This window comes from Squalius cephalus (assembly GCF_949319135.1).
Source record: "Squalius cephalus genome assembly, chromosome: 2".
Classification (NCBI taxonomy): domain Eukaryota; kingdom Metazoa; phylum Chordata; class Actinopteri; order Cypriniformes; family Leuciscidae; genus Squalius; species Squalius cephalus.
In genome coordinates this window covers 19,245,219-19,389,397 of record NC_137123.1, presented here as the reverse complement: position 1 = coordinate 19,389,397, position 144,179 = coordinate 19,245,219, and the positions used below count along the sequence as shown (strand labels likewise).

The 144,179-nt window shown below is 37.3% G+C and overlaps 8 protein-coding genes and 1 long non-coding RNA gene across 19 annotated transcripts in view; 5 read left to right on the top strand and 4 right to left on the bottom strand.

Moving 5' to 3' along the window:
- Positions 1-2,640, top strand: part of otx2a (orthodenticle homeobox 2a) — a 57,419-nt gene extending 54,779 nt beyond the window's left edge. For all 4 annotated transcript variants that reach the window (XM_079895829.1, XM_079895826.1, XM_079895828.1 and 1 more), the window contains exons 3-4: positions 1-13; positions 1,535-2,640. The exon at positions 1-13 is cut by the window's left edge and continues 139 nt beyond it. In XM_079895829.1, the coding sequence (XP_079751955.1) occupies positions 1-13; positions 1,535-2,266 (745 nt within the window). In that variant the 3' untranslated portion in view covers positions 2,267-2,640. The remainder of the gene's footprint in view (positions 14-1,534) is intronic.
- A 23,867-nt stretch (positions 2,641-26,507) lies between these two features.
- Positions 26,508-37,702, top strand: mdh1aa (malate dehydrogenase 1Aa, NAD (soluble)). 2 transcript variants are annotated; one of them, XM_079849318.1, is made up of 9 exons: positions 26,508-26,968; positions 32,495-32,593; positions 33,666-33,762; positions 34,641-34,816; positions 34,983-35,105; positions 35,432-35,608; positions 36,028-36,141; positions 36,243-36,332; positions 37,283-37,702. In XM_079849318.1, the coding sequence occupies exons 1-9, from the start codon at positions 26,915-26,917 to the stop codon at positions 37,403-37,405; spliced, it is 1,053 nt and encodes a 350-aa protein (XP_079705444.1). In that variant the 5' UTR covers positions 26,508-26,914; the 3' UTR covers positions 37,406-37,702. The 2 variants fall into 2 exon arrangements, with proteins under 2 accessions (XP_079705444.1, XP_079705445.1); XM_079849319.1 differs by lacking the exon at positions 26,508-26,968 and adding an exon at positions 31,708-31,888.
- Positions 37,703-38,511: 809 nt separating this feature from the next.
- On the top strand, positions 38,512-56,259 carry ugp2a (UDP-glucose pyrophosphorylase 2a). 2 transcript variants are annotated; one of them, XM_079849258.1, is made up of 10 exons: positions 38,512-38,595; positions 41,704-41,831; positions 46,243-46,350; positions 50,212-50,397; positions 52,031-52,164; positions 52,981-53,278; positions 53,873-54,070; positions 54,144-54,386; positions 55,824-55,928; positions 56,016-56,259. In XM_079849258.1, exons 2-10 carry the CDS (start codon positions 41,733-41,735, stop codon positions 56,121-56,123), a joined length of 1,479 nt encoding a protein of 492 aa, XP_079705384.1. In that variant the 5' UTR covers positions 38,512-38,595; positions 41,704-41,732; the 3' UTR covers positions 56,124-56,259. The 2 variants fall into 2 exon arrangements, with proteins under 2 accessions (XP_079705384.1, XP_079705383.1); XM_079849257.1 differs by lacking the exon at positions 38,512-38,595 and adding an exon at positions 40,847-41,495.
- A 431-nt stretch (positions 56,260-56,690) lies between these two features.
- On the bottom strand, positions 56,691-69,284 carry spast (spastin). Of its 2 annotated transcripts, XM_079849243.1 has the most exons (17): positions 68,780-69,284; positions 66,475-66,558; positions 64,601-64,684; positions 63,684-63,764; positions 63,420-63,580; positions 62,502-62,647; positions 61,965-62,058; positions 61,553-61,627; positions 61,390-61,461; positions 60,372-60,447; positions 60,197-60,288; positions 60,038-60,117; positions 59,914-59,956; positions 59,318-59,397; positions 59,167-59,237; positions 59,009-59,049; positions 56,691-57,821 (listed from the first exon to the last, which is right to left on the bottom strand). In XM_079849243.1, the coding sequence occupies exons 1-17, from the start codon at positions 69,102-69,104 to the stop codon at positions 57,696-57,698; spliced, it is 1,731 nt and encodes a 576-aa protein (XP_079705369.1). In that variant the 5' UTR covers positions 69,105-69,284; the 3' UTR covers positions 56,691-57,695. The 2 variants fall into 2 exon arrangements, with proteins under 2 accessions (XP_079705369.1, XP_079705370.1); XM_079849244.1 differs by lacking the exon at positions 63,684-63,764 and having other exon boundaries at positions 68,780-69,276.
- Positions 69,285-69,815: 531 nt separating this feature from the next.
- dpy30 (dpy-30 histone methyltransferase complex regulatory subunit) lies at positions 69,816-72,896 on the top strand. Of its 4 annotated transcripts, none has more exons than XM_079849339.1 (5): positions 69,816-69,877; positions 70,171-70,211; positions 70,466-70,513; positions 70,659-70,810; positions 72,669-72,896. In XM_079849339.1, exons 1-5 carry the CDS (start codon positions 69,868-69,870, stop codon positions 72,739-72,741), a joined length of 324 nt encoding a protein of 107 aa, XP_079705465.1. In that variant the 5' UTR covers positions 69,816-69,867; the 3' UTR covers positions 72,742-72,896. The 4 variants fall into 4 exon arrangements, with proteins under 4 accessions (XP_079705465.1, XP_079705466.1, XP_079705464.1 ...); XM_079849337.1 differs by lacking the exon at positions 69,816-69,877 and adding an exon at positions 69,951-70,079; XM_079849340.1 differs by lacking the exon at positions 70,466-70,513.
- Positions 72,897-72,952: 56 nt separating this feature from the next.
- On the bottom strand, positions 72,953-82,936 carry psen2 (presenilin 2). Its single transcript, XM_079849285.1, has 11 exons — positions 82,820-82,936; positions 81,576-81,740; positions 80,463-80,677; positions 79,550-79,691; positions 79,348-79,415; positions 77,911-78,131; positions 77,231-77,329; positions 77,045-77,095; positions 76,800-76,919; positions 76,511-76,626; positions 72,953-75,417 (listed from the first exon to the last, which is right to left on the bottom strand). Exons 2-11 carry the CDS (start codon positions 81,705-81,707, stop codon positions 75,262-75,264), a joined length of 1,320 nt encoding a protein of 439 aa, XP_079705411.1. The 5' UTR covers positions 81,708-81,740; positions 82,820-82,936; the 3' UTR covers positions 72,953-75,261.
- A 3,193-nt stretch (positions 82,937-86,129) lies between these two features.
- Positions 86,130-91,112, top strand: srd5a2a (steroid-5-alpha-reductase, alpha polypeptide 2a). Its single transcript, XM_079849321.1, has 5 exons — positions 86,130-86,466; positions 89,025-89,188; positions 89,539-89,640; positions 90,488-90,638; positions 90,979-91,112. Exons 1-5 carry the CDS (start codon positions 86,192-86,194, stop codon positions 91,043-91,045), a joined length of 759 nt encoding a protein of 252 aa, XP_079705447.1. The 5' UTR covers positions 86,130-86,191; the 3' UTR covers positions 91,046-91,112.
- Positions 91,113-91,229: 117 nt separating this feature from the next.
- Positions 91,230-93,105, bottom strand: LOC307145800. Its single transcript, XR_013819005.1, has 3 exons — positions 93,027-93,105; positions 92,525-92,778; positions 91,230-91,814 (listed from the first exon to the last, which is right to left on the bottom strand). It is a non-coding gene; the product is annotated as an uncharacterized lncRNA (long non-coding RNA).
- A 14,981-nt stretch (positions 93,106-108,086) lies between these two features.
- jag1a (jagged canonical Notch ligand 1a) lies at positions 108,087-138,752 on the bottom strand. Of its 2 annotated transcripts, none has more exons than XM_079854414.1 (26): positions 138,438-138,752; positions 137,810-138,118; positions 132,673-132,730; positions 130,256-130,513; positions 128,962-129,022; positions 128,361-128,491; positions 126,515-126,634; positions 123,631-123,744; positions 122,830-122,943; positions 122,419-122,532; positions 121,247-121,293; positions 119,618-119,791; positions 119,370-119,520; positions 117,782-117,946; positions 117,578-117,691; positions 117,344-117,457; positions 115,995-116,108; positions 115,803-115,919; positions 115,251-115,278; positions 114,332-114,417; positions 114,113-114,226; positions 112,821-112,930; positions 112,498-112,722; positions 112,242-112,373; positions 111,401-111,554; positions 108,087-110,741 (listed from the first exon to the last, which is right to left on the bottom strand). In XM_079854414.1, exons 1-26 carry the CDS (start codon positions 138,507-138,509, stop codon positions 110,188-110,190), a joined length of 3,750 nt encoding a protein of 1,249 aa, XP_079710540.1. In that variant the 5' UTR covers positions 138,510-138,752; the 3' UTR covers positions 108,087-110,187. The 2 variants fall into 2 exon arrangements, with proteins under 2 accessions (XP_079710540.1, XP_079710541.1); XM_079854415.1 differs by having other exon boundaries at positions 108,087-110,738.
- Between the last annotated feature and the right edge of the window lie 5,427 nt (positions 138,753-144,179).

The following is a 144,179-nucleotide window of genomic DNA, read 5'->3' as shown; positions in this document are numbered from 1 at the left end:
GTCAAGAGTGCAGGTGGGTGTCGTTGTCCTAATTTCCTAATGCTGATAGATTTCAAGTCAAGTCACATTTATTTATATAGCGCTGCATACAATACAGATTGTTTCAAGGTAGCTAATAAACAGGAAAAGAAGTGTTAGAATTGTAAAATTCATCAATTATGTTGATTCAATTCAATAACTGCGTCAATGTTGCAAAGTTCATCAATTATAAAACAAGTTAAAGCAGCTCTACGGAGGACTCAGCTTATTTTAATGTTGTTTCAGTTCAGTGTCAGTGAAGCAGTGTTCATCGATTGTGAAATTAGTTCAATTCAGTTCAATAATATTGTCAATGTTTCAAAGTGAGTGTCATTAGCTCAATTCAGTTCAATTTTTGTTCTCATCCAATAGTAATTTTTCAGCTCAGTTTAGTTCAATGTTGTTTCAGTTCAGTTCAGTAACAGTGTCAATGCTGCAAAGTTCATCAATTATAAAACAAAGTTCAATCCAGCTGTAGAGCAGCTCTACCAAAGACAATAGTGCTTTTATTCAGCTCAGTTTAATTCAGTGCTGATTCAGTTCTGAAAATGTCAGTTCATCTTATAAAAAAAGTTCAATTCAGTTCATTAACTGTGTTGATGTTGCAAAGTTAGTGTCATTATTCGGGTCGATTCAGTTAAAAAAAAGTTCTCATCTAATAGCGTCATTATTCAGCTCGGTTTAGTTTGATGTTGCTTCAGTTTAGTTCAGTTCATCATGAAAAAAATTATGAAAAATTCAATCCAGCTATAAAACAGCTCTACAGAATTCAATAGTGTCGTTATTCAACTCACTTCAGTTCAATATTGATTCAATTAAGTTAAGTAACAGTGTCAATGTTGCAGTTCATCAATTATAAAACAAGTTTAATTCTGCTATAATATAGTGTTGTTATTCAACTCAATTCAGTTCAATATTGATTCAGTTAAGTTCAATAACAGTGTTGATGTTACAAAGTTAGTGTGATTATACAGCTCAATTCGGTTCAAATTTTGTAATCATCCGAAAGTGTCCATATTCAGCCATGTTTAGTTCAATGTTGTTCCAATTAAGTGCAATTATAGTGTCAATGTTGCAGTTCATCAATTATAAAACGAGTTTAATTCTGCTATAATATAGTGTTGTTATTCAACTCAATTCAGTGCAATATTGTTTCAGTTAAGTTCAATAACAGTGTTGACGTTAAATTTTTGTTCTCATCTGAAAGTGGCATTATTCAGCTCAGTTTAGTTCAATGTTGTTCCAATTAAGTTCAATTATAGCATCAAATTGGCAAAGTTCTTCAATTATGAAACAAGTTCAATTCAGCCATAAAGCAGCTTGCAGAAGACAATAGTGTCGTTATTCAACTCAATTCAGTTCAACTCAGTAAGTGTCGATGTTGCAAAGTTAGTTCAAAGTTCAAATTTTGATCTAATCGGAAAGTATCAGTGCAGTTATTTTCGTATCATTTTAGGTCATTTCCAATCCATCCATAAGCATATCAATCATTATCCCGTGATGTATTTGTTGACAGGTTTGGTTTAAGAACAGAAGGGCGAAGTGTCGGCAGCAGCAGCAGAGCAGCGGCAATTCAAAGATCCGTCCGGCGAAAAAGAAACCCTCTCCGTCCCGTGAGAGCCCGGGGTCAGAGAGCAGCGGCCACTTCACTCCTCCCGCCGTCTCCTCGTCGTCCTCGTCTTCGTCCTCAGGCTCCAACCCCTCCGGCCTTCTGATCAACAGCTCGTCCTCAGGAACAACACCTGTCTCGTCCATCTGGAGTCCCGCTCCGGTCTCGCCTCTCCCTGCTCCCCCCTCGCTACCCGACATCTCCCCCCCGGCCAGTGCGTCCTGCATGCAGAGGGCCATCTCGGGCGCCGGCGGCTCCACGGGAGTGCCGTCGTATCCCATGCCCTACAACCAGGCTCCCAGCTACGCCCAGGGCTACCCGACCTCGAACGCCGCCTCTTATTTCGGAGGCATGGACTGCGGATCCTACTTGGCGCCCATGCCAGGTCACGCCCACCATCACCCGCACGCCCATCACACACAGCTGAGCACCGCCCCGCATCACCACATCGGGCAGAGCCACCCTCACCAGGGGTACGGCGGCACTGGGCTGCCTTTCAGCTCCTCAGACTGTCTGGATTACAAAGATTACAAAGAGCAGGCTGCCGTGGCATCATCGTGGAAACTGAACTTCAGTTCCGCGGCGGCCGACTGCTTAGACTACAAAGACCAGGCCGCCTGGCGTTTTCAGGTTTTGTAAGGGCTTCTGGTGTGGCTTCCTGACGTTTACTCGTTTGTTTTCGTCCCTTCCTCAACATCGGACACCACTGGGAAGAAGTTGAGACTTTTGTGCCAACTTTTTCCAGCCGCAGGAACACGGGTTACCAAAGTTTCTTGTGCATTTTAAAATCGAGACGGGTTCTTCGTCGCCCTCAACGGACAGAGTAAGAAGCGAGGGCACTCCCGGCATGACGCACTGAATGAATGAGACACGTGGTGTTAGAAACAATGAAGGCAATAATAATTTTTATATATGATTTTCTTTCCAGAGGAAAAGGTGACTTGCAGCCTCATGTGAGATGTTAAAAACTAATTTGCATTCATGTTCATTTAATAAATATAAGCTTAAAACTGAGACAAATTGTTTTTCATTTCCTTATTTACTTAAGCTTCATTGGCTTCAGTATCAGGTATTCAACAGAAATGGCGGTCTTATTTTCTTTGTATAATTTCTTTGCTAAACAATTCTCTCAATAATTAATATTTCAAAACAGACAAAAAAGAAAGTTGTTCAGTAAAGAATGTTATGCTTTACAATCTGTCACATACAAGGATGACTAAGGTCCACAATAAAGGTTATAATTATTACATTTTTAAAAGCTACAATCCATGAGAGACTTTACCATTACCATGGTAAATCTAAATGTTCATTCTAACAAAAAGTTCATAAACATAACTCTAGGTGACATTGTAGATATATATATATATATAGATATATAATTCAAATGATGTTCTGTCTATCCGTCATAAATATATGTGCATAGCTTCAGAAGTGGTTCATCCAGTCATTTTTTTTATTCTTTTTGTAATTACGCAATAGGCCACTTGAGGCCATGTGTACAACATATTTTTATCATGTTGAAATCACTGTAACATACGGCTTCAAATAGTTTGTTGCTTTTCAAAATGGTGGTGGCAGCATTATGATAAAACACCAATTCTTCCACCAAAGTAATATGATTCATTATTAGCCTGTTAACTGTAGGTTGTTGTAGGAACTTTTACAGCAATTTCAAAGTGGAAATGTTTCTGTTTTATAAAGCTAAAAGTGTATAAACTGAGAATATCTTCACAGTTTAATAACTGAGTAAACTGCTCGTAATTTGATTTGTTTAGTCCTGGCTGGAATTAAAGGGTGGCTTAGATTCAATCCAAGAGAAAAGCTCACAAGTCATATAAACAATAATTAAGTCATATCAACACATTGATGAACACGTATTGTATTCTGACCGGCAATCAGTGGTTTGCAACGAAGTGCAGATTTATTTATCCAACAGAAAAACAACAAATCACGATTTTAATTATCAGCTAGCTCAAGACTCTCTGCGATGCAGCTGGGTAAATAGGGCTAGATAAACGGGATGGCAATGTTTGCTTGTTTGGTCAGTGGAATCCTGCTGTGCTGAAGCTGCATGGCATCTTACTGAGGCGCAAACATCATGGGATTTGGTAAATCTGCATCAAACAAGCTCAACTAATCTCTGAGCATGTTTGAGGAATGCTGTTGTAGTTAAAACTGGACCGAAGTAATCCAAACACCTGTTCTCAACACGTAACACAATCTCTCGTACATTTATCCTGGTATTTAGACACTTCATAATTATGTGACCTAAAACAGGTTTTACTTTAGGACCCAGATTTTGCGTTGCAAATCAAGTGGTAACCCAACAGTAACGAAATTGTTTATCAAATCTTAAAATGTATACAATGAACTTCCTAGGGAAACAATATGCAATTAAGATGACAGGGTGTCATGTAACATTTTTTGAGGAAGATGACCAAACAGAAATAAAAAACATGGACTTTAACTGTGTGATAGTCAAGTACAAAGAGTGCTGTCGTTGGTTGAGTGCTGTAACACTTATGGAGACATGATATTAATTTAAATGTACTGTATATGTAACTTTTTGTTCAACATTAACAAAATTTAAATAGCGAGTAAATACATCATCACTCCCCTTCTAAAACGTGTTTTTGTTTTACCCCGAATAATTATGGCAAGCCTATTATATGTACAAGAGCACATTCAGGGATTTTCAGAGATGCCACATGTTTGGAGGTTTCACCAGGACAACTCCTCCTTGGTCTCTAAAAATGACTGACATTAATTTATTGATAAAATGTACCACTCTTATGGACATATGATAATATATTGTAAATATAATTTAAATCGAACTACTTTTTAAATTGTATTTCATAAACCAAAATCTCAGGAAAACTTTATGAGGTTTCAAATCTAAACATGACTTTCTGTTACAGAACAGGGCATTAGTGGACACCAGGACTATGTTTATCAGGCATTTTGGGAGACACAAATGAATAGGGAAAGAAATTATACATCATATATATATACATATGAAATATTAGATATTATTATTAAAATGTTGCCACTTCTTCTTTCATTACATGTTGCCCCAACCTAACCAAACCCTAATATGCAAATTAGATACAGTGAATAGATACATTGTATTGAATGGGAATATTAATTTATTGCCATTTTACCCTCATTTTGCATAAAGTAAAATGGTGTATTAATTCATTCCGTTATATATTTCATAACATAGTTGAGAATCATCTTTATAGAAATTTTGGTTTAAAAATCCTGAAACCCAAAAATTAATTGGTGAATGAATAAAAAATCCCATTGTTTTTGCCTATACATATAATTTCATGTCATTTCATTTTTTAAACAACTGAGCCCTAGTGTCCACTGCAGAGGACACGGCATAGCCTAACATATAAATAAAATATCATTTTCCAAAATATCATTTTTTTAAATTTTGCTCTAAACAATGTGATGACATGAAAAAATACTAAATTCAAAAAAGTTTTTTTTTTCTGGGTCTCAGGAGGATAACAAGTGTTTATATTTTTTGACCTGACGGGATGGTTTTCGCGGGAAATTGCGCACATGAGTCACTTTCCAGTGGACGTCTCCATATGCATAATAAGAGACAAGTTGCTCGGCTACTTTGACACGTGTATGGTGTGGGTGAAGTTAGTTTTCATAACGAACGAGCGGGAAAGGTTGACATGGAGCAGGTAGGCTACATGGAGCAGGTATGTTTACACGACAACGATATGCTTAAAATGGAGAAGTTTTAGCTCTGAGTTTTCCCGCGTACAGACGACACCATTGTCCCCAAGCACAAGTATCCGCGAAAACGACTAAAAACGCTGTAGTCTGCTGCCAGGCCATTAGATGGCGATGAAACACTATAGTTTATTATTATCTTTTTTTTTTTATAGCTAAGAACATACATAATCAATGCCAGGGGTAAAATGAAACACTATAGTTTGAAAACATAATACGCATGTGCAAGAGATTTGCCTTTTTGTTGTTTACACAGAGACGCACTTTGAAACCCGTTTTCAAAAGTTTGCGTTTTCAGGCCCCCAAAACGTATAAAAAGTTTTACGTTTTTAGTTGAAAACGGTATCGTTTAAACAGCCCCCTATCTCAAACTTCCGGGGAATCAGCCGTTTTAATGAAAAAACACCGAACAGAGGAGAGTCTGCTGGCAAAAAGAAGAAAACCAGATTCAACATGGGCTTGGCTTTTCGGAGATGCTGAGAACTGAGGGATTTGAAATTATGTAAAAGAGATGGCGTTTTTATTACTCAACTGGTGAATAAGGTATTTTATTGAACATACATTAGCATACAGTATGTAGCTCTCTAACAGAGTTAATTGTTAAAGAATGAACTATTGTGAAGGTATATTCATCTGCACAGTCACGCAGAAGCAGAGAAAAACAGTTATATTGTGAAATATTATTCAAATTAAAAAATAAACGTTTTATATTAATATTATATCAATCTGCCCAAACTTTTCATCCATTTGTGACTGAATGTAAAAAATAAAGATTTTAAATTAAAGGCACACTATGCAGTTTCCGTTTTTCTCAAACAGCGACCCCTAGAGTCGCTGTGGAGTACTTGTATTTAACGTTACTGTCGTAAATACCACTTACGCAGAGCCGTCGTTTTCTTTTCCTTGACTCTTCCGACCGCGCTTTCTTGGTTTTCTTCAACGACTTTGCCATGATTCACGTCTGAAATGTGTGCTAGTATCTTCCATAGAGGCTGCTTCATATGTTGTTGATGTATGTGACGTCGTGCCGTAAAGCAAGTCATGATTCTCGCGAGATTTGTCGGGGCGCCATCTCAAACCTGCATTGCTGGTTTTGCCAGCAAACTTTGCAATCAGGATGATTCGCCCTACTACGAGTTCGTTTACCACCTAAATGATTTCAAAGCTGTTATATTAAGGGACAGATCTTGCATAGTGTGCCTTTAAATGGATGAATAGACCATTGTCTTCAACACAATGTGCTGTTATAGTTAATGTTTTTAATTGACGTGAGGTGACATGAAGGCCAAGTATGGCAACCCATACTTGGAATTTGTCCTCTGCATCCAAGTTAGTGCACACACTTACATTAGGAGTAGTGAGTCAGTAACACACACTGCAAACCGTGAGCCCAGGGAGTGATTGGGGTGAGGTGCCATGCTCAAGGTCACCTCAGTCATTTCCTGCCTGTACTGAGAATCAAACCTGCAACCTTCAAGTTACAAGACTCTCTAAACATTAGGCCACGACTGCTGACTGCTGACTGCTGACAAACCTATGTATTTATATGTCTGCAAATTCAACTTTTAATAACTTCTGCAGTCTCAAAATTATTCAACCCCCCTGAATAGGATCCCTCACAACAGCACGAATCTGCAAAACAGGTGTTGCCTCAAGCACACCTGATGCAACTAATCAAGGGCTTCATTAGTTGCACCAGGTGTGCTTGAGCTAGAACACATGAAATATCTGAACTGGCTAGGTTTGTTGGGTGTCATGTTTGACTGCATGTTAGAAATAGGGCTAAGTCAAAAGAATGGTCCAAAAAGTTTAGAGAAGATATCATCGCCCTTCACAAACACCGTTGGAAGCATAGTTCGCAAGTTCAGAGTTAAAGGAACAGTGGTTACACTACCTGGACGGGGCAAAAAAAAAGCAGCTATCAATGGCTGCAACCAGATTTCTGAGAAGGTAGGTTCAGAAAAACCCTCGAGTGACGGCAAAAACCTGCAGCAAGATTTGGTGGCAACAGGCACTGAGGTTTCAGCTTGCACAGTAAGGCATGTACTAAACCATGCCAGAACTCCTAGACGTACACCACTACTGACCCAAAAGCACAAGAAAAGTCGCCTTTAATTTGCTCAGAGTCATATTAATAAGCCACAGAAGTTTTGGGATTATGTTCTGTGGAGCAATGAAACAAAACTTGAACTTTTCGGCCCTATGGATCAGTGGTATGAAGCATATGCTGAAAAGAACGATTTGCCTACAGTTCAGCATGTTGGTGCTTGTGATGCTCTGGGGCTGCTTTGCATCCTTTGGCACTGGAAACCTGCAGTGTGTGGAAGGCAAGGTGGATTCATTGAAGTATCAGGAAATCCTAGGAGAAAACGTCATGCCGTCAGTGAGGAAACTGACGCTTGGGCGTCATTAGACCTTCCAACAGGACAATGATCCCAAGCCTACCATAAATTCCACCAAGGCTTGGTTGCAGAAGAAGTCCTGGAAGATTCTACAGTGGCCATCACAGTCATTTTATTGAACCCAATAGAAAATCTCTGGAGAGATTTGAAGAAGGCGGTTGCAGGACGCAAACCCAAGAGTATTACTGAAATGGAGGCCATTGCTCATAAGGAATGGGCTAAGATTCCCCAGACACGCTGCCAGAAGCTGGTATCTGGATATACATCTCGTTTGCAGCAGGTCATAACAGCAAAAGGGTGTTCTACTAAGTACTAAAGATGCTTGCCATGAAGGGGTTGAATAATTTTGAGACTGCAGAAGTCATTTAAAGTAGAATTTTCAGTTGAATTTGGGGAAACCACTTGAAACATTTGTTGTGTTGTGCTATTTCAATTACGCTGCTGAAAGTCAGTAAATTTTGCCAATACACCTGATTAGCAATAATAATTAGAAATAATAATTTCAATTTCAACTGTATATAAAGATATATAATTACACATCTTCCATACTATTCAGTTCAGCCCAAACCCATAAGTGTGAAAGTGATTATATATCGCCTAGATAGGGGGAAGCCAAACAATGATTATATAATATCTGAATATATAGAGTAATACAAGATAAAGGACAATTCTGTGAATAAAAGAAGTCAAATCTTTGTTATTACCATGCCTGTTTGTGGCATCAGAACTCCATGATGACCTGGTACAAAAGTTCACTTCTCTTCACATATATTTATACCCATCGAGTATTCTAAGGAATATGTTCAGATTGGCTAGGACATGCTATACAGCCCATCAAGAATTTGCATATCAGCTGCGGTCCACCAATAAATTCCTAATGCTTTTACATTTTCATTCCGACAGCCACTTTCATTTGAAATCAAATTGACTGTCAGGGTTTTTTGTGTGTGTATTTATTTTAAAAATAAAGATCAAGTCTAGATCGGTAACAAATGCTTATTTACGAGATGTGCGAGAATCAATGGTGTGCATCTCCATCATCCTGATTTGAATATTAAATGAGAGCTGGCCAGAGTACCGATACGGTAGTAACTGTTTATTTTATTATTTTACTCTGGCTATTCACGATTGTGTGGTTAGCTACAATCTATTATTACATTGTACATTTAGCATTGGTATTTTCCATGCCAAGCGACTGTCAGTTTTTTCTTGCTTTTTTCTTTTATAGTCCTTTTCTGTCTTTTTTTCTATTGTCTAAGGACTAAAGTCCTTGATCATGGCGTGACCCTGTCTAAAAATAACGTTAAAATGGCATGTGTGGTATCAGCTCTACTATCTCTCTTTCTTTCGTTCTCTCTCTCTCTGTTTGAATAATTCAGATAAAGGAAAGAAAGGACTCAATTAAGTTGGCCTAAAACCTGTGCTCACTGCTCCCACCATGCAAGCATTAATTATTTGCAATTTTGCATATGTAGATGTGTGTTTATCTGTGCTAGCCGGGGAAATAGAAAATAAGACTATTAAAAATCCGAAAGCTACCAATTTAAGCTCTATATCATCAGCGTCCTTAAATGACATACTCTCTTTCCTTTCCTCACTGAGGTCAATCGCTGCATTCTGTGGTCGAATGTTTTTGTATAATAACACTAAACTGTATATTTAACCGTCATCCCAGGTAACAGATTTTCTAGCTGTTTCACAGAAGACTCGGAACAACATGAGGGTGAATAAATTATGACAGGGTCACATCTTAGCCAAAACACCCCAAATGCACTAAAGAGGACTCCTTCGACCTCTCCAATCTGTTTGTGTGTTTTCTGTGCACACATGCACATTCTGTGCACAATGTTCCGACTTTGAAACTATATCCAGCACGCCACAACCCTGCCTAAAGTGTGTTTACAGCTGAGCTTGTTGTGTGTTTGCTTTGTGTTGCGTGTCTGAGCAAGAGCGTAAAGGGATCTCCCAGCAGCCCTTGGGTACTGTCAGACTTTGAGTGACAGCAGAGAGCTGCAGGATTAAGGTTGGCCGAGCATAAACAAACCCCGAGGTTTCATCTGCCAGGACCACTCGCACACGCTTTATGACTATTTATGGTCCTGAATGAGACTCGGACAATACTTGAGCAGAACCTTTGAACTTCTAAGGTTCTGATGGTTCAGGAATCAAAGAGGCTCTGATGCGACGAGCATTACGAATGTTGGTGGTCATGCTACATGAAACACTTTTAGTTAGTTTTTGAGAGTAGTACTATTTTAATTAGTTTTATATATCTGTCTGCTACAGCTCATAGTTTATTGAACCTGATCTGTTGCTGTCCAGATGTTAATCATCACATGTTAGCTGGTAATGCAGGTTGCCCAAGGACATCCCAGCTAACAAAAATGCTAATGTTTTAATTTGTTCTGTGAATTTTTTTCAATCTTTTTCTTGGTTATGCGAACATGAGAGAAAACACTAAGGGAATGTTCCTTTTTATTATTTTGCAAACAATAAGGGAAGTTACTTTAAAAATAAATAAATAAATTATATAGATATATATTTTAGCATAGATCTTAAATTAAATGGTTGTGTAAATCATGAATGCTTAAGAATACAGACCTAATCTTGGCCTTTTTTTAAAAAGTAGACATTCAACTTATAATTGCAAAAGTGAAATGAGCTTCAAAAATGGAAAATGTAAAAACGTTATAAAAGTTTAAATTTACTGTATAGGTAAAGCAAATGTACTGAACAAATTTTATTTTTACAATATATATATACATATATATATATTGCTAACTGAGTTGTGATCCAAATTTGAAGTTGATATCACAAAAAATAGGCTAAGCACGCTAAAAGGGTTTAAAGAACCGTTTCTATTGTAACTCAGTGTCCAATTTCACAGTATGAATTTTGAGAGTTTGAGCGTTCGAATGATACCTAAGTAACTTATGATGATTACTAAAATAAAAGCATGCCAAGTGTCCCTCTATACCTGGACACAAACAGTTAACAGGCTATATTCATTCTTATTAATACTTAATAATGCAGTCATCCTGTAAGTATTATATATAGTGGCTATAAACATGCACATACACTGATCTGGTCAGTTTATCCTCTGTGGCTAAATGAAACGGGTGGAAACCCCTGTGGGTGTAACGGTGAAACGTTAGCGTCCCTCCTCTCCTCTGTGTCTTCACCTCTCCTCTCTCATTCCCTGCTTTTGTCCTCTTTAAAGTGGTCGGTGGGGTGTTAATAATTTGTTTCTCTCCCTTCTTTTTCATCCTTCTTCACTCGCACTCTCTCATCTTCCTTAAGACAGCGGGATGGGGTCCTTTAAGGGTGCCGCCCTCCCTGTTCTTCTCTCTCTTTCATGCTTTCTTTCTCTCCCTACCTCGTTTCTATCCTTTTTCATGCTTGGCGGCCCCGGTCCCACCCTTCCAATTTGGGCGCACCGCAGTGACTCTCTCAGAGCGGCTCAACTGGAACTGTTGCTATCTTTGGAATCTCCCTGTGTGTGTGTAAGAGATTACAGTGAAAGTTCATATGTAAGTACCCAGCTAACAAAAATATGTTCTAAGAATGTTTTGGTAATGTTGCCGTTAAGTTTTCTGAACGTTCAAAAAGTTTAAATATTTAAAAAAAAAAAAATTTCTTGGTTATGTGAACATTAAGGACACATTCCATTTTAGAATTCTGAAAACATTTTGGCAGTGTTACATTTGAATGTTGTCTGAACATTCTAAAACAAGAATTAATTAAAAAAAAATGTTAACAGGTCAACTAAAGCGTTTCAGAAAAAAACGTATAAAAAAGTATATGTAACGTTTTTGTGCTAATGTTTTGAGAACATGATTACAGGCTAGATAACTTTTGAGCGAACGTTCTATTAACGTTACTGGAAGAATGTTTGTTGATAAATTTGAGAGAATATTGCCAGAACGTTTGCTAAAGTTCTGAGAACGTTTCCTGTTAGCTGGATATTAGTTTCAGGTCACTCCCACGGACTAAAACATATAGAGCTGGTAAGTCCCGCCCATTCGTAAAACCCCAAGTGGACCTCTAGGTTGAAAAATCGTCAATGCAAGTGAATGTGAGAAAATAATTATTTTCTGGTCCCGTTTGAATTGTGCCATGAATGTGAACATATGTTGTCTGTGAATTTTTTATATAATTTTTCATGTTACGAGTTTGACAGTATATTGTATAATTCTTTGGCTAGCAGTTGTGGAAAAGACATAACGAGAAAGACTACATGTCGCCTATGTGACGTCACCCCATAAAGTTGACTTACCCGTGGTTTTCACCAACCTCAACGATTTTGTCCTCTCCCTGAAAGAAGGCGGTGAAGTGCACCAAAGACACAGCCATGTTTAGCGGGATCCGTGAGCTAGTGTCCGTGTGCGGGTGGTGGTGACGTTTCAAACGCGTCGAAAGCAGCGAAGAGTTGTAGTCCACAAAGTGCTCTCACACAAAGTCTAACCGTATCAAACTTCTACCCGCTAAATTGTAGCATTCTTTACACGAAAAGTTATATAAAAAATTCACAGACAACATATGTTCACATTCATGGCACAATTCAAACGGGACCAGAAAATAATTATTTTCTCCCATTCACTTGCATTGACGATTTTTCAACCTAGAGGTCCAGTGGGGTTAGCGGGAGGGGCGGGACTTACCAGCTCTATAGCACACTTAATTGGAAAACAATTCAGGATTTTCCAAGCTGTCATCTGATTGGTTAAATTTTTCAGGATGTCCAGGAGATGTGTGTGTGTCGTTCTTTAACGGTCCACCTGGAAACAAAGCCGTTGTGACGCCAAACCCCCTCGTAGAAGAACGCCGTGTGTTTACAACCAGGATCAACTAAATGCTAGATTTTCAAAGGTATGTGAAGTTTGCGTCTCCAGTACACTTGCATAACGTTCTTGAAAGAATAATTTATTAGATGCACGCCAGTCCGTCATTGTAGGGACATCGACTTTACATTTTCACAAAAAATGTTATGGTCGTAAGAATTGTAAGGTAAAAAGGTTCTACAGTGAAACTGGCTAAAAGTTAGCATGAAGAATCAATACTGTGAATCTTGAGTTAATCAGGCTGCATTTAACTTCTCAGCACTTTTCTATGCCCTTCCCTCGCTAACTTCACTCGGATGTGCGTCGTTGCTTACGTTGCACGAGTGCCCACTACTGGCAGAACCCTTGCAATGTTTGAATGGATTGCCCTGAGCCATTGATCACTTGAATCTGTCATGGAGCCATGCTGTTGTCTTCTCCGCATAACTCTTCTAAACTGCTTAATTGACTTACCTTACAGCTTTTTTCCCCTCCATCGTTTGAATCATGTGTGAAAGGTGTGAGAAGTGTGTTGAAAGTGAACGCACTTCAAAATGGCGGCAGGGTTCCCCTGATGAGAAGTGCATAGGGAAGTTCGCGATTGTACTCTCTCGAGTCTGTACTTATTTTGAATAAGTAATTATTACTCCACGACCACTAAAATAGTAAGTCCTATATATTATGAGTGCATGTAGTATGAATGTAATCTGGACGTACTACATTCACCATGTTGTCATTATCATGTGAGCGACCAGTGTCAGTTACGTCGCTTCACTGTCATTCATAAATCCTCTCCTGTGGCCTCATGGGACAGTAAAGTGTGTCCACACGTTAGAATATTGCTGGAAGTAGTAGGTCATCCGGGTACTTTTTGCCTACTCTTTTATGAGTACTGTGAATTCGGACATACTTTTGTCACATACTGTTTTTCACCTACAATATAGTAGGAAAGTGTGTGATTTTGGATGCAGCCTATGTCTAAAAGTTAAAGACACAGTTAAAGACACAGTATGTAATTATTGCCACTTGAGGTCGCATATACAAAACAAAGGCATAGCTTGATGACAGGGAATGATCTTCACCTCCACTGCTGATAAAAATCAATCCGATGGGACTCACAAATCATGTTCATGGAAGAGGTAATGAAATAAAGTGTAAACATTTGCACACAAGTGAACAAAATATATAACACTTTGCTAGTGGTTTTTGGAAGTATGAATGGAGTCTAAGCATTATATTACACGACATTACAACTGCAGAAATTTGTGAAAGGTGATTTGTGGACAGGAATATCAAAACAGTGCTATCTTAATATAATAATGTTGTATTTATCTAGTGCCTTTAAAGTAGCCTAAGCTTCTCAAGAGTCTTTACAGAATACAAGAAAAATACAAATCATTATAAAAAGAATACATCAAAATTAAATTAAAGTAGCTTAAAAAATCTAGCTGAATCTTGTATATATATAAAATTATTTTGATTAAAGTATTGTTAAAACATAATTTGCCTTGACTTACTGATTATTATATCATATCTTTTTTTACAGTGGAGAGTTAATGCAAATATAGGCCAAATTCTAAACTCCAATCATGCTTGTGTTGCTCTGATAGTGTTTCTGATGATAGTGGATATTAGTTTTGGTGAGTGCTGTACAAATGTTTGGCTTCAGGAATCAGAGCAGGTGAAGAGCACAGTGAGAGCAATAACGTTTGTGCAAAAGCTGCCGCTCTAAGTAGAAAACAGGCTTAAACTACAACTAATACAAGCAACAATGAAAACAACCGTCCCAGCTGGAGCTGATTGAAGTCCCTGTCTCTTTTCTTTCTGTCGCTCTCTTTCTCTCCCAGGCCTTCTATCCGCTAAGATGATTTCACGCTAAAGATCAGCCATTTGACAACACACACTTTAATTAGATATGTGTGGAAGAGGAAAGACAGACACACACACACACACACACACACCAGAGGAAGCGAATATGTCACAAAACTGATCAAGTTAAAATACGGCCCATCTGACACTTCACTCTTAAAAATAAAGGTTCTTTATTGGCATCTTGTGGTTGCATGTTGAACCTTTAACGTGCATTGAATCTTTCCATTCCACAAGAGGCCATTTATAGTGGAAAAAGGGTCTTCAGATTATTTACAAACTGTTATTTTTAGACCTGTTCACTGAAAGTACTTTGGGGAACCTAAAATAGTTCTTCAATGGCATCGCTGCAAAAACCTTTATTTTTTAAAAGTGATCTTTTTTTCTTTCTTTTTTTTTTTTTTTGCTTTCTCAATTTACCTGATTAAAATATTACACAATTCTTGAACCTGAACTTAATTGCATTGCATTACATTTGTAAAACAGAAGTTTATTTAATCAATTTGCATTGTCACCAAGGTCCCTGCTGGTAGATACTGCTGTACACCATCTGCTAAAATTGGGTAGGGAATTTCAAATCATCCTTTTTGTGCAAAATTTGAATTTTTGTTTTGTGAAGCAACTGTCAATATAAAGCCTATTTGTAGGACCATTAAATAGTTAAAGGGGGGGGGGGTACAATGGTGTTTCATGTATTCAGAGTTGTTTACAGTGTTAAAGAGATGGATTCTCATGCTTAACATGGCCAAAGTTTTAAAAAAATATTTTGGACGAATAACGGAGAATTTCTGTGCCGAAAATCTTACTTCCGGGTTGGTACAAGTTTCGGCTGGTTTTTTTTCGACCGTGGATCTAATGACGTAGACCAGAGTGGAACTCCTTATATGAGCATTTCTCCCGGAAAAGCTCGCCCGCGCACACGTCGACCAGAGGAGAGCGAGACCGCGCACATCAACGCGCTTCAACAGGAAATCATCGGCAGCGCTGCATAGTGTCTCCAAAGTGTGTTTTTGGATGTGAGGGAAAGCTTACCATGTTCAGCTTCCCAAAGAACCCAGCGTTAGGAACAGTGGATGCAACGATGAATGTTTTATAAACAAAGCCCAGATCGACGGATTCTCTCTATGACTCTGGCTTCGCCCACACGGCCCGCCTCCAGACGCTCGTTTTTTTCCGGAAAGACTCGGTACAGCTTATCTTTCTTTTATAAATATAATAAACCTAAAGACTTTTTTGGAGATATGAAGGATGCAATACTACTCTATAGGTACTCAAGATTAACAGGAGATTGAGTGAAAATGAGCATTTCACCCCCCCTTTAAATTACATTTTCAGATACTTTGCATTCATTCATCTCTGTGCCCAGCTAAAAAACAATATGCTCTAAGAACATTTTGTTAATATTCTTATTCTGGATGTTCTCTGAGCGTTCAAAACGTCCATTTTTTTTTTTTTATATATATATATATATAATTAAATATATATATATATTGGTGGTTATGCATTTGTTAACTCTTTCCCCACCAGAGTTTTTAAAAAACAAGTTGCCAGTCAGCACCAGCTTTTTTGGATCGTTTTCACAAAACTTTTTGTGGCCCCCAGAATATTCTGTTGTGAATATCTGAACAATATATCAAAAGAAAGAACAAAAGAAAGAAAGAGTCTCTGCTTTTAAACGGCAACCAGGATATTTTTATTTTTAAATTTTTCCACCAGGATAAGTTTAATAAAAAAGCAACATTTTGGACAAAAAGAAAATCTATGTCCGGATTGGATTCAGAAATATGATCAAATCATAGATCGAGTCCTCCAGGGTTTTTTCAGCTTCACAGTTCTTTACCTCTTTGTGGGTTCGACATTTCTTTCGGTAACATTAGGTGTTGATTTATATGCTGTATCATGTTTGATGATCATGTTATTTTACATGTGCATAAGCAATGCTTCTGTCGCTTGTTTCTGCTTCTTCTTTGCCTGTGTTTTGATTTGGAGATTCAGTCCTCCTTAGAAGATGCGTAATAGCGCCCCCTACCGCATAACATTTAAAACATTGATTGCCGGAAAATTCCGTCAATGGCGAGAAATAGTTCAGGAAACGTTCTATTTTATAATTTTGCAAACATTATGGGAACGTTACTTTTGAATGTCATCTGAACATTGATACAAGTAGTAACATTTAAAAAATGATGAACATTCAACTTAAGCCACGGTCAAAATTTCTACGGACACTCTACGGTCGTAGCATCTCTGTAGCATCTTTTTTATAAACATAAATTCAACATATAACAAATCTACTCCATTTTACTGCAAAAAATAGGCATCCTTTTAATTCAGACAAGAGGTCACACCGTGACATATTAATCTTCTATCAGTCACACGTCTTCATGTGATATGAAGGCCCTGTCCCAAATGGACCCCTAAAACAGATCTTCCTCTGAGTCTGCGTAGCTCGCAGGTTTGTGATCTCAACAAAAGTGCGTATTGAGGGCGCATATCTACCGCAAATGACAAATGGGACACCCTACGGTCTTAACAGACACACGGCGGCCATTGTAAATCTGCAAAACCCCAAATGCACATGAAGTGTGCCATTTGGGACAGGGCCGAATTCGCAGATCAGAGTTCATGAAACATGGCAAAATGCTAAATTTCTTGGCATGCGCATGTGAATGGAAATCAATGGAACGAAAAGTGTATTGTTACCGCCCTTCAAACATATCAAAATGTATAAACAATGTTTTTGTGAACATTATTAAAGGCCAGATAACTTTGATCAAACATTCTATTAATGCTACTCTAAATACTTTGAGAGATCGTGTCAGAACATTAGCTAAAGGTCTGAGAACATTCACTGTTGGCCAGTGGAATAATCAAGGCTTTTTTAAAGGGATTCGAGTCAAAAACATGGGGGTATAAGTCTTATCACTCTCACACTCCTCATCCAGCCTGAACTATTCTCTATCAGTCTATCTGCCCATTAGAAGGAAAGAGCAGAGCCTCAATACCAGCCAAAGAAATGAGCATCAGAGGGATTAAAATGCTTTAAAATGCGATCGATCCTGCTGGATGCTCAAACAAAACGATTACACAACAATCTCTTGAGTTAACGATCGTTTGAACAGTAATCTGGATTACGGCCCTCATGAGTCTTGTATTGTGGTGTGTGGATACGCTCTAATCTCATTCAGACCGAGAAGGCAGATGAATCTGATCGGTTGCAGTTGTCCGGAGCGACAATGAAAGATTTGATGGCACAAATCTCGCAATTTGATTAACATCGCCTGATAATATCTCTCCTGAAATGGCAGAGCTGTTATCGCACGTTTGACTTGAGACAAACTGGCTGTATATGTGAAATAAATCACTGAGAAGCTGCACGTACCGTGATATTTCAATGGGTCATATCACAAAGAATACATTTTCCTTAATCGTTTGAATAGGGATACACTCATATTAAAATTCTGGCCGTTAATTATATTTATGTTATGGCCGATGCTAAATTTCTTTCTTAAAATAAATTTAAAATAAAACACTAAAGACTAAAATCAATTCAAATTATAATTACATTAAGATTAATATTTAGTCTCTTCTGCTCACCAATAGTGCATTTGTTTGATCGAAAATACAGGAAAAACAGGAATATTGTGAAATATTATTATCATTTAAAATAACACTTTTCTATTTGAATATATTTAAAAATTCCTGCGATCAAAGCTGAATTTTCAGCATCATTACTCCAGTCTTCAGTGTCACATGATCCTTCAGAAATCATTCTAATATGATGATTTGATGCTCAAGAAACATTATTATCAATGTTGAAAACAGTTGTGCTGCTTCATATTTTTGTGGAAACTGTGATACACTAGATTCACAAAAGTTTGGGGTAAGATTATTATTTGAGCACCAATAATAATTGAGCAGCAAATCAGCATATTAGAATGATTTCAGAAGGATCAATTGTGTGTGTGTGTGTGTGTGTGTGTGTGTGTGTGTGTGTGTGTGTGTGTGTGTGTGTGTGTGTGTGTTTGTGTGTGTCAATCATTATGAATTCAGATGTGAATTCTGTACTCTGGTTCACATTCAGAACAAGAAATAGGGAGTCACTTCTAAAGCTTTACAGTGTGTTTGAGGCCTTTTGGACTTTGACTGGGATGTTTTGCTTGTTTGACTGAACATTTCAGTGCATTTGCACTGCTAAAAAAAAAAAAGACATCCAACCCCAATTTGCGTCACACTAATTTCCGTTCTAGAGTTACCGTTCCTCAGAGTCTCTCTCTCTCTCGCTCGCTCTGCAGGCCCTGAGGGAGGGTGAGGAGAAGAAAGGAGACATGAAGAAGATAAAGAAAAAGCTGATGAGGAGGGCAGGAAAACAAGCGCACAACCGCACCCGGTGGCACAGGATTCCCATTCAGCCCCGGATAGGGACAGAGCGGCGCCTGTGTGTGTGTGTGTGTGTGTGTGTGTGTGTATTGTCATGTGTGCGCATAAAAACCCTTCTTTGGTACCTGAGCGCAGATGATGAGATACCACAAATGTCCAGTATTGTCAGAAGCACACAATATATCATCCACGTCTATAAACAAATATTAAAGCACCTGTCATTGAACAGTCAGACACACATAGTGAATAAGCTGAATTCTGCACTGTAAAATTGACTTATGAACTTTATCTATAGAATAAGGTTAGTAAAACATATACTTTAATATATTTTAAAATGTAATTTAGTCCCTGATCATTACTCCAGTCTTCAGTGTCACATGATCCTTCAGAAATCATTCTAATATGATGATTTGATGCTCGAGAAACATTTCTGATTATTATCAATGTTGAAAATAGTTGCGCTGCTTAATATTTTGTGGGTTTTTCAGGAAAGCAATAAATAGTGGAGCGGCTAAGTGATATAATCGTTCAGTTTATGATACAAGCGTGAAAATTGGCATGAGCAGTCTCCATGGGTCACTTGACAAGAAAATTGTCCGAGCCACTTGAAATTTCAAGATTTTTCATTTTTCAAGATGGCCGACACCTTAGTGGAGCAGTTAAGTGATATAGTGGTTTATTTGGTGATACAAGCATGAAAATTGGCATGAGCAGTCTCTGTGGGTCACTTGACAATAAGCCACCTACAGCTACTTGAAATTTCAAGATGGCGGCCATTTTTCAAGATGGCTGACACCTTAGTGGAGCAGTTAAGTGATATAGTGGTTTATTTGGTGATACAAACATGAAAATTGGCATGAGCAGTCTCTGATGGTCACTAGACAATAAGCCACCCACAGCTACTTGAAATTTCAAGATGGCGGCCATTTTTCAAGATGGCCACCACCTTAGTGGAGCAATTAGGTTCATGGCAATTTTCATGCTTGTATCACCAACTAAATGATTTCTTAAGCCTAATTGCTCCACTAAGATGGTGGCCATCTTGAAAAATGGCCGCCATCTTGAAATTTCAAGTAGCTGTAGGTGGCTTATTGTCAAGTGACCCACAGAGACTGCTCATGCCAATTTTCATGTTTGTATCACCAAATAAACCACTATATCACTTAACTGCTCCACTAAGGTGTCAGCCATCTTGAAAAATGGCCGCCATCTTGAAATTTCAAGTGGCTCGGACAATTTTCTTGTCAAGTGACCCATGGAGACTGCTCATGCCAATTTTCACGCTTGTATCATAAACTGAACGATTCTGCCAAACATAAGCACTTAGCCACTAAAAGCCATAAACTTTATAAACATAATTCATGACAAGGGAATAACTTAATTTGTGGGATTTGGATATGGTGAACAAATTATTTAGTGACATTTTACTGTCACATTTGATCAATTTAATGCGTCCTTGCTGAATAAAAGTATTAATTTCTTACTGCAAAAATTTGAAAGGTAGTATACAATATTACATTACATTACATTATATTTTTTATTAGAAATATCATGTAGACTTCAAACATGACTGCAGTTGCATTTAGTGTCACTAGTGGCCCACTGCACCTCCCCAGCTAACAGAAATATGTCAAATAAAGAACGTTTCGGTTATGAAAATGTTATTCCTGAGTTTCCTCTGAACGTTCAAAGTTTTTGGGTTATGGGAACGTTAAGGAAACATTTCATTTGAGAATTCTGCAAACATTATGGGAACGATACTTTTGAATGTTGTCTGAACGTTCTGAAACAATTAGTAACATTTAAGAAATATTAGATGAGCGAGCAACTGTTTCAGAAAAACGGTTTATAAATAATGTTTTTGTGCTGACATTTTGAGAACATTATTAAAGACTAGATAACTTTGAACAAATGTTCTATTAACACTTTTGGAAGATTTTTTGCATTTATCTTTGACAGAACACTGTTCTAAGAATGGTCCCTGTTGGGTTATTAACAGTAGGCTAGTATTATGCTTTTCAGAAAATAATTTTTCACACATTAACCTTTGTAATCTTTGTGCGCTGGAATTTCAACATTGTCATTGAGACGACAAGATGTCTGCAAGAGCTGTTGTGTCTGATGCAGTCTCGAAAACATCCAATCCAAAACAAAAACCAGGAACGATTGCTTCTGTGTTCCATGAGCGTCTCGTATCGGTTTATCAGCTGGTCCACAATAATCCAGATGAAGATAGCAATCCCGCGTCTGTTGGTTAATCCCTGTCGGAATGTGTGTGAGTGTGTTGCCCGTATTAAGATACGGATCGCACATATTACCTTCCAATGAACTTTGAGTAAAAGCGATGTAAAATCAACACGAGTAAACATGGACGTCGGTTTTATAAAAAAAACATTTTTTATACAGTATTAAAAAAAAATGCTTGAGACTGCAATGTATGCCTACTAACTAGAGTATGTACCTGCACTATTAAAGTTACCATGAAATCAAAATAACTTCCCCTCCCTCCTGCAGCTCATCTCTTTTCTGATGACGTGTTTACTGGCGAGAGGGCGGAGCAACCTGTCACTCACATGAGATCCACCAATAGCAAACCACAACCGTCCAATCAATTCCCCGTGGACAAAATCAAGTCCCGCCCTACATTTTTCTTCTTCAAGTAGCCATTTCACTCGAATATAAATCACAATATAAGAAAAGTCTATCGCAACGTTTGTTTCGTGCCAACTTTAAAAATAAATGTTCTTTATTGCCTTCGATGGTTCTATCAGTCCATTCACACCAAGAACGATAACTATAACGATAGTAACTGTTAAGGCCCGTTCACACCAAGGGCGATAACTATAAAGATAACGATAAAGATATAATTCTAAAAATCGTTCTCCATATTAAAGAATAACAGAGTTCACACCACAACTATAACTATAACGATAAAGATATGAGGAACGATATCGTTGGGATCACTTTCAGAACGATTTTTTTCCAGCTGTCGAACGATAAAACACTGACAGCCAATCAGAATCCATTCTAATTTAAAGGTCTCGCGCATTTAAAATGGATCTGGATCATCCGGGCGCGCGCGTGCTTAGAATAAAAAGACGCATTCGTTGGTGTGGACGCATATATAGTTATCTTTATCGTTATCTTTATAGTTATCGTGCTTGGTGTGAACGGGCCTTTAGCGTCCACACTAATGCACAATATCGTTCTGTTTATTTTAAGTGCCCTGCAGTTTTGTTGCATGCAGCTTTAAACGCTCAAGCTCAAGATTCTGATTGGCTGTTAATGTTTTCATCGTTCATCAGCTGGAAAAAAAAACGCTCTTTAAGTGATACCAACTCAGTGCTGTTATCGTTATAGCTGTGGTGTGAAAACTGCGATTCTTTTATATTTAGAAGAATTTTTAGAACTATATCTTTATCGTTATTTTTATTTATCATTCTGAACGGGCCTGATGAAGAACATTTAAAGGGATAGTTCACTTTGAAATTAAATTTTGGTATGTTTTAGCTTACCTCAAGGGCATCCAAGATGTAGGTGTCTTTGTTTCCGCAGTAGTTTCAATTTTGATATTTTTAGGTCAAACCGTTCTTGTCTGTCAGTCATTTAATGCAGGTCTATGGTCACCACCTCAAAGAGCATGCACAGAGTCCAAATTAAAACAATTCCCCATCGTCCAAATTGATGGCCTAAGACACGAAACGAGTGGTTTGTGTGAGAAAACGAACAGTATTTATATCGTTTTTACCTCTTATACACAGCCACGTCCAAGTGATCTGAGGGTGCGCACGCATCCTGGTGTGTGACGTGTACGCAGACTGGTGCATAGATATATACACGAGATGTCGCCTTAAAGACATTCGTTCCAATGAACTGCCGTAGACAAGGCGACATCTAGTGTATATATATATACACACACCAGGATGCGCGCGCGCCCTCAGATCACTTGGACGTGGCTGTGTATAAGAGGTAAAAACGATATAAATACTGTTCGTTTTCTCACACAAACCGCTCGTTTCGTGTCTTAGGCCATCAATGTGTACTTACGATGGGTAATTGTTTTAATTTGGACTTCTCTGTGCATGCTCTTTGAGACAGTGACCACAGACCTGCATTAAATGACTGACAGATAAGAACGGTTTGACCTAAAAATATCAAAATTGAAACTACTGCGGAAAAAAAGACACCTACATCTTGGATGCCCTTGAGGTAAGCTAAAACATACCAAAATTTAATTTCAAAGTGAACTATCCCTTTAACAACCTTTCCACAAAAGCTTCTTTATAGTGACAAAAGGTTCTTTAGATTATTCAAATGTTCTTCACACACACACACACACACAAAAATAATGGTACCAGAAATGTTCTTTGAGGAACCAAAAATGGTTGTTCTACAGAATCAATGGTGTTCTAAATGACTATTTCTGAAGTTCCATTTAGAGTAGAATGCTGCCTTAGAAGGAAGCCGCCTGTGCAGACAGTGAGATGTGTTTTTGCTACGAAGCTTGTTGTCGAGCAGCAGGACACAGCGGGGCTGAAGCATGAGAGCTGAAAAGTTGCGCAGTTCTGTGTAAGTTCAAGACACCGAGTGCCATCGGGTCACAGCACAAACAGCTCACGTCGAGCTCGTGGGGCAGCTTTTCACACTCACGCAGAGCTCGTGATAAACCCACCAATCACAGGGCCGATCACAAGCTCAGGGTTCAAGTGTGTGTCAAGGAGAGAATGCCCACCGTTCTCCACTGTCCACGTTCTGACCATAATAACACACATGGAGGAGCTTCAGAGGACCAGATCAATGGATTCCATTGGAATGAATCCAACATTCCATTTTGTTGCATTTGAATCTCATAAACTGCTTTGCAAATGTGTCTTAATCATGAGAATGATCGGCTTTACAGGATCAGGAATCCAGAAATTGTTTTTACCTTCATGTTTTTTTTTTTTTTTTTCTTTCACATGAAAGAAAATTTATGCAGCTTTTTTCGTTAAAATGAATAACTCAAATTTCAGTCTGCTAAAGCATCATGTGGTGTCTGAAGACTTAAATTACAGTAGTGATGTCCGGAGAGGATATTTGTTTTCCATGACCCTACAAGTTTGATTAAACCATCAAAATATGTGGAAAATATTTTATATTTTTAAAAATGTTCAATATGAGGGAAGAACAAAGTCCTTAACTTGGTTAAGGTATTTAGCTGACCAAATTATTAGACAAAAAAGGCTAACTATTTTACTATGCAAAAAATATCTATTGGAAAAAACAGAAAAAAACATACAATGTCTACTACAACATAATCACTTATTAATATTCCGTTGGTTCTCTCTTGTTTTCATAATTTCTACGTATGACAGCCTGGCCAAAAAATTATGTCTGCTCAATTCTGCATGTTTAATTGCGTTATCGCAAATAAAACAATTGACTCCAGGAACAACTATGCAATATGATCAAAATCTTTAACACATTTTTTATAATATTTGAATAAACGGTGAAGATGTCAATTTAGGCCGGACATCACTTATATTCACTACACATGATTTTGTTTTTGGACAAATGTGGTCAGTAATGTTAACTGTTATTATATGAATGAAAATTATCTCCATGACAGTATTTTCATTAATTTGAATAAATCTTAATAAATTCAATTATAAATATTAGATGAAACACTTTAAATAAAAATGAGAAATTCTGCCTTGGCAACTAACTGAAATAAAACAGCTGAAGTACTAGAATGACTCAAATAAATTGAAGCTAAATAGAAATACTACAAAAAATAATATGACACAAGCATGTAACAAAACTACTAAAACTTAAAGTAAAGTGACAACTGAAAATATATTATGTATAATTATATACTATATATATGATAGTATTAAAATATGATGGAGAATAAATTATATATTTTTTTAATTTTTGAAAGAAGCATTGCTTTAAAGAAGAAAATAATTTTGATGTATATCAGCACAGTATTTATTTATTTTAATGACAGCCGATTCTTCAAATATACAAATAAGACAACATTCCCAGCATGCCTTGCTGCTCTGATCTTCTCCTGACTGCCCCGGTCACGGCTAGTGTAATTACAGAGGACAGGAACAAGTCACTCACACCCATCAACTATTGAAAATGGCACTGACTGACAGAAGAAGAGAAACCAGAGAGAGAGTGGAGATGTCTTAGGCTCTGAACGAGTGATGTCCTTCTCCATGCCTTGAAACTGTCAGTCAATCCAGACAAAAGATCTATATTGTTCTATACTGTCCAGACAAAATTACATATGGCTCCTAGTTCACACTTCTGACAGGTGATAATAATGCGCTGTGTGAATGAGTAAAGTGGCATAGTGTGTTGAGGTCAGGTTATGACTTGTGTAAAATGGCTCCTGGCTGTTTAATCAAGCATAAGTTTGTCAATGATGTGCTGAGTGAGGAATGCTGCCGTCTCTCTTCACAGACAGGCTGACTCAGTGATCATTTGACACTGTGTGCTTAACATGCTCAGATCAGTTTGGCTGTGACATGACACTGTTTCAAATGGCAGGAGTTGAATGCAGGCCTGAGAACTTCTTAGTGTAATTCCTATTGTTAAACAGAAGTCACTCAGACGCTTTATAGCTACGCCGTGCTGCCCTCTTCTGGTGGATGCAAGTAGTGCAGCAGAACTCCGGGCTGTCACGTGACTCTGAGGAAGGTAGACCTACTTTGCCTCCATCATGTGGTTATACTACCACACTGGCACATTTTTGAAAATTAGTATTTCAGTATTCCATATTCACTGAATATTACATACTATGTACAGTATACTATATCCACCTTTTTTGCAACGTGGAAGTAGGCGTTAGATATAGAGAATAATAGATAGTAATTGTATTGTTCATTGCTTCAGTCAAGGGACGGATAGTTGCTAATGTGCGATGGCAAGCACTGACAGACTAAAATTAAGATTAATTCATTTTGATTCATTTTTAAACACTTGCCTTAATAAAGTGAGTAAAAGCAAAGGCATATATGGCTACTTATTCAATTTGTTCATTATACATTTTCTTCTTAATTCCGATGTGTGAAGTTTACTAAACTTGCAAAGAAAAAATGAGTAAATTTTACTTATTGTTTAATGAGGGATATTATAAAAAAACAACATTATGAAAAGTGATATTTAGGACTCTGGGGAAAAAACAACACTTCCAATATTTCCAGAAAAACATGTTTTGTAGCCTATTAAAAAAGATGTTTTGGGGTTTTTCTTTGCTTTACATTTTTTTTTAAATCCACCCATGTTCACTTAATTGTGATCACAGATGACTAAGATTTTAAATCATGATTTTACTTTTAAATTAAGTTTTGAGTTTATTGTCTTCTATACATAATATTAAAGGGATAGTTCACCCAAAAATAACAAGTCTGTCATCATTTTCTCACCCTCATGTCGGACCCTTCTTTTCTGTTTGGAACATAATAGAAGATATTTTGAGAAATGTTTTTGTCCTTACATGGTTTGGTTAGCAACATTCTTCAAAATATCTTATTTTGTGTTCTGAGGAAGAATTTGGGTGAACTATCCCTTTAAGACACAATGGGGCGAACGTGAAAATGTACTGCAATTGCCTTTCAATGGCATTCAATAAATAAATAACCCACAAGGAAATGTCTAGCCATTGTTATAATTAAGGTTACATGGTCAAAGCCCTTGTCCTGGACCGTGTGTCCCTCAGGGGGATGTTTTCCTTCACTCAGCAACTCAGCGCTGCAGCATCAATCCTACCCTGACTGACGTCACCCCCAAATTTCGCAGCTCCGATCACTACCTCGTTAATTTTGCCTTGTGATCAGAAATGGCGGAAAGATTACTCGACGTCGAGCTATTTTTGTCTCCCAAAGCTCATTAGGTGCGGAAGGGTGACTGAAAACACACCACGCGACTCTTGTGTATCTGTCTCGCGCCTGTGAGCTCAGGTTACCGCGAACACCGCTCTGCGTCTCAGCGCGTCCCACAAAAACACACACTTTTGTATTCTGGGGAGGGAAAACAGACTCCATCGGACACTCCGAGGGACAAACTGCTTGAAAATGTTGACCCTGTTGTCGGCTATGTACTTGGTGGTGCGCACGGCTTCGGCGCAGGTAAGACGCCTCTCCTTGACAACGGAGGCGTAATGCACCATAAACGTAACGGTTTTTCTTTGAACACAAGCGGTATGCGTTAAAATATCATTAAGGATTTATCCTTACCGTGCATGCTAAAGCAGAATTCGCCATATATCTGATAGTTATATTTAAAGCAATTGATTTCATGATAGAAATTTCATACTGAAATGGTTGCAGTGTTTTGGAATGTGGTGGCTGATTTATAGGTGGTCCAAATAGTCTTTACCTGGCCCAAGATGGTCATTAGCTTGTCTAAGATGGCAGTTTGCTGGATATAGCAATTTAAGGTGATCATCAGGCTGGTAAACCAGTCAATTGCCATGTTAGATCAAGTAAAAACCATGCTAATGACCAGCTTGAACCTGCTAGAAATAAGCTATTTAAAAAAAAAAAACACACACATTTAAGCTGGATTTTCCAGTAGGGATTGGTTAATACTGGCATTAGTCTCATTCATCATGCACGCCTTGAAATCGTATAGTACGGCAGTAGGGCATGATGATTAATTTAGGATGCTTTTGGCAAGCAGAGTCCAGCACCATGGATAGCACTCGCTCCGTCTGGATCTCCACCTTTCCAACGGGGTGTTATGTAATGTTAACTTGGCTGAAGTGCCCTTGTCCCAAACAGGAGCAAATATCTGCATCAGTGTGTGGCTGATCTGTAGCGGTGTGTTAAACACACACCCATGCTGGTCACACCAGTGAAATGCAGAGGCAGACTATGGAAGTAAAATGCATCATTTAGCCTGAAGGAGAAGCCAAGCCCATCAGAGGCTTTTAAAACTTACATTGGTTAACCCAGGGTCATTATTTAATCCTGAGGTATGGTGTAATCATGTTATCTTGTTAACACACCTTGGCTTTTTGTGACAACATAGCCTACTGTAAAGGTGGGGATGACACATTTAATAATTTATGACATTTAAGATCACATTGGGAACCAACCATTATATAGTTAATTATAGTTTTTTAAGCTAAATTAAATTAATTAAAAGTTAAAAAGCAAAAAATCTAAAAATAAAATAATAATAATATATCAATTGTTTAGATTATCTCTTGTGCCATCAAGCCCTGACCTCCACTTTTACGTTTACCACCACAATCTGGGGTTAATGTGTTGTACCTTTCAAAGGGTTTAACCCTATAAAGCCTGAAATATTAAATAAAAGTCCGAAAAATCTTCTTTTTTTTTATTGAACGGTTCTTGAACCTTTAGGCTATTCATTTAGAGTATTTCATACATCAGGCTTTTATTATATATATATATATATATATATATATATATATATACAGTGCTATGCATAAGTGAATACACCCATGCTAAAGTTGACTAAAAAGAGGAATAAAAAATCATATTTTGGAAATTGAACGTAATGCCTTAATTTAAAAAATTAGGAAAAATCCAACCTTTAAGGACACCAATTTTCTTTGTGAATGAATAATGTATCGTAAATAAATAAATGTTCTTCCTTAAAATACAGGGTGCATAAGTTTGGACACCCCTATGTTAAATTCCCATAGAGGCAGGCAGATTTTTATTTTTAAGTATTTTTTTAAAAAATAAAAAAAGTTCCCTTGGCCTTTGGAATTAAAATAGCCCCACATCATCACATAGCCTTCACCATACCTAGAGATTGGCATGGAGTACTTTCCATAAGATCATCTCTCAATGCAAATCAAACTAGCTTTTAGGCTAACTGAAATAAAACCATGCCAATCTCTAGGTATGGTGCAGGCTATGTGATGATGTGGGGCTATTTTAATTCCAAAGGCCAAGGGAACTTTATCAGGATGCATAGTATCCTAAAATAAAATTAAAAAAAATTTAAATAAAAATCTGCCTGCCTCTATGGGAATTTAACATAGGGGTGTACTCACTTATTCATTCACAAAGAAAATTGGTGTCCTTAAAGGTTGGATTTTTCCTAATTTTTTAAATTAAGGCATTAAGTTCAATTTCCAAAATATGATTTTTTATTCCTCTTTTTAGTCAACTTTAGCATGGGTGTATTCACTTATGCATAGCACTGTATATATATATATATATATATATATATATATATAATTTTATGCCCTTAGCACCTCAAAATGTGCAATTTGGCGCAGTTGTTATTTCTTTGGCCAAAAAGTAAGATTAAATTCTAATAGCTTGAATCAATGAGATTTTTATAACAGCAATACAGACATACATAAAATGCATAAATATCAGTTGTCACTCTATAAATAATATAGTAAATTAAAGTATGCTTAGTTTTATGAACAAAGCTCTAGTTTTAATTGTGGGGCGAAACATATAATGCAATGCAATACAATTTATGATTGAGAGATGGACAAATAAACATTCCTCAAAAGCCTGATGTATCATATTTGATACTTATATTTTGATATATTTAATACTTATGATTTTTCTTTAAAAATTTATGTATGAATAATAAAGTAAACAAGTAAACCTGTTCAGTAAGTGTTTAAATATTAATAACACTATAACAATTATTCTTACGTTTACTTTAAAAAGTATAAAATATCAATCAGGCGACAGAAGGCATATTGTAGATTGTGCACAACAGTTTTTTTCCAGCAAAATTTGATCATGTTGATAAATTAGAGACACTAAAAGCACACCACAGAAGTGAAAGCACATAAGCTTGACCTTACTGGTCTCTTTGGGAAATGCACATGGTCTTACATGAAGGACATTCAATTAAGGACAGTGGAGCTCATGAATTTATATTTGAAAGTGAAATCATGTCTTTAGAACATGATAACAGTTTGGCATCACATGAGGTCATGTGAGATTCTGATGTGCAAATGTTGCCGTCAAAAATGTGGCTGTTGTGACAGAAGGGGAACTTGTTTTAGATTATTTACATAATCTCCCAGAGACCACAAGCATGATTTCATTCGGACTGAAACTGACAATAAGCTCAGTTATTAGTTATATATTTCAATGGGGTCCAAAGTAAGAGTCCATAGTGAAAGTGCTTCTATTTTGAAATTTATTATAATAATTCTCAAATTATATTATAAGCATAACAATATAAGAGAAAATTGCATAGAAAATTATTGCTAAATTGGATTTGACCTCTTGAAAAAAAAATATGGTGATCATGTTATCTTGTTTGTGAATGTTCCCAAAAGCTTTTTGTGCTTCAATGGAAGTTGAGCTCTAATGGCGCTTTTCCATTACCAGTACCAGCTCAACTCGACTCGGCTCGGCTCGGCTCGCTTTTCGCTCCGTTTTCCATTGCAGATAGTACCTCCACAATAGTACCTGGTCGTCATAGCGACGCCGCAGGAAATGATGCCGCAGTGAATAGTGACGATTCTCTCTGACCAATCAGCAGTCTGCCGTGTTTCCATGTCACATTTTAGTATCGCCTCAGCTCGCTCAGAACCTCGCCGGAGGTGATACGAAAAAAAGTACCTGGAAGCAGGTACAGGTACAACTTTTACACAGTGGAAAACCAAACAAAGGCGAGTCGAGTCGAAGCGAGCTGGTACTGTGTAGTGGAAAAGCGCTATAAGAGGCCACAGGAATCTAGTCTACATATGCTGTTCTGTTAAAGGTAGGGTAGGCAATTTTCGGAGAGGCTAGCAATATAGCGAGTTAGCTTTGAAAGCATGAGATCCCGCCCTCCCTTCAGAGCGTCTCCAAAGCCACGCCTCCTTCAAAACACATGAACACGTCACGAGAGACGGCGTTAAACTACCTCATGTCTCAAAGCAAATAACATAATAATAATTAACATAAACACTTAAAGAGCTCTGACCTTTACCACTTGACTGCTGCAGATTCATTTCAGCATTGATAGTGTTGCCATTGAAATGCATAAATTCGAGTCACGACCCGCTCCGAGTGTAACATCACGGGTTTCTATCTCTTCCAAATTACAGTAGTTACCGTAAAAGGCGGCTGTTGTTTCGGTTGCAGCTCTCGGTGACTGACGTCTGTCTAATTCTGCATAGCAATAAACGTGCTGATGACGTGTGATGTCTGCGCGAGGTGTGGAAATACATACGCTAATAGGCAGGTAGGACATCGTATCATTGCATTCAGACCAAATTCAATGATTGGACGAACATTTGGTCCTACAGATATATATATATATATATATATATATATATATATATATATATATATATATATATATATATATATATACACATATAAATACATTTAGACCACTTAACATAGTTACAATCAGAATGTGAAGAGACTTTAAAACCAGTATAACAAAAAATGTTTCTGGAACAAATCGCCTACCCTGCCTTTAAGTGTCATCTGAAGGTGACAACATGAAGCTATTGTGTCAACATTTGAGCAGGATATGTTGTTATTAAAGAGTTAGAAACACACACACACACACGCACACACACACAAACTGTCTTTAATGACCTCTTAATGTCTATTGTAAAGGACATAAGGATACACATGTCTTTAATGTCCTCTTTATCACTCTGTAAAATATGCTTATTTTGTTTGACTGTTCATTCAAATGACACAACTTTAACTAATCTGTTTTCAGTTAGCTATCATAGGCAATTTGTAGTTCAAGGACCCGAACCTAACACCAATAACTCAAAGGGACTTTCAAAACTCGACCTTTATACGGTTTCCAAGGCTTATGCACCTTATATGCTAGTGCAGGGGGCGTGTAGGATGGGAGGGCTTCAGCGCGGGTTATTATGGGTAAAGGAGTTCCTTTTGTAAGCTAGTTGATGGGGGAGAGTAGCTAAATCAACTACATATCCCAGTGTACAGCGTTTCTGTGCCTGTGAAAGCACATGACACATTTCCATACAAGAATAGAGGTGACCCTCCGTTCAGTCTGAGGAAGAGCAGCAGCACAGCTTTGTCGCACATCTCAACCTGCACAATCAGACCAGAAACATGGTGAGATTCTCATCCCTCCATTTTAGTCCTGCACGATATTTTAGCATAATCAAGTTCACAATGTTTTTGTTTTTTTTGTTGGTATAGCATGGTGGGCTTGTTTGATCTTCCAAGGGTGATATTTAGTTTTTGATATCTGGATTAATTTGAACTCTGTGATCAGGAAACGATTTATTTTGAATCATTTTGAAGCAGTTTAATAAACGTTTAACTGCCATTTCCGCGTTTGCGGAGTGTGTGTAATTGAGGTGCCATCTTTTGTACCCATTGGCGCTATTATGGCGCAATTTTTGTCAGATTGTATTTGTGAATACTTTGAAGTGGACATTTTCGTCGAAGTTACAGTCTCGCGCACATAGTGACGTTACCATGGTCGCGCGGAGCATCCGTTGCATCACCGTTTCATTCAAATTCATTCATTCATTGAGGAAGATATAAATAGAAATGAATGAATTCCCAGTCGCTGAAACAATTATGTGCAACTAAATACTCAAATCTGCCACTTCTGATATAATTTTTTTTTTTTTTTACTGATTCCAGAGAGTTAGGCCTTTGTTCCAGTAAATAGGTCATGCTATTGACGCCCGTGACTGTGTTTTGTTGCAGGCCGAGCCGATCCGAGTCCTGGTGACTGGCGCAGCGGGACAGATCGCTTATTCTCTGCTGTACAGCATTGCTAAAGGAGATGTGTTCGGCAAGGACCAGGTGAGACTGGGTTATTGCGTAACACCACACTGGGGGGAAACTGCAAGTGGAGCAATCTGGATTTTAAACCGTGCTCTTGTGTTATATAACGTGTGATTAAAATATGCGACTCTTTTGATCCCTCAGAATAAGTCACTGGTTATTTATGCAGTATGGAATACATGTATTGTGTGCATGGAACACTTGAAAGCCCATATTTCTTAGTTTTGAGATTGTTTTGAACTGATAATTAGAAATCGACCAATACAGATACATGTTTATGATTCTGATAAAACCATACAATTGATGCAGTGATTAATAGCCTAATATATGGCCTATAACAATAAAATAATCTAGTATTTGAATGATAACAGCAAAATACAACAATAATGTTACTAGATATTTTGAGCTTGTTTCTGCCCTGGAAAAAATAGGAGGAGTCAGAATTGCAAGAGATTTAAACCTGCAATTGCAAGAAAATTTACTTTATAACTCGCAATTGCGAGTTTATATCACACAACTCTGAGAAAAAGTCTGAATTGCAAGATATAAATTTTCAATTGTGACAAATCAGAATTGTGAGATGAAAAAGTCGCAATTACCTTTTTTATTTTTTATTTGGGGGCGAAAACAAGCTTCCATATATAAATGCAAATGTATTTTTAAATAAAATTATTTATGGCATTGTTACGTGCTGTTTTTTTAGAGAGCCACCAAATGGCATTTGAGTCTTGATTAAATATTGTGTAAATGTTTGGTGATGTTCATTAAAAATGTGTAATTACAACTTACATGTGTACGTACATCTCAATAGCTTAGCCTATATCACATGTGGTGTTTTATATTGGCATTTTATCAACCTCAGTCATATCGTTCCATCATTACTTCCTGCTTCGCTTGCCAAAATGTGCACTAATTTTAAACCTGAAATTCAAGAAAAGACATGAACGAAGTGTACTACTGAACGTGTATAATTGTATGTCCTCTGTCTAAAGTGTATATTATGCTGCACATATTCTATTCTGAACATGTTTTCTGTCCGTGGCTGATGCAGTGTAACATGCATGTTGTTTCTCTTTGCCTCCTCTGTCAGCCAATCATCTTGGTGCTTCTGGATATCACTCCCATGCTGCCCGTGCTGGATGGGGTCGTCATGGAGCTGCAGGATTGTGCTCTTCCTCTTCTGAGGGGTGAGGGGTTGCTTCTCTTGTTTTAATCAAACCTCATCACAGTGGCACAGTTTTCATCGGACTCCTAAGGGACACTTAGAGACTCTGTACGGCAACTTGGTTTATTTATAGCCAACATCTGGACTGTATTAAAATGCAGAAGAGCAAGCGTGACTCTGCAGAATGGGTCTGCAGCAGTAGCACACAAAAAAAACAGCATGTGGTACGCAGTGTTTGAAGAGCAGGGAGGTGTAACCAGCACCGACTGACCTTATTGGCTCGCACTGTGGGATAGTCTCTGACCAATGGGAAACGGGATGGGGCCGCAACAATGGTAGGCGGAGAGGAGGAGGCCAAAGAACAACTTGTATCACAGAAGTGGTGCTTCGGTTGAAGTCCATTCTGATAAATAGATCTTTACTAACTGTCCTTCTGAAGATTAGCAATGAAATGAGCCAATTCAGGGAATATCAAAAGCCTCATAAACGATTTATGGTGATATGTCAGCACATGCTCCTGTGAAATAATGGTCTTGGTACAAATTTGAGGCTGCATTTCCCAATACTGATGCTGAAATGTTTGCATGTGCAGTTTACGTTCAATCACATGCATTTCTCTCATGCTTGATCAACTAAAATAGTCTACAACTTATTACAATAAACAATAATAATATTTTTTTCCTAGTCCAGTCAGGCAGTTAGTTCAACAAGAAATTATTTAACTTAATAATTTAGTTATTTTTACATAAAGCTTTTTTTAGCTACGAAAAAATAATGTATGCGTGTAATTTTAATTTGCAATAATAGCTGGAAAGATTTCTTGCCATGGATATTTGTTGTCCTAAATGTTACTCTGATACTATTTCTGTGTCCTGTTCCTCTGTCTTCCCCCCTTCACAGATGTGATTCCTACTGATAAGGTTGAGGTGGCCTTCAAGGACCTTGACGCTGCCATCTTGGTGGGGTCTATGCCAAGAAAAGAGGGCATGGAGAGGAAGGACCTACTGAAGGCCAACGTGGCCATTTTTAAAACCCAAGGTGAAGCACTGGAGAAGTACGCCAAGAAGACCGTCAAGGTAAAAGTCTGCAACAAATAATGCAGCCTGAGTGAGTTTTTGTGCTCGCTTGATTTGCCGTTTAATTTTAGACAACAATGTGATAATTCGATACAGGCCTAATCAATCACTTGTCAGTATTTGGTGTATGCTGTTATGCCGTTCAATTTTTCTTTTCTTTCCACAGGTGCTTGTTGTCGGGAACCCAGCCAACACCAACTGTTTGATCGCCTCCAAATCTGCTCCCTCCATTCCTAAGGAGAACTTCTCCTGCCTGACCCGTCTGGACCACAACAGGGCCCGCTCTCAGGTCCGAACCCCGCTGCCTCATTCACCTTCAGTTGTTATTCTGCTTTATTGAAGTTCTCTAAGTCTGTGTGCTTTCCAGAGCTGCAGGTAACTGAGCTTTTTTATTGTCAAACTCAATGGCAGTGTCCCAGATATAGCTTAGTTCTAGAGTAGCCATTTATTGGTATGTCCTCTAAAATAGTTCATAGACCATCAGAGTGACTTCGGTGTTGATGTTGTGTGATCATCATATGCCTTTCTAGAGGAACTTTTAGCCCTCCCTGCAGATTAACACACATCATACATACAGGCCTCTTGCTCATCTGCAGTTTTCCTCCATGCCTGTAGGTGGCGATGCGTGTTGGTGTGTCCTCTGACAATGTGAAGAATGTGATCATCTGGGGAAATCACTCCTCAACTCAGTACCCAGATGTGCACCATGCTATTGTCAACCACCATGGGAAGGAGATGGCAGCCTTTGACGCTGTGAATGACGAAAGCTGGCTGAAGGGCGACTTCATCTCCGTAAGTCTCGACATCTGAACCACTTTTGTAAGACTATCAGGCCTTTTATTATCTAGGAGGAAAATCTGAAAAGCCATAACCTGCTCACAAAAAAATTACGTCACATTTGTAAATGGTAAATTTTTTTTTTTTTGTGCCTTTGTCGGGACTTATGTCTATTATAAAATGGATAGTTCCAACTAGAGCTATTAATAATGATAATTATCATAACTATTATTTTATAGCGATATTGACATAACAAAATATAGACCAAATTGTGCAGCCCTACTAACAAGCACAGCAAACCTGGATTTTTTTTTCTATGTGAGCTCTCCTTCATACATTGACAATAGACATCTGACCGCACCTTTATACATGACTTCTTGTATCGTATTGCTTTAATTTACCCATCTGTAAGTCTTTTAACTTCTGTATGGCAGACGGTGCAGCAGAGAGGTGCAGCTGTCATCAAGGCCAGGAAGCTCTCCAGCGCAATGTCTGCTGCCAAAGCCATCTGTGACCACATGAGGGACATCTGGTTCGGCACTCCTGATGTGAGTTTGCGCCTCTGTGAACCCTTTACAGAAGAAGACATTTCCGGTTTTTCCTAAATATTTCCAGTTTATTAATGCTAAATCATTCTGTCTCTGAGCAGGGCGAATGGGTGTCTATGGGCGTCTACTCCTCTGGGAATTCCTATGGAGTTGATGATGACCTCATGTACTCCTTCCCTGTTAAGATCAAGGTTTGTCTTCATCACTGAAAGTTTTAAATTCCTAAACCACTGAAATAAAAATAAAAAAATGCCCCTATTATGCTATTTTCACTTCCCGCCTTGCAGTTAATTTCATTGGTTAAGGTTACAGTGACGGGTAGGTTTAGGGATCAGTGTTTGGTGCAGGTCAGGCAATCAGTACAGCGATTGACACGACCAATGAAATCTTCAGAATCGGATAATCGGTCGAGATTTCCGCTGAACTGAAAAAAAAAAATCAGACTGAACCATCTGACCAATCAGAGCAGAGCAGAGCAGAGTAGACCGATAACAATAGACTGAACATCTGACCAATCAGAGTAGACCAATCACAACAGCCTGAACCATCTGACCAATCAGAGCAGAGTAGACTGATAACAATAGACTGAACCATCTGATCAGTCAGAGCAGATTAGACCAATCACAACAGACCTTAACATCTGACCAATCAGAGCAGAGTAGACTGATAACAATAGACTGAACCATCTGATCAGTCAGAGCAGAGTAGACCAATCACAACAGACCTTAACATCTGACCAATCAGAGCAGAGTAGACCAATCACAACAGACTGAACCATCTGACCAATCAGAGCAGAGTAGACCAATCACAACAGACTGAACCATCTGACCAATCAGAGCAGAGTATGTTCTCAGAAAGGAGGGGTTTAGAGACTGAATCCTTTATCAAACCGTTTCGGATTCTGTGAGAAAAGAGATGATGCTGCAATGTATATTATGAGAGAATTAAAGTGTTTTTTGCCCTTGGATGCATGTGAACCTATTGTAGGAGACCAAAACAAAATTAGGAACTTAAGAAATAGCATAATAGGGGCACTTTAAATAATGAATAAATGAAATCAAAGCATTGAGTAGTTTAAAATGATAAGGTTGTATGTAAGTATTGCTCATTTTCGTGCGTTTCTGTATGTCGACCACAACAGAACAAGACCTGGAAGGTGGTTGACGGACTCGCCATCAACGATTTCTCCCGCGGTAAGATGGACGCCACCACCACTGAGCTGGTCGATGAGAGAGACACGGCGCTCACCTTCCTTGGAGCGTGACTCACGACAACACAGCAGCCGTTAGACCTTTCCAAGTCCCCAAATCCCCGACTGTAACGTCCTGTAGATGTCACAGCTGACCGTGTGTGTGTGTGGATATTCATGTATCTTAACATGTGCGTGCGTGCGTGTGTGTTGCTTCACCAGAAACGTTTGCAATGTAACTTGCCCTGCTTGAAGTGTCCAGGGCAAAGCCTGAAGGAAAACATTTCCAGTTAAACTGTTACGCACATGGTTGTCCTGACCAAAATAATGATCATCTGTCATGCAACAATAAAATGCCATGTGGAAAATAAATGTCAGATTTGTTTGGATTGTTGTTCTCATACAAGATCATGTCCATCTCATCTCTAGCTATGAACACACAAAAGTTCAAAATATATATGTAAAAAAGCTACTTGAATATTTAGCTCAAAATTATTGTGTAAAAATGTTTCCATAATTGGCTCCAGGAGAAGCTTGGAGCTTTGGTCTTATTCTCCTGTTTCCTTGTAGAAAGGAGGACTGGGAAATCATTTAAATTCATTGGTCAGAACTATTTCCACCACATAAGAAAAACAATAATGATTTGGTAAATCCCAATTGACACAAAAGTTCAAGATTATGACGTCATATTTGAGAGATGAAAATTGAAAATTAGGACATACAAAGTCATAAATATGAGATAAGAAATCAGCTATGACAGTTTAAATTATGATTAAGTAAAAGGAGATAATTTCGATTTTTTTTGTCAATTACTTTTTGTCATATAAAAGGTGCAATAATGGCATCAATTAAAAAAAATATATTTAAGAAATTTCGAGTTTTCAGTGTTTCGACTATGTCATCATAATTATAACTTTCAATTTCGACTTTCATAAATATGACTTACTTGGTCATAATTTCTAATTTTATGTCATAGTTGTGGTAAATTATGATTTAGCAAAGCCTGAATTTTTCCTTATAAAACTTTTATATAAAATAAAAGCACGGATAAAATAAAAGTGTATTGTGTGTTTGTTTACAACCATAACCAAGAGATGGCGCTGTTTCACATGCTTACTCTGTCGAACGCCATCAACAAATAGCTGTTATTTGATTGGTCGAGCCAGGTCGCCCCCTGCTCTGATTGGTCCGTGAACACACATCATTCCCACACAACGATTTCTTTTGACACTTCCGCCCTTGAAGCAGCGTGTTGTGCACTGGACGTAAGTATCCTCGCATGGCTTGTCAAAAAATGAGCAAAGCAAGCCTGTCTGCTGTCTAGATGTGCTTGAGTATTATAGTTCCCCAACCCCTCCAAACCACTATCTGTGTGGGCAGTGCTTGTGTTTGCTTGCAAGGGGCCATTGAGTTTGGAGTTCTTGTAGGGCAAAGTTCCTGACAGATTTAATCCTATCAACTGGAGAAGGAGGCTATTTGTGACTTTTGTTGTGTTTGGACAGACTGTATTAGCACTGTATTAGCAGAAAAAGATTACTCCCCCCTCATGCTATTGCTGTGTGCTGTATCAGTAAAACTCACAGTCAACTGTAATCGTTCAGTTGACATTTAAAGGGGGCTTTCAAACAGTTATTGCGTTCAAAAACAGCTAGAAGAATCACGAAGCGCTAAAACAACCTTAACGTGGTAAAATTACTAAAGTGGCATGCTTTTGGAAGTTTCCTATGGAATGCCAAAACCTCCAAAGTGAGAAATAAATATACAAATAAATGTAAGAAGAGCATAAATAAATAAATATACAAATAAATGTGTATTTATACTATTTCCGTATTTATGTATCATATTTTTTCCACATTTATTTTTTCATTTATACATTTATTCCCACATTTATTTATATATCTGTTTATGTCTACATTTATTTATTTACATTTATTTATTTATACATTTCTTTGTCCATATGGTAATGAGGGGGCGTGTTTTGCCTCAGACATAGCAATCGAGCTCAGAGTGGCAACGGTGAAGCTTTGAGGCCACTGTGACACTTTGTGGTGTGACCAAACAAATTGCAAAAGGTTTGCGGACATGCCTTTGCAAGTCACACAGGGAATGTATGACTTAAAGATGGGCAATATAGCCATAAGATAGTATAAAAGACAATATTCAGTAAACTTATTTAAAAAGCATACTATAATCAAGCAGAAGAGACCAGAATATGAACGCAACTAGCTCAATAGCATGTTAAACGTTTTCCTCACATATAAAACCATAGAAAATGCTTAACGTGGCTTAATGGACTAAGATGGTGATATTGAAGCACCAATTTAGTATACAGATTGTTAATAAAATGTAGGCTTACTGTGTACAGGAAAGCAGATGCATTAAGCCACATTAAGCGTTTTCTTTATAACGGTTTTCTATGGGAGGAAAATGCTTAACGTGTTTAAGCTCATTGCTTGCATATTCTAAGTTTTTCTGCTCATCTGTATGCTTTATTAATAAGGTGTGTGCTTAATTTAGTCATCCAATATCACTGTCTTAGTACATTAAGCCATTAATTGTTTTAGTAATCAAGGCCGAATCAATGTGAGTATCATATCGTGTTGTCTTAGATCAAATAAAGCCAACTGCAGTTTTATTGGTTGTGAATAAAGTAATATCTGATTTGTCATTGACAAGCAGCAGCGTTTTATCTTGTGCTGTAAGGGAATTTCTTGAAAATGAATTGTGAGTTTGCTATTGCACTTAACACTCTGAGCTTGATTGCTATGTCTGAGATAAACCACGCCCCCCTCATTACCATATGGACAAAGAAATGTATAAATAAATGTGGAAATAAATAAAGGTATACATAAATACATACAGTATAGAAAATAAATAAATGTATAAATAAATAAAAGAAAAATATAAGGAAATAAAAGCTATAAAAACATTCATTTTTTATAAAATATATTTGTATATTTATTTATGTATTTATTTATTTCGGGTTTTTTTGTACATTTCTTTGTTGCTATATACTGTACTGTGCAAAAGTCTCAGTACTGTGCAAAAATAATATATATATTTTTTTTAATATATAGGCTATTATTATTATTATCTGGGCAGCTTTGGCATTACTTAGTTTCCACTAAAAAGTAATAAAAAATAGAAAAGGTAATTCCAACTCTTTTTTGAAAACGGAAATTATAAAAAATCTACAATAGGCTAGTATCTCGATACTAAAACAACAGTTCCACTAAACAGTTTTGAGTGTGAACGCTATTCACTGAACAAGAATTCTCATTCACAACCAGGACAGAATGGAGGCGGAAGAATCACTGACAGGCACAAACACGATTAAAATGTCACAAATTCAATAAAGAAGAATGACTTTGTTTGGGTAAACTCCGTGTTTTTTTAACGAATCGGATTCACTTAATAACAATAATTTTACCAACAGAAAAGGGGAGTGAACGAACGTTTTACTGAACGAATTCAGAAGATTCCAGTCACTGGGATCGGATGAATCAAAATCCCTGCACAGTCAGATTTGAGAACGCGTTCTATTCGAACGTCCAGCGCTCAGTCAGAACGCATCAGTGTCTCAGGTGTCAACAGCGTCCAGTTCTTGCTGCACGTGACAAAGCGACGGTGAAGCGATTAATAATTCAACTGACACATTAAAAACTACCTGTAAGAGTTGTTCACTTATTTATTTTTCCCCGAGTCCGTGACGTGACGTGACGGGTGGGCACTGGGCAGTGCTGGAGTTTATTAAAAGAATCGTGCGCTATTCTCTCTCTCTCTCTCTTTGCGCATCTCCTTCAGCGGTTCGGTCATTGCAGCAGTGCGTTACAAAGCCCTGATCGGGTGTCCTGAGCATGACAGTCTGTGAATGTGTCTGAAATCTCATCTGATCAGGCTGTACAGAGGCTTCGCTTCGAGTTCGGATGCTGTACTTTGTTTATTTTGAACACTTTGTAGCTTTTCTTTTTTAGTGTCTGAGGTTCTCAAAGCATCTTGTTAATGCTACATTGAGGCTGTTGTAGTTTTATGCAGTGTAATAGAAGGAACCGTACAACAGTTGATGATTTGGACCTTTCTAGACTGGTGAAATCCATTCAGGATTGATACTGTGTTTTTTTTTTAATCTGGGAGTTCAAGTTCTTGAACATGTCTTTTGTTGCTGGTAAGTTTTTTCTTCATAGCCTGCTGTGGTGGTACAATGATGTTAGATGATAATAATGCTTCTCTGATATATGCATTATTTACATGATACTCATGGTACTTCAGAGAACCGAAAACCATGGTAGGACAAAATATTCCTAGGAATGATAATAATCATCAGTTTTTGATTTTGGAAGTAATGTTTTCTGTTCCTTGTGTTTGCATGTCAGATCTGTATAGAAGCAGCTCTAATGCAGGTATGGCGGAGTTTCAGGAGAAGCTGAGATTGCAGCATGAGAACTCCATGCACACAGAGCTGGAGAAGCTCCTGACCACCGCCAAGACACCGGAGGCGGAGGTGAGATCCTTGTCCCGCAAACTCGTTTGAGGTGACAAACACGTCCTAGTGGTTCTTCTGTCCTTATATGCATTTCTAATGCCCAACTCACACATGTACCCAGCTATATCATCACACATACGTTTACCTAGCAGAGAGGAAACATGCTATAGACTTATTGTTTTAAGGGTCAGTAACCAAACTTGTTTTCGCCACTGAAAAAACAACAACAAAAAAAACGGTGATTGCGACTTTTTATTTTCTTGCAATTGCGAGAATTATCTCAGAATTGCGTGATATAAACTTGCAATTGCGAGATATAAATTAATTCAGAATTGCGAGTTATAAAAATGCAATTGCGAGTTATAAATTCAGAATTGTGAGATATAAACTTGCAATTACGAGTTAAAAATTCACAAATGCATGATATAAACTTGCAATTGTGAGTTATAAATTCAGAATTGTGAGATATAAAAATGCAATTGTGAGTTATAAATTCAGAATTGTGAGATATAAAAATGCAATTGCGAGTTATAAATTCCGAATTGCGTGATATAAAAATGCAATTGCGAGTTAGATAGTCAGAATTGCGTAATATAAACTTGCAATTGCGAGTTATAAAGTCAGAACTGCAAGATATAAACTCACAATAACGGGTTATAAATTCGGGAATTGCGTGATATAAAATCGCAATTGCGAGTTTTAAATTTCAAATTGCATTATATAAACTCGGAATTGCGAGTTATACATTCAGAATTGCAAGATATAAAAATGCAACTGCGAGTTATAAATTCAGAATTGCGAGACATAAACTTGCAATTGCGACTCATATAGTCACAATTCTGAGAAAAAGTCACTCTTTTTTTCCACTCAGAATTGGACTTTATACTGTTGTAAACCCGGTTCTCTGAAACATCGAGTGGAGGGATCCACCTATGGGAAGGGCATCGGTACCTGACCTCTTGCACCAGCCAATGCCCAGCGCGCAGCCAATGCCCAATGCCAAGCCAAGGCCCCACCCCCTTACCGGAGAGCATATAATGCCTGCATGCGCTGCTGTTCTCCAGTAAGTATATTCCCTTCTCGTGCGCCAAGCGGGGCAAAGCTGGTGGATCTCTGTGCCCAATGTTTTAGAGAACCAGGGTTACGACAGTAACCTATTGTTCTCTTTCATCATCTCATGTTCGAGATCCACCTATGGGAGAGACATGGACAGCTCCCTGTTTACCCAATACACTCATAGTGAGGTTCTGTAAGCCAGTGAAGGACGGTCGCCCCAAGGAGGCGGTGTCTGACACGTCCCATAATCATGCACCTTGCATCCCTGACGCACACACATAACTGCTGTGCAGGACATGCTGTGCAGGACATGAAATATGTAAGAGGCACACACATGAAAATAAACCCTGCAACACATATATACACACACCCAGGCAGGAATGTAAATGCTTGCTTGGTGATATGAATGTGCGTAGCTTGACGGCCCATTCACCCTTTGTTCCTTTACTCCAATGTGTAATTGGAAAGAAAAAAAGGGTCACTCCCTTAGATTCATACGCCAAACCTATAGCTTCCATAAGCCAATGTGAGAGGTAATGCTTAGATATTGGACTCTCCCTGTGAGGGGGTGCCCATGAAATAAAGAGCTGGTCGCTCTTCCGGAAAGCACTGGTCCTTTAGCATTTAGCCTCTTATCCTCCGGGGAGGAAAAAGGCGGAGCGTAAAAACAAATCGTTCCAACACCTACGATGTGAACGCAGGGAAGCATTTAGGCATAAAAGGCCGGATTGGGCTTAATGAAAACCTAAGAGAGAATTTAGTGCACGAGGAATGCACCGAGAGTGCATGTAGCTCACTGACACGTTTAGCTGATGCCAAGAGCAAAGCCGCCTTGAAGGACAGCAGCTTTCAGAAAAAAACTGATAAAAGCACACATTGGGCAACACGGGGAACAGTCAAGCCTGTGCACACTTGAGCTGACCTCACTGACAGATAGCCTGAACGAGGGAATACGAAGCTAAGCCGGTGGCTTGCTGCGGGATTTAATAGCCCTGCCTGCATTATAGAAATGGCGTTCGGTAGCGGGGGGTTAGGTGGAAGCACCGAGGGCGTCTGGCACGGCGCAGGCTTTCTAAGAAGGCAAAGTTTGGCCTTGTCCTCCTTATTCTTGACATTGCAACGCTGTTGACATTGCAACGCCGACGGCATTAAAGCGACAGCAGGACCAAAGAAAGCGTGGCCAGACTCAACCGGCACTCCAGCGATGCGCCACTTTTCACTATCAGGGAGATTAAGCCACAGTTACGTTCTCTTGACGGGCATTAACTAGAACGAGGCCATTAATAGTGACGATCTCCTTCCAGAGAGTGCACGTCCCTTTCTCCCGTTGTTCTCCCATGTCGACCAGGAGCTCGGTCTGGTAAGTGGAAAGCAGGGAGGAGAAGTTGCGTGCTCTTACAGCCAAGGCCGAGGCTTTATAAGAGGCCTGGTCACCCATGCAGAGAGTTGTCATATCCTTAACGTCCAGACCCGGGTCACCTCGAAAGGGTCTCCCCAGCAATGTTTAATGTGTTTAGCACACAGGGAGGACAGGGGAAAACTACTTTGTAGGGCCGGGAGAGGGTCCCAGGAGTTTCCCATTATAGACGTCCCGCTCTTGGTCAGAGGTACTTTGAGGGGCCGGCCATTTGATTTTGAGGCGAGCGGCCGCTCGCTCACAAACCTCAAAGAGGACCGATCGGGGTAAAGCCGCGGGAGTTTCTTGGCTACAGTACTCGGGGAAGTCAGTTACCTCTTCAGTGTGTTTAAGGCCCATACACACCACACAGTAAGGATGGGAATCCCTAGCGGCGATGAGGGCGCCGCACGCGGCTGGTTGTCCCCGGGGGTAGCCGCTGTGGTTTTAGAGAGAGCCATTGAAGAAATAAACGACTAATCCGACAGATAGGCAGCCTAGAACAGGGGGAAATAGCGAAGGGAGCAAGAAGGGTAGCGAGCGTCAGCGGCTTGCAGTAATTACTTCAGCTAACCAGGCTGATGGGACAAACACGTCCTGCGGAGGCTGATCCAAAGATGTGTTCTGCAGACAATAGTGAAGTCCGTAAAACCACGAGCTGAGTGTAAAAATATTCCAGAGATCGCGAGAAGCGAATGACACCTGGAGAACAGCAGCGCATGCAGGCCTTATATGCCCTCAGGTAAAGGGGTGGGGGTTTACCGGGCATTGGCTGAGCGCTTCTGTCCGTCTAGACAGACTTGGTGCAATCGGATGCTTCTGCTGAGGTCAGGTACGGATGGCCTTCCCATAGGTGGATCCCGAACACCAGATGATGAAAGACAACCTATTTTTTACCTTGAAATGGTTTGAAAATAATGATTATGATGTGTAATCACACATTTATTAAGGTGTAAGGTAAATATTTTATTACTGTTTGCTTGATGGTTACACCAATTTACTTTCTTTTAGAGCCATTAAATTAAACACATTTTGAAAATAGTATGTATGTTTTTCAAAAATGCATGTAACTAACATAAATTTAAAAAAAGTTTATCTTTCTAAGAATTTGGTACATGCATTTTAAACATTTTTTTCAAATTATATACATTTTTTATCAGAAGACATTCATTGACATTAATATGACAAAAAAAAAAAACTAAACTCATTTGGAAGTGATTCATTCGAAGTCTTGTGCTGCACATATTGGAAATCTATTTTATGCAGCCTAGTTTTGAAATGTTTATTCACAATGAAACTGCTGTTAATAATGTGATCAGTTATGGCACACACAGCATGCAGACTTATTCATGAGTTTTTTATGAAACTGTGACCTAATGAAGGCAGTGAACCTTAATTACTGTCTGTCATCCCATGATGAAGGTTTAGTCTAAAGGTTAAAGTATTAATTATGCTTTTATGCTGCACAGTGTTGTACAGAGTAATTAAGAATATGATTAATCACACATCCGTAACTCTATAAGGTATTGATTCAGTGTTATAAAGCATTCAGGTTCAATATTCTAAAGCATTTCATTAATTTAATAAACCATTAAATGTATATTCCAGGTTTAATGCAAGTTCATCTCTATGGAGTAGTGTTCAGTTTGTAAAAACAAAGGAAAGATTTGTATACTCTGTACAGTAATGCACTTGCAATGGCAGTCTATGGGACAAGAGTAGTTTCTAGATGTAGTTTCTATTCATTGGTCTGGTCGACATAGTTTAGGCTGACAGCTTCCCAATACCCTCACAATTGTTAGCCTGTCTAGTGCGACTCCAGTGACTCTTTTTCACCATTGGCCCTGAAACAATACAAATGATTGCATATTGAACCTCAGGATATAGAGCTTAACATTCTACCAAACTTAAAATGTACTGAAATTGTAAAAAAAAATAAAAAAAGGAACTGTAATCTGCTTATTTGTGCTCTTGCAGATCTCCAGGAAGGACTTTGAGGGCTTCAAGAAGCTCTTTCACCGTTTCCTTCAGGAGAAGGGGCCGTCTGTTGACTGGGCCAAGATCCAGAGACCACCCGAAGACTCGGTGAGACAGATGAGTGCTTGGATGAGGAATTCAAAATGAGATATTAAGATATACAGTAGTGGCCAAAAGGGATGTCTGGAGGGGTATTTGTTTTTAATGACTCTAAAATCAAAATATGAGGAAAGAATGTCATATTTAAAAAAAAAAAATTTAAGTATAAAGGAAGAACAAAACCCAAAGCTTGGTTAAGGTATTTATATGACAAAATTATTTGGCAAAAAAACAGCTACAGCTACAGGTTTTATTTTACTATGCAAAAAGAAAAAAACTCACAAAAAAAATTAAAAGCATACATTTACTACAACATTATCAGTTATTAGTAATGTATTGGTTCTCTTTTGATTTTGCATGTGTTCATAATTTCTTTGTATGACAGCCTGGCCAAAATATTATGTCTGCACAATTCTGCATGTTTCATTGCGTTATCGCAAATAAAACAATTGACTCCAAGCACAACTACACAATATGATTACAAAATCTTTAACACATTTTTAATAATATTTGAATAAAGAGTTAAGATGTCAAATTTCCTAGGCCACTACTGTATATATATATAAAATAATTTATATTAAAATATATATTCTTTCAGCAATGCTACATATATTATAAGTTTTTTTAGTTTTATATTTTTAGTTTTCATGTTAATTTTCGTTTAATTTTTAGCAATTTCATTGTGCTTTTGTCATTTTATTCGTTTTTTCATATTGCTATTTATTTTTATTTCAGTTTTATCTTTAGTTAGTATTAGATTTTATTTATTTTGTTTCCAGTTCATTTTAGTTCTTCAACTTAAACTTATTTTAGTTTATTGCCAATTCGACATTTCTGATTTTTGTTTAAAGTTTTCAAACTAATATTTATTTTTTATTTTATTTCAGCTTTATTTCAATTAACAGAAATGTTAGTTTTAACTAACGATAATAACTCTTTAAAAAAAAAAAAAAATCTTTTTTCATTTTTTACTTCAAAACCAGCATAAAATTATTCCCAATATTTGTTTCATTTATTCTTTTCTTTTTTTTAAATTAGTGTTATTTAGTATTAAAGATATGTCCACTGTACATTTTAGATGGAGATTACATATAACGTAATCCAACTTGAACAGTTGTTCTAAATAGATGTCCTTTTTATAATACAAAATTATAAAATATTACATATTTTTTACATATACATGTGCTTGTATGTGTTACATGGACCCCTGAACAGCGAGAAAGGGAGAGTAGCAGCAGCATAACTTGCTTGTGTATGGGTGCTTTATCAAGCCCATGACATTTCCCTGTTGGTTCCCTCCCCAAATAACCCACGGCCCCTCTACAAACACTGAAGGTTAAACTATGAATAGCACAGCACTTCCAGCATCCCACAACTCTGGCTGACATTTCTTTTACACAGCCGTTGTGAAACTCATGTTACAGCACGTAGTAAAGTTCAGGCTGATCTGAAATCAGCTCCATTAGATCGACACTCATCAGACCCATTACGAAATAAACTTCACGGCTGCTACTAGATCAGCATTGAGGCTGTGGTGGATTTTTTATTTAATCATAATTAACATTTATTTTTCTTGCAGGAACAACATTCATATGCTTGTGAATCTTAAATGTTTCCAAAACCTTAGGTTGAAAACTCGTGACTTTGAGTGTGTGAGTGTAAAAATAATAAATAGGGGATATGAAACTAGACCGATGTCTAGGTTTGAAAACTTAACAATGAAGTACATGAACAATGAAGTTGCTTCTACCTAGTAACAGAAGGGTTTGCCTATGAAGAACCAATTAAATTGTAGGGAAATTATGTAATATTTCATGTCATTTTCGCCATGCTCCTATTCTATAAAAATTCTCTTTGAAATTTGTCTGAGATTAAAGCATATTCGAAGGCATCGTCTGAAGTCTGTCGGTTATTATTGCTGCGCAGTTAGTTAGGGGAACAAGTTAGGGTTAGGAAACTCAAAGCCAGTTGTCGACTGTAGACGCAGAGCTAGAGTATAAAGATTATTAAGTGTCGACTGGAGACGCCCAGGTAATTAGGTTCAAGGTACGTAAGAAAAATCTACCACAAGGCGTAAAGCATAATTCTCAATGGTTGTAGTTCAGTCCTCACGCGCTCATTGGCCGGATGCTTGATCGGTCAGCTGTGTATATGTGCGTGTCATTTTCTCAACCAACGTCTCAAATGTTTTAGTTTTGTTGGCAGACGTTCAGTCAGGAGAAGAGGCGGTTTGAAACCTTATATTTGGCCTGTGCTTTTAACAGTAACCTTGAGTATACTTCTTATAAACGGGTTATATATAGAGAAATTGATCTGATAAATGCAGAGTACTGTATAGAACAGGAACTCTTTTATAAGCTTCTCTCCAGTCCAAAAAGAGCATCTATTGACATTTCAAGGAATATTCCTGGTTCAGTACAAGTTAAGCTTGATCACCAGAATGTGTGGCATAAATGTTGACTACCACAAAAAAGAAAACAAGTGACAGTGAAAGTGAATTGTGCCGATTTGTGGAGAATTTGAATGCAGAAATGTGAAGCTTATAAGTACTTAAATTATTTCTTCCTAAGCTGTAAAGTGTTTACATCATCATTATAGGGTCTATACTATGTTTAGTACACTAAAATCATATTAACAAGCAGTATACAGTTAGTATTTTAAAGTCATTATGAAATCATAATGGACTGTTCTTGTTTTTTTATGGAATATTGCAGTTTATTTTAAATGATTTATCCGTACACATCATTTTTTTTATAAATTCATGTGCCTCGTAATCTTTAATCAAAAAAACTTCCTCTCCCTCTTGCAGCTCATTTCATCTCTTCTCTGATGATGCGTTTACTGGCGTGAGGGCGGAGCAACCTGTCACTCACATGAGATCCACCAATAGCAAACCACAAACTTCCAATACATTTCTTCTTGTTCTTAAAGCCGTTTCGCTTGGATAAATGTCACAATAGAGAAGAAAAGACTATCGTAGCTTCTGCGTCATGCCGACTTAATGTTTACGAATTGGCATCACTCTCTTCCATTATAAGTGTAAACAAGATTTTTGCTTTGGAAAAAAAGAAAAGTTAATTTTGTGGTAATCAACATTATGCCACAAATGCTGTCAGTTAATCTTAACTTGTTTATATTGTAATATTTCTTTAACGTAGAGATCTAAATCAATTTGTTTTTGATGCAAACCGGTAGAGTAGAGACTAGACTTGTGGACCACAAGCAATAAAACGGCAACTTGCAGTTTCTGAGTCATTGGACTTTGACATTTTTGCCTTGACAGCAGTGAACTTAATTCAACAGTTGTCACTGTGTTGAAACTGCTGTTGGAAGACTTGCTTTACGCAATTCTAATTCATGCTTTGTTCATCTGAGGTGGATGTGTGTGCAGATCTAGATCTGTTGCAGGCTGGAAGCTCGTATCAAAAGCTTTACACCCAAATTCTGAGAGATCTGATCAAATCAGCTCATATTTCATATAGAATAATACTGTATGTAAGTCTCTCACGGTGCGCTGCTCTTCATGTCATGATCTCGGGGTTAATGACTTCTGATTTTTGGAGTTTAGCTTAAAGGGCCAGCTCTGTTTGACTGGAGTAAATAAACCCTGGACTGAAAAGTGAAATAAACATCTATCAAAGGTCTTTCTCGCATAATTTTACACATCTTTGAAGTGAGAAGTGCAAAGAGGCAGAATTCAGATAATTAACTGTCTTCAGTCCACTCCATACAAGCTTTCTGTATCCTGAAAAAAATATTAATAAAACTGTGTTTCCTAGATACTGATAAATATAAAGCTCAATGGACAAATGATATGGTTTACGCATATGGTTGTCTTTCTCTCCCTCATTGTTTCTCTCGCTTCAACAGATCCAGCCCTATGAGAAGATCAAGTTGAAGGGTCTTCCTGCCGATGTGGCCTCCAGCCTTAATAAGCTGGCTGTGGTGAAGCTCAATGGAGGTTTGGGGACCAGCATGGGCTGCAAAGGACCCAAAAGTCTCATCAGCGTCCGGAATGAGAACACTTTCCTGGATCTGACTGTACAGCAGATTGAGGTATTACATCACACATGCTTCCTGCCGTTATTAATAACAAGAGCATTACTGATTTACAGCAAAATCTGGTGATGAGATTGTCACGTTAAACACTTAACTCAAAAGTTTGGGGTTGGTAGGATTTTTTTTTATTTTTTTTTGAAAGAAAATATATTAAAACAGTAATATTTGGAAATGTTATTATAATTTAAAATAGCTCATTTCTATTTGAATATATTGCAAAATGTAATTGCTGTGATCAGAGGTGAATTTTTAGCATCATTACTCCAGTCTTCAGTGTCACATGATCCTTCAGAAATCATGCTAATATTGTGATTTGATGCTCAAGAAACATTTCTTATCATTATCAGTGTTGAAAACATTTTTTTGTGGATTCTTTGATGAATAGAATATTCAAAAGAACATCATTTATTTTAAATTGAAACCTTTTGTAACAGTCTTCACTGTCACTTTTGATCAATTTAATGCATCCTTGCGGAATAAAAGTATTAATTTATTTAAAGAGCTATTATGCGTTTTTACATTTTAAGCTTTCTTTAGTGTGTAATGTTGCTGTTTGAGCATGAAAAAGGTCTGAAAAGTTACAAAGCACAAAGTCACTAGAGCTGGAGTTATTCTCTATATCGGTGTCACTGTTTCTGAACTCCCTGAAACGCCTCCATTGAAGTCTTGAGTTTTCTTGCGGGAACAAACACGACAGATAATTTCCAATTCCCGCCTGGGGCATATCTAAAAATAACACGCACACACACACACACACACACACACACACACACACACACACACACACACACACACACACACACACACACACAAAAACGTCGAGACCTGATTAAGTTGCGATAGTAGTGTGTTGAAACTCACAGTTATGGTAAGGGGTGTGACATTTCACAAACATGCTCGAAGTGGTTGACCAATCACAACACACTCGTCCAGCCGACCAATCAGAGCACATTGTTCTTTTCCGAAGGAGGGGCTTCATAGAGACAGGAACTAAACAGAGCGTTACTGACAGACTGAGAAGAGAGGTGCTGCAACAATGTCAAAATATGTGAAAAATATGTTTGTTTTTTTACTAGTGGACTAAAGGGCATAATAGGTCCTCTTTCAAAATAAATCTTACTGACCCCAAACTTTTTTGCACTTCAAACTTCAGAACAGTGGATGATGTGTCATCTAGTGGGTTTAGACATTTCTTTGGATTATTTGCAATCTATTTAAGATGATGTAAGACCCTGTTTGCAGTTTCAGACCATGGTAAAAGGTTTCCCTCTGTGGCAATGACCAATTTCCCCAGAGTTGCATAATAACAGTTTTTTTTCCACATGAAAAAAATAAAAGAAATTCACAGTAATGTCTTGAGAAATACTATTTTGTTATGTAATAAAAAAATACCTAGGATATACTTGCATTGAAATGGCAACCAGTGCTTGGCTTTTTCTTTTTTTAAGATTTTTGCTCCCGGTTTTGAGAAGAACGTATTTTAACATCTAGAATAATTTAATTGAGTGACTTAATTATGCTCTAATGTAATGGTCATACAGTAATATACATAAATGAACAGCGAAAATAAAGCGAATGGAGAATTTTGGTGCATGGAATTAAATATCTTAGCTGAATCTCTCTCTTTCAGCATCTAAATAAGTCGTATAATGCAGACGTGCCCCTGGTGCTGATGAATTCCTTCAACACAGATGAGGACACTAAGAAGATCTTGCAGAAGTACACACATCACCGCGTCAAGATACACACCTTCAACCAGAGCAGGTACACACGTCCTTATCCAGGCCAGTGAGAAATATCAACTTACTGTATTTTCTGGAATCAAAGGCGCAGTTTTTTATCATCAGAAATATGCAGACACTTATATTCCAGAGTGATTTAAATAATACAATTAACGTCAAGCACACGAAACATTTGTTTTTGAGCTGAATGAGTGAACAAGTGTATTTGTATAACGCATTTAACAAACACGGGTAGTTTCAGTTTTGCTTTAAATAATTGAGTTTAGGCTTCTGTTCTGAATTTGAGGGAAACTAAAACATGTTTATGGTGTTTGTTTGTGAACGCTTCGTTTTATTTACCAGTATTTTACATTAATGTAATAATAAAATGTCCCTTATACACGGTACGACTTATTCATGTTTATTTTTTTCTCCGGCGAGACTCCTTTTCCAGAAAATACGGTACTCATATTTTGTCAAATTCAGTATTCTAGAACAGTGTTAATGAAACGAATGTCTTAAAAAATCATTTGTTCCAGTGTTTTTGTAAATATAACGTTTGATATTTGAAATACAAAGCACTCAATGGCCACATTAAAGAACACTGTGGTATTTTCTATGTTAATTTTGCCCAAAAATATTGAATATATTGTAAATATGCATATATCAGCCAGCTTTAGTAAACGTTGGTTCTCACAATAAAACATCAATAACTGAGGTAATATTATTTCAAGATTGATTCACCCATCAGTTCTCACAATAAAACATTAGTAATTGAGGTATTTCAAAATTGCTTGACCCAATTGCTTGGTCACAGCTTTGTGGGTTGTCAACTTGTCTGTTTTGCGCTCCTGCACAGGTATCCCAGGATCAATAAGGAGTCTTTGTTACCAGTGGCCACTAACATAGGCCTGACGGGTGAGAATGAAGAAGCCTGGTACCCGCCCGGGCACGGGGACATCTACGCCAGCTTTTACAACTCCGGCCTGCTGGACAAGCTCATCGCTGAAGGGAAAGAGTACATTTTTGTGTCCAACATTGATAACCTGGGCGCCACGGTGGACCTGCACATCTTGAACCACCTGGTGAGCCAGGCTAGCGGCAAACGCTGCGAATTCGTCATGGAGGTCACCGATAAGACACGAGCTGATGTGAAGGTGAGGGCTGTCACCGACGTATTCCTCATTTCGTTCGTGGAACACAGAAACAGAGCATCATTAATTGCAGCAGCATTCGTCATATTTTCGGGTTTCGAATGACAGGGTGAATAAATGACAGAATTTTCATTTTCAGACAATTTTCATGTCTACAACACATTGTAGAGCTGCATTTTTAGTAGAAGTTGTAATTCTAATCAAAAGTGACACTGACTTTTTGGCTTTTTTCATGTTTAGTACTGTAAAGCTGCTTGCTTTTAAACAATCTATTGAATAGTGCTATATAAATAAACGTGACGTGACGTGCGGAGCTTGTGCAAATCCACATCGCTATGACCAGATGCTTTCTTAACTGCTGTTTTTTGGGTGTGTAATCTTGCTATTGTGAGGAAAGCACACAGCACATATTTACATATCCACCTAAACGGCTCTTTCAGCAGCGTGGACGGCTTTGGGTTGTTCGCTAACAGCATATAATCCTGCAAAAGTATTTCAAACTAACCCCTAACCGAAGAATGAAAAAGACCTGAGTGAGTATATCGGGGCCTTGAAGCTCATTGGCCAATGCAGATCAGTCGGTGTTGTTTGTTTCAGGGTGGGACGCTGACGCAGTATGATGGTAAACTCAGACTGCTGGAGATCGCTCAGGTGCCCAAAGCTCACGTAGACGAGTTTAAATCCGTCACCAAGTTCAAGATCTTCAACACCAACAACTTGTGGATCAGCCTGCCGGCCATTAAAAGGCTTCACGAAAAGAACGCAATGGACATGGAGATCATTGTTAACCCTAAGGTGAACACCATACCCTCCACATTAACGCATATCAACATTTGTGTATGAAATAGCATTCCTCTTCTGTCTCCAGACTTTAGATGGCGGTCTGAACGTCATTCAGTTGGAGACGGCTGTGGGCTCTGCCATGAAGAGCTTCGACAACGCGCTTGGCATCAACGTGCCCCGCAGCCGCTTTCTGCCCGTCAAGACCACCTCTGACCTCCTGCTGGTCATGTCCAACCTGTACAGCATGGACGCGGGGTCTCTGACCATGAGCCCCAAGAGAGAGTTCCCCTCAACACCTCACGTCAAACTGGGCAGCTCCTTCACCAAGGTGAGCTCTGAGCCAGACTTACACACTGCAAAGCCACTTAGACAGGAAGAGAGCGCTTCACTTTAAGGGAAAGCAGCCAGTCACTCCATATCATAATAATAGACTGTAATAGGCAATTTATATTATTGTAATTTAAATTATATATTTAAAACATTAAAGAAATTTGTGTAAAAATTAGGGCTGTCGATTTAACGTGTTCCTTAATTAGTTATGGGTCATTAAAATTATTAACGCACCCGCCCCGTATCAAACCTACATAAAGTTAGTTCATCTATACTTTTCATAAAATTGATTGTTGACGAACATGAAGCAGGGCATCACTGTGTGATAACTGATAAGACCCTATTGAATGCAGCCCCTAAAATTCAAGATATCAGCTCAAAAATGTAAATGTAAAAATGCCCCTGTATGAGTTTTTGTCTCATATTTATATCATGATATAGTTAAGCAATATCGCGCGAGTAATTTCACACGAGTGATGTTTTTGTCCCGAATAGTGCAAATGTGAAATTGATTTTATACAACAGGTAAATAAATAAGAAGTTAATATTGTGTTATGTTTTAGACACAATCTTGTCTGTTTTTGCTCAATTATGCCAACGAAAATATTACCTATAAAGCCGGAGCAGAACTGTTGTGAGTCTCCGAGCAACACACAGCGGTGCTTCCTTTCTGAATGAATCCGCGTTTTGAGCGAATCAATCGGGTGAACCAGTGATTCAATGAGTCATTTACTTCATTCCTGAATGAATCAGCCGTTTGAACGAATCGAATGAATGAATGATTCAATGATTTAGTCATTTAGACATTTACCGCCACCAACTGGTAGTTTTAGTTTCTTATTTAGAGTATCACTTCATTAAAAAATATTAAATTTTTCCATTATTAATAAAAAAAAAACATTAAAGGTATGGTTCACGCAAAAATGACAATTCTGTCACTTACTCACCCTCATGGCCCTTGTAGCCTAAAAGTTTATGTGTAATAAATTCTATGTTGAATCAAATGAAATAATTTTGTTTCTAAAGCTACTTTTTATGTTTGATGCTTTTCTCATTTAACACAATGAACTTAAATGAACTTTTGGGGATAATTTCTCAGCCAAATATGGTGCGATTAATTAGATTTAACTAATCGCCACATCATGTAATTAGTTAGATTTTAAAAAATGTAATCGCTTGACAGCCCTAGTAAAAATAAAAAATGTTGATAAAGTTATTAAAATGAGCTGTTCAGTATTTAAATACTTTTAAAATATTTTAGATTTAAAATGTTTATATAGTATAAGCTATTCTCACAGACATAATTCAGTTATTCAAGGCCTGAACCATTGAATTACTTGTTCAGTAATAAGTACCTTTTAAATATTTTTATTTTAAGCCTACTTTGTAAGAGCATAGATTTGCACATCAGCACAAAATAAATTGAACTTTCTAGGTTCGAGACTTCCTGAAAAGGTTTGAGAGCATCCCAGACATGCTGGAACTGGATCACCTCACTGTATCAGGGGACGTTACCTTCGGAAAACAAGTCACGGTCAAGGTACGGACTGATACGCATGTGGGCATTTGAGAGTGTTCACAAACATTGTGTGTACATATGTATCGTAACTTGCTGTTTGTGTAACAGGGAACTGTTATCATTATTGCCAATCACGGAGACAGGATTGACATCCCGGCTGGAGCGATGCTAGAGAACAAGATCGTTTCAGGAAACCTGCGCATCCTGGACCACTGAGGCCTTTACAACCAAACTACAACCACATTTCACCTGGACATTTCTATGTGTGTGTGTGTGGAAATGTGTGTCAGATTTGAGTGTGACTATCGAAAGCCGTCTATCTGATTACTATTAAAATCCCTTAAGAAAACAATCATGCTTTTCACAGTGAATTTCAAAAAGGGCTGTATATTCACAGGTTTTATTCATCTAAATTTAAGACTTTTTAAGACCAAGTAAAGAAAATTGAAGGAATTACTTCTTGTAGAAAATGTAAATGTCTGGGGAGAAACACGAGTTGCATTAGCAACACTTCAGAGTTTGAAAACACACAGATATCCATAACCTTTTACTTGATCTTCTGATCAGACTGCAAAAAAGTGGTGTTCTTTCTCAGTATTTTTGTCTTGTTTTCCAGTGCAAGTTTCTAAAGTTTTTTTTTTAAATCAAGATGAATTTACTGGAGATATAGAATTAGAGATTATGAAGTCTTGTTTTCTGTGAAATTGATCAGAACAAAGTGAGTTTTGCTTAAAACAAGAAAAATCAACTTAATTCAAACTCACAGACATATGTTCTTGTTTTAAGCATAAACTCACTTCATTTTATTACATTTTTCTAGACTTCATTTTACATTTGGATCTCAGGCAAACATATCAAAAATATTTCAAATCAATATTTGTAATAAATATCATTTGTTTGCAATGCATGCAACATTTAATGCCATAACTTTATGAATTCAAGACTTTCTTGTCTGATTTAAGATCTTTTTAAGGCCTTAATTTGTGTAAGCGTGAATTAAGACTTCAGAAACCCTGTATTCAGTTTTTAAAAAGACTCACTCAGAAAAAGATGAATATCAGAAGTTGCAGAGGATGGAAGCAGGAGACGTCCCTTTGATAAAAGGATCTGTTCACTTAACGGCAGAGATTAACATTTTTGGAGTGTAGAAAATTACTCAAATGACTATAACTGCATAATTAATAATAGAATTATAAACTAAAAAGTAAATTATAATCTAAAGTACATTTCATTTTTATAAATATAAAGCATCATTAAACACAAACTCAGTAAGTACAATCTTTATATAAATCTGTAATGCAATTTACAAATGAATCAAATCGTTGCTCAATGGCTCACTGCAAACATTTCAAAATGTGACATTAAAGACGCGGCAGAAAACATTTGTACACGGAGCAGTATCATGGTTTCAGTTCTTTGGGAAGACATTGACATACAGTCTCAATTGATGCCCCCTAGTGTCTGTACATTTAAATCTGAAGATTAATAACAAGATCATCACCTCTATCCTTCAGCACGTTTGATTGACTTCATCACATCACACCGTCATTCAAGGAAAACACATCAATCAACACATTTATCACGGTACAGATTCAAACTTGTTCGGAAAACAAGTTTCTTGATTTTGTAGAAACATCTTTTGTCATGCTTTGCTGTCCACATCATCTGAGATCTCAGGCAGGAATTGAGCTCCAGGTTAGAGGCAAAAGCAAAAGTCATAGAAAAGACAATTTTATTCCAAGTAAAAAAACGTTTGCCTTCCTCCCAGTTCTGAAGTGCGTGCTGGTGTCATACAGCTGTCGTGTCGCCGTACTCTCGGTTCCAGCGCACGTACTGATCCAGCGTTTGAGGGCCGACGCTCCGCTTTATCCTCTTCAGGGAATCCGCGAAGTCCGAAAACCGGATGTCCCTCATCTGGACGAGAAAAACACGAGGGAGAAACTGTTCAAAGATACTGTTCAAAAAATAGCATGGGGATTTAGGTTGTCAAAAGTAGCACATGAAATAACAGTATGTATCAAGTGTAGAATGTTGCATTGTCACATGTTTAATTCAGCAAGTGGCGTTCAGTTTTCATCTTGGATCTATTTTTAATTATTCTAAAGGCCCGTTCACACCAAGAACGATAACTATAGGCTATATTAGCGTTCACACGACTTTTATCATTATCTTTATAGTTATCGTCTTTGGTGTGAACGGGCCTTAATACTTTCAATTTTTGTATACAAATGTCTTGTTATCAGCATGAACACTCAGCTAGCTGACTTTTGTGTAAAATTGGTTTGTTTTAGTTTTTTCATTTTAGAAAAACATCATATGCAGTTTACATGGTGACAGAATATTTTTTTTTTTTGGTGAACTATCCCTTTAATAAGAGAATTAATATCAGGGTTATTATAGTTAGCTAAATCTACAACCATTAAAATGAATTAAATAAATAAATAAGTAAGGGATAATGTATAGAGAGGCGGTCGTTATAGCGAATAACAACCCCGACAGGCTGAACAGGACCCCGACGCGAAGCGGAGGGGTCTTGAATCAGACTGAAGGGGTTGTTATTCGCTATAACGACCGCCTCTCTATACATTATCCCGCTTATTACATGGCTACCTACAAAATAAATAAATAAATTGACACGAATTATTGATTTAAAAAGGAGTTTATTGATTTAAAAACGATTGTATTGCTTCCGCCAAAGAAAATAGTCCGCGTTCCGCGTCCATAGCAACGCGCTGTTTTTCATGGCAACGGTCTGTTATACTTCGCAGCGGTCTGTTATCAAGAAATAACAGACCGCATTCTACATTGGAATTCAGCCCAGCCATGTAATAAATGTTAATAATTGAATTAAAATACCCAAAAATGTTTTTATAACAGCTAGTTGACAAAGCAACATTTCTCGTTTTCATTTAGTTTAACTTGATTAAAATAACCAATAGTGATAGAAACTAATAACTAGCTAAAATAAACTAAAACTGAAATGAAAATGAATAAAACCTTCATAGACATAAAAAAAACAAATATAATATAATATATATATATATATATATATATATTACACACACACACACTTTAATCTTCAGAAGTGGAAAACTCTTTACCTCATTGGGTGATATGTTCCTCACTTGTTCAGGCCTCAGTTCTGTGTTAAAAATGAACAGGACATAATTATCTGACAAAAAGTCCAATTCTAAACCAAACTGTCTAGTAGGCAAAATGCCTTGATGCATAATAAAATATCTTCATCTCACAATCGTACCTCGTATCGGACCGAGAGCAGCGTCTTTAGCCAATGAGGTCAGATCACTGCCGGAGTATCCCTCAGTCATCCTGGAAACACATTACAACATAATGCCCTTTTAAACACACGCTGTTAATAATCATTACATAAACATGAACCTGTATTTTACCTGGCTAACTGACTCAGCTCTTTCTGAGACAAAGGGTTTCTGTGTTTACTGAGGAGGTTCTTGAGCAGCTCCAAACGAGTCTGAAACACACACACACACACACACACAGCTGATTACCACCTGTATTTATCATTAATCGAATGTACTGAAACTGTACAGTTAATTCAGTGTGAACTACTCATAAATATGTCGTCATACACAAACTATTTTAAGATTAATATATCAAATATTTATTAGCAACGTCAGAAACTCCACCTATATTTTTATTCCCCATTGAATTATAATTGAATTATTATTGTTCAAAAGTTCGGGATCAGTAAGATTGCTTTTTAAAGTGACAGTAAAAATATTACTTCAAATCAAATCAGATATCAGAATGATTTCTGAAGGATCGTGTGACACTGAAGACGAGTAATCATTACTTAAAACTGTAACACTATTTCAGTGTTTTTCACTATTTCAATATTTTTTAAAATATTGATGTCCATGACAAATGCTTTGACAGTATCACACTCAGAGAAACTGAATTCAAATTCACACTCGTGAAGTGAAAGAGAAGCAATGTCTTTAGCCCATTCCTGGTGTGAACACAGTACCTCCTCTGTAGGTAAAGCCACATAAATGCGTTTAGCGAACCGCCTGTGGGAGAAACGAGTCCATTAGAGGAAGCAGAATGATGAAGTCTTTGAAAGAAAGTGTCAGATGACAGGTCAAAGGTACCTAAGAACAGCCTCGTCAAGCTCCTGAGGTCTGTTAGTGGCTCCCATTACTAACACACGCTCATCTCCTCCTGACTGCACCTACAACACACACACACACACCTTGAGCGTCATCACCCGCGATCGGGAAAACACTTTCATATGAAGTACGCGCACTTACTCCATCAAACTCGATGAGAAACTCTGTTTTGAGTCTTCTGCTGGCGTCATGCTCGCCCTCTCTCCTCTCGCACAGAAGACTGTCAATCTCATCTGCACCCAAATCACCATTAATGAAACGTTTACACAAATACACAAGTCCTGAGGCACCAATGAGTCTGACTGACGGCTCTTACCGATGAAGATGATTGACGGCTGCAGTTCCCTAGCAACCGCAAACAAAGCTCGAACCAGCTTCTCGCCCTCTCCCACCTGAACACACACACAACAACATGAATGAACAAGTGTTTCTTAAGACAGAATAACACACGACTTCACACAGAACGAGTTTTTGCTGTCGGTGGAATGAAAAAAAGCGCAAAAAAGTCTAGAGATGTGTTGAACCTCTTTTAACTTGAGCGCCGCGGTTTAAAGACGTCCGTCTAGCAGGTGTTTACATTGAAAAAAAGTAGCGCAGATCGCATTAGTTACATGCTAATTATTTCACATGCTAAGCTAACTTAGTTGTCAACGTAACCTTAGTTTGCCTGATGACCCTTAAGCCATACTCGGAAGAATAGCTTATGATTAGCGTGCTAAGCAGAAATAGCACAGGACAACAAACTTGAAAAATGATAGCAAAAATCACAATTTTCTGGTCATTTCTGAGCGGCTTGATCCAAAGATCATCTGAGCCAAAATCTGAACGAAAAGATTTGGAGGAGGAATAGTAAAAACGGTAAAACTTTCCAATTCTCACTATTAACTAGTTGCTTATTAGCAGGCATATTACTAGGATATTGGCTGTTTATTAGTACTTATAAAGCACATATTAATGCCTTATTCAGCATGACCATATTCTACATCCCTTAATCCTACCCAATACCTAAACATTAACAACTATCTTACTATTAATAAGCAGTAATTATGAGTTTATTGAGGCAAAAGTCAGTTAATAGTGAGAATTGGACCCTAATCTAAAGTGTGACCAAAAAAACCTGTTTTTCATACATTTCAAAATGCTGGACAAGCAAAGTTACGAAAAATGACAAATGGGATATCATCAGATTCGGCATAAACCACAAAGACAGACCCAAATTTTGGACAATATTTTCAGAAGAAGAAGATTCCTTTGGTGTTTGGCCCCAAATAAACAATGACAGGTCATTAATCTAACTGTGGACAGTCTCTATGAAACATCTCATGATCACTCACATATTTTGAGGTGAGACTGGCAGCGCTGATGTTGAAAAACGTAGCATTAGACTCCATCGCAACAGCTTTCGCCTGTGAGGAAATAGAAAGATCAATATAGTTCTATTCTCATGGTATATAAATATACATTCATCTAAAAAGAAGTCTTTTTTGTGTGTTTTACCAGCATGGTCTTCCCATTGCCAGGGGGGCCGAAGAGCAGGAGTCCTCTGGCAGGAGCCCTGAGACCAGTAAACAGCTGTGAACATCAGCAGAAATGTCATTAGAAACACGTAACAAATATAACAATAGTTTATTATAACCAGTTTTGTCATGTAAGGTGATTTACTAAGGTTTGCGCTAGTCAGTTTACTGGTATTTGCAGCATTATTAACGTCATTATGGAAATGATCCGATTCCGTCTATGTTCTTTTATTTGCATGTCGTCAGTAGATCTCGCGAAGAACTTTTTTGGAAATGCACTCTCACGCTAATTTGCCCTGTTTAGTAAATCTGGCCCATTGTGAGAAGTGAAAACTTGGTGTGTGTGTGGGGGGGGGGGGAGGGTACAGATGTGTACAGGTGTGCAGACAGACCTCTGGACGAAGAGCGGGAAGGATAACGATTTCCTGCAGCGCCTGCTTCGCCAAATCCTGCCCTGCTATGTCATTAAACTGCACCGTTGCCCCGCTGAAACAAACACAAGCACACACACCATCAGCCTCAATGGAAACATCACCCCTTTTTTAGATATTTGTCACATAATCCTTCAGAAATGCTGATTTGGTGCTCAAGAAACATTTAATATTATCAATGTTAAAAAGGTTTAGCTGCTTAGTATTTTTGTGGAAACTATATCTAATAAAATATCTTAGATTTATATATTATATTTAATATTTATTCATGTGCTCTGAAATTGTTAAAATGGATCACTTTTAGATGCAATATACTTAAAGTATCCTTTCCATTACAAAAAACACAAAGAATCTAATCATTTATATGCATCAATATAATAACATTGTCATGAACAGCAATATTTGCCTATGTAATTTTTCCTAAACAATTCATATGCAAACAATATCTGATTGCAGATCCATATTCTACATGCTTGATCTGAATGGTTCTAATGCTACCTGTCTACTATGTCGTTGAGGATGAGGTTGGCCAGTTTGCTGTCCACATTTTTAAAGTTCTTCATGTCTCTTTTCCTCTGAGGTGACGCAGTGGCAGCGCTGCTGGCTTTCACGTTATGTCTGACACCTCCTTTTGCCGAGGGCCCCTACAAACACCACAACAAAGTTCAGCCACATGTGCTCTGTTCCAAAACTAGACAGAATCTTAAAGGGTTAGTTCACCCAAAAATGAAAATTTGCTGTTAATTTACTGTTAATATAAGGCAAGCACATGAGCTGATGCTGTGTTTGTTTACGAGAGGGAGGACGCACATGTTGTATTGTTCATAAAAATCATACTTGTGCTTATCCTGGATGCAGCAACCTATATATGCATTTCACAGATTCTCAATGTTTAAGCTCCTGCGCATACATCATTATGCGACAGGACAGGAAGCTCGTGCTGTAGACTTTTGTGAACGTGCTCAGGACCCTTTGCCCAGGCTGTGGATTACAGGTAATTTTGTAAATAATGTTCAGTTTCTTGCACAGACCAATCATTTCACTTCATAATACCTCAGTGTATCGTCAGGAGCCACGGGTATTGATTTTGTATGTTTTTTGACTCTCAAAGTGACGACAGCCATTGACTTGCATTAAACAAAGTACCACATTTTCAGCTAAAAACTTCTTTACTGTTCAACTGGAGAAAAAAAGTCACCTACATCTCGGATGGCCTGAGGGTGAGTTAATTAATTACCAGCACATTTTTATATTAATTTATATATATATATATATATTTTATCATTTATTATTTTTATATTTTTTATATTTTTAAATTAATAACATTTTTGGGCAAACTATCCCTTTAAGGTGGCACATGGCCTGAAGAAGTGACAATGTGCAGACAGTCTGAAGTCTGACCCCTGTGAGACGAACCTTCTGGTTGTTCTGAGGGACGGTCCTGCCGCTGGTCGAAGGCGTGCGGTGCAGGGCAGATGCATTCTGGGCAGATTTGGGAGGGTTTTTGGGTCGCAGATGGGATTGACTTGTGATTGTGAGAGTGTCCTTCTTTTTGGAAACTGCTCCACCGCCTGCAACTACAAACACATGCCCGTGCATAAACAGAAATGTCCCTCTAGAGTCTCTCTAATCGCCTTCTTATGCAGCACACAGATCTCCCAGAATCCCCTAAACACACACCTGGACGCAGGTTCCCATTGGAGAAAGAAAGGCCGGTGTGATCAGAGAAGCCCTCTGCTGGAGACTTTGAAACCAGTTTGCCTTTGTGATTGCAGAGCAGGAAACAGACAGAGAGGAAGACATTTAAAGGGAAACAAAAATAATAAAGCAGAACAGAAGTTATAAGAGGGTGAAAAACATGTCCAAGTCACATTTCACCTCAAAATACAAAAAAGGAAGAGAAATTTTATTTTTGCAAAGTTGAAGCCTATCCTTTTATTATTACATGCCAATTATTCACGTTATTACTGCAATAGTACAATAAAAAAATAAAAATACTGTTTAGTTAACATCAATATTATAAATAAAAAGTTATATATAACATAAATTAAATGACCTTATACATATTTGCCTTGCAGTAAATTACAATTTTGGTGGAAAATGTGCTTGTAATTTACATTTTATCATAAAAATGTCACAAACAATAAAATAAAATGAAATAAGTCTTCATACTCTTTGAGCAAAATTTAATTAGATTTTTTTCCTTCTGTTTTTGAGGTGATCTGGGCATGTTCTGGATACATTTCTTGAACCGATTCACACAAGAACCCTCTCACAGAAACACAGAAAGTGTTAAATGCTGATTATGGAGGAATAAGAACAGTGTGTGCATGCAATAAAAGTGAAGCGTGTCATTTTAAAATGCTTTCTCACTTATCCCACTTTAATGTGCAGAGTGCCAAAACTTTACCTTTATATGATCAAACATAAAACAGACGTGAATCATTGCACAATCACACAGGCTTTCACAGAAGAGTGTGAGGTGAACACACCCGTGTGTAGGATATAGAGCACAAGCACAACACATGACATCATCTCTTATTAGAGTTGATGAATCAACACACACACATCCTCGTCTCGTCACTGTATCCGCTTACCCAGAAGCTCCAGCCGGTCTGTGGCCATGTTGAGGTTGCTGATCATTTTGTCCTGAAGCTTTCTGGCTCTGTTTGCCTTCTCTCCTGAAATAGCCAGATGAAGACCTTCTATCAAGCCCTACAACAACTTCTTCATCTACGCTTAAAGCGATAGTTCACACAAACATGACAAATCTGTCATCATTTCCTCACCCTCATGTTGTTCCAAAGCGGTTTGACTTTTTTTGTTCTTCCTTATTCAAGAAGAATATTCTTATCTATTTTCAATATAATGAAAGTAGAAGATAAGAAACATAAAAGCACCATAAAAGTGGCCCTAGTTTAGAGCTTTGTGTGACGAACGGATCGAAATGTAAGCGAAATAAAGACATTTAAGCGGTTAAATCACTGAAACTCTTAAATAAAATGTCACCATTAGAAACACTGCACAAGTCATATGTATGGAACCTTGTTTCCGCCACAGAATAAAACATTTTAAAAGATAATTCCGACTTTTTATCTCACAATTGCGAGTTTACATCTCGCAATTCTGACTTTATTTCTCAGAATTGCGTGTTATAAAGTCAGAATTGCGAGATATAAAGTCAGAATTGCGTGAAAAAGTCGCAATTGCGTGTTATAAAATAAGAATTGTGAGATATAAAGTCAGAATTGCGTGAAATAAAGTCGCAATTGCGTGTTATAAACTCAGAATTGTGAGATATAAAGTAAATATAAATATATATAAATTTCACGCAATTGCGACTTTATTTCACACAATTCTGATTTTATATCTCATAATTCTTATTTTATAACACGCAATTGCGACTTTTTCACGCAATTCTGACTTTATATCTCACAATTCTGACTTTATAACACACAATTGCAACTTTATTTCACGCAATTCTGACTTTATAACACGCAATTCTGAGAAATAAAGTCAGAATTGCGAGATGTAAACTCGCAATTGTGAGATAAAAAGTCGCAATTATCTTTTAAAATGTTTTATTCTGTGGCGGAAACAAGCTTCCATACATATTGGCCAATTCTATGATACTCTGACAAAAACTCATTTTAGACTTTGATAGCAATTTATTCATAAAAAAAAGACCTGAATATTTTTCCAAAAAAAAAAAAAAAATCACATTTGTGTACAAAGGAAGAAAAGAAAGTGACATGAGTCTGGAAAAGCATGATGGTAAATAAATGATGACAATTTCATTTTTTTTTTTTTTTTTTTATGTATACCGGTACTTAAATGTATACTTTTATTCAGCAAGGATGCATTAAATTGATCAAAACCGACAGTAAAAACATTTATAATGTAAAAAGATTTTCAGTTAAATGCTGTTATTTCTATCAATCAACGAATCCTGAAAAAAATGCATCATGGTTTCCACAAAAAAATATGAAGCAGCAAAAACTGCTTTTGTTTTCAATGTTTTCAACACTGATAATAATCAGAAATGTTTCTTGAGCATCAAATCATCATATCAGAGTGATTTCTGAAGGATCATGTGACTCTGAAGACTGGAGTAATGATGCTGAAAATTCAGCTTTGCATCACAGGAATAAATTACATTTTAAAATATAAACAATTACAGCATCAAATCCAAAACCATTATTTTAAATTGTAATAATATTTCACAATATTACTGTTTTTACTGTATTTTTGATCAAATAAATCCAGCTTTGGTGAGAAGAGACTTCTTACTGACCCCAAACTTTTGAACGACAGTGTACATTAAAGAATATAGGGTTAAACAGTGCCAACACACACACACACACACAAAATCACACAAACACAATCTGTCGTGAAAGCTAATGTAATTAAACACATCATCACATAGTTTGTTTACACACTAACGGAAATCAATATGACTGAATAATCTCACCAGTTCCAGTGACCTGGATACAGATGCCCTTCTCCAGTTCAGTGATGCCTTTCCTGTACCACTGCACCGCCTTGTCTTTATCACCTACAACAGGTCAGACAGATCACAGATCATTCTCTATCCTGTAGGGATGATACACACACACACTACTAATGCTGCAACTCTTAACCAACACGCCTGGGTTTCAAAGCACCACCGTCAAACTTTCAGATACAATTTACATCACAGATATTTTGTTGTCAATGCTTTAGTTGGAAATATGCTCTCATAATAAAACAGTACGTGCTAACAGTCATGCGTGACGGCCCAACTATTATGCCCCTGGGCATGATGGGATTGAGAAACAGCTGATGAATCTATTGAACAGAGTTCTTTGTTTTCACTGATGCCGCTGGCGCACAATGAGGCCACAGAGCGACAGACGACATAATGTCCTGAGATATGACGAATGGAACAAATCCAGGTCACAATAAATCACATGAAAATATATGTATACATTATATATATTATTCTATGAATTAAAAAAATATATATTTTAAGTACTGTTCAAAAGTTTGGGGTTGGTAGATATCTCTTATTTGATCAAAAATACAATACAAACAGTAATATTGTGAAATATTAATACAATTTAAAATAAGTGTTTTCTATTTGAATATATTTTAAAATGTAATTTATTCCTGTGATCAAAGCTGAATTTTCAGCATCATTACTCCAGTCTTCAGTGTCACATGATCCTTCAGAAATCAATCTAATATGAAGATTTGATGCTGCTTAATGTGGAAACTTTTTTGATTATAAGTATTTTAACTGTCTTCTTTGATCAATTTAATGCATCCTTGTTGAATAAAAGTATAATTTCTTAAAAAAAAATCTTAGTGACCCCAAACTTTTTGAATGGTAGTGTATCGATTTCTGACCATAAATAATTATTTTCGTATAAAGAACTTTAAGATCAATGTTTTGCAATATTTTACTTAGGCAGTTTATGATTGGTTGACTGTTTCTGAACAACATTGCATGGTTCAAATCCACTTTAAAAACGACGAGTGTAAAAAACCCTGGTTAAAAGTAGGTTTAAACTATCGTTTAAGAACATTTTAACTCTGGGTTAAATCCCGTCTGGCTAGCGCGTTTCCCATAATGTTCACACATCAGGTCAGTGGGCGGCGTCCACTTGTGATCCTATCGACCAAAACGCATCTTAATACCAGGTGTAAACAGGGCCAAAGAAAAGACATGATAAGCAGATGCAATGATATCAAAATATAAGGACAGCCTTGCAAAGCTGAGCCAGTGATCGGGTTCCTCACAGTACATGGGGCCTCGTTTTCCACTCGACTGCCGATGAGGACAATCCATGTCAACCTGAATCAGGCCTCTCAACTCTACTGACCTCAGGGATCAAGCAGATCTGGGCTTGACAACACTGTTCTGAACCGCTCTACTGACCGCAAACACAGCTTTGGGACCGCGGTTATCATGGCTGGCGTCCAACATCTGATCTATGTCAATCTAGGTCATCTCAGTCAAGAGTCGAAACACTTCAACACTTCAAACCAAGTGCAGGATCCTTCTGAACAGACGAAGTGAAAGTAAAACCAACACCAGAACTACTTTACAGTGCTGGAATGTAGTACAAAACATAAGGCAGCCTTACAAAAAGTCCCGTGGCGAGACCATGGTAAAGTGATGGTATCAGAGATGGTAATACCATGGTATCACAGTGATTACTGTGCTTGGTATATAATGTCCATGGTATAGTATACACATTTTCTACTTAATTGATTTTCAGTTTCATAATATCGGGTCTACAGATAAATAGTGACTTTTGTTGGGTCTCTAAAGAACATCGCCCCCAAAAAACCCCATACAATGCAGCATTGCACAGTGCTATAAAAAAATCAATGTTTATAGGTTACATAACTTACTACAATAGCAAATGAGAACCAGGAACACCAAAACAAAGTTGAAAACACTGTGCATAAAGATAAAATGAATACAACTAAAAGATACAAACCTTATATAATAATGATAATAATAGCCTTATCATCATCATCATTACTCATAATAATAATAATAACTGTAAAGCATTCATAATTCTATATCACAGGGTACACACTTATTTCACTATATAATAATAATAATCAACATCATTACTCATAATAATTAATAATAACTGTAAAGTATTCGTGATTCTATATCCCAGGGTACATGTACAAACTACTTAGGTAGGCTAATTTGTAAGGGGACAGTATATTTTTTATATGCACACCATATTTACAGAACAGTAATAAAAAACAGATACCTTTGTCATCCTCGTCGATCTGCAGAGCCAAAGAAATGAACTCAAACGCTTGTTTGTGGTAGTTTCGTATCCGTTCTCCGGTCTCGTCGCATGCGTCGGAGCCGCGATCTTTGGCCGCCATGGTTCGCCGGGTCTGCCGGAACAGGCACAGGAGAAGCAGGAGCAGAGCCCGGAGCAGGGACAGCGGGAGCCGGGCGAGGGTTCGGATGAAGGAGCGCAGCCGGTCCAGTAACGAACTCCGGCCGGTTCCGTCAGACACCTGTGCGCGGGTGCGTCCTCCCGCACGCGCTGATCCTCGTTGTCTCGCTCTGTCCCCAGAATTCATTCACCCTATTCGGGCTCTCCATACCATAATGGGCCGGGTGTTTGACAACGAAGAGTTTTATTTCCCTGCGATGTCGGTTCTCCGGTTTGTTTTGGCCAGCATCGATCGCGGAAGTCAATGTTGTGTTGTGTGTGTTTGGCGAATATGGTCTCGCGCTAATGACGTGAACCACATCGCGTCGCTGACGTTGGGCGATGAATGTTATAGAAATATTATAAAATGAAACGGTCTGGCTCCAGACTTTTTTTTTTTTTAAATATACATAACCATAAGCAGTTACTAAAAAAATAATGATTTTATGAAGCTATGAATGAAGTGAGGCAGCGTTTCCTCTCTGTTTTATTTTGTTTTATTATACTCTGACATCTTTTTATTTTTTATGTAAGTTTTGTATAATTTTGGAGACATTTGTACAACGGAAAGTATCCATATCTAGAAGTATCCATATTTATTATCCTAATAACAAACGTCTGACTGGAACAGTAACAGATGTCACGTGACCACACCGTTAAGGTTTGACTTCAGCAGCTTCTAGGAAATGTTTTACACGTCAATAATATGAGTGAATATCAATAACTGAGAAACACTGTATACAATTAAATACACAGAAAATAGTTAAAATAATTTAAACCAATCGTAACTGACCAATCAGAGGCAACGTCTGGCCGACAAGCCGCGCCCGTTTTAGAACCTACTCTAGCGTCATTCAAGCGTGTGTTTTGCGCATGCGCAACGCCAACAGCGTAGAAACCAACAACAAACTATGGCGGACGGTAAGTGCTGTCCAGAGCTTTGTGGTTTATTTTACACTCAGGAATTCTGCAGTGATTATATTTCTAGACATCGTCAATGTTAGCATACTGTAGGGAGAGTTGTAGTTCTTGGCAAACGGCTGATTGTTTATGATTGGTAGCGTTGTGCTGCAGCGGCTCATTGAATCCCGCCATTCACTACAGTATTTGACTTTACATCAACGTATGCACTACTCGTATATAATGTAGTACTGTGCGTGAGTTCTTAAACTTGTTATTAACAAACTATTGTCATTTAATTTTGATTCTAACAGAACACACTGATGCTGAGCAGAGCATGGAGGGACACACTGCTGTGAGTATCACTGCACAATTTCATTCACAATTTCATTTCATCCGAGTGAAGCACTTTGTCACTTTTTCTTGATCAGTTGATCAATCAATCAATCAATCAATCAATGTTTATTCATAGAGCACATTTAAACACAACCGAGGTTGACAAAAGTGCTGAACAATGATTAAAAGAATCACAATAAATTAAAAGGGAATAAGATAGAGGAATAAAAATAGACAATAAGCAAAACACAAGATGTTTCTTGTTTATGTTAGGTCCCAGAAAATCCTCATGCAGAATATGGGCTCACTGAAAACATCCAGGTACAACATCTGTACTTAAATATGAGGAAGTTGAATTTACATTGAGAATCTTATTTGATAAACAGTTCCGAATTGGTTGCAATGTGAATAAAGCATTAGTTCTATGATTGTAGTATAACGGCTCGGCGTCTGTGTGTTCCTCTAGAGAATAGTGGAGAATGAGAAAACAACCTCTGAGAAAGTCACCAAACAGAAGGTGGACCCTCAGACCCTGCAGACGCTTCCTACACGAGCGTACCTGGATCAGACGGTGGTTCCTATTCTCCTGCAGGGCTTGTCGGTTCTGGCCAAGGAAAGGTCTGTATCAATGCACCATTTTTCCAAATGTAAAAAAATTTACATCATTGTATGGATCATGATCGCCCTAAACCAGTGTATCTTAACCATTTTGACTTCAAACCACCACCCCCCCCTAACTAAAAGAGGTATATCTGCTATAAAAATCACCAAATACTAAGAAATATCTTGAGTTTTAGTTATTTTAGCTTATTTTAATGCTTGTTTTGTCATATTTTTTTAATCATTTTAAGTAGATATGCACCGATACTAAATTTCTACGCTGATACCGCCGATAGCGGATTATTCAGAATGATATCTGCCGATGCCGATAGTTTGATTTTCTTAAGGGGAAAAAAAGTCTCTCCCAAATAATGCGGCAAACTACTATACAGCGAACCCTCTCATTTGGTACATTACTGTAATTAAAAACTGGTATTTATTTTCAGATATAATAATTACACTGAATTGTTTGTATACAACTCGGTTGCACATAAGGTCGTTTTCAGAAACGCTTGTCTTCATGACAAATTTATTACATCAGACATATATAATTAACAGTAAATAAGATCCTCTCAAGTGGTTTTTTATTTTATTTAGCTAACTAATGAACTGTGAACATTGGAAAACTTTCCTGAGGTAAATACAATTGTTCTCAAGCAGTTTTATTGACGTCTCTCCGTGGTTTAAACACTTATTGAGTGATTACATGAGACATGATGCAGTTTGATAAGTTGTGCTGTATCTTTCAACATATCTTCTGATGTTCATGCATGTTTTGTCTTCTTGCTATAATTTGTGTTAAAGTGGAAGAAAAGACTCTGCCTCTTCATCTGAGGCTCTACAGATCTGTCACGTCACATTTAAGAGCGTCAAAATGCCATTTATTGTTTGAATTTCGTGATAAAATGGACAGAATTTGAAAGCTGAGACTTTGTTTCTTATCTGAAGTAACAGAGCACAAAGCTCCTTGAGATTATTGAATGGGAGGCGCTACAAATAATGATTGGTGTGGGAAAAAACTACGGGTGATTCACAGGGTCAAATAGAGCCTGCGTTAACGTCACTATTTTCAACTGTCAATGTGTTACTGTAACTTTGAAAGCCCTAAATTCAAGTATGACTTGCAGTTTGACAAGTTTTGTTGACTTTTGATTGACAAGGTACAATCAGCCGATAGTGAAAATAATTGTTTTTATCCGCCGATACCGATTATTGGCCAATATATATCAGTACATTCCTAATTTTAAGTCATCTTGAGGTCCCCCGTTATTTGAAAGGCCCTACAAAAAAAAAACTATATATATATATTAGGGCTGTCAAACGATTAATCGCGATTAATCGCATCCAAAATAAAAGTTTGTGTTTACATAATATATGTGTGTGTATGGAGTATAATTATTTTCTATATATAAATACACACACATGCATGTATATATTTAAGAAATATTTGCATGTATATACTGGGTATATATATTTATATTATATTTAATTTATATTATATATAAATATTTTATATATAAATAACACATTTTTCTTAAATATATATATATGCATGTGTGTGTATTTATACATAGAAAATAATTATACTCCGTACACAGACATATATTATGTAAACACAAACTTTTATTTTGGATGCGATTAATCGCGATTAATCGTTTGACAGCCCTTATATATGGAAAATAACAAAGGAGTGTCTGCCATCAGTGTTTGATATTTTTAAATTTAGCCCTCGTACCCTGTGACTGAATATATAATGAAATATGAATGCTACATGAATATTCAAGAATCGCAATATAATATATATAATCGCTATTAAATTTCCTTACTTGCATAAATTAAGAACATGTATCTAATCTCACTGTCCATCTTCCTTCAGGCCTCCAAATCCCATCGAGTTTTTAGCGGCATTCTTACTGAAGAACAAGTCCCAGTTTGAGGAACGGAATTAAAGGCACAGCGTGCTGCGGAAGACTTAGGATTTCATTTTTTGTTCAATTATTTTTTTTTTTTGTGTTGTGGATTTAAATGTAATGGTGTCACGCTCTTCAGATTGTTTCCCGATGTTACTGTAGTTTTTTAAGCTAATAAAATGCTCAAGCAGTGATGTACGTTTCAATGGTGTGGTTTTTCTCTGTTTGAGAATAGACAAGTTGCTTAAAAAACACTAAATTTTACATTTGCATACAAACTGTGTTAGACATGTGGCTTGTCATATACAAAAATGCAGCTCGGCTTCACTCCCCTTTGATTTGCTTGATATTTTATTACACGACACCAAGCACTGTGCATGACAGTAACAGACAGAAACTAGTGAGGGAAACAATTTCATTTAACTGTGAACATACAAAAACAATTCAAATTTGAATCAGTAGTAAATATAATTTCCTTCTCCTATATAAAGATTAGACACTCTCAGCATATGCAAAAAAAAAAAACAAATCCTAAAGCACTCACAGCAGATCTGTTTCTCAGCAGCTGAAATCACCATGGCCATTAAAGCTCTTTCATCAAGCAGTATATGAAACATAGTTTGTTTCATTCAGTTAACAGATAAAAAATGAATTCAGATGTATTAAACTGAGAGGGGATCATTTTACAGCAAATGACTCTCAGCACAATATACAACCAACATGTTTTCAATTAGTTTCAGACTAATATTAAGTGATAATAGATTACATTGAGTATGATGTTAAACTGAAAATGCTGGGAAAAATTGACCTGAAACTCGATAAACTAGAGTAAAATAATTCAGTTTCTGCTTTCTGTGCCTCAGCTTCAGTGCACTAGTTCGCATGCACAACTTCGACGGCACAGAAAAACGACAAATCAAGGCACCAACAACTTCTATGAGCTGGTATACCTGATATGAGTCTAGAAGAAAACCTCGATATAAACGGAGCGACGAGGCTCACGTTTTTTCAGTGTACTTCTTTCAATGCCTGTGACATTGTCTGCAAGAGTTTCTAGATTAATGTAAACCAAAGACTTGATCAGATTCGTAAACTGATGCCAACAAATGTGCGTTTCATCTATATAACAAAAAGTTTCATTATGATCATGATTCTGCTATGTTGTTTCAGGACTAGGGCTGGGTGATGCAACTTATGAAATAATATCACATAAATCATACATTTTATAATATGAGATTATTGACATTATTCCGTTTATATATTGACATTTATTTATTTCGGTAACACTTTACAATAAAGTTCCATTTGTTAACATTATTTAGCATGAACTAGCTAATAAAAATACTTTACTAATACATTATTAATATTAAAAGTTGTATCTGTTGATATTATTTAAATGACCTGAACTAACAATGAGCAGTTTTTATTCAACGTTAACAAAGATTAATAAATACTGTAACAAATTTATGGCTCATTGTTAATGTTATTTAATGTATTAATGTCAACTAATGGGACCTTATTGTAAAGTGTTGCCATTTATGATATATATATATATATATATATATATATATATATATATATATATATACACAAACGGTGCAATTTGGTCTGGTTTTGTTTTTATAGTAAAAAGTTCTATTGATGTTTTTTGGCTCCTTAAAGAGAACCTTCTTAAACGTTTTATTTTGGTTGTATAAAACATTTGTCTTTGTGAATTCAAATGTAACTTCTCAAAACTGCAGTTTGGTACCGATCATTTTTAGCGACCCAAAAATGTTATCTATTCTGTTTAATTTTAGGTGTTTTCCAGAACACTGTACTGCAACCAAAATGCAACAGTCAAATGTAATTGACAAATAAGGAGCACATTATAAAACATCACAATGTTGTTTAAGTTTATATCACCACCAAAATTATTGTAAATATTATATATACTGTATATATCACCTAGCCCTATCTACGACCAACAAACATGCTGATCCAGGATCACATCCTACTTGTCGAGATCATGATAAATCTAAGTTTTGCAACTTTTTACCTGCCATAACGTTAGTGGTTCTAAAAATGAAAGTATTGCAGGAAAAATTCTCTATTAGTTTATTATGCTGTAACCACTGCTGACAGAACATCAGCTGCACGTGGGCCACATATACAGGCTTCTGTCTTAGGGCTGAATCTAGCTGCAATTGGTTCTTCTCTTTATAATATACGATGAAAAAGACACCTGCCTGGATGCTGGTCACACCCCTAAGTCATTTATCTTGTCAGTAAGTACAAAAAAATTAGTAAAACTACTGTAAATTCCAAAGAGCTAATGTGTAGCTGCTCAATAAAAAAACTAAATGCCAATGCAAAGATGCATGACAACTCAAAACTGATATCGGTTGGCTTGTTTTGATGCATTTCACACGTTCACTCACTCACCGAGAGCGTCTCCGAAATATCAGAAACCAGCTCAGAATTATAAGAACTAAAAACAGTTGAATCCCGTCGAAACATAATGACTGAAGGGCGCTTATCACGTTCTCATAAAGTCCTTCACGTGTCAGCGGGTTTCTGTCAGATGTAGTACTGGTGGGCTGCCAGGCTGTCCATGAAGGGGCGAACCAGATTGTCCGTGGAGAAGTAGAAGACCAGGCCGAAGGTGATGGAGATGGGAAGAGCCGGCAGAGCCTTCTTGAAGATGGCCAGCAGGAGGAGCGTCAGGCACAGTCCCTACAAAACAACCACAGCAACTTTCTCAAGTTATCTGACTGCTCCAGATTCACCCAAATTAAACTGTTAAACCTAGTGGTCCGTCTAAATCACTAGATCTAGTGCCCTACTAAGGCATCATTCACTGGTATGGAACATTCAACACAGGCAGACACTCCAAATGTTTGATGGGAACACGTTGTACAGCTAACAACATGCACTCAATACACAGCACACACAAATAATGTGTATGACAGTCAATATTTAATTAGATTACTCTTTTTTATCAATACTTTAAGTACTCATTAAATTATAAATATTAGAAAAAATCATAATATAATCAGTGCTGTGATTAATCGTGATTAATCGCATCTAACATAAAAGTTTGTAAATATATAATGCGTGTGTGTGTGTGTGTGTGTGTGTGTGTGTGTGTGTGTGTGTGTGTGTGTGTGTGTGTGTGTGTGTATATATATATATATATATATATATATATATATATATATATATATATATATATATATATTAGGGCTGTCAAACGATTAATCGCGATTAATCACATCCAAAATAAAAGTTTGTTTTTACATAATACATGTGTGTGTACGGTGTATAATTATTTTCTATATATAAATACACACACATGCATGTATATATTTAAGAAATATTTGCATGTATATACTGTGTATATATATTTATATTATATATAATTTATATTATATATAAATATTTTATATATAAATAACACATTTTTCTTAAATATATACATGCATGTGTGTGTATTTATATATAGAAAATAATTATACTCCATCCACACACATATATTATGTAACACAAACTTTTATTTTGGATGCGATTAATCACGATTAATCGTTTGACAGCCCTAATTATATATATAAATTATATTATATTTTGAAATATTTTTATCAAACCAAGGCAGTTGAGACTTAAGGCAGGCAAGACTTGAGACTTAAAAAAACTTAAAAGACTTAAAAACATTTTAAGTCTTGAGACTTAAAAAACATTTAAAAAACATTTAAGAAATCGTATCGATCCCAAACTTTAGAACAGTAGTGAACGTTAGTTGTGAAGCTCACAGTCTAGTTGAAATACTCACGATGAGAATGGCCACGAAACAGGCCAGTGTGGTGTTCCAGTCTCCTCCGGTGGCCGCCGCCTTTCCCACCAGGACACTGTAGAAGATGAAGTCTCCGAGACCCAGCTTTATCCCTCCTGTGTCAAAGTCAACCAACAGGCATTAGAAAGAATAATCGTTAAACCTGTTTGTAAAGTTTCCCTAGGGCCTTTTCTAACTAGGTCACCTCACTGTCATTAGAAAATCAGTACATATGAGCCCTATTTACATGTTTTGTAACCAAGAATATGATCTGTATGACACCACTTACGGTCTTCCTCAAGGTCCTCTTCTGCCGAATACCTCCGGCTCCCTCCCTGAACCACATCATCCTCTGACTCCACCCCTTCCTGTGCCCTGGCTCCGCCCTCGCCACGCTGCCTTTCATTAGCTGGGAAGACAACAACCGCTTATTAGCCATTATCTAGGTTCCAAGGTATTATACTCTACTTTCGACACAAAGCCTTTTAAAACGTACTAAAATACTAGTAAAGTGCTTGTAAAGAACTAAATCACCTGAATCTGGATTACTAACATCAGCCATTCCAACCATCCAAACCATGGCAGCTGAGAAAGAGAAGCTTTTATTAGTGCATGACTCATCTTGGCAGGACTTAAATTGAGCACACACGTGGAAATAGAAACTGGCTTAAATTTCAGTCAATCCCATCTCAAAGCTGGGATCATTTCTATAGGACATACATGAATAGATGAGCGCAGGGAAAATTGGCTCGTTTCTTTCTTGAGCGGTCTCAACCAGCATCCTCAACGGGCCTTTCGGACACAGCACCGCTATCAGGTCTGGAAAAACAAACACACGCCATTACTGATACTATCATGTGCGCCAATCACACAGATATGAGCATTTTCAGTGATTAAAAGTCAAGTTTGCGATTTTTGAGTCACTGTTGCAAAAAAAAAGACCTGGCTTTGGAAAACGGCGTTTTGTTTATTACAGAAATTCTGCTCTGTACCTTTAAGAACTGAAATTTTAACTTAAAGGAATAGTCCACCCAAAAATGGAAATTCTGTCATCATTTATGCACCCTCATGTCATTCCAAACCTGTATGCATTTCTTTCTCATGCAGACCATAAAAATATGTATTTTGTTTGAAGAATGTTGATAGACACACGGTTTCAGTTCCCATTGACTTCCATTGGATGGACAAGATACAATGGAAGTCAATGGGAACCAAAATTATCCACATTCTTCAAAATATTCTTTCTCCACAGAAGAACGTACGTAATACTGGTTAGGAACGAAATGGCATGGGTGAACTATCCCTTTAAAGAAATAATACTATATCACAGTGTAGAAAGAGACGGAGAAGAGAACAAACGATGGTTCGAGGACTGTCAATCAATCTTCAGGCAAACGCACCATATACGGAGATGGCTCCCAGAATGACCCATGCCGACCATTCGGGCAGGTATTTGATGAAGATGAGAGCCATGAGGGCGCTGATGACGATGAGGTACGCCTGCTGGAGCCGTAACGGCCCTTTCCAGTGGATGCAGATCATTCCCACAACGCCAAAATTCCAGATGATCATCACTAACGTTGGGTAGTCCATGGCGACGTTATATGTTTTGAACACCTCTCTGAAAAGCAAATGGTTTGGCGAAAGTATTACACATTTAAATCAACTCAAACCAAACTATTGATTTTCTTCTTCTTCCTTATTTTTCAGCCCTAAAAGTGATTGGGCGTCTCAGAGACCGTAAAACGTAAAGACCCCAAAATTGCCAGGATGGTCCCAATCGTGCACCGCTACTCAGTAGCACAGACACATGCCCATCTAACACTAGGTGGCGCTATAATACGGCAATTTGCATTTTGGATCACAACTTTGGAACCCAAAGGGCTAGAAACAAAATTCCCCCAGGATCGAGTCAAGCCCTACAAAATATCCGCCATTTTGAATTTTCCTAAAAACCTACTTTTTTTTAACTTCTCCTAAGCTGTTGGTCCGATCTGCTCCAAAATAGGCTAGGGACAGTGCTAGCAAAAGGTTTATTAAAGTTAAGCAAAGTTATCAATAGAAGTTTGATTCGACCAAGCATTGTAAAGTTACAAGGTAATTAATTGGTCAGGCAACCTCCATTTTTACAAGTTGACCTATATCTGCTTAATGCAATGTCCAAACTTAACGAAACTTTACACACAAATATAACAGGACTTTCTGAGGATGCACACCAAGTTTCGTTAAAATCCACCAATAGGGGGCGCTACAACTAAAAATCCATTATAAAGCCGCAACCGTTTGATCAGTGTCGTTGAAAATTGGTATGCATCTTCTTTGGTGGGCGTCCTAACATATCTTCTAATACCAGTGCATTCACAGCATGTCGTAATTACCGTAACGATTCTGAACTGTAAAAAGCCTTCATGTGCTTGTAATTACAATGTGTAAACTCATAACTATCTGAGACATACGACTTGTACCACCTGACCACTACAGATTTAAGGTCTGTTCGACTTGAACACAGACCGATCAGCGTATGACATCAAAGTACAGCAAGAGCAATTCGAAAGCATACAGAGCTTTATTCACTGTAATTAAAATATGGCGTGAATGACTCGGATACTTCAAAAATCATGGCCAGCAGCCAATCAAATTTCAGCGGCTAATGCTTTATTTATCGAAAGAAGCAAAAAACGTGACCGTGATTAATCATGCAGCCTTATCGAAAGGCTAAAAATATAGAGATATAATTTTGTTCAGCTATATTGCCAAACATTGACACATCCTGCTGTATGAGATGGGTTACATACAGTAGCAATATGATAAGAAAGCAAATCTCAGCAGAATCTCACCCCAGATACATGAAGCTGAACCAGAAGAGCAACATCAGTGAAGACAGAATCAGCCAGCCTTGAATAAACTGCACACACAGAGAAAATAAACACCTCTCCGAAGATACAGCAATGATTGTTAGTGCTACAGTCTCATGAAGTCACAATCAAAAGCATGGAACTTCATCGTGTTATAGTGCTTTAGTAATAAAGAGGATCTCACTTTATAGCAGCGATACTTGTAAAGCACCACCAGTATTATCGTCATGAAGACAATGACACTGATCATGACGATCATGTTGAGGAACGAGTTCAGGAGCCTCTGACCAACAGAGTTCGGATCCTCTTCGAACGGAGTGTAGATGCTGCAAAACACGACTTTCCTTCATAAAATTCTGCGTCATTTTAAAGGATTAATTCAAAAATGAAAAATCTGTCCTTCATTCATCCTTAAATCTGTTACTTTTTTTGTGACGCATCCTGCTGTAAGACATCAGTTACAATGTGATAAGAACATGAATATTATATATTATAATATATATTTAATACAAAAAGAAAGCATTAATAAAAGACAATAAAATAATTTAAACTTTTCATTTTATAATGAACAAAATATCAGTAAAATATCGGTATAAGCCAATAATAGCATTTCTTTCAAATTACTTTTATACGTATTAATGGATGTGTTAATATTGGATGCAGATATTTTTTCAGTGGCTAAGATCACTAAGGTCACTAAATCGTTAAGTTTTGCATGCTTTTTAATGCTCGCCAATTTAATGCTCGCATATAACCACTAAATGGCTGATATTATAATATAATTTAAATATTTCAAAAAAAATATTTTTTTTATATATTTGTAAAATATTAAAAAAGAGCAAATATTCATGTTGAAATCTATTTTTGAATAAAAATAATTTTTTTAAATAAAAAAAAACACTTATTTTCCTTCGTGTTTAATTTTTTCTCTATTTTAAATATAAAAAAAAAAAAAAAACTTTAAAAAATTAAGATTTTTTTTAAAAAGAGAAGACATCCAGTTCCATGGACAAATAACAGCATACAGGTCTAGAACATGAGGGTGAATAGACAGTATTTTCATTTTTTGCTGAACTTTAAAGTAACAAAACTCATACAGCCGCTGTCCGCTCTTCTCCGTGTAGAAACTGACGGACTTGATTGTTGCCACGACGACCACCATGCAGAGCGTGACGGGGATGAAGAGCATGATGACATGCTTAGCGCCGTATTTAAGGGTCAGCTCCTCTTCCTCTCCATCAGGTGTGGCCACTCTCTCTCTCTCCACTGCCACTGGCACTGGCTCGTCCAAGCCTGAGCTGACCGGACGCCGCTGCGGAAAATTAAAGGTGCGGATGAGAAAAAATGGGATTTTTTTGATGCAGATATACACATTTTGTAGACAATAACTATGAGCATAATCATGCAAATATCTAGTTCAGTCATGAAACTCAAGAGGGCGCAGGTTGATCGGTCCTTTTACATGCAACCTGCAAGTAGGGGTGGGCGATATGGCAAAAATATCATATCACGATTTTTTTGCATGTTGGTTTTACTATTTTGCAAGTGACTGAGAATTACAGCCAAACTAATTTTAAAAACAAAGCCTTATAAGGTAACAAAATATTAAATAAAAAGAATGGCAGACATTTAAGCCAATGTGTCATTATTTTCCTTGTTATTAAAAGATAAGAACAAAGATACACATTACATATACACAAATATACAAATTAAATATTTTTTCAGCTACAGTAGGTGTATTTACCAGAAGCATTCAAGAAAGAAAGAAAATGAACAAATATATGAAAATAAAACACTACATAGACTTCAGTGTATAAATTATACATTGATACTTATTAAAGTTCTCAGAGCAGTGAGTGATTTTCTCTTGGTTTTTGTTGTTTTATTAACATTAAAGTGATAGTTCCCCCAAAAATGAAAATTGTCATCATTTACAAAGACCAACACGGACACCGACACGGAAAAATGTGACGATATTATTACAAATGAAAATAACTGGCACAGGACACCGGCAGTAGCAGAAGCAGCAGAAGGTCTGGTCCACCAAGACCAAATACATTAACATTGGCATATTCAATAACACGTTAAAACTATTCAGAGAGTCATCATGACTGAAATTTGATGCAAATTAAAATCTTTGTCAATTTTGGCACACTTCAAGTTTAGTTCTTTGAGCTAGCATGTCCACTGTAATAAAAGCCTACACTTACTCGTTTAGTGTCTGTTTCCTCTGGCAGAGACATATCATGATCTTGGTTGTACGAGGGGAGGGTTGGGCTTTCGGACTGGACCAGAGCGGACCTCTCGTTGTAAGAGTCCTCTTCACTGTCCGAGGAATTCATGAAGAGAATGTGACCGAAGCCAAATGCCCAGAGCTGAAAGATGCATCACACCAGATTAATACATTTGACAGCCCTCATTAACCATAAAACCAAAGTAATGCCATAGTTTTTTGTTTTCTTGAGGAACTCAGCATCATGGTAATACCATCTGAATATATATGAATAAGATATTATAAAAGATTCAAGATTTTTTATTTGTCACATAGCCTACACAGTTATAAACAGTAAAATTATTGTACTTTTCATTATATAACGCACAATATTTCAGTAACAATATCAGTACAGGCCAATAATAGCATTTCTTAAAACTGTATTATTATATGTATCTGCCTAAATTGGTTATAATAGGAAGCGGATACTATCAGGGCTTATTTAAAATATTTTTATATTTTAAATATATATATATATTACAATATTTTCTGTGGCTAAAATAGACACTAAACTGTTTTGAGATGTGCTTTTTAGTGATGCACAAATAATTATTTTAAAGTAATGGCGATGACTAATAAACCGGGCTGATATAATAAATTTATATTTAAAAAAAGACAAAATTTTCCTTTAGAAATCTTATATAGAAACAAGTCAATTGTAAGTCAGTAACAGATATGGTGCTGATATATCATGTTTCCCTAGTGGCGTTACTTATGGATGAAATATTAAAGATTGGAGCTTCAGTGTGAACAATTTTATACAACAGGCAGAGAAATATAGATTTACAATATCCATCTGTATCGGCTACATTTCTATATCGTTGCATCTCTAATTATTATTCTATATTGTGATATGAAATTCCCATCATGAAAGTATCACAATACTTCTGTAAGTGGATTGTGCCTTTAAAACACCGAAAACATGGATCTTTAAAAAGAGGAAGTTTATCTCTGGGACAAATGTATGCGTTTCCCCCAGTTTTAATTACTTCTACAGCCCTAACTCTTACTCTTATTCATTAATATACTGCCATGTATTAATATTGTTCCGCAGATTAAAGCTGTCATCATGATCCATGATTTCCCAACGTCTCCTATTAATGTGTCTGGAAACCCAGTTCCTCCACGAATCTAAAGAAAAATAACATCTGCCGAATCGTACAGGTTAGAAGAATGAAATACCTTTAATGTGACGGTATTTATTTACATGAAGGATGATCCAGCAGTGTGATTTGCAGAAGGACTCCGTCAAAACATCGCGAATTCCAATGAGGAAGTGATGCCAATCAGCTGATCCTCACTGACCCACGTGACGTTACGTCACGTCACCTGACCACGTTCGTGTCAACCAGATAGTTCACTCTAAATGGCATTTTATTTTATTTTATGTGTGGTCGGAATTTTAGTTGTCTCAATATTTGGCCCAACTAATTATTCATAATAAGTCCATTAAATATATTATATGTGTCAATACTAATAAGATACTAAATACTAAAACTTTTCCTGTTTAAATAAAGGTTATATATATATATAAGAACAAGACAAGAACAACCTACAAGGTCGGTTACGTCGTAAACTTAATCTAATATTCTGCATGGAAATTCTGCATAATTGCCAACATAAATGTCATCTGTTTCTGAATAAATTACAATTACAATTATTCATTATATATTCAATGAAGTTTGCTGAAACCCTTTCATTTTTGTTATTTTATAGTGTACAGTGCTTATTATTATTAGCAGTAATAGTATTTTGCCATTTATTATTCTGTGGTCTGTGACATAAAATATGTATTTAGTTGTAATATGTTTTACTCAATTTTAAATGGTCATTGGAGAAGAGTCTGGTTACATTCTGGCAAAAAAATAAAAAATTGCATTTCTAACAGGATTAAAGAGGTATTATATAAATGCTACCTCTGATATATCACTGATAGAGACACACACGGTTTATGTGGTAAACATAGGCCTATATAGGAAGAAATTAAGGAACAATCTGCATAATTTGTCATCCATCTAGAAGACCTTTAGCAACAACATTCTTGCAAGAAAATTCAGATCTCTCTTTAGACCCTTTAAACTGCATATGACTGCAAATGAAGGTCTAAAAATAAAAAATAAAAAGAGTACAAAAACTGTTACTGCGGTGGTAGCCTACCTATGGCAAGCCATTTTAACTTTTATTCATTTCCAGGATACTAATTCTTGATGTCAACAATTCAATTTTTACTAGTTAAAATTATAGTTATTGATATCAGGAACTAGATTTCTACTATAACAATGGCAATTTTTGATATCAGAAATTACATTTCCACTAGTAACAATGCTAATTCTTTATATCCACAATTAAATTTTCACTAGTTAAAATGCTAATTCTTGATATCAACAATTACATTTCAACTAGTAAAAACTATAATTCTTAATATCTGTAGGCTAATTGTATTTTCACTAGTGAAATGTCACCATAGGCTGCCATTCAAGATCCATTGTTGATATCAAGAATTGATTTCTTACTTGTTGAAATTCCAATTTCACATATCAGAAATACAATTCTTACTAGTAAAAACCTTTATTTTTGATATCAAGAATTAATTTGTCACTAGTTGAAATGTCTACTCTTGATATCGACAATTGAATTGCTAAAATTTTTGTTATCAATAATTCAACGTTCACTAGTGACAATGTTAATTTCCGATATCATGAATGTGATTGTTACTAGTAAGAAAGGCATTTTAGATATCTGAAATAATATTGATATCAGAAATACATTTTCAGATATATGGCAAGCCGTTTTAGCTTAAATTGTACCCAGTGTATGGCAAGCCATTTTAACATTTAAAAGCTAAGTTTGACTATCCGGAATTAACATTGTAGATATCAACAATGTCTTTCTGACTAGTCGTAATTACATTTTGGATAGTTGGAATTGTCATTCAAGATATCTGTAACGTAATTGTGACTAGGCAAAACTGAATTACAGATATTTATACCATGGGCTGTTTAAATACTCGATTCTGATTGGCTGGAAGGTGTGCAGTAAAACCGTTTAATGCACAGGTAGTTCCAGTCAGTTTGATTACAGTTCGAAATTAATCCGCTACATTGGTAACCATAGTAACACAGATACACTTGCAAGCAGAGTGAGAGACGCATATGAAAACGTTTAGGTAGGCTTAAGCAACGAGGGGACTGTAGCTGCTAGACTTTAAAGAAGAGATCGACGCACACAGGTAACGTTAACTCGCGCACGCATCTCTCTCTCTCTCTCTCTGTTCCTTCTCCTTCAGTTCTCTGTCTCTCTCTTTTAATAATGAATTTAAATAAATGTGAATTCATTCAAATAAAAGCAATCCGATGGCTCTACTTTATTTAAAGCGGACGGAGTGCAAGAACTGACGAGCCTAAACTTAAGAAATAACCGTCATTTTTACACGTCTGTTAAAAAATTACACTGTAAACATCAGTTACAGCTTTAACTTATTTTTAACTTGGCAAATAACCAAGGTATAAGCGGGATAATCCACGGCTAGCCATGCATTAAAGAATTTTAATGCACTTCGTAGAGGCAACCACCCTCCGCTTTGCGTCGGGTGGTTCTTCGCCTCTACGTCGTGCATTAAAATCCTTTAATGCATGGCTAGCCGTGGATTATCCCTTACCTGCAACACATATCCAGTCTAGCTGTTAAATGTTAAAATGGCTTGCCATACCCAGCGTTACTCGTCGTAATTGCTACTAGTAAGAATTGAATTGTAGAGCTCTCTAACTGATAACTGCAATTACGACGAGTAACGCTGGGTACAATTTAAGCTAAAACGGCTTGCCATACTGATATCAAAAATGAAAAATTTTACTAGTAGCAATTCAATTGTTGATATCAAGAATAGACATTTCAACTAGTGACAATTGAATTATTGATATCAGTAATTTGCATTTTTACTAGTAACAATGTAATTATTGATAGAAAAAATTATATTTCTGCTAGTAAGAAATCAATTCTTGATATCAACAATTGATTTTGAATGGCTGCCTATGGTGACATTTCACTTGTGAAAATATAATTACAGATATCAAGAATTAAATTGTTGATATCAAGAATTAAAATGTAATTCTTGATATCAAAAATGTAATTCTTGATATCAACTATTCATATCCCGGAAATTAATAAACGTTAAAACGGCTTGCCAAAACATTACTGGTGTGCAAAAACAATGCACAAAAGACAAAACAATGGCAGGGACATATTTCAAGATATTCATTGTAAGTTGCTTTCAGTTAAAACAGCTCAAACATGTATTTTAGTCTGAGACTAGCTTAAGCCTCGTCTGTGAAACTGGGGGTAAGAGTGCTAAATTGTACATATTTTGAAAGTGCAAGGGTACTTCCCCAGTGAGTCACTCATTGATTCCAGATGTGTATCTGCTCTTGTACATTCCAGGCATATGGTATAGAGCCAATGAAATGTGGTGGGTGGAACTCAAGGGTTTTACACAAGGGTGGTTTCAAAACCATCAGAAGAGCACACTGTGCACTGAGAAACATAACAGAAGAAGCAATGATTTGCCAGGAAAACACTATTCACTATTGCAGCTGGGTTTTTGTAGTCGGTGGATTGCTTTACCTCCTGCGGCAAATGACCACGCACACGCCGTACGGACGTTATGTGGACACAAAATCCCCCGGGATGATGGTCCCAGCCAGGGTGGGCTGGTTTATTCAGGAACTTCCATCATTCCTTGTTCCTGTGCTCTTGTTTTTGACAACAGAAAGTTTGCCAGGGATAGGAAGACATTTACTGCTCTGGACCTTTTGCTTGCACTACTTTCAAAGGTAATAACTCACACATTTCACATATTAGCAATACCTTAACAAGCATTGCATATTAATACTGACAAGGAACTTGAGTGTTCTAGAGAAGCACAGTTGAGTTTTGCCAGTATGTTACTGAAACATAATCTAGACACAGTTTCAGTTAAACAGGACTGTATGCGTGCTTGTTGCCGGTGTTGTGCTGAATTTCGACCCCCGCCAAATTATTACCCCCCCTAGTATTGGTAGGTTTAGGATTAGTCGTGGGGGAGGGGTTAGGATTAGGGGTGGGTTTAGGATTAGGCAATCAGGTACTGACTTCAACGAGGGGGGTAATAATTTGGCAGGGGGTCGAAATTCGACACAACACCTGTTTCAGATAATCTATTACGTAACTAGTTTTGGTTTTTGGAATAGGAAAGTGCATTCACACTTGAGTTAAGATTGTCCATCTTGAGCAGTGATTATGATTCATATATCTTGCTCTAGTCAGTATAATTTGATCATAATTTGATTTAAACCGGCATGCCAGCTCAATAAAATGGGGCAAACGAAAATCATGATAGCCTGCACAAATGTACTTTGTACTTCAAACTAAGTTCAAACTCTCAAACACACTACTTTAGCATAGTAAAGTTACTCAAGTTTATTCAACTCGGTGTACTTTTGGTGTACAGGCAGAAGTTGTTTCTTTTTCAGTTGAGGTTCAGCTCAGTTCAGTGAAATGAACAGGAAGAAATGTTTTGTAACAGCACCCGTCAACAGTCAACTGGCTTCTTCTCATAACCGAGCAACAGCGCACATCAACGAAGGCAAATATCACGTTCACATCTTTTTGTTACTCGTGAAGCAATTGAACCACTGCTACTTTTACATGAAGATGGACGTGATTAATAAATCATTTATTTTTTAAAAATTCAAATGCATATCCTCATTGACTTAACCAGCAGGAAATGTTAAAATTGTTCATCCTGATTTGAGCTGAAGAAGCAACATTTAAGATACCATTGTTGTCTATCAAGCGAAAACCGGTTAGGCAGGTTATCTGGCTGCTCAACAATTCTGCCCAATCAAGAGAAGCAGGCCCAATCAGCATAACACTATCATTCAAAATGCATAGACGCTAATCCCATCAGTCTGAGTGAAACTGGGACTCCAAGAGCCATTAAAGACAATAAAGAGAAAACAGGATTTGCAACTTTGCTGAGCAGAATCATTCGTGTGATATCATCATTTTAACCTTAAATGCTAAATACAATATTCTTCACCGTGATGTTATGTAAGGAAGCATATCTGAAATAGATTCTTAAATTTGTTATTCCACACTGCCCACATATAGCCTGGCAAGCCAGACCTACATCAAGATGTTAGGTCTGGCAACTCACCATAGACACGGCTCAATCCGAGGGGCGGGATAAACGGCTGTCTTTCAGATTCCCTCTGCACGCAATAGGACAGCGCTTCAACCAACCAGAGCGTTTTCCCAACAGCGGAGCTAACGTTAGTTGATAGATTCAACTTTTGAATCTGGCCGGCAAAACTACGAACACATCTTCCTTTTTTAAGAATGACTTAAGTGCCGTTCTTTGCTCTTTTCTCAAAGAAAAACTTAACTCCAAGTCTTTCAGAGTTGCGGCCAAAGCCGATTCGAAAGACTGTTTGCCAGAAGCAGCAACTCTTCTTTTTCTTCAAGTAGCAGGGAACTGTCGCAACTCTGTCGTCATTATGTTAAGCCCGCCCCGCCTACTCTATACACGATGTGATTGGCCTGACCCAATTTAGGTTTTTACAGCTCCGAAAGTCAGCGGAGAGTTGCTAGACTTAGCCTGACTACGTCAGACTTCTTACTTCCGCTCAATTTCATTTCGCTTCTGTACTCAGTCTGAGACAGCGTAATAGCTTTCCGTTTTCCTCCGGCCTGAAAACAGCCGGCCAATCAACGGAACAGAGGGCGGGCTGAGAGCCGTGACATAGACACTGATTGTACCGTGGATGCGTAGATTTACTTCACATAATCAAGTCGTTCACAGCCATGTTCACTCCGGTATTTCGCTCGATGGTTTTGTTTTCGCATCATACATGTGTTTACAGTGGAAGTTAGATGCGGCTGAGCATGCGCATAACACACGCCATAACCAAACGTTATGTGATTGGCTTACGGGTAACCAATGATTTTAAACTTCAGACAAGCGCCCCCGCGAGAAAGAAAACACTTTTCAATTATGCCATTCCAGACTCTGTCTACGAAGCAAAGCGAAGTAGCAGAGTTTGGTATTACCAGGCTATGCTAGACTACCCTGGCTGCAAAATACATTTTGCTGCCTCTAGGGTGCGTCTAGATTTCTAGGCTAGCCCACATATCTATTTTTAGCCACATTTCTGCTGAGGTCTTATTTACAGGAAATGCCACCATGCTTAACAAATCAAATCTCTAAACATAAGATTTTTCTGTATCCTGTAAGTCTGTGCTCATACAGTATGATACGGTCACATATCCCAGCTGAAATAAACATCCTTCCAGGATGAAAGAAGTTCACTTTTGCGTCGACTGTTTGATCACACTCTTTGCTGTTCTGCAGGACCTTTGTGTTTTCCTTACTGACCAAAGGCAGGCCGTCCCCTCTGCACATTGTGTTGAGTGCGGTCATCTTCTGCTCTGTGAATGGCTTTCTGCAGGGTCACCACATGCTCCACTGCACTCAGTACCACACCGAATGGCACAGAGACACACGCTTCATTACTGGTACATGGTGCTAATTATCTTTTGGTCCCACTTTATATTAAGGGTCTTTGACTACTATGTAATAATGTTTCAATTAGTCTTTGAATACAAAGCATTTATTGTGTACATGCATATTTTTTTAAATACGTGTGCAATTATGTCTTTTAATTACACTGTTGACCCTTCCTTTAACCCACACTTAAACCTCCCAACCTGTCACCCACCTCAATAGCAGCACTTAATATAAAGTGTGAGCGATTTTTTTAATCAACTACGTGATTAATTTGAATGGAATCAATTATTGCTGCTGTTTTATTGGTTATATATAATTAATCATAAAAACACTCAATTGAAATGAATGTTCCTTCCAGGTGTGTTGATGTTTTTCTCTGGAATGGCCATCAACATCCACAGCGACTATATTTTACGAAACCTGAGGAAACCGGGAGAGCTCAGCTATAAAATCCCTAGGGGTCAGTATTTGATTATGATTTATGAATAAATATGTGGGGAAAAGTACAAAAAAGGAAAAGAAAAAATATAATAAATATAATTAAAACTTAATTGCATGAGTTATATATAATATTATAAAATAAATATACAATTATTATATATGTATATGTATATATATATATATATATATATATATACATTATTTTATATATACATGTACCGTATATAAAATAATAGATAATAGAATATAATTATAAAATAATATATTATATAAAATATATATAAATTGTTATAAATTAATAAATTATATTATAAAATAAATATACTGTCATGTATTATATATATATATATATATATATAATAACAGAATAGAAATATAGTTATAAAATAATATCTACTATATCTATTATATAGTATAAAATTATATAAATACATATATAATGTAAATGTGTGCATATTATATTGTATATGTGTGTAGTGGTAGGTATAAATACATTACTATACATATACTATACACTATTTTAATGTGCCTTTTTACACATTACATGTATTTACTATAGTAAATAACCATAAATTACATGCAACTAACCCTAAACCAAACCCTAATCCTACCATAACCCTATAGTGAGTACATGTACTTGTACATTAATATTACTCAGTACTTAAATGTATAATTCCACTCTAACATGGACACCTTAAAATAAAGTGCATAAATATAATTTATAGCATAAAGACAATTCTTTTCTTTTTTTTTAAATCACAAAAATATATAAATGTATATATATGTGAGATTTATCTGAGTGGAACTAAACCTCCTCATTTCTTTATTCAATTGTACACTAAATATTTGCGTTGTGTTATCTCTAGGAGGAATGTTTGAGCTGGTCTCCGGCGCAAACTTCTTTGGGGAGATCGTTGAATGGTGTGGATACGCTGTGGCCAGCTGGTCCTTTCCTGCGTTCTCCTTCGCTCTGTTCACCGTCTGCTCAATTGGGCCACGAGCCTACCATCATCACAGGTGCTCCTCCAACCCCAAAACTCTCCTCCAAAATGCTGCCTTTTAAAGACATCTACTTTTGATTCTAGCATTTTATTATTATTCATTTGAACTACTGATTATACTATTTATTTATAAACATAATTCATTCAAAACCAAAAAGTACTGATGAAAAGTTTCATTTAAGTATTTATACTTCATGGGATACATGACATTATCTTAACATTTAAATGGTGACTGACTTTTTAAGTCAATCCAGAATCCAGCACACAAAATTACATTAATGGATTATAGTAAAGGGTTTATGTCTTTATCTTATGCTAACAACCTGGAAGTAAATGTCTGCTTGTCTTCTTCACAGGTATTACTTGGAGAAATTTAAAGATTACCCCAAATCAAGAAAGGCTGTGATCCCTTTTCTGCTGTAACAGTCGGCGGCCATAAACATTTTATAAAGGGAAAAAAATACAAAGTTTAAGCCATGAGCTAAATAAGAACTGCAAGTGCTGATGTTGTTACCGCATGTCCTGCTCACACACACAAACATCACCCAAGGGGACATTTCTGAAGGTTTGTATTTATTATTTTTAAATACACCATTAAAAACCTGTTTACATCTGTACATAGTGGAGAATGGTCATTTCTATACATATTCCCATTTGAACATGGACCTGTCATAAAACTATTCATCAGTCATAAATGATTATGACATCGGTCATGTGTCACTGGTGCTCAAACATGAAACGCAAACCGAGCAAATCAGCCGTTCAAAGTCCACTGAAGTGAAGCGTATCACCGAACGCGGGCTATACGCACCACTATTGTTTTCCCCTTAGTAAATGCTTCATGGCGCTAGATTAGAATTAAAACTGAATTACTTTCAAATGATTTCCATATATGTGTGCATCAGAAACAGAGTGTGTAATTTGAATTTGTCACCAGACAGACAACAACGCACTGTGATAAACCACACCTATGACCACTCAAATGCATACAGAATTTGCTGTCACTCCTCTGAAGGCGATTTGCTTTTGATCTGCCGTTCTGTGCGCACCGAACTCTTCATTGCCTTCTGCAGGAGCCATGTGCTAAAATGGATGCCAGCAAATGCACCGCCGGCAACCCAAAACCAGTTCTTCCTCAGCCAGCTCTGGTTTCTCATCTTCTCGGTCCTCAAGGGGAGGTGCAGCTCAGGACCTGCAAATGCAAGTGAGAAAGTTAGGAAAGAAAAAGCTGATATCTGAGATGTGGTGGATCAAGAGATTCGCATAATGGATGTGCAGACGACAAATCAGCAGCAACTGCGTGATGATATCATGATAATATGGAGCAAAACCTCTGAGGAATGTTTCTAGCGCCTTGTTGAATCTGTGCCATGAAGAGTTAAGGCAGTTCTGAAGGAAAAAGTGGGTCCAACCCGGTACTAGCAAGGTGTACCTAATAAAGTGGCCAGTGAGTGATGTTTAGACATGCTATGGGATTTTTTTGCCCAGTAGTAAAAGAGAAGTGCCATCATAAAAATTGCACACTCTACACACTTTGACCAAAACTGTCATTATCAAGAAAATCCTGTTATCTTCACAGATAAGATTAAACACGCACACATTTCATCAGAGGAAAGATCAGTGTGTGATCTCGATCTATTGTAAACGACTAGAAATAGTGACATGAACCCAAGTGACTGATAACAGATTGCACACACTTATCTATGAGCCAGTTAAAATGAATTCTGTCATCGTTTACTCGCTCATTTCTTTCCAAACCTCTATGAATTTATTACTTGAATGGAAAACCAAATCTTTGACAGTTCCAGCTCAAGGTTGAAGTGACAGAAAAGCAGGGTGAGTAAATAATGACAGAACTTTCATTTTGAGGTGAAGTGTCAGTTAAAGTAAAAGCTTTCCCACCTTGAGCAGCAGCTGCAGTTACTCCTTGGCTTTGCTCTCTCTCTTTCTACTCTTCTCGGGCAGAGGAGGCAGGGGAGGCGGGGACGGGTCGATGTAGGACACGATGCCCGGCTCGGGAATATAGTCCTCCCTGCTCTTCTTCAGCAGAGGATTGGATTTGATCGAGTACCAGCCCCAGTGAACCAAGCCAAGGCCAGAGCCCATAACAATCAGGACTTTATAGTTATCCCAAAAGCTCCGGAGCTTACTCATGTCTATAGACACCGAAACACATGAATAAACTAACGTTAATGCCAGACCCGTGGGAAGAGATGGTTATAGGCAGTTGACATCACATTCACTGCAGTTCAAAAGAGACGGGTCTCTCCTCCTCTCTGTGAATGAATCCTCTCATACACTTCAGACGTTTTAGAAGTAAATACGCTGGTTGATAAATGACATATCTGTAGACGATGAAGTGTTAAATGTGTAAGTTACATGATTATATAAATTACTCACTCACCTTCAACGTTTTGCTTTCACGTCGCCACCATTTTGGGTCCTGACGATGGAGGCTTAGGTAGCCGATGACTGTCCTGACTAAAAATAATAGTAGGAAAATTCCCCGTTGAAGGTAAATATGTTAATGCAACGCAATCATTGAAATGTTGTTTTAATTATTACACTAATGTAAAATCTATCGATTAAAGTATTTTTCCTAGGAAGCATTTCCTTACTAAAGTTGCTTTTCCATCGCTCATTTGGGGGTTTGTATTATTATTTGTAAAAAAGCTACTTCAGGAAAATTATAAAATAATCACTTTTCTTAACAGGTGACTCTATTATTATAATACTGGGTTTGATTTATTTACAAACAAAATGTAGGCTGTGTTCGAAATCGCCCCCTATAGCCTACCCTAATTCACTATTCCCTACATTAGCATGCAGGATTGAATTAGTGCACTCGAATAATGTTCACTAATGGCTGTTCCCTCAAATAGGGCCCTAGCCTATATGGGGGCAATTTCAGACACAGCCGTAGATTTGTTAAAGTCCCCATGTGGTGAAAATCAAGCTTTTAATGTTTATGTGGTGTTTATAGTATCCTTTAAGACAAACCAATCGCAAATTCATAAGTCAAATCACCATTGCTGAGTATTTTCTCATTAAAAGTGCAGTGAACCAAAGACAGTCTCAAAAACGCGGTTTGAAATCGCTGGTGTTTCTGACGTCACAAACTACCTTGTAACCAATCAGGGGTGCGTTTCCCGAAAGCATCGTTAGCCAACTATGGTCGCAAGTTTATCGCAATGTCCATTGAACTCTATTGGTAACGACGGAACTTGCGACCATAGTTGGCCAACGATGCTTTCGGGAAACGCACCCCAGGTCAACGTGTGATCGTCAACGAGTGGATCTCTGAGCTGGTGTGAGAGTGTCATTTTGGTGATCAAAGACGTGTTTTAAGGGATACAGTTATTGACTAAAGGGGGGTTTAAAAGCTGATTTGAGGAATGCTTTAAACTCTTGAATGACAGGTCACTTTTAATTGGTTAACTTTTCATGCGGGATGATATTATTGGTTCAAAAGAAAATCAATCAAACAGGTAGGTTATAGGTTTTCATTTGAGAAAAAAATGTAACGTCTATAAAGCACCAGCAGAGGGAGCTACTCACATATAGTATAGCCTCATATAAGCATGTAGCCTAAGTGATCACAGGATTGAAAAAGCAATGAGCAATAGTTCGCACGGGAATACTAGTGAACTGCATACAGCATATTATGCAGTGAATAATGTGTTTCGTGTTATTGTGTGTATAATTATTTTAATTTTAAGTTAGTCAAAGCCAAAACTGTTGCTTTGACATTACTGTGTTGCTTAACTGCATAGATGTTCCAAAAACATCTATCAAATGTAATGTTGTTCTGACATTCATGTATTATAGTCTGTGAAGTTTCTTTTATAATGCCAGGAATGTGCAGCATCTGGGTCTTATCTGTTTAAAGACACTAATGATAGGGTGTGGAGCTTTCGGAGGATTTGATACTCCAACATTAAATGCAAGATCTTTCCACAGAGTTCCGTTCCACTGACATGACTGTAGGAATTACAGGAAAACTCAGTTGCAACTGATGCTCTTATAACATGTAGGAACATCTTCAAGCAGCTCTTTCATGTACAACAACGGCTGATAATAACAATTTTGGTAAACATTTTCCGAATGTTCCCGGAATATTTGGAAAAGATCTACGTGAAGATTCACCATACAAATCAAAACGTGTGTGTTTGGGAATGACGTGAGAAAACACGTCAGAATTTTCATTTTTGGGTGAACTCTTCCATTAATGCTTCCATAAATCCAATTCTCTGGAAATATCCTTCACAATACAGCATTCCCACTCATTTCGACACCAGGCTTACTCTGTAATTAGCCTGTGTGGTAAACAAGCTATTGTTAAAACAGGCCAACATCTCTGCAGTTCCCATGAGAATTTGCCCTCACATACACTGTAACTCCACAAGTAATCCCCCAAAGAGCATGCCAGGTTCCCCCACAGTGAGCGTGTGTGTGTGTGTGTGTGTGTCAAGACAACCTCTATAGGCCTACTAGATCACTATAAGACGCTAAATAAAGATTAATGAGAGGGAGTGTCTGTCTCAGTTTTGGTTTGTAGTCTTTATTCACGTCTCAGATTCACAGAAACAGACAGTAGTAATAGATCACGACAAAGTCACATCACAGAAAACATGTGTCATACTCATTCCCTGTATTAGGGTGATTGTTTATTTCCATCTCTCCTCAAACAGTTGCCAGTCTTCCCATGCAGTGAGGAGACTAGGAAAGAGAAATGGCAGGTTTTGAAGGAATGACAAAACAGTTTAAACTGGCTAAAAAGCTCAGGGCTATATGGCAGTCATCACATATGCGCACACACACATAGATAGTGTGGGAAACTTTTACAGTGTGTTTACTGGGTGTTACAGTAGCATGCCCAAACTACCCCCCCCCCCCCCCCCATACACACACACAAGCACAAGCACATGGTAATCCTCCAATCAGCACCCATTCTCTGGGCTTGTGCAGACACAGAGGTCTTGTTTACTCCTGCTATTGACAACAATTACATTTTTCAAGTTCATTTTTTTTCACTTTGGAAGCCTCATTTCTGCTACACAAGAAAAAAAAAAGTCTGATTTTGAGGGTTTTGGGTCTTTCAACATCAGACACCTTCTCCCAGGAGACCCGGCCGGGGTTGATCAGGCCCCAGTAACAACAGCCCATGGCTCAGCTCTCTTAAGCCACCTAATGGCTGTTTCTGCAGCTTTATATGGATTTGATGGCTTATATTCTCTTTGCCGCCCCGGTGACCCACAGATAGCTACAGTCTCCACCAGATCCTGTACTTTGCATGTTTCCGCTCGAACGAATGCCTCTTCCATCCGCTCTTCCCAGGACACTGTAAGTTCCAGCATGATTGGCTGTTTTGTGGCCTCAGAGCTAATGATCATGTCTGGCCGGAGTCATGTTATTGCAGCGTGCGGTGTGAACTTCAACCGTTTTCCCAGGTCAACTTTCAACAGAGGCAAGTTAGAGGAGGCCCAACCTTGTTTTAGCATGTACCTGGTGTTTCTCTCCAGCGTTCACAAAATGGATGGACTTTATGGGGGCACAGTGGTTTTTGCTGGTATTTATGGCCTTAGCTATGCTATCAGTAACTGCCCCGAGCACCTGGTAACGGCCTTCCCGCAAGGCAGCCGCTGAGAAGATGTTTCAATGAGCCTTACCCTGGACACAGGGAGCAGGAGGGTGTTTTGCTCTTGCCCCAGACATGGAGGTTTACTTGGTCATACACAGCCTGGACAAGGAACTTGAGATGATGTTTTGTCCAGGTGATCTTGCACTGAGATATGCCTTCCCATTTCATCCATAACCTACTCCTCTTCCAAACCAGATTGGACATTCTGTTGGATCAGGTGAGACAATCTTTGCCCCAAGCCTTTCCAACTTGGACCTTTGGGAAATATCCCAAACCCTCTCAGCCAGTTGCCACATTTCCTACCAATCCCTTCTGCTTTAGCTGGGACTCCTCCACTTCCAAGGCGTTCTCCGCCCTCCATTTCTGCCTGTCCTCACTTCTATACTGGCTGATGACAGCTTTGGGTCTCTCGAATCTTTGTACTGTTGGGCTTCTCTCGTTCATGCCACCATACACTCTTCAGTGAGAGCAGTGAATGGGAGCTGTAGAGCATTACTGGTTCCAGAAAGCTCCAGGGAAAACCCAACACCTATAGGGAGAAATCTGCTGATATTCCTCTCTAGAGATTCAACTGTTGACAATGGGACAGCATAGACCAGCAAAGGCCACAAGACTCATGGCAGAATGCAATCAATCTGGTAGATCCAAGATTAAGCCAATCTTCAAGCTCTTTGTTGGACTTTTGAATAGAAGTATAGTCTTTCAGTGCGAAATCAAAGAGCTTACTCTAAAAATAACCTCTAAATGGGCTAGTGGGATAGAGGCACACGTCATTCCAGATAGCAAGAAGAGGAAATTTATCCGCCACCTTTCCCTTCTTCAGCACCAGTGATCTTGACTTAATGGCTCTGAAACTCATTCTTTCTTAAGTTTCTCAGGGCCTTGTAGAAACCACCTGCTCCCCGGGACAGATGTTGTTGTAATTGTTGCTCTTATTGTAGGCTGTCGTACACCAGATTTTGTCAAGGCACCCCAGCACTACCTCGGCTGACTTGACCACCATGTAGCAAGAGTGGAAAACCCCCACTGATATGGGTATTATTTAAAATGATCTTCCATTCATAATCTTTTTCTAAATATAATATAATAAAAAAAAAAAGCTATTATAATGGTATTATGGATAAACATGCAATAAAACACTGTATACACAGTCAAGTCTTGTGTGTTTGCAAATACATATACATGTGTTGTGGTTAGTCAGCAAGTTTAATTACTTTACCTCCTTTTCATAATGACTACCACTTTTGAGGGACAACAGCCTCCAGGCTACATCTCTATGAAAAAAATGAAGTGTGTGTTTGTGTCTGCCTGGGTGTGTTGTGTGAGTGTAACACCTGGTACTACAGCTTCTCCATTATTACTTCAGGGCAATTTCCTAGATGACAGTCACCACTTATACCCATTAGTGTGAGACCTTTCCCCTCTCTCACCCACTCTTTTCCCTTTTTTCCCTCTCTGTCTCACTCCCAGGAAATTTTAAGAGGAAACGTGCATAATTTTCCTTCACCTACAGTACATGCAAAATAGGAAACACACACACACACAAACACAGACACATACACACACACGTTGGGTTTCCATGCTTTATGGGGATTTTTCATAAACATACTGATTTTTATACAGCACAAACTGTATATTCTATCCTCAAACTATAACCCTACTATCTAAACACAACTCTCACAGAAAACATTCTGCATTTAAAAATAATAAAAAATAATAATAAAAAATAAATGTTTGGGACAAAATTTGAGTGATATTTGAATTAAAAATTTGATCTATATTTTTTGTCTGTTTACAGAATAGCCCAACAACAACCTTGCAAAGAACACCCCAGCAGCAGCCTAGCAACACCCTAGTAACCCCCTAGTACACCACAGCAACAGCACTGCACTAGCAACAGCCCACAGAATACCCCAGCAATAGCCTAGTAACACCTTAGTAACTGCATAGAACACCCCAGCAGCAGCCTAGCAACACCCAAACAACTCCCTAGAACTCTGCAGCAGCAGCCTAGTGATACCATAGCAACAGCCTATCACATCCCAGCAGCAGTCTAGCAATAGCCTAGAATAGTCCAGCAACAACCTAATAACACCCTAAAAACTACCAAAAACAGCACAGCAACACACTAGCAACAGCCTAGAATCACTGTAACACCTCTCGAGAACAGCGCAGCAACAGCCTAGCAATGCACTAGCAACAGCAGCTAACAAAACCCCAGAAACACCCCAGACTACCCCAGCAACAGTCGAGAGATGTCCTAGCAACAGCTTGGAACATATCAGCAACAGCCTAGAATACCCAGGCAACAGCTAGAAACACCATAGCAACTACAACAATGGTTTAATGGTTTAAATTGGTTCGTTTTTAAGCTTTCAGCCTAGGCTCTGTTACCTTTGTTTTGAAGGTTTGTTCCAGAACACTTGAAATGGAACTCAGCACTGACACACCCAATAGTTTTACCTGCTGATGTACAGTATCTAAACCGAGATAACAGTGTGTGTGTGTGTGTGTGTGTGTGTGTGTGTGTGTGTGTGTGTTTGGTGGACACACCTTATTCCAGTAGCTTCTCATATGTGATGTAACAAAGGATGTCCTGATGATGTCATCAAAGGTGGAGGTAATAGGTAGTAATTGTTTGACGGGAATGAATGAATCGTCGTCAATCAAAGATGACTCTCGGGTGTTCTGGGAACTGAACATCACTGCTTGACTAAAACATGATTTATCATCATGTCATTTTTGCATTCTCATTAAAAAACTTGGGCAAAAACTTTTTGCCCTCACAAATACCACAGAAATGAATATATGTGGGGGCTGGTTAAGCATGTATGATAACTGCTGGGGCGAATGAGTGTGTGTGTGTGTGTGTGTGTGTGTGTGTGTGTGTGTGTGTGTGTGTGTGTGTGTGTGTGTGTGTGTGTGTGTGTGTGTGTGTGTGTGTGTGTGTGTGTGTGTGTGTGTGTGTGTGTGTGTGTGTGTGTGTGTGTGTGTGTGTGTGTGTGTGTGTGTGTGTTCTGAAGTGTTTGGCGGTACATCTGTGAATCTGGACTTTCGTCCACTTTGTTTTTGAACTTCAGAGGGCCTGAACAGGTCAGACTTTTAGTTTTACTTGTGCCTGACCTACATTCCTCGTGCACTGCAATAGCATGCGGTTTGTCAACAGTTTGCACTGTAGGGTGATAAAATACACACAAACAGCCCAGTGGTGAGTCCACAGAGAGAGCTGGACTCTCAGCACCACATACTCCATCTAAAACACTGCAACAGGATCAGCTCTTACACACTTAAAGTTTTGTGAAAATTATCAAAAATGCTGGCGGTGACTGGCAACTTTTTTAAAACACACTGGCGGGGAAAGAGTTAATAATGTTCTCAAAATATTATTTATACTTCGTTCACGAGTGTTTTTCTGAATTTAGTTGGACGTTCATCTAATGTATTCTATTTGAATGTTACTAACTTCTTGTTTCAGAGTGTTCAGATAACATTAAAAAAATATTCCCATAATTTATGCAAAATTATAAAATGGAACGTTCTCTTGATGTTTTAGCAATAGCCTTCTTTTTAAATCAAATCTTTTAAAGAAGCAAGTTTAAAGAAATCAAAGAAGCTTTCATAACTTTGTAGGAAGGTTAGATAAACTTATTTTTGTTAGCTGAGTCTATTACTTTAAAACAATAACAGAGGTTATATTTTCTGACAACAAGCCAGAACATCTCATGCAATTTTGCTTCTCAAGTAAATTTATCTTCTCTCATGGATGTTTAAATATTTACACTGGTAAAATAAGACGAAAATATTGATTAAATAATATTCTTGAACAAACCTCACAAACTTGCATTTAGATATATGCCTGCATACAACCAAGAACCAATGCATAGAATCTACATTTGTAGATTGTACAATAATCTGTCGATAATCTTTTTTCGAATTATCTGTTACACTCAGATGTAAGGACGGAACGATCTTTTGCTATTTCCTTTTCTCTGCGATTCTTTAAGGAAAGAAACCAAGCACCGTGTACATGCTATTACTTAGCAATGACATGGAAACCACCTAGCAACCACCCAGAACATCCTAAAAACAACCCAGAACAGCATAGAAATAACCTAATAACCACCGAGAAGACACTAGCAACAATTTACCAACCACCCGAAGAAGACCCAGTTGCATAGAAATCATCTAGAACAGTGTAAAACCTAGAAATGCCTTGGTTATGTCAAATATTAAATGTCATTAGACTATACAACAAGTAGAAACATACATATATGTTCCTATATCTAACTTGTGGTGAAGTAATGTATTTTGTTCATTATGTGTGAATTTAACCTACTCAAAAACATGGTAACCTCTGTGTCAACGAGCCACTTGTGAAGTGTTTAAGTAGCCCTGTGTAGCTCTACGTCGAGGATATGATACTGTGGGAAATATCTACAACATCAGAGAAGCAAATCAGACTGTTATCACGCTGAAGAATAACACAGCAGTTACGCCTTGCAGATAAGCTAATCGCTAACGGCGAGGCCCTGAAATCTAGACTGTCTTACACCGGCCGTCTGTTTGATCACACTCTTCCTGACTCCGAAACCAAAGATCCAGCTTTTGTTTTCGGCTCAGATAAAAGAGACCTTAAAAACCATGACACAGACACGTTCTAGATAAAGGCCAGACTCTCTCTCGGCTGCAAGGCTGTATGTTGTTTTTATGACCTCTCTTAAACACTCTCATGTTTCAGAGTGATTAAAGGAACTAAAGAGGAAACGGGAGTGTGTCAGTGTGTTGTGTGTGTGTGTGTGTGTGTGTGTGTGTGATCAGTTCATGGAAGAATGTGTGGTTTTGTGACTCTGTATCATTATTAGCATATGCTATTAGCATTAAAAGCCTGATGTTTATGTTAGCATGTTGCTAAGCTAACAATACATGCATATAAAACTTGGAATTTTAATAGACTCTTTAGGTATTAAAGTAACTGTATTTATAATTGGCATTTCTCCCTATTTCTTCACCATTTTAAATGGGGGTTTTCACTGATCTCATGCTATTAGCATGAAAGCATGTGATTTCTATTTTGACTTCACAAGATGTTAAGTTATGTGTACACAGGTCTAATGTAGTCTGGTCCTCATTGCAGGTTTTTCTGACCGAAATGTAAAGTGACAAATAATAATAATAATTTGACCATTTAGCTTGAAACTGAATATTCAGCACTGACAAAATGTAAGATGAACCAGGTGGTTGGAGGGGTGGGGCTGAAAAAGAGTGATTTGTGGCATGTAAATCTTTTTATTTATTTATTTATTGGTTGAGTTTATAGGCTATATAGTGGAGCGGCTAAGTGCTTATGGTTGGCAGAATCGTTCAGTTTATGATACAAACGTGAAAATTGGCATGAGCAGTCTCCATGGGTCACTTGACAAGAAAATTGTCCGAGCCACTTGAAATTTCAAGATGGCGGCCATTTTTCAAGATGGCCGACACCTTAGTGGAGCAGTTAAGTGATATAGTGGTTTATTTGGTGATACAAGCATGAAAATTGCCATGAGCCTAATTGCTCCACTAAGGTGGTGGCCATCTTGAAATTTCAAGTAGCTGTGGGTGGCTTATTGTCTAGTGACCATCAGAGACTGCTCATGCCAATTTTCATGCTTGTATCACCAAATAAACCACTATATCACTTAACTGCTCCACTAAGGTGTCGGCCATCTTGAAAAATGAAAAATCTTGAAATTTCAAGTGGCTCGGACAATTTTCTTGTCAAGTGACCCATGGAGACGGCACATGCCAATTTTCACGCTTGTATCATAAACTGAACGATTATATCACTTAGCCGCTCCACTAATATAGATTATATAGATAAGTGAAATTAGTTTTGAAATTAGTTTTGAAATTAGCCATTGAAATTAGTCTTAAATGTAAATAAAACAAAGTATATTATTTTTACACGCAGCCGTTCTATGTCCACTGTCCCGCCTATTCTGACTATTGAAGACTTACATATAGAAAGAGTACCAACTTATAAATATTTAGGAATATGGCTTGATGAGAAGTTAGCCTTTGATGTTCATATTAATTACTTGGTGAAAAGGCTTAAACCAAGATTGGGTTTTCTTTTTCGGGAAAAAAAATGTTTTTCCTTTACAGCTAGAAAGAGAATTATACAGAGTACTTTGTTACCTATTTTAGATTATGGTGATATTGTTTATATGCACGCTTCTACATATTTATTGAAAAGACTGGATGGTGTTTATCATGCTGCATTGCGTTTTATAACCAATTCTTGTTCACGTACTCATCATTGTTTGTTGTACAACTATTTGGGTTGGTCCTCTTTATTTCAAAGGAGGAAATCACATATGTTAGTATTTATTGTAAAGACATTGATGGGTATGCTTCCAAATTACATCACTAGTCTTCTATGTTTATGTAGAAAGAACTATAGCACCAGATCATCTAATGGGATTAAATTAGTAGTACCTAGGGTACATTCAGAGCATGGAAAATCATCTTTCGCTTACTATGCCCCATGGCTGTGGAATGAATTTCAAGCTATTGTTCCACTAGAAACAATTCCTCCTTTGAATATATTTAAAAATTTACTGCAGTCTAAAATGAATGAATCATGTTGCTGTTTTACTTAATTTATTGATTTATGATGAATGTTGTACTTTGACTGTCTAGAATGTTTTATATGTGTCATATGTTTGTAAATGTGTGACTTGTAGTATGGCCATCTTGGCCAGGACTCCCTGGAGGAAGAGATTTCTTTAATCTCAATGGGACCTTCCTGGAAAAATAAAGGATAATAAATAAATAAATAAATAAATAAATAAATAAGTGTTTTCTATATTTATGTATGTTTTGTTTTTTGATGAAAGATTATTAAGATATTTTTTCTTCTTTGGAACCACATGCATTGCTGAATCATGCACAATAAAACCATGGACCAGTGTTGCCAAGTCTGTGGTTTTCCCGCAGAATTTGCCTTCTTTTATACTGTTTTTTTTCTTTCATTTTTTTATTTTTATTAAACAATATCAATTTACAAACTCAAGTAGGGAACAACAATGGGCATATGAAATTAGACACCAATAACATGTATTTACTTTGAAACTGTTGCTGCGGGTTGCTTTTTTAGTGCACGGGTTCAGCGAACGTGGGGCGTGATTGGGCTTGTTTTGGCTGCGATTGGGCGGTTTTGGCTGGTTTTGTTATGCAAACCTGGTAACCCTGCCAGGGACATGCATTAAGAAAGTAAATGGAGTCAATTATGATTTCCTATTTCACTCTGTTAATAGCCTGTGAAACAACATCATGTGCTTGCAAATCACTATACAGTCAGTGGCAAACTGCCTCTGTTAGTCTGTAAATAAACTATTTGTCAATGCAACTGCAGTTTAAATTGCTGACTAAAGCATGAGGGGCGACTGCTGTCCTTTCTCCTTCCCTTATTTTATTTTGCACATTCTTCGGCCAACTTTCAAAGAAAGTTGACATCATCATCTGAGGACACATAAGTTCCCACGCAGTCTCTGTTTCGCTGTCTCACACACACACACACACATTTGTAGGCTGAGTCATGATACGGACCTAATTATTGACTCTGCTCCGGGTGTGGCTGCGCTGGGAAAGTGTTTCTGCAGGAATAGGTCTCCGTCTTCTCAGGGTGCGTGAATCTGTGCACTGTGTGAACTGAGTTGTCTGTCGAGAGACCTGTGTTGGTTAGCGTTTAGGACAATGCGTGAGTGTATATGGCGTATGAAATTCATACAATGGTTCTGCTCCAAAAGCACGTACTGCCTAGCAAGAACTCATACCAGTAGAGCACTTCACAGGAAACTGTCTTAACTCACAGTTGATTTCAAAATAGTTTGTTTGCTAGCATGTTGCTAAGCTAACAACGCCACAAAAAATAGACAATTGGTCTATTTCTTTTGATACTTTAGGTATTAGGTATTTATAATTTGACAGTTCTTCCGCTTTTTCCACCATCTTGAATTAATGGATGTTTTCACCTACCACATTGCAATGCATTATGGGTTTGCTTTCTCTATGAAGGCCTCACAATTTGGCCAAAACGAGGCATTATTATTCGGCATACCCAGCTAACATCGGTAGCCTATAGTTCTCAAAACTTTGGCTAATGTTCTAGAAAGGTTCTTTCAAAGTTATGAACAAACATTCTTACAGGAACGTTAATAGAATGTTCGCTCAGAGTTTTAGTCTTTGACGATTATCTCACAGCATTAGCACCAAACATTATTTATACATCGTTTATGGAACTTTTTTTTCTGAAATGTTTTAGTTCGAAATGTTCAGGCAACACTCCATTTTATCATTTTGCATTCATCATGGGAATGTTTGAATGTTCCCTGAATGTTCTAAAACAAGCAATAACATTTAAAGTCCCCCTGTGGTGAAAATCAAGATTTTAATGTTGTTTATATGTCTATATGGTGTTTTTAATATGCTTTAAAACCATGTGTAAATTCATAAGTCGACACCATTGCTGAGTATTTCCTCCTTAAAACTGCAGTGAACCAAAGACAGTCTCAAAAACACGGTTTGAAATCTCGCTGGTGTTTCTGACGTCACACACTAACCTATCAGGTCAACGTGTGATCGTCAACGAGTGCATTCGGAGATCGACTACTTTTGACTGACAAAATTTCAGCCACTGGAAACACTAACTGATAAAGTGAGTCGTACAAAACCTTTCTTTTTAATAAACTCTGTGTACACAAACAATGTTCTCAATGCTCGAGTTCATGTGTAGAGCCCCTGGTGATACTTTGAGCAAAGTTTCATGTTGTGGCGAGCCTCCTTAGTGTTTTAAAAATAGCGATTTTGATGCTATCATAGTAGTGCCCCAAGAACTCCCATTCAAAAGGCAATTTGACCTAAAATGAAAATACGGTCAAAATTAAAAGTGGCGTTTCCATTCTAATTATGCTTTTAAACGAAAGTTTGACTCAGGTAGATTAACAAAAAGAGCCTATAGGTTCAATTTTGGCGAGAGTTACCCTTTAAAACACTACTTGTGTAGGCATCTCACTAGGTTTTGGAACAGAGCTAATGGTTTTCTGGCTAAAATTGAGTGCAAGTGTCTCTTAGCAATAAATGCTTTGTACTTTCCAACCTTCTGCTCTGGAATAACTCTCCTAACAGTACAAACACACACACACAGATCAGTTTCTAATACGCTTTTATAGAACAAATGACGATAAAACTCCTTCTGGAAGCTCATGTTTCATCACCTCAGCCCTGGCAGTGTTGCTCTAAAGCGGACACTGAGTCCATTTACCGTGACAAATTTGTTAACATGATGGAGCCATTAGTGTTGGAGATTGAGGCCAAGTCAAGTTTCAGAGAGACTTTCCTTCAGCCTGACCCAGTTCTTAGGCTTTGAAGTCGGCGAAATGGTCATATTTTCTGTTCTGATGACCAGGAAACGAAGGGTCAGTTAGATTAATAGTCAGAATCTGTTTATGGATTTGTCTACGTCTTCAGACAACTGTGGGACTTTCACAGAAGGCATTTGTTCTGACTGCTTCTGCTTGCTATACATCTGTTAAAATGAAAAAATGAGTGGCCACTGAAAGCATTTGGATTGTCAATTGCATTCAAAACGTCAAACCAAGTGTCATGTGTGCTCAAATGCTGAACCGCTTTTCAAAAAAAATATTTAAGCAACTTATGTATGCTAAATGACCATGTGAAATCGCTTGACGGGCGCAGTTGTTTCCCGCGTTGACATTTCCTTTAGGAACAATAGGACATTTCTAAGAGCTCATCCCATTTTAATAGTCACCATCCTTTATTTTACTTCATAACTGCACATGATTTGCTACTTGTTATTGCTAGTCAGACATATTAGTGGGAGGGGCATGTTTATTCCAGAGAGTATTTGATTGGACAAAAATTTGTACTTCAAGATGAGTCATCAATATATTGGGTCTGCATTATAAATTAGTATCTGTTTTTTCACATTAGATTTTAAATATGCATATGGGCTAAAAGTGAATTTTGTTAATTTGTCAACATGGGGTCTTTAAAACCTTTATGTTTTAAAAGTGTGATTGTGCTTTTTTTTATATAAATACATTGTGGTTTGATATTTTTGTTATCTAATGCAATGCCATGTATATATTTTTAAATTGTCTTAGATGTCCAAATACTTTCTCAATGTGTCATTTCAGTGACATGATTAATGATCAGTGCATGTCAGTCACTTTAGCTCCAGAAAAACAGTTTTGCACATGTTCATTGCTTCAGTGAATCAGGCCTGTTGAGAAAGGGTCATCGCGCGGTTTCCAAAGAAAAGCTGATTGAAGCTGAAAAGCTAGAAGAAGACGTTCTTTGTGCGATGCCTTTGCAAACACGTTAGGCAAACGCATCTCATGCCGTCTATTTTAGTGTGCATCTTCAGCTTTCCCACGACAGCAGAGAGAGATAGTGTGAAGGCCTTTCATAACCTGTCTCACATGGTCGGCCGCCCGCCGCGCTCAGCTGAACGTCTAGCCACACACAATGTGGACCCTGTTGGGACGGTTACGGCTGTGTCCACCGTGTCAGACCTGCAATTCAGAACCTGGGTTACATTAAATCAAGCATAAATAAGGAAACATTTATAATATTCTTAGAACTAGACAGGAGATCATACGCCGTTTGATACATAAGCTCCATTTGATAGTATGCACTCAAAACATTCAATTCCATACAGATTTGTGTTGTCAAATCGGTTAAACGTGATTAATCATATCTAACATACAAGTCTGTAAATATGTGTCTATATAGCATATAATGCTGTCAAATTGATTAATCAATTCTGATATAAAAGTTTGTAAATCACTTAATCATGTTTAATTGCATCTAACATAAAAGTTTGTAAATATATGTATGTATATGTATATACACACAAACACACACACATATATATATATATATATATATATATATTAGGGCTGTCAAAAGATTAATCGCATCCAAAATAAAAGTTTGTTTTTAATAATATATGTGTGTGTACTGTGTATAATTAAATTTGTATATATAAATACACACACATGCATGTATATATTTAAGAAAAATGTGTTATTTATATATATAAAAAAAATATTTATATATAATATAAACTATATAAATATATATACAGTATATGTATGCAAATATTTCTTAAATATATACATGCATGTGTGTGTATTTATATATACAAAATAATTATACACAGTGCACACACATATATTATGTAAACACAAACTTTTATTTTGGATGCGATTAATCTTTTGACAGCCCTAATATATATATATATATATATATATATATATATATATATATATGCAAACTTATATGTTAGGTGCGATTAATCGATTAACATACTTTTATGTAAGATGCGATTAATCGATTTGACAGTACTAATATAGATTTATGGTGTATATCAGCATTTGAAGAGTCCTACACATTTTTATGAATGAATTTGCATGATCTTACATGTTAGTGAATACTGGATAAGGATTTTTCATCATTCAATGAATCATTCAGACCATTTTGTGAACTCATTCAACTGATTCATTTAAATGAACTGACTCAAAGAATGATTCACTCACGAATCAGACCTCACTATGCAAGTTTCACGCAACACAAGACACATATTTATCCAATGCAATATTTTACAGTATAAAATGTATTTTTATGGCATAATGGACAGTTTAGGATTAGTATTTACACCATAGAGTTTCCTTTAAATTATTATACAGATTATTTGATGCTTTTTGACACACAAACCAAAACTCGTTGTTGGATTGTTTTCAAAAAAGGAAGATCAAATTCTTAAATTCAAAACATTCAAGTGAAATTTTATTTGATTTAAGGATCCAAATGTCAACAACTGAATGAAAATCGAAATAAATGCTTTGACAAACCCCAGGATGATTTGTTTTCATGGCTCTGCTTTTTCATAGAAGAATTTCATAGACAAACACAAGAAATAAACAATCAAAGGAACAAACTCAACAAATGAACTAGACAACATGGCAGTAGTAACACAGATTGCAAGTGGGACCGAAGCAGAAAAGCCCCACAGTCAATGAATAAAAATGGTCTACTAAAATGATTTTGATTTCATGTTTGTCTCGCTTATCACATTCAGTTCTGTTTTCTTCATATTTCACATTACATTGCACTTCTAATACTGTTCGTTCCCTTTAGACGTTTTGGTTCAAGTTCATTTGAATACTGTGGTTAACCAGAAAACACTAGACAAGCATTGTTTGATATCCTGGGCTGCCAAATTCATTTAACACAGTTATGAGCAGAAAATATGCTAAAAATGTTCAGGAATGGTTTTAAAGTCATAACATCTAGAAAAGTGTATCTGCATCAACACTAGATGGAAAACCCATCTAGCCCTACGTCTCAGGACAGTACAAACACAAGCCATGCACGTTTTCTTAACATTGCACATTGTATTCTGGATTTAGACACAAATAAACAAGCTATTCTTCAAAAAATAAACTATTATTTTGGCATTTCAGAAACAAGAGACAATATTTTCCATCCAAAAATACAAAGATCGGACACATTATCAAACCTAAACCATGTATATAAATAAAAACAAACGATAGGCTCTCGATTATTAAGTTAATAAATCAAATATACACAATGATTAATTAGAAAATATGTACAAAGTCATCTATACAACATCTAAATTGACAGTGGATTTTATATAGACAGCAACTTCTAAGCATGACTGTACACATGTAAAAAAAAAAAAAAAAAAACAAGAGCAGAATAAATAAAAATGAACTGCTGGAAAGAGCGGGGAAATAAAATCCAGTCAAGAACCCAATAAATGGGAGTTAAATACAATCTTCAAGCACATGATGCACCAGTAATCATTGATTCACAAGCTATTTCCGGTGCATTAAGTTCTAAAACCGAATACATGTGCCGTTCAGTTCAACAGCTGGGTGATGCTCACGAAACCCTCATGGAACATTTCCATGGCTAATTTCATCCCAAAGTCATTAGAAAGTAAAAAGACACTATATTTTATATGCTTAGCGCTATAAAGTTTAAGCACATTACCCTGTAATTCTCATTTCCGCAATGCAAAAAACAGCATTACCGTAATGTAATGTTTGAAAAAACAAAATAACGGTATATTTATTTTTATTGTAGAATTTATTGTACGACACCGAAACGTTTTAGACGTTCATTTACACGACAGCGCCGTTTTGGGGGCCTGAAAACTTTTGAAAACGGGTTTCAAGGTGCATGTTTTTGAAAACGATAACCGTTATCGTCTCAGTGTAAACTACAAAAACACGAATTTGTGAAATTTGCGTAGAACGCGTTCAGTCTATAGGCGCGTAGTGTTTCTTTACAAAGTGGCATCGCCATCTACTGGCCTGACATGAATAATACAGCGTATTTAATTGTTTTTGTGGTACGTGAAACTTTTCCATTTTTAGTACATCGTTGTGAATGAATGCTGATTTGCATAAAAAATCCTAGTATTACAGTATTTTGTTACTGTATAAAACGAAATTACGAAAAAATAAGATTACAATAATGAGAATTTAGGAGACAAATGTGCTTAATTGTCATTAAAATAATCTAATAATGTCTATGAGTTCTAGGGTGAAATGTGACCTGGACATGTTTTTTTTGTGAGATCCGTAGCAGATTTTGGCCAATTACATTCACGTTCAGGTTTTGTCTTCGAGGCTATAAGTTCTGCACAGGCTAATGTCTTCAGGCCCTACAGACACTGACTGACGCACATTAACAGAAAACGGACCAGCCTGTGGTCCCACTGCAGCGCAACGTCTGAACAAATACTGTCCGGACTTGTCGTCACAGTCAACAATAAGCTTTTTGATTCATTGGCTATTCTTTGACCTTTTCGAGACGTCGTCAGTGATTGTTATACGATAAACTCCATTTTGTGCAAGCTGTGTGTCGTGTCCGGATCTCTCTGCTGTGAATCCGGAGCTCTGTGCTGCGACTCCAGGTCTCTGTTGTCGCGTTTGTTAGTCCAGTGCGGGGTTTTAGCGTCCGTGTCGTTGGAGCTGAGCCTGTCGTCTCGGTCCACCAGCATGTAGGCCGGCTGACGTGGAAAGCGTGTCTTCTGCAACCGCGTGTTGGAGTCGTCCTGCGTCAGTCTGGTGGACTCGGAGAAATGCGTCCTGATTTTGGCGTTGACGGTGTTCTTGTCGTCACAGTGGAGCTCTTTTCCTGGCAGGCTGCCGTTAGACGCGTTCTTCTCGATGTGGTTCTTGATCTGGTTGAGCTGCTCACGAGCGTTGTTCACCGTGTTTTCTTCCGCGGTTCCTGTGGAGAACGGGGTGGCGGGGTTGATCGCGGTGGGGCTGGAGCTTTGTTTGCGTCGATGGCGCACACACCACAGGAACACCGACGCCAGGGCCAAAACCCAGATCGCCGTCACAATGGAAACCAGCAGTGGCACCAAGTAGTCTACTGAACGAGAACCAATGGATTAATTAAAACAAGCTGGCAAAATATGACATCCATTCATTGTGTGCAAAGCATCACAAAGCATTTTACTCCATTTATTCGTTATTAAATTAAAATCTTAATATTTCATGTAATTCAACACTGTATATACACTCACTATCATCTAAAGATTTGGAGTTGGCAAGATTTTTTGCTCACCAAAGCTGCATTCATTGGACCAAAAAAATACAGTAATATTGTAAAATAATATTACAATTTAAAATAACTATTTTCTATTTTAATACATTTTAATATGTAATTTATTCCTGTGATGCAAAGCTGAATTTTCAGCATCATTACTCCAGTCTTCAGTGTCACATGATCCTTCAGAAATCATTCTAATATGATGATTTGATGCTCAAGAAACATTCATTTAATGTGGAAAACTACTATTTAAATGTTTTGTAACATTACAAATGTCCCTTTTGATCAATTTAATGCATCCTTGCTGAATAAAGGTATTACTTCTTTAAACTCCCTCACCCAAAGTTTTGAACGATACTTTGTATCTCAATATTTATGTATTTGCTCTGAAATAATAATTTCATTTCTTATCAGAGGATCCGTGGTTTTGACCAACGGCTACTTTCAGTGAGGTTTAAGAAGTTCCTGCCGTGTCTCACCGTTGGGGTTTTGCGGTTGCCTGCGCTGCACGCGGACCTCAGCGATGGAGCCGATGATGGTGCTGTTCGCGCTGTGTTTGCTCACCAGATCGATGATGCTGTCTGTGATCTCTTTAACAGGAACTCTGCCGTGAATGCCATCCTCAGTCACATGCTGGAAAACACAATATTTCCTTTAAAAAACAATTCTGACCTAGCTAGATTTAGTTAACTGTACGCCCGTTGTACATGGCAACTGTATGTATACACAAGGCTTGACATTAACACCTGCCAAATGCACGTGGATTTCAGCAGTGGCGTGTAATGTAGTACAGGGCTTGAATTTCGGTGTGGGATTGCGCGTATTTGCGCATAATTTTACTCATTACCCAAAGTGAGGCACATAAAGTCGCCTCTCAGGACTAAATTGAGTTATTTTCCATTGCTTATTGTGTTTAAACAGTCAAATACACACAAAAAGTCAAAATGCAGATCTTAGCGAGTATTGTTTTAAGTGAATGTAAACAGTTGAGAAAGAAAACGCATGTGTAACAGTATAATGGATGCGTGCGTCAGGTCTTAAAGTGACAGCAGCCTAATATTCCTGCTGCCAAATTATGAGATCATGTTAAAAATATCTATATGGCAGCTTTTCCACATGTTATCGATCCAGTGAAAATGTTGAGTGGCTAGAAACTTTGTAAAAACACTAGCCATAGTGGCCGGTGAGCAAACAAGTTACTATCAAGCCCTGTAATTCAATGATTTTTCAAGTCGTTCTTTATAACTATAAGGATATTACAGCATTTTATAGAAACTGCAGCAATTTCTAGCCAATTAAATACTGCGTTTGATCACTTACGATGGCCACATGGATCTCATTATTGGCGGCAGAAGAGAGTTCACAGGTCATAGAGATGGAAAACTCAGTCGAAACATTCTTGGTCACATAGAGATGTCTCAGCTCACGACACACCTGCTCCACCGTCACTCCCTGAGAGCCGAAAGACATACACTCATTAAAGACATCATATAATAAGAACACGTTTTAATATGCATGTATATTAGTAAGTAAATGCAACCCTATCACCAAACTTGGACAGTCTCAGTGGCCTCACCTGTGGCATGGTGTCCTTGTTGAAGGTGAAGGTGACGTTGGCGCAGTCGCTCTCGGGGTGACAGCGCGCGCGTACGGCCGGCCGGTGAGCAGACATGCACTCGCCCTGAGACGAGCAGGGCTTCACGAAACACTGCTCGTCTCGCAGCGACACACACAGCTGACCCAGCGGACAGTCGCCTCGCCCGGAGCCGAGCATACGGCAGGGTTTAGGGCCACACCACAGCTGACCACAAGAGGAAGGAAGCGCAAGTATTGTAAGAGAGCACATTCAGAAACGATAACGCATCGATATTAACGTCTGTCAACCGCTACAACACTTACCTTAGTACAGGTCACGATCCCCTTGTGACAGTAACAGGTGTTGCAGTCTTCGGCCCACTTCGCTCCGTCTACAGCAATCCGACCTCCAGACACACACGGACGTCCCGTGACTAAGAGAAAAGACAAGCCACTTTAAAAATCATGTGATATTTACACTTTTTATTCTTTAAATGGGGACACTTTTGGCTATTTGAAATCTTGAAAAATGAATCTTTTTCAAATTATGATTAATTTACGTTGAAACATTTTTCACACATCCCATAATCCACCTTCAATTTGTGATGGTAATGATGTTTATGTTATCTGAGAAATAAATAAGCCTTGATCTTGCTAATACAAGAAGTAAGCTAGTACTCAGAAAAATTACAAAGAAATGGATTGATTCTAAATTAAAATTACTATTAAAATACTAAAATTATTGAATTATTTAAATATAATTAAAATTAAAATACTAAGGGTTTCGGTAATGACACCTAACAAACCTATTCTGAGATCATGATTAAAAATAACACTACAATATATTAACACAATAGTCACAGTACAATGTTTAAAAGGTAATATTTTATAGTACAATTATTATTATTTTTAAATAAAATACTAAGGGTTTCGGTAATGACACCTAACAAACCTATTCTGAAATCATGATTAAAATGAAAAAAATTAACCATCATCCCCCCACAATAATATTAACACAATAGTCAGTATTATAATATATCCTTTAAATCTAGAACAAAATTAATTAAGTAATATTAAAACACTAAGGGTTTCGTTAACAACATCTAACAAACCTACTCTTAGATCATGACTAAAAATAATAATATTAAAACAATAGTCACAGTAAAAAGTGTAAAAGTCATTATAATATATCTTTTGAATCTCTAATGAAAAACGTATTCAAATTAAAATATTAATGGTTTCATTAATGACACCTAAGTATTCTGAGATCATGATTAAACTAACACAATAATATTAACATGATATTCAGTCAAAATTTTAAAAGTATAATAATATCAGATCTATGCTGAGATCATGATTTAAAAAAGAAAAAGTTTAAAAGATATTATAATATATCCTTTAAATCAAGACCAAAAAAAAAAAAAAAAAAAGGTTACATTTAACTGATTCCCTAGGGGACAGAAAAGTTCCTCTAATAAATGCATGAGGTGTCAATTCTAATGTCTGTAGCACAAAGGTTTAAGTGATTTGAAGAACCTCAAACTCTGTATAAGCAATAGCAACCATGACTAATAATACTGATGTTAATTAAACAGCATGAATGATGGGAGTTGTACCTTCCTGACACCTGGACCCGGTCCTGCCGGGGGGACACAGGCAGCGGTAGCCGTTAATCTCGTCCACACACGTGGAGCCGAACGCACAGGGAGACGACTGGCACTCATTGATGTCTGTGGGGCGAGACGCACGTTTAGATTACTGTAAAATCACCATCTTATGTGTCCATATGACTATATATATTGTATTCATTAGAGAAAGCATCATTAATCACTCACTGATGCGACAGTCCGGCCCTGCGAATCCACTGGCACACTCACAGCGGTACCAGTTATCACCGTCCACACACGTACCGCTGTTATAACTGCACAAAGATCAGACACGTGATCAGATATGGGGTCAAAGTTCAACAGGACACATGCTACAAGTTTGGACGTCAAATACGTGGTGATGTGCATTTTTGTCAGAATACATTTTTTAAGTTGTAATGATTACATTTATATTTATATTTAGTTCAGTTATTATTATTAATTTATAATAAATATTTATTCTATTAATTTCTATTAATGTAAACATTTATTTTATTAATTGGATGCTTTGTGTATAAAATTTGTAGCATTTTCTGGTAAAATCCCAATTTTTCATTAACAATACACAAAATGTGTATATACTAAATTGTACAGTTAATGCTCACAATAAAAAACTTAGTTTCCACCATTTTTCTTTAATTCAAACTTAATTAAATTCAGAAAGTAAAAATATATGTGGGTAAATATTACTGTTGATCAAAATGTATTGTGTATATTATTAGTGCTGTCAAATCAATTAATCATATATATACATACATACATACATACATACATACATATGTACACACACACACATATATTATATAAACAAACTTTTATGTTAGATGCGATTAATCGCGATTAATCGATTTGACAGCACTAATTTATATTTTATTGTTATACATAGTTATAATTTTTTTTTTTATATAATTTTTAAAGATTAAATTAAGTTAAACTAAATTCAATTAGATTAAGTTGAATTAAGTTAAATTAAATTAAATTAAATTAAATTAAATTAAATTAAATTAAATTAAATTAAATTAAATTAAATTAAATTAAATTAACAAAATTGCAACAAAATTGCAACAAAACAGCAACAAAATTGCAATGTTGACAGAATTAAGCTTACCATGGTTGTGGGTTGCAATCGTTGGAATCTGTAAAACGAAACATCAAACATTTTTATTATTATACATTGAATGCAGATATAAAAAATATTTAAAAAAAAAGCAATATTGTTACCGTAGTTACATGCTAGCTCATAATCCCACCTGAACAATCATTCATCAAAGTTACGTCTGCTAATGATATTTGAGCTGAAACTACTAAACGGGCACAGACAGAATCTATGGACTACTTAGGGCATTTTCTGTGTTTGTTATGGAAAACCCGGAGTTCTGCAGTGCGGATTCGTGAAATGATGACGCGTGTCATTTTTCTACATTTACATAATTGCTTCTATCCCAGTGTAATATACAGACACAAGTCATTCGTAGATAAGGTCAGTGGTTATTCTGGGACGAGGCGCAGAAATGACACACTTCAGCTTTAAGGAACTATCCGATTAGTATATAGTTTGGAAGAGAACCTTAAGCAGCAGTAGGTGAGAGTTGGAAACAGGAGGTAGACAGGAGTCAAGACAGGAAGTAGTAAGGAAGTGGAACAGGAAGTTTTGCCGTACTCTGGCTGCAGGTGAGCCCTTCCCAGCCTTCTTTGCAGACACAGGTGAAGCTGTCACCTGTCACGACACACGTGGCTCCGTTCTCACAGGGGTTCGGCAGGCAGCTGCTGTTCTTTGCTGTAGACGATGACAAACGTTCGTTATAACGGATGGATTCACAGAAATGCTCCTTCAGGACATTAGCAGCCTTACCTATATTACAGGTAGCGCCTTCCCATCCAGGAGCACACATGCACTTGAACGAGTCGCCTTCGTCTGAACACGTGCCACCGTTGTTACAAGTAGCCTCGTCACACTGGCTCTCGCCTACAGACGAGAAGAAAGCAGCTGTCAGACAAACGGACGGCGTTCAGAGAAACCTACGATATATATGTGATGATTTTGCTTCGCATTTCAAATTAAGCAATATCATGAATATCACGATTTATTACAGACTAGTTCTGCGATACTTTCATGTCTCGCAACTATGAGAATGTAAGATAAAAGTGTCTCTGATTTAAACTTCATTAGCAAAAATAACAGAGGCAGAAAGCGTGATTCATTTCTATGAATGAGATCAAACTGTTCATTTAAATGAATTGATTTAAACTCGAATTCAATTATTTGTTTGCATCATCACTCAAATAAATGTCTCTTTGCATGCTGTTTCATACGTGTAAATGGTTTGGCAAAACTATATGTACATTATGTAGATTTCGTTATTATTATTTTGCAAAAGTATAGTTATTATATATATATATATATATATATATATATATATATATATATATATATATAATATTTTGTATGTATTACTTGTAAATTAAACTGTTATATAAAATAATCTAAATATTGTTATTTAAATTAAAAAGAATAAATATCATTATTAAAGGTTAAATTCAATAAAAAAATTATTAAAATAAAAAATCTATTCTTAAAGATTGAATAAAATGAAAAGTTTAAATATCACTATTTTTTGTGGAAAAAAAACAGGGTTATTTTAGCTAACTAAAACTAAAATCATTAAAAAACAATAAAAAATTTAAAAAAATAACTTTTCGTAACTTAAAAAATATATATTGTTAGCTGAAATAGAATAAATTATAAAAAACAAACTGATTTTATTTCAGCTATTAGCCAAGGCAACAGTTTTCATTTCATTTAGTTTAACTTGATGTGCTAAAATAAATAAAAATGAATAAAAACTATATATAGACTTTTTTTTTTTAAAGTAAAATGACAAAAACACAACGAAATTACTAATACTTAAACTAAAATTAAAATAACAGAAAATACAAAAATAAAAACTAAAAAAAAAAAAAAAGCATCTCAATGATACTAAAATCACACTGAAAAAAACATGATAGGTTTTTTAGCTATTTATTTTATTTTATTTTATTTATTTATTTATTTATTTTTTAGGTATTTTAGTTCTTAAAATAAACATTTTTAATTTACCTGACAACAAAATCTCTCTTTTTATTTTATTGTTGTATATAATTTTGCTAGTTAAATGATCTAGCCCAAAGTCAACGGTATGCAAATGAGGAGGTGTGGCTTACGTGAATGACAGGTCTTTCCCTTCCAGCCGTTTTCGCACTCGCAGTAAAAGTCATTGACCAGATCCCGGCACACTCCTCGGTCCCGACAGGGGTTCAAGCTGCAGTCGTCAATGTCTGGTTTGGAAACAAACACTGTTTTAGTGCCAAATATGCTTAAATGTTTTACGATTGCATTACAAATTCCAAATAACTGAACTCCATTTCAAGAGACACTAAAGAGAGAGATGCACTCACTGGTCTCACAGTTGGGTCCCTCCCATCCATCAGCACAGATACACTGGTAAGTGTTGATTTTATCAATGCAAGTGCCACCATTGCGGCAGGGACTACTTTCACAGTCATTGATGTCTGAGAGTAAAGAGTGAGACACGTGATGTTAAAAAGATTGTATGTTCTATGACTTTAAAGAACACAAATGGCGCTGAACACGGCACTTACTCTCGTGGCAGTACGTTCCTGTGAATCCCTCCTGACACTCGCAGCTGAAATGCCCACCGGCGTGGCTTCGACAGCGCCCGTGAGGACCACACACACTGGAGGAGAGGAGGCGCGTGCCGCCCGGAGTGCTGTTAGACGCCACGGCAACCGTGCAGCTGTCAATCACTGGGGGGAAATATGGACAGAGTTATCAAGAGTCCTTTTGGGACAAACTAGACTAGATGTATGAATGGACGACTACAAATGTCTAGTCTAGTTGGTTGGTGCAGGTTCTAGGCGACATCAAAATGGTCAACCAGAACAAAATCCGGTCCAATGACTAGCGGACCAGATGATCGACAATTTAGACCAGCTAAAATCCAAATGAAACCATCAGAAACTGTTTTTGGTATATTAATCAGCAAGTAATCTCAGCAGAGTAAACAGTATACTAATTTAAAAAAAAAATTTTTACATTATTATTATTTGCAGTAGTAGTATCATTATTATTTCATACTGATTAAGATGATAATAAATAATAATTGGAGACATTAAAAACAATTATTATTTTTGTTATTATACTTATTATCTTCAGTAAGAATAGTAATATTGTTGACAGTAATTATTTGAATGGTCTTGGAATTTTTACTTGTTTTACAGTAAAATACTAATTATTATTATTATAAATTCTTAATTGTTGATATTATTAATTAATAATATAATTTAATAATTATTAATAAGTATTTTGCTATTTAGTCTCGTTTTAGATTAAAAAAAAAAAAATCTAAACAAGATCAATTCATTTCAAAAGCAATTTGTGCAATTTGAAATATTTTATAACTACAAAAATTACAAAACTAGAAACTTAGAAAGCTAGAAATGTGACTTTTCCAGGCCTGGAAAATCACATTTAATTTTTATTTGGACCGTGGGAACCCTGTCTACTTCAAAATATCTCTTTCACACTGACAAATATGATGAAAGCATTTAGCGGCATGCTAAGAATTAGCAAAGTCGTCATGTAGTCTGACTAGCGGGGGGTTTTCCGCTCTCTGTAAGCTCACTTCGGGTTAGCATACGCATCGTGTAACGCTATTTTAGCTGCTACCATGGTGAAACGGGCCGGGGGACCAATAGACGAGAGTTAGCAACCGCCAACGCTACAGCGTACACAATGGCACGGCATCAAACGCAGCGAGGCCTTGAGATGGGGATAGTCTTACGGCCGCGTGGACTAAAAAAGACTCCACTTCTATTTCCAGCGCCCATTAAAACCCCAGTATGCGCCCAACCAGATAATCTTACAACCCCACACATGAGAGCCGAGATCTGGAGTCTGAGAGCGCCGATTAGCACTCAATAAAGCTGGAGACACCAGGACTCCTAGAGTACACTATCATTGACAATAAACCAACTATCTCAGGTTTACGAGTCTAGACTCTACGGTTTTCCAACTCTCACTTGATAGTTCCTTAAAGCGGAAGTGTGTAATTTCTGCACCTCATCCCAAAATAAACAGGTTTCCTTATCTACAAATGACCATTAAATGATATGGCCGTCTCAGCATCAGTGATATGTCGATATACATGGACATCTTCTGGTAACCTACCTTGACATGGTGTGATGAGGCAGTGGTCTTTGAGTTGGGAGCAGTTTTTGCCTTCGTAATCTTCTGGACATTTACAGTAGTAATCCGAGGCCAAACTAAAACACTGCGCTCCGTTCTGACACGGGCCGCTCTCACAGTAGTCTATGTCCAGCTGGAGACAAAATCACAGACAACACAGACTCTTAAGTCAATGACCAGATGTGGTTAAGACATAAGAAGGTGTTCTGGCATGAGTGTGTTTTGCTCACCTGACACGTGACACCTGAGAAACCAGGTGGACACAAGCACTGGAATCCGTTAGCAGCGTCCTGGCAGCGCCCGCCGTTGAGACAGGGTCGACTAGCGCACTCGTCCACGTCCCGCTCACAGTGTTCCCCTGCAAAGCCTGGAGCGCACAGACACCGATATCCACTGACCAGATCCTGAGGGACAGAGACACGGACACATTAGGACTGCTTAATAACAATAATAATGCATTTTAAAATTGAATAATGATTTTTAATATTATTAATCATAATATTGATGATGTTGACAATTTGATGATTTAAATACTTTCTTAATTATTACTTGTTATACAGTAAAATAATAATAATTAGTAAAATTGAACAATAACAAACTTATTTTTTATATACAGATTAAAATAATTATTGTCAACATTAATAACAATATTATAATGATGTTGACAATTATTATTAATAATATTACTTATTTATATACAGTATTTTCTTAATATAATTACCTGTTACGGTAAAATAATAATAATTTGTAAAATAATAATCATAATTATTACTATTCATCATCATCATATTAATAATAACATTGACAATATATTATTAATATTATTTAATAATTATTTATGTATTTTCTTCATATTGTTATACAGTAAAAGAATAGTAATAATCATTGATAATATTATTATTATCTAACAATTATTTATATATTTTCTAAATTCTTACCCGTTACAGTAAAATAATAATAATTTGTAAAAATTATTATTATTATTTAATACATATTAAGACGATAAATAATAATTATTGTCAACATTAATAACAATGATGATGTTGGCAATAATGTATATAATATTTTAATAATTATTATTATATATTAATAACAAAAGTATTAGTATTTCATACAGATTAAGATGACGAATAATAATTAGTAATATTATTTAATAATTTATACATTTTCTGAATTATTACTTTATAAACATTCTTACTTGGTAAGTTGGTATACAGTAAAATAATTATTAATTGTATCCATATTAATAATTGTATTAATTATTAATAAGCATGTTCTTATTTAGTCTTGTTTTAGATAAGACATATTTTCATAGAATATATCTTACATTTTTCTAACAAATAGTGTTTTTCTTTTAAGCATAAATCTAACAAATATTTTGTGAGGCTTATGCCAAAACAATATCACCCAGCCCTAGTAAGGATACTCTACTTTCTCTCAGTCTAAGGGACTAATATCCTAAAGTCCATTACAACATGTTGAATCTGATCAAATCAAACGCGGGATTGTCAGTACTGATTAGGACTTTACTCCCCGTGTTTTTATAGCTAACTGGTTCAGACAATGTCCTAATGCACTCCAGCTGTACAAGTATCAGCGCTGAGAGCGAGTGAAGAAAGCACACAAAAAACAATGAATAGGAGACAAGGGCAGGAGACAAGAATGTTTATGGTAATCTGATCGTTTTACAAACTCACTCTGTCTTTTTGACCACTTTGTCTCTTTATGTACATTCTCCAAAGCATGACTCAGCTTCAACTATTTTAAAACAAGAATGGACGGAGGTGATAGAAACGGAGAAAGAGAGTCTGGGGGGCTTTTACATCTGCCAAAACCACTGGAAACATTCGAGGACTTACCTTACACAGCCCTCCGTTAAGACACTGTCCATGGCAGTCGTTGATATCTGCGGGGGGGTAATCCATCAAAATATCAGTTCACATTTCAGAAATCGTGCCAAGAAAGCAACATTAGGCTCCATGTCAGGCCCAGATCAATGCACACTTTTTTGCATTTCCCGCACACTGATTTTAGGGCGTATAAAACAATCAAGATAAAACATGATTAAACAGAAGGATGAGAGAGTACCAGACTCTTTTAGCAGCTGAAATCTAAAAATCTCATCTTCTAAACCACCTGCATGATTTGAGGTATTATCATTCATGTCTGTACTAGAGGAGTTTGCTCAAATGCCATGCTGGGATTTGTAGGAAAACTAGAATGATGACTCTAATGATTTGGTCAATCAGTTTTTTTGGAACTGATTCATTTTAATAAACTTGCGATTTGTCACACTGACTAAACCACTACTTGTTGGAAAAACAGGACAAAAATCATGGATGAACTTCTGTCAAGTTTCTAATTCACAAAAATATTTCATTAATAATAAGTGTTATTTTGCATAATTTATTTAATTTGATATATTTTCATTTTTCATTTTAATTTTAGTTTAGTCTGAATAATTTTGTGCTTTTGTCAATTAAAAAACATATATATTTAGCTTGAATTAGTTTTTCATTTAAATTTTAGTTTTAGTCATTTTAGTACTTCAACTTATATTTCAAAAAATTGTTTTAAGTTCATCTAATATTTTTATTTTATTTCAGTATTTTTTCAATTAAAATATTTTTTAGATTTTTTAGTTGTAAAACTACACTGAGTAAAATCACAACTTTTAGTTAATTACTTCCCAACACTCCTATGCGATATGAACTTCTTGCTATAACTGCAGTTCTATTTGCAAATGCACTTATTGCACTTATTGTTTTTCCATTGTTTTTCAATGTAAACACACTAGACGGACGTCTTTAACCGTTGCGCTCGCGTCTCGCGCATGACGCGGCGTTCTAAAAGCGCGGTGCACAAGTTAAAATAAGTTTGACTTTTAAAAGTCTCTATACAGGTACCTTGAGGGTTTTTTTGTTCCACTGACCCATTTCTCGCATTTTTAACAGCAAAAACGCAGTCTTCGTGAACTGACCTTAAGAAGTCAGTCTCTGACTGCTTTAATTCGAAACCATGAAATACTCACTGATGTCGCAATTCTGTCCAGTCCAACCAGGGAGGCACTCGCAAAAGTATGCGCCAATCAGATTCCGGCAGGAGTGGGCATTGATGCATGGGCTTTCCTCACACTCATTAGCATCTGTGCCAAAAATGACAAAAGAAATCAGCATGAGCGTAGTCTTAATTACAATCAGACAGATACACATACAGCCAAACGTCCCTGAAGAATTGAGTGTGTGTGTGTGTGAGTGTGTTAATGGACTGTGAATGCACTCTAGTATGAAACAGCGGTGGGGTCTCATGGTGGTCCGTAACTTAAATTCTTCCAAAGCGGACTCGGTTTCCACGGAAATTGGATTTTTGAACAAACACACCCTGACTCAAAGAAAGAGAGGGGAAGCGGAGGCACAGAGAGGGGTAACGAACAGACACTCACCAATGAGACACGTCTTCCCGCTCCACTGCACGGGGCAGATGCATTTAAAAGCGTCCACCAGGTCCACACACACACCGCTGTGATTGCACGGGTTTGGACTGCAGTCATCCTCATCTGAGGAAGAGGAAAAACCCAGAGGAGATTTGCATCATATTTCAAGAGACTTCTGAAGTTCTGAGTTATGTTTAAGTATCATATCTTTCTCTTTAGGGAAAAAAAGGAAATTGCCATAAAATCATATTTGTACATTTTCTGACATAAATAAGTGTGGTGCTTGTCACTAGCTATGTTTTTTTATGCGCATTTTGGGATATTGATAAAAAACTACTGGATGGAAACAACAAGATGCGCATAAATTCTAAAAAATTTGCATAAAAAAAGTATGCACTCGTAAACATGCGCATAAACTACGATGGAAACACATTTATTTGATTTGAATCATGTGACTTTGCACGTGACTTTGGCTTCTCCTACTTTTCTTAGTGATATTTAGCACCAGTATTATCAAGAAGTGACGATTTGATTTTGTTCTCTTCAGCTTTGGATGGAAACGCTGCTTTATTCGCAAATGTTTTCTACGATATTCCCATTTTCAGTTAAATTCTCAACTTTGGATGGAAACATAGCTAATGTCATGTTACTAGAGTGTTGCGAGTGGTTCGAATGTTACTGGCCCGAGTTAAAGGAACCCACCTCCAAGTCTCTATGACATTCTGGTTTCTATATATGTCAATACGATTTTTTTAACGTATGAAAACCGCTGACCTATGACTGAAGTGATGACGTGTAGAGAAGGCTTACTGATATTGCAGGACGGTCCTGTCCAGCCCGGCGCACACTGGCACTCAAACCCCTGACTGGACTCCACACAACTACCTCCGTTCAAGCAGGGCTCAGACAGACAGGCATTATCCGCTACAGAGAGCCAGAGGGAGAGATGTTATAATGTTGTGCTCACACACACGCACACACACAATCAAAGCACAACTGAGACAGAACAGTGTTTTCTAAAGGAATGCACGAAATATAGACATTCAACCCCAAAAATAAAACACATGGACCACACATTTGCCAAACAATGACAAACTCTCCTTCTGTTCAAGCCTCTGCCTGTTTCATGTCATCTTATGGCTGCACGGCCTCTTTCTACTCACGTAACAGAATCATTTAAACTCAAATCCATATTTCATTGTTCTATTTATTTAATTAGTTAGTAGTTTCAGTTGTTGTTCCAGCAGCACTAAGCTAAAACGAAAAATGTTTTTGTTAATGTACAAAAAATAAATAAAGCTGAAATAAAATAGGATATAAATATTAGATGAAAAATTAAACTACATTTAGTAATGTTGCCTTGGCAACTATGTGAAATAAAATACGTTTAATGTGTTTTAGGTATATAAAATGAAAGCTTAATAGAAATGGAAATATTAAGTTAAGTTATAAACAAAACAACTTTATTTTTATAGTAATAATAAATACTATAATAGTACATTAGTAATGTTAAAATGACACAAATGTCAAGATCCTGATTGCAGTGTTGTTTATTTATATGATCAGCTGACTGTACATTATGACTAAATTTAAACATATAGCATTGCTATATTTTTAATTAAATTTTGTTAGTTTTTTTACTCCATTTACACTATTGCCATTTCACTTTTTACTTATTTAACAATGCGTTGGTAATACAAATGTAGAGTTATATCAATAAAATATCTAGTTTAGTCATGAAACTTTAGAGGGCGCTGATCAGTCCTTTACATGCAACCTGCAATCAATCACATGATTACCACATGACGCAATCTGATTGGCCTCTGCTGACCCTGCAGCCAATGAGAATGCTTGCTCAACATTTAAATAGTCTGGTTCAGTGTTCGCCGTAAGCTAGTCCTGTAGTGCGTCCTCAGAGTTCCTCTTAACCCCTCCACCTCCCCAGCTCCACCTGCCTAGATCTGCTACGGGATTTATTCATATCTGTCTATTTATGCAGCAGCAGGATATCTTACAGGCTCATAGCACCATATCTGTGTATCTATTAGCAGTAGCAAGTCCATACTTGCTCTACAGCAGGAATAATCAACAATATCAGCAGTGTAGCAGATCTAGTCCGCCAAGACCAAATACATTAACACTGGCATATTCAATAGCATGCTAAAACTATTCAGAGAGTTGTCATGATTGAACTAACATTTTATAAATATCTGCCACAAAAAAAAAAACAAAAAAAAAAATCATTTGCAGTTTACTAATGTATTTATATAGAAGTCCTCTGTGTTTGGAAAGCTTTACTGAAAACCGTACAGTTCACCAATTCAGAAATCTTTTTTTTTTTTTTTTGTTAAGCTTCTCAACAATAACAGAGGGGGGTCAAGTTTAGCAAAGGGTCAACTGAATGTTAAACAGAGAGAGAAGAATCAGTATCAGTTTTGTTGCATCAAAATCATATTCCCTCAAGTGTTCACAGGCAGTCAGGCAGGGTCATGTCTTGGTTTTCCCCCTTTCAATCTCCCAGTCACTCCCTCTCTTCGGTCTATCGCTCTTTATCAGATCAGTCAGTGGACGGGAAAGCCCCTTTGGCCTTTCTCACACCGAACAGAGACCACCAACAAAAACAGAGGAGTGTAGCAAGAGGCTGTGAGCATGTATTTCCAATAAGACATGACAAGAAAAAAGGATAAACAGAAAACCGATGCACACTAGAACAAAACGAAAACAGCAGAACAAGAAAATATCTCTATTACTGCGTCCTGGACGACCTGGCGAAGTGTGTTTGACAGCAGACACATCATGCCAAACCAACCAGAGCTATTTTTCCAACACACATCTGTGATAGAGCGTGCACACGATGTGATGGATTTTTCTGCTCAAATCAAATTAATGCACACTGCATTCTTTGGCTTGGCCAGGACGTCGACTGCTTGATTGGTATTTCAAGTGTATGTGTGCATGTTTTTGACTAAAGAAATCTTAGACAAAGAAAGAGAGAAATATGGGCAAGCACTGACAAGCAGGATCCAAAATGAACCCTCACCAAGTGCCAAATGTGAGTAAAAACTGGCTTTGGCAAGTAAATAAAATTGAGTTTCTCGCCAGTTGGACGGTATGAACGGCAACACGATACATGCTTAATCTGACGACTTGCTGATAAGCAACACGAGCGATTCAGATCAAAAACATACAAATCGTGCACTCAAGAAAACATCTGTCAAACCATTGATGAACAACTTTCTTCTCTTTGGAAAATTCGAATCAATCAGTATTTTATCCAGGACAGTTTTTCTCTAGATCTTTCATGAATGTGGAATAGTCCTCAAATCAAATACATACACTACTAGAGTTCAAAAGTTTTGAGTTAGTTTTTCAAAACTTTTTTTTACTGTATTTTTGATCAAATGATTGCAGCCTTGGTGAGCAGAAGAGACTTCTTTCAAAGACACTTTAAAAATCTTACCTAACCTTTTAAACTGTAGTGTAAATATTGAGAAATCATGGTGTATCACAACTTTGTGTTTCACAATACTCTAAATGAAGGAATCTGATTTCATGATACAAGTTCAATCAGGAGTGGATGCCCCTCCCAGTCCTCCTCCCTCCGCCCACGCCATCCTTTTCTCTTTTTATACCGGATGTTTGCAGTGGACATCACTCATGCGAGGAGGTGTGTCTGTTTGTGTGTGTGACCCACCTCTCTCGCAGTTCTGTCCAGAGTATCCATCAGGACAGGCACAGTGGTATTTGTCTGGTCCGGTGTTACTGCAGGTGCCGCCATTGAGACAGGGCTGCCGGGTGGCACAGGTGTTCAAATCTAAATCAGATAAAACAATTCAACAAATGAGCCAAGCTGAACAGAACAGAACCGAATAGAACAGGACAGAACAAAGCAGAATAGAATAGAATAGGACAGAGCAGAGCAGAACAGAATAGAATAGAATAGAATAGAATAGAATAGAATAGAATAGAATAGAATAGAATAGAATAGAACAGAACATGACAAAACAAAACAGAATAGAATAGGACGGATCAGAACAGAACAGAATAGAATGGGAAAGAACAGAACAGAACAGAACAGAACAGAATAGAATAGAATAGGACAAGACAGAACAGAATAGAACAGAACAGGACAGAACCCAACATAATAGAACAGAACAAAATAGAATAGAGTAGAATAGAATAGAATAGAATAGAATAGAATAGAATAGAACAAAACAAAACAAAACAAAACAAAACAAAACAGAATAGAATAGGATGGATCAGATCAGAACAGAACAGAACAGAACAGAACAGAACAGAACAGAACATAATAGATTGGGAAAGAACAGAACAGAACAGATCAGAATAGAATAGAATAGAATAGAATAGAATAGAATAGAATAGAATAGAATAGAATAGAATAGAATAGAATAGAATAGATTGGGAAAGAACAGAAAAGAACAGAACAGAATAGAATAGAATAGAACAGAACAGGACAGAAGACAACATAATAGAACAGAACAAAATAGAATAGAATAGAATAGAATAGAATAGAATAGAATAGAATAGAATAGAATAGAATAGAACAGAACAGAATAGAATAGGATGGATCAGATCAGAACAGAACAAACTGTAATAGATTGGGAAAGAACAGAACAGAACAGAACAGAACAGAACAGAATAGGACAGAACGAAACAGAACAGAACAGAACAGAACAGAATAGAATAGGAAAGAACAGAACAGAGCAGAATAGAATAGGAAAGAACAGAACAGAACAGAGCTGAATAGAACAGAACAAAGCAGAATAGAATAGAATAAGAACAGAACAGAACAGAATAGAATAGAATAGAATAGAATAGAATAGAATAGAATAGAATAGAATAGGACAGGACAGGACAGGAGAGGACAGAACAAAGCAGAATAGAATAGAACAGAATAAGAACAGAACAGAACAGAACAGAACAGAATAGAACAGAATAGAATAGAACAGAACAGAATAGGAAAGAACAGAACAGAACAGAACAGAGCAGAACAGAATAGAATAGAACATGACAAAACAAAACAAAACAGAATAGAATAGGTCGGATCAGAACAGAACAGAATAGAATGGGAAAGAACAGAACAGAATAGAATAGAATAGAATAGAATAGAATAGAATAGAATAGAATAGAATAGGACAAGACAGAACAGAATAGAATAGAACAGAACAGGACAGAACACAACATAATAGAACAGAACAAAATAGAGTAGAGTAGAGTAGAGTAGAGTAGAATAGAACAGAATAGAATAGAATAGAATAGAATAGAATAGAACAAAACAAAACAGAATAGAATAGGATGATCAGATCAGATCAGAACAGAACAGAACATACTGTAATAGATTGGGAAAGAACAGAACAGAACAAAACAGAATAGATTGGGAAAGAACAGAACAGAACAGAACAGAACAGAACAGAACAGAACAGAACAGAACAGAACAGAATAGGAAAGAACAGGACAGGACAGAACAAAGCAGAATAGAATAGAATAAGAACAAAACAGAACAGAACAGAATAGAATACCTTTGTCACAGAGCTGCCCTCCCCAGTTTGTGTCACACAGGCATTGCCAGGGTTCGCCGCATGTGCCGTGCACACAACCGGGATGTGGAATACACTGGTCACAATACTCGCCCTGCCAGCCGTACTGACACCTGTGAAGGGCACAACGTCACCTCTGAATATAAGACACACACTTTTTGTAACATGAAGTCACTGACGTAATGCGGCTCTGTTGCAATTCCTAGTGAGCTGCCAACCTAGACAGGATTTCAGAAATTATATTTCAATGCTTTTGCATTCGCTCACAAACGTTCACGTTCCCCCGAGAAACTTTTGTGAGTGAATGCAAAAGCATTGCCATATATATTTTTTCCATCACCATGTCCATTTAGGGGTTCTAAAGAATGTGTTATTCATTATCCGTACCTTTCCCGAATAAGGTATTTGGCTTCGGGAACATCCCTACTAATGAGTAGCCCAGTGCAGAAAATGCAAAAAAAAAACCTTTGTTTAGCATGCTGCCTTTGCTGTCTATTTGGACAGTAGACAGTGAGTCAGCTCACCTGGTTTTGGAACAGAGTCATTTAAACCATTTTCTGTGTAAATAAATGCTTTAAGTTACCTGCAGTATCCAGGCACTTTACAGGAGCCATGCTCTGTGCTGCAGCCCTGCTTACAGATCGCTAAGAAAACAAGAGAGAAAGAGGAATAGTGTTACTGCTATCAGCTCCATCTGTGTGATCTCAGCAATTCTCTCTCATCACGCCATTTCAGCCGCTCTGAACATCATCGCACACACTCTGCCAACATGATGTCATTTCTCCTCCCTTCCACTCATGTTTCTTCATGCGGGAACGAATGAGGGAATAAAAACTATTACAGAAACAAAATCCTCCCTAATACTGTCGCAAACCCACACCGTATCAAACACTAACACAACACTGGCTATCAGACAGGATGATAATGTGTGTGTGTGTGTGTGTGTGTGTGTGTGTGTGTGTGTGTGTGTGTGTGTGTGTGTGTGTGTGTGTGTGTGTGTGTGTGTGTGTGTGTGTGTGTGTGTGTGTGAGAGAGAGAGAGAGAGAGAGAGAGAGAGAGAGAGAGAGAGAGAGAGAGAGAGAGAGAGAGAGAGAGAGAGAGAGAGAGAGAGAGAGACAAAGCTTAGTTGTGATAGTGACAATCTCAAATAACAACATCCCCATGAGGTCAATGATACAGAGCCATTATAAGTCCGGTCTGACCAAGCCTGAATCCACTTTCCACACTTTTTCAACAATGAATTTCCACGACTTTTACAGTATTTTGTGATTTCTCTTAAAAATAAGAAAAATTTGCAACCGATTTATATTCAGTGCATAAATGTACATTACTTTTAAAATTGTATTAATTTCCATGAGTATTTCAGGTTTGGAGATATATGATGTCACAAAAGCTTTCTATTTCAAATAAATGCTGTTCTTTTAAACTTTCTATCATCAAAAAATGAAAAATCAAGGTTTCCACAAAAATATGAAGCAGCACAACTGTTTTCAACACTGAAAATAATCAGAAATGTTTCTTGGGCATCAAATCATCATATTATACTGATTTCTGAAGGATCATGTGACACTGAAGACTGGAGTAATGATGCTGAAAATTGCATCACAGGAATAAATTACATTTTACTATATATTCAAATAGAAACCAGTTATTTAAAAATGTAATAATATTTGACAGTATTACTGTTTTTAGTGTATTTTTAATCAAATTAACACAGGCTTGGTGAGCAGAAGAGACTTCTTTCAAAAACATTTAAAAATTCTTTCTGAACATCCCAAATGTTTTAACGGTAGCGTGCCTCTAGCGTAATCCATAAATCCATGCACAACAGCAGTATAAATATGTCAGAAGGCCACCATCAAGGTCCCGCCCCTTACCAGTGTTGCATTCTGGGCCAGCCCATCCCTCCAGGCAGGTCTTGTTGCCATTGTGATCGCAGGTATAGTGGCCGAAGAAGTCATCTCTGGGCCGACAGAACTTATTGCAGCCGAAGCCAAAGTAATGCTCGTCGCAGGTCACCCGAATCTGGTACTGGAACTGAGCCACGGGGCCGTTGTGCTTCAGAATCTGCCACTGACGGTTCGGGTTGATCATGCCCGACTGGACCGCTTTCTCTATTACTTGTCCATTAATGCCTGCAGGAGAGAGAGAGAAACAGGGAGAATTGGAGCAGCTGTGGTTTAATTACGCTTGTGTTCGGCGTGACTGTGAAACTATGCCGCTAGCTTGCACAACTCTGACACGCACACACAGTCTGTTTGCAACAAGCGGATTTGTGTACTGGCTTTAAGGTGAAAGGTTTTCTGATAGGGTATGAACCCTTTAAACACAAAAGGAGATTTTAGGCTGAATGTCTATTATATACAACAAAAGTAGATGATTTATAGCCCCCAAAATGACAGAAAACATAATTAAAGTATCATAAATGCTCCCTTATATGATTTGTACTGTGTGTTCCAAGTCTTTTAGAAAGCTTAGCATGACAAATTTATCAAAATTTAATCCTTTTATCCTTTTTGGAGCTTGATAGTATAATTTTGTTGTGTGGAAATAGCAGTTCGGACATTCTGCTTAAAGAGGACCTATTATGCCCTTTTACAAAGTCTTGATTTTGTTTTTAGGCTCTACTAGAATAGGTTTTCAAGCTTGAATGTTCAAAAAACACATTATTTTTAATAAATTTGACATTGTTGCAGCACCTCTCTTCCCAGTCTGTCAGTAACGCTCTGATTAGTTCCCGTCTCTATGAAGCCCCTCCTTCTGAAAAGCGAAATGTGCTCTGATTGGTCGGCTGGACCAGTGTGTTGTGATTGGTCAACCGCTTCCAGCGTGTTCGGAAAAATGTCCTTACCATAACTGCGAGTTTCAACATACTACTAACTAACTCAACCAGGACTCTTCGTTTTCTGCGTATACCTTGGGCAGGAATTATTTAAATGAGGAACATTGTGATTCGTTCCTGGAAGAAAACTCAAGACTACAATCGAGGCGTTTCAGAAACTGATATAGAGAATAACTCCCTTTGGAGTGACTTTGTGCTTTGCAGAACTAAAGAAAAGTAAAAAATAGGTTCTTCTTAAATATCTTATGTGTGTGTGTTGTGTTTTAAAGTTGCACTTAGAAAGACATAAGGATGAGTAAATGATGACAAATACTTCATTTTTGGGGTGAACTGTCCCTTTAAGAGCAGTGACCAATATACTTTGTTTACTATTGTTCTTATGTGCAGAGAAATACCGTAGTAATTTTTCCAGGGCAGGCCAGTATCCAGCACAGCGGTGAGGTATTTGGCCGAAGGGCTATAAATTGTGAGAGGTGCGTGTGAAGTGTGTGCGGCTCGTGGTTTAGGAGAACTAAGCGTCCTGACCCAAACCTGTCCTTCAGAAATACAGGAGGAAGGGCATCAGTCAGTGTCAGGCTGCCAAACCTGAGAACTCACTGTTACCTCTCCTCGCTGTTTACCTGAGAGCGAGACAGACCCTCACACTCCCGCATGATGCTGGAGACATCACACCATTGTGCAAGAGGGAAAAACTCTCATGGTAAATATTTACATAAATAAAATGATTTAAAAAATCATTACATTACAGAAAATATTATATCCAGTTTTTATTAATTATGCACAGTACACTACATACTGCAGAATTAGTGCAAGTATTATTATTAGTATGAGAAATAGTATGAGTACTACACTTTGAAAACATATTTAAAAAGCAGATAAAATCTGGTTATGCTTACTGCTGTTTCATTTACTAATGTGTGTGTGTGTGTGTGTGTGTGTGTGTGTGTGTGTGTGTGTGTGTGTGTGTGTGTGTGTGACACAGACACACACACACTTCACTTAGATCAGAATAATTTTAATCATCTTCATTTCTATACAAAACTATAGCAAGTAATGACCCAAATTTCCTACTTTTTCACTGCTGTGTGTGTGTGTGTGTGTGTTGTCTCATGCTTATAAAAATGTGTTTAAAAGACTGATGAATGCAAGCAGGTGCAGGCAGCGGTTTAGTAACAGGATGTGTTTGCCAGCCATTCACACACACACACACACACACACACAGAGAGAGAGAGAGAAATGCATGCAAATACACACAAACAGCATTCTGCATTTACACACTCTTGATCACATTGTCACTCTTTGACTGTACTCTCTTCAAACATACAGAACAAAGTGTGTGTGTGTGTGTGTGTGTGTGTGTGTGTGTGTGTGTGTGTGTGTGTGTGTGTGTGTGTGTGTGTGTGTGTGTGTGCGTGTGGAGAGAGAGAGAGAGAGAGAGAGAGAGATACTTACTGCCAGTGCTTGAGTCATTATTGAAGTCCAAAGCCTCCACAATCAACGTATATGATCTCTGAAAGAAAGAAAATATACATATGAAAACATCAATACACACCACACACTCAATAATCACCTTAAATTGGCAACTGTTAATCTTATTCTTTCACAATGTGCCAGTGAAATATAATAAGGACGACCCGCTGGCCGGCAAGTGTCAGTAAATCTTTCTTTCCCACCAAAAGGCTTACACTAATTTCAGAGCTAAACAGTTTTAACCAAAACTTCAGTCTTTTTGCAGTCTAGACAGCCAAACCAATCACAATTCAATATGCAAATAATACGATGACACCATTGCTGTCTATTACATTTCAGAATAATCTATCAATTTAAGTCTATGGGAGATTTTAAACTTAAACCTGGGATTTTTCAACTTAAACCTGGGATTTAAAAGATCAATATTTTTTTAAAGTAATTTAAAAAAAACAAAAAACAGTTACACTACCTTTCAAAAGTTTGAGGTTTATATATGTTATTATAAGATATGTTATTGTGTCTCATCTGCTCAGCAAGGCTGCATTTATTTAATCAAAAATACAGTAAACTGTGAAATATTATGACCATTTAAAATGACTCCAGTCTTCAAGTGTCACATGATCCTTCAGAAATCATTTTAATATGCTGATTTGATGCTCAAGAAACATTTCTGATTATTATCAATGTGGAAACAGTTTTTCATCTTTTTTGTGGAAATTGTGATACCTTTTTGAATAAATAGCCTAATAATTTCATTAAAAAATAAACTTACTGACCCCAAACTTTTGAACAATAGTTAATATTAATATGACTGAAACTATCTCTAAATTTGAATATACTCTAAATACGTTCAAGCGGTTCAGTCTGAATTACAGGGTTAATAACCAACATTTCCAGAATGTTTGAGGATCATTAATACACACAGTAATGATTGATCACTCTTTGCTTTATCAGCAGACATCACTGAACTACTTTCACGATCTCCATTAAAGATAAGTAACAGGACAGACAGGAGAGTGAAAGAATGCATGAGAAAATCCGCAACAAGATGTAAGATGATGTTTGAAGAAAAAAAACATGAAACTAACAGAAAAGATTCTCAGAATACGAGTCTGATTCTGAGAACAAAAACATTCACTCTCAGTGAGATGATGACCTCACGTCACACACACACTCAAACAATGCCGACTCTTCCTGCCTCTGCAGTCTGAGGGATCTATGGGCCTTTATGTGCTTTAATCCATACACACGACACGCACACACACACACACACACACAAAGGTACACACAGGAGTGTGTGTAGCTTGGGCTGAAGCACATGGTTCGAAAGAAGGGCTGCAAGTGACACCTCAGTGAGACGGTGTGAGAAAGACATGGAGAACCTTTCGGACAGCACTCACTTCACACACACTGACAGTGTTTGTCTGACCATATTCAATATTTATATCTCAATATTTATGTATTTGCTCTGTAATGGATTCAGTTAGAAAAAACTATTTCAACCAAATCATTGAAACCAATGAGATTAAAAATGTTTAAAAATCTAGTTAAAGAAAATAGCAGAATTAAGAATATTTAATTCAGAGTTTCATTTATATGCACCATAATGCGTTTTTCCAACACCAGATATTGATGATGTTGCTGCTTTATTTTATATTTTCAAAAATCAAAATCATAGCAAAAACATTCTGAATGTTCATTATATTGCACAGCCCAAATCAAAACCTTTAAAGTCCCCCTGTGGTGAAAATCAAGCTTTTAATGTCGTCTATATTTATGTGGTGTTTTTAATCTGCTTTAAGACAAACCATGTGTAAATTCATAAGTCGACACCATTGCTGAGTATTTTCTCCTTAAAACTGCAGTGAACCAAAGACAGTCTCAAAAACACGGTTTGAAATCGCTGGTGTTTCTGACGTCACACACTACCTTGTAACCAATCAGATCAACGTGTGATCGTCTGTGAACGAGTAGATCTCTGAGCTGGTGTGAGTGAGTGGAGGCGGGGCTCATTTGCATATTCATAGAATTTTTTCAAGGAAAAAAATGTTTAAATATGTCATTTTGGTGATCAAAGATGAGTTTTAAGGGATAAAGTTATTGACTACAGGGCGACTTTAACTTTTAAAACGTAAAGGTTCGCACAAAGAGTTTTTTACAAACTAAAGACCATCAGGAGTCACCATATTAAATGTCCCATGAACGAGCAGGATGTTATTATGACTGAGAGATCAATATATGGATCCAAAAACCTATAAAATGTAACAAAGAACCTTTTTTTAATTACCAAAGAGCAACTCAACAACCCTATACAGTGAAAATGGTTCTTGATAAGATGTTTTTTGCTATATTTTCGGAACCATTAAAGTGAAGCATGAAATATCTCCAGTACAATCAAACACAACCGGGTTGCGATCTAGAAGCTCTCTCGTCTACAGCGTCTCCAAGTTCACCAACAGCAGGACGCTGGTTTCCAAGACACCGTCCTAAACATCCATACACACACCCTGAATTTTCCTCTGACCACTGCTGATGGTGCAAAAATGAACAACAGACAGATCAGAACACACACACACACACACACACACACTCGTGCAAAGACCCCCTGTGTTTCTTTGTAAACCCGCTTTGTTAAACCGCCTTCCCACAATCCAGCATCCAGTTCAATTGCTAGGTAGACTTGTGACGGAAAAGAAAGCATGCAAGATGACAATGTCTAATTAATCTCCATTCAGAGCGGCTGTGAGGCGGGCCTAGAGCGCTCTGATCGACGTGGGCAGGGGGTGAGATGTTTGAGCGCGGCTGCCACGGAAACTGGCCCTAATTGGACTATCAGACTGACTCGCTTTGACCTCGTATTGACGGCTCGGTCTTATGAGTTGTGAAAGTAAACATGGGCTTCAGCAAAAAACAACTCCACTGTTCAGATTCTGAACAGAGAAAAATGCTCTCCAGAATCAGATCAAGCCTTGGGAGACGGTCTAAAAAATATAAGAGATTTTAAATGGCTGCATGGTTGAGCAATGTGGATTTTTCGAAGACCGATGCCGATATCTTAGAGAGCAGGTGTCTGATATAAAGCTGATATAGGCCTATATGATATCACACAATTTATTATTTAATTGGAGGTCGACAGATTGATCGTTTTGCCGATTAATCGGCACCGATAACCAATTCCTGGAACAATCTGTTATCGGAAAAAATCCATACCCGATAGTTTTTCCGTGTTTCGTCCATTTCTGGAGCGGCTGAGAAGGGTCTGCTGGCATTAAACAGCACGACAACGGCCTCTAGAGGTCAAATAAAACCATCACTGATGCCTCGTGGAGTTTGTTTTGACACGAGCGGGACACTTCAGATGCCGATATAAAACAGACAATGAAATGGTATGTGTACAGTACACTACTGTACGTGCTTTCTTACCATTATAAAGTAAGTAAGAACAGCAGTATGTTTGATGTCGAGGCTAAAAGGACGATAACAGTACGTCAAGCGACTGGATTTATACAAAATGGTAACACTTCATAATAAGAGTCCTTTTGTAAAAATAACTAAGGTTAATGTTCATTGTTAATGTCAACATTTTCCAATACATTTTTGCATTTTAAAGTTGTATCTCTTAACATTATTAATGCACTATGAACTAACAAGAATGATCAAGGTATAATTAATATATTATTTTTTATATTTTAAAAGTACAGTACATTTTCATGGTTCAGTACCGTTTTAAATTTTTTGTAATAAAGTTCAGCACAATTTAATGTGTTTTTCTCCATTAAGTATCCATTCAAAAGTCTATCGGGGGATTAAAGTAGTTACCGTTATCGGTAAATCCACTATCTGTCGACCTCTATATTTAATTTGAACAATTTCTGCAATTAAACGTGTATTTATTTTACATAATATTTACTAAACTATTTAAATAAATATTTTTTTTTGGGGGGGGGGGGGGGGATCTGTCAAATAAATAGAGTCATACTTTAGATAGGAACTTCTTGAATCTAAAAAATTTAGAAATAATTTAAAAATTAATCATTTAAACTTGATCAAAAATTATGTAAAATACACAGATAGTTAGGAACTTCTTGATTATGCAATCCTATTTTTCACAAATAAAGAATATGTATATCTGGCCTTTCTGAAATTATCATCAGCATGAGCCGATAATAATGTTTTCTTGCGAATTTCAAGTACATATTTTGTAGTATTGATTTAATCATTTGCTGTGATTGAATTGTAATGTTTTATTTCCTCATACAGCATTATATAGTCCACTATGTCCATCCATATCAGAATTGGCCACCTTATATATGAATGCAGGTTGAATTACTGAATGTGTTTCAAAACCTATGGACCATTCATTTACCAGCATCATAGACACAATTTGGACAAGGAGGACACCTATGATGCCCAGAAATGCTGTCTAGGTGTAGGTAGCTCACTTGGTTTCATTAAGAGATACAGAGATTGAAAGATAACCCTCCCCCTTAAATGATCAATGGTGGCTCTGACTAGATATCTAAAGCAGTTTCCTGTGGCCATTGTGTGCAAAACAGCCTCTGATTGTCCATCAGTAGGTGCTGGAGATAAACTCAGGTGTTTAATAACGCATTGTCTTGCTATTTTGGGAGGATACTGGTGGAGTGGGCCGGCTAGGGTGGGGTAACACAAGACCCCTGTCCAACCTGAGCGTCACCATACAGGAATGCCATGGCAGAGAGCACGTGAACGGGTCCAGAACCGGCTCTCACAAAACAACAGCTTGTATTTAGAGTCCTGGGAAATGTCGAGTGTGTGTTTACAAACAGAATATGATGCTGGATGCCTCTTGGAAATGGTAAGGCGAGGGGAAGACCGGGGCAAGTTGTCACAGAGAGTTTCATGACCCGCTATTGGAGGCATGTTGTCACAAAAACTTTTTTCACGGCCATTAACAGTGTGGATGTTATGTAGCAAATACTCTATACACAAACTGACTTTCACGCGTAAACCCACCGTTACTGCACTAAAGAGTGTGACAACTAGCCCCGGTCTCCCGTAATCCTATGTTTAGCCGTCTTGTTTAATCAGATTATGATTTCCCAACGTGTTTGCAAACAAAACAGCATTTTCAACTCACCGGCCACGCGAAACTGAAGGGCAGCACAATCCTGGATTTATCGTTCGTGTTGTCGAGGGTCTTGACAGAAAAAGTATTCCCACCGATAACGGGAGTAGATCCGCTTCCGTAACTGCACGGGCCTCCCGAAGACACCCGCGACTGATACTCCTTCAAACACACGCGGAAAAACGTATCGCACTCGTCCGCCGTGCATGTGCGGTCCAACGCGTCGCGCGCGCCGTCACAGCACGCGCCGCTCTGCAGCTCCCCGTTCACGTTCTGCACGGACAGAACCTGCATCTCAAAATGCCCCGATGCCTCACATACCTGGAACAAAAAATACGCAAAACAGTTCATATTAGTGTCAACATCTTTGACATGTGGATTAAATCCATCTATCTATACATTATCTATACGTAAGTGCCAAAAATGTTTTTTTTTTCTTCTTCCAGATGTTGTGTGCATAAAGAATCAAAATCTGTGAACCTTAAAAGCTTTTTAAAAAAACTTAAAAGTTTGAAGCAAAATGTGAGATCTAAGAAAAACTGCTAAACTACTACATCTTGGTTTCAAATCTATTTCAGTGTAAATGTTCTGATAGCACCATCACATGTCACATTTAAAAGAAAAGCCAAACCGCACGTACCCGCATCCACAGGCACCGCAAAAGCACATGAACGGACAGCACCGCAAAACTTGGACTCCGTCTCAGAATCATGCCTCCTCTGTCTGTCTGTTCGCTGTGAAACTACACGTTCATCCAACACACGGCTCTCATATAGTGCCTCATGCACGAGGACTGAGCCGCTCAGATCCAATAGAGGACAGATTCCCTGATGCCCCTTTAGAGGCTCTATTATCCTCCACTCTATTCTTGTATTGTCCTTCTGTTTTTACAACAATGCCCACGGGCTGGAGAGGAAAAGCTGCGAATGCGACTGAGCGAACGCTCCATCTATACAGCGCGTTCACGGAGGAGGGGCGGGGCCGGCACTTGGGATGCTTACATATTCATGAGTGGGCGGGGCTATGGGTGGAAATAACATCCACCTTGTTTTCTACAGCAATTTTCGTCGACCAATTATTAAAAAAAAAATTATTAAGTATTAAGTTAATTATTAAATCGAAAACTAATGGTATGAGGATTCAAAAATAAAATGTTTACTTTTGGTTTAAACATTAAAAATGTTTAATTTATACAGCCTATACAAGACTTTATACTATAGACTGTATAAAAGAAATTTAGAATAAATAAATTAAAATATGAGATATATATATATATGTCAATTAATTTGTATTTGTTGTCACATAATTTTTGCAGCCCATGTTTTTTCTCCCCAAAAAATGTAAGCCTTTTTTCAAGATTTACGCATTTCAGTTTGTAAAATTCCATCAAAATGAATTGAATAATCATTCACATAAAAATTCATATTATGAATTAAGAATATCAAATGAGTAAAAAAATAGAGCTTAATAAAACATTTTGAATAAATCTTAAACTTAAATTTAAGCATTTATTTTATATGAATATGAATCACATACACTAAATGGTCCATTCCCTTGTTCCATTAAGATTATAATAATTTATTATGATTATGACCATTTTTGCAACCCATGATTTTTCTCCACCAGAAAGATATTTTTAACGTTTCATTGTCTCAACAATCAACACCAAGACACAGTGGGACAACCCATTCAACTGACTGTATACGTCTATCCCGCAAAGTGTCATCTTCATTCAGGTAAAATTAAAACTGGTGTCTGTCCTATCTAGGTTTACCACAACTCAAGACAGCATACCCATGATTTCTGACAGTGTATTCCCATGAGCCTTATCTGCGTATCAGCATGCCAGAGACTGTCAGTCTGAATCGTATTAGGCATCGCTCTCTGACCTTCCTTCCTGGTGTCTCTGCCTCATTGCATTTTCGGTAGGCCCATACTTCACTTGATTGCATTCTAATGAGGTTCATTCGCTACACATTTCGGTACAAGTTGCCATTGTGACAGTCCTGTTATTATGCATATATTATTCATGAGCAAGAACCATGAATATCACCACACAAGGCCACTGCTAGCTCTCCATTGTTTTTGCCACAGAAACAGCCTCAGTCTTTTCATGCCTGTAATGGCAGCTGGTCGGAGACGGCTCTTTCTCGGGACGACAAACTGCTCTTTTCAAAGCTAAACGTGAAGCGGTTAATCATCTCCCAGTCCGTGCTTGAGGAGTCCCTAATGAAAAGAACATGACAGGAGTAGGGGGGGATGGAGAAGAAAAGGGGAATCTCCTGTGAAATAGAGATGGAGGAAGGAGGGGCTGATAAAGGTGGGGGTCTTTATTTTTAAATTAGAGCAGCTGGGTCTCACTCTCCTTAAAGAGCGGTCATGAATAGATTATGGCACAGGCCTAAACAGGAGCCGCCCGCCCCCTTCCTCTGGGACACGCCCCCTTTCTTTAGGACACGCCCCCTCCGCCTCTGCTGGATGGAATGAACTGCATTACATTGACAATCAAGAGAGCAGGTATGACTCATCCACACATAAAAAATAAAAGTGATTATCTCACGAACAAGTAAACACAGTTCAGTAAGTTCATTAAGACTTCTTCTTCTCACCAAGACGGCACTTATTTGATAAAAAATAAAAATATTGTGAAATATTAATACAATTTCAAATAACTTTTTTTCTATTTGAATATATTTTAAACTGTAATTCCTGTGATCAAAGCTGAATTTCTCCAGTCTTCAGTGTCACATGATCCTTCAGAAATCACTCTAATATGATGATTTGATGCTCAAGAAACATTTCTGATTATCATCAATGTTGAAAACAGGTGTGATGCTTAATATTTTTGTAGGGATTCTTTGATGAAGAGAAAGTTCAAAATTGATGTTATTCCAATTTTCCAGTCTTTCTTTTTCACTTTAAAATACAGTGCATTACTGAAGCAAAATTGTTTGTTGGCATATTGAAGTCTGTTCCTTTCCCCTTTGTGGTCGAGAAACAATTGAGCTGTGGTTCTGCAGTGTGTTGACACTCACAAACATACTCAAAAATCCAGGTGTCTTTTATCGAGGAATCTCACAATCTCCCAATTCCTCAGAACCCATAAGTGCAGTGACATCATAGCACCTCAACCACGGTTTACCAAAACTGACATGAGCATCCCAACAGGTTTATAGCCGCAAGCAGTGATACGCTGTCAAGCCGCCAGTATGTTACTCTTTCCCCTTACGCTTCATGAGGCAACCAGTTTTACTTTCCTGTATCTTCATGCCTTGTCTATTCATGCGTGACCGATGGCAAGGGTTTCCACACCCTCGTGAGAAAATCGTTATCAGTCTGTGTTTTTGTTTATTTGCATGTTTGTTTATTCATCTCTTTACCTTTGACTTGGTTTTCGTAGATTGATCATTCATAACTGGGATGTTTTACAGTAACGCCGTGCTCGGCTTGTGTTTGTGTGCGTGTGTGTTTGTGTACGAGCAGAAGTTCCCACAGCCTCTCGTCTCCTTTCTTGCTCTGACCTGTGTGTCATTTCCCTGCAGGAGCGACGTTGCGAAACTTGTCAGTGAGAAAAAAAAGGAGAATTAATGAGCAACTATTGTTACATATTATATCTGCAACGCTTCATCTGTCCTTCGGATTTCTCACAGACACCCACTGCAAAAATCATTTCCTTCATCAGCATTGTTGTAATTTTTTCCAATAAAATATCTTAAAACATGATGTATATATATATATACAGTGAGGAAAATAAGTATTTGAACACCCTGCTATTTTGCAAGTTCTCCCACTTAGAAATCATGGAGGGGTCTGAAATTGTCATCGTAGGTGCATGTCCACTGTGAGAGACATAATCTAAAAAAAAAAATCCAGAAATCACAATGTATGATTTTTTAACTATTTATTTGTATGATACAGCTGCAAATAAGTATTTGAACACCTGAGAAAATCAATGTTAATATTTGGTACAGTAGCCTTTGTTTGCAATTACAGAGGTCAAACGTTTCCTGTAGTTTTTCACCAGGTTTGCACACACTGCAGGAGGGATCTTGGCCCACTCCTCCACACAGATCTTCTCTAGATAAGTCAGGTTTCTGGGCTGTCGCTGAGAAACACGGAGTTTGAGCTCCCTCCAAAGATTCTCTATTGGGTTTAGGTCTGGAGACTGGCTACGCCACGCCAGAACCTTGATATGCTTCTTACAGAGCCACTCCTTGGTTATCCTGGCTGTGTGCTTCGGGTCATTGTCATGTTGGAAGACCCAGCCACGACCCATCTTCAAAGCTCTAACTAAGGGAAGGAGGTTGTTCCCCAAAATCTCGCAATACATGGCCCCGGTCATCCTCTCCTTAATACAGTGCAGTCGCCCTGTCCCATGTGCAGAAAAACACCCCCAAAGCATGATGCTACCACCCCCATGCTTCACAGTAGGGATGGCGTTCTTGGGATGGTACTCATCATTCTTCTTCCTCCAAACACGTTTAGTGGAATTATGACCAAAAAATTCTATTTTGGTCTCATCTGACCACATGACTTTCTCCCATGACTCCTCTGGATCATCCAAATGGTCATTGGCAAACTTAAGACGGGCCTTGACATGTGCTGGTTTAAGCAGGGGAACCTTCCGTGCCATGCATGATTTCAAACCATGACGTCTTAGTGTATTACCAACAGTAACCTTGGAAGCGGTGGTCCCAGCTCTTTTCAGGTCATTGACCAGCTCCTCCCGTGTAGTTCTGGACTGATTTCTCACCTTTCTTAGGATCATTGAGACCCCACGAGGTGAGATCTTGCATGGAGCCCCAGTCCGAGGGAGATTGACAGTCATGTTTAGCTTCTTCCATTTTCTAATGATTGCTCCAACAGTGGACCTTTTTTCACCAAGCTGCTTGGCAATTTCCCCGTAGCCCTTTCCAGCCTTGTGGAGGTGTACAATTTGTACAATTTGATGCTGGATTTGGAGGTGTCTCTAGTGTCTTTGGACAGCTCTTTGGTCTTGGCCATGTTAGTAGTTGGATTCTTACTGATTGTATGGGGTGGACAGGTGTCTTTATCCAGCTAACGACCTCAAACAGGTGCATCTACACTCAAAAAAATAATCTGTTGAACGAACTTAATTAAATTAAGGAAAGGTTTTCCACGAAATTGAATTACATTTTTCCAACAAAATCGAATTAGTTTGAAATAATTTGTTGTAATCTTGTTGTATGAATTTAAATTAATTTAGTCATTCCTGCTAGATAAAGTTTTGTCAGGTTAACTATATTTAGTTTTTGTCCTGCCTTAAATCACCAACATTATAATTTTAGTTAATTTGAATACGGTCACTTGTGTTCAATTTAATTGAAACCATTTTTTACATAGTAATATAATAGTACTTGTGCAGGTCTGCGAATGAGGTTTACACATAGTGTATACTGAGTGCCCACAGTCTGAACACGAGATTTAATGCACATATAGCGTAATACTGAGCCCACAGCCTAAACACAGTCGCCACTCTTCTGCATAATGGTAACCACAAAATTCAAAAACATTACAGAAAGTCCTCTAAGTTTCTAACATAACTGAACATTAAACACTAACATTAACTAACAACATCTTTCCATTTACTGAAAAACACATAAAATAACACTTTTTCCCTAAATTGACCCTCTTAATGCAGTCCCTTGCAAAGCATGCTGGGAACTACAGATCCACTGCCCAGTTAGATGTCAACAACAATGATTCATGTAGTTTTCACACAAATGAATTAAGTTGATTGAACACAATTAAATTAAGTTGTGACAATATTAAACAATCGTGTTACTTTTGCTTATTTTAATTAATTATTTTAACAAGAGGCCAAAATTCATTTTTTGAGTGACATCCGGTTAAGACGAACGAAAAATATTCATGTTGACTCAATTAAAAAAAATTTGGTAAACCAAATTTAAAAAAAATTACATTGATTACATTTAATGAAATTAAGCTGGAATCATTTCTATGAAGGGTTGTGTCGTATATGCTCATTTTAATTAATGAAATTGAACAAAGAGCTAAAATCATTTTTTTGAGTGTAATTTAGGATAATAAATGGAGTGGAGGTGGACATTTTAAAGGCAGACTAACAGGTCTTTGAGGGTCAGAATTCTAGCTGATAGGCAGGTGTTCAAATACTTATTTGCAGCTGTATCATAAATAAATAGTTAAAAAATCATACATTGTAATTTCTGGATTTTTTTTATTTAGATTATGTCTCTCACAGTGGACATGCACCTACGATGACAATTTCAGACCCCTCCATGATTTCCAAGTGGGAGAACTTGCAAAATAGCAGGGTGTTCAAATACTTATTTTCCTCACTGTATATATACACTTATTATTATATAAATTTATATATAGA

Bases quoted from the DNA above. Each gene is read 5' to 3' on its own strand.
- mdh1aa (XM_079849318.1), top strand. From the start codon at position 26,915: ATGTTGACCCTGTTGTCGGCTATGTACTTGGTGGTGCGCACGGCTTCG. The intron at 26,969-32,494 runs GTAAGACGCCTC...GTTTTGTTGCAG, and splicing joins TGCGCACGGCTTCGGCGCAG to GCCGAGCCGATCCGAGTCCT. The intron at 36,142-36,242 runs GTGAGTTTGCGC...GTCTCTGAGCAG, and splicing joins TCTGGTTCGGCACTCCTGAT to GGCGAATGGGTGTCTATGGG.
- ugp2a (XM_079849257.1), top strand. The intron at 52,165-52,980 runs GTACACACGTCC...GCTCCTGCACAG, and splicing joins CACACCTTCAACCAGAGCAG to GTATCCCAGGATCAATAAGG. The intron at 54,071-54,143 runs GTGAACACCATA...TTCTGTCTCCAG, and splicing joins AGATCATTGTTAACCCTAAG to ACTTTAGATGGCGGTCTGAA.
- spast (XM_079849243.1), bottom strand. From the start codon at position 69,104: ATGAATTCTGGGGACAGAGCGAGACAACGAGGATCAGCGCGTGCGGGA. The intron at 63,765-64,600 runs GTAAGCGGATAC...GCAATCACAAAG, and splicing joins AGACCGGCTGGAGCTTCTGG to GCAAACTGGTTTCAAAGTCT. The intron at 59,050-59,166 runs GTACGATTGTGA...TTTTTAACACAG, and splicing joins TGCTCTCGGTCCGATACGAG to AACTGAGGCCTGAACAAGTG.
- dpy30 (XM_079849337.1), top strand. From the start codon at position 70,007: ATGATTGGTAGCGTTGTGCTGCAGCGGCTCATTGAATCCCGCCATTCA. The intron at 70,080-70,170 runs GTATGCACTACT...TGATTCTAACAG, and splicing joins GTATTTGACTTTACATCAAC to AACACACTGATGCTGAGCAG. The intron at 70,514-70,658 runs GTACAACATCTG...GTGTTCCTCTAG, and splicing joins GGCTCACTGAAAACATCCAG to AGAATAGTGGAGAATGAGAA.
- psen2 (XM_079849285.1), bottom strand. From the start codon at position 81,707: ATGAATTCCTCGGACAGTGAAGAGGACTCTTACAACGAGAGGTCCGCT. The intron at 76,627-76,799 runs GTAAGTGGTGTC...ACTTTGACACAG, and splicing joins AGAGGACCTTGAGGAAGACC to GAGGGATAAAGCTGGGTCTC. The intron at 75,418-76,510 runs GTGAGTATTTCA...GTTGTTTTGTAG, and splicing joins GTTTCGTGGCCATTCTCATC to GGACTGTGCCTGACGCTCCT.
- srd5a2a (XM_079849321.1), top strand. From the start codon at position 86,192: ATGATTTGCCAGGAAAACACTATTCACTATTGCAGCTGGGTTTTTGTA. The intron at 86,467-89,024 runs GTAATAACTCAC...GCTGTTCTGCAG, and splicing joins TGCTTGCACTACTTTCAAAG to GACCTTTGTGTTTTCCTTAC. The intron at 90,639-90,978 runs GTGCTCCTCCAA...TCTTCTTCACAG, and splicing joins CGAGCCTACCATCATCACAG to GTATTACTTGGAGAAATTTA.
- jag1a (XM_079854414.1), bottom strand. From the start codon at position 138,509: ATGATTCTGAGACGGAGTCCAAGTTTTGCGGTGCTGTCCGTTCATGTG. The intron at 138,119-138,437 runs GTACGTGCGGTT...TTTTTGTTCCAG, and splicing joins TGCGGTGCCTGTGGATGCGG to GTATGTGAGGCATCGGGGCA. The intron at 132,731-137,809 runs GTGAGTTGAAAA...TCTTTCTTTCAG, and splicing joins CCTTCAGTTTCGCGTGGCCG to AGATCATATACGTTGATTGT.